Source organism: Beta vulgaris, chromosome 7 (genome assembly GCF_026745355.1).
Source record: "Beta vulgaris subsp. vulgaris cultivar EL10 chromosome 7, EL10.2, whole genome shotgun sequence".
Classification (NCBI taxonomy): domain Eukaryota; kingdom Viridiplantae; phylum Streptophyta; class Magnoliopsida; order Caryophyllales; family Amaranthaceae; genus Beta; species Beta vulgaris.
The window spans coordinates 53,843,892-53,949,104 of NC_079208.1; the positions used below are offsets into that span (position 1 = coordinate 53,843,892).

Below are 105,213 nucleotides of genomic sequence, written 5' to 3' on the forward strand. Positions count from 1 at the left end.
TTTTGTTTCATGATTGAGTAGTATTTTTTTCTAGGGTTTGGGAACCCATGTTCATATGTTATGAATCTTGATTGATGCTATTAAAGTTTGATTACTCACTGATATTTATAATTAATTAGTGTTGTAATTGTCAATTTTGCAACCTATTAATTGTTTGATTAAATCTTGCTAATAAGAGTTAGAATTGAAATATCGACTTTTAGAGGCTTGCCTACGATTAACAAATCTTATTATGTTAGTGATTTTAGTGCATAGGTTGATTTGAGAGCGTTCAGACTCTGCTATAGGATTAACCTGCGCTCTAAATATCTAATTAATTAAGTTATTGATGATATTTTGGTAGATTTATTAGCATTATGAATATGGTAAATCATTACCCTGGATCCTTTTAGTTTGCTTTCCATATTTTATTAGTTTAGAACCTTAAATCTCAACTCTCTGATCTTGTTTAGTTTCCCAAACCTTAGAAGATAAGATTAATACGACTACATCTCTGTGGATTCGACCTTACTTACTCTACTACATTGTTAGAAGGTTTTGCAAGAATTATTTTGACAAGTGTATGACATCTTATCATTTACAAAATTACAATACGAATGTTGTGGACACACCACATCAAAATATGTTTTGAACCAAATTTCTTTCTCACCTTAAGCAACCTTGAATGTAAGACCACCTAAAATGTAGTAGATGATCGTTACCTTAGTGATTAAGACAATCCCCTTTGCTTAATTCACGCATATGGTCTCGGAAAGGGGCAAATGTTTGCCATGACATACATAATCTCTTGAAAGAAAACAATTTAAAATACTAAGATATTCTAGTAAGTAGTAGGTAGTAGGTAGTAAGTGGTAGATATTTTTCTAAAGGAGAAGTTCAATAGTGTATTAATCAATGGATAAAGCGTCCGAGAATACGTAGGGATAAATATTCGAAGGGAAATGATTATCCTACCCCTGTTCTACCCCAGATAGCACTATCTTAGCAAGATGATGAGCTACGTAATTCCCACCTTTTTTCACATATGGAATTAAAACTAGCACTGAATAAAAGAATGTCCTCTAAGACATTATCAAACTCAGACATATAAATTACAGCTCTAGAAAGTCTAGTCACACGAATCTGACTATGCGACTCCGGAATGATGTTATCAAACCCATAGCGCTTTGCAAGTTTAATAGCAAGAAGAAGAGTTTCACTTTCCTCAATCTCCGGGGTCACCAAGCTCGAACTCAATGAGTTGCCGCAAATAATGCTTCACCATTCTCATCACGAGCAACAACTCCCATTCCTATCCACCCCTCCGTAACCAAAGAAGCATCCGAGTTGATTTTTACCCCACCCGACGGAGGAGCAGACCAAATATTAGCACTTGGCTCGCAATGAGGGACAAAGCTCTTGTACACCTTCTGAGGGTACGTGTTGTGTTCCATAACCAAGTTATGTATTACCTCATTAGGAGTGGTCCTGTTTTCGAACACTTTTGCATTTCGTTCCATCCATATACTAATTCCGTATCCAACAAATGTAGCCAATATAGAAAGGTGAAAGGTGTATACATTATAAACATGAAAGGTACGTCTTAAACCTAACAATTTGACAAACCACACTTCATTATCAATAAAATTTTCAAATTGTTGTTTATCTATTTATTTACAAGTTAAACAAATAGCAATTCTTTAACTTAATTCAGAAAAGAAAAAAAATCTGACAAATCCAAAAGAGGGGAAAAAGGCAAAAATCTTAGTGGCAACTGTCAAGTGATTCACAAGATGTACTATTGATTTACTCGTATAGATATGGTATATACAACAGCTATATTAAGCTCTTGTTCAATGAATGTGGGACATAGAGGATACCATGAAAAAATGGCTGATATATGAATAAAAAAAAAAAAAAAAAAGAGAAAGCCAAAGCCCAAACCACCTAACAAAATGGGAGATCTTGTAAAATCAAGCCTAAAAAGGTGAAAAGAAAGAAAAACAAAAAGAAATCAATTATGATACAGGAGATTGGTAGGCTGTGCCAGTTCCAGAATGCTTCTTGTTCAGTTTGGTTTTTAACTGTCTGATTTTGGCTTCGACTCTTGCACTAAAACCAATCTTCGTCGTTTGCCGTGCTTTGGATTGTTCCCTGACCCACATATTTTGATCTTCAACATCCTTCTTATAGTACTTAATCTCTTGGATTATATGGTGATCCAACGGGTTGAAAGATCGTTGGAACACAATATGAGCGAAGTAGGGAAGAACACACGCAATTGTTACCAAGAGAGTTGTGGTCCAATAAATAGGTGCAGGTGCAAGGGCTTCCACGAGCAGCTTATGAGCATTTCCAGATACAGTAGAAGGCATTGCACCATATATCAACAGAAATATGTACCACATTCCAATACTGCCCCAAACAAGCAAATGTTGGATCCAAGTAAAATGACTCATCGTGAGGGCAATCTGAAAATTTACCGCCCAGATTATTCCGGTGAACATGATGGTTCCGACTGCAGACATGTCAGCAATCTGGCCTCCAGAGCGAAATGCTTGATTGTAGAAGATGATGATGTTGAAGAAAAATACTATTACAGAAGTGTAGAGCCCATTTCCTATCCATCCAAATATCCTATACCAGTCAAAAAACAGGTTTCTTGGGCCTTGCTGATATAGTGCAGGGAACTGGAAATAGTGAAAGCAACAATTGTATGAATCAAGAGGCAGTTTTTTACCTAAGTAAAAATATATATGTTTATGGATATAGATTTTGATGATGAGAAACTTACCTCCAAGCAGACATCTGAAGAAACATCCTGCTCGAAAACTCCAAGAGAAATGACAGGCAATGAGGTGAGGATTACATTGAAAGAGAGAGAATACCAATCATCATAGATTGTTTGCCCCGAAAAGCCAGCAAAAGCCTCAAAATAAAAGAGTGTGAGGCCAAAAGCTATGTTCTTGTAGAAAAAATAGCAAATCTGTACCCAAAGGCAAAAAAAATGCATAAGTAATAGTATGGCTATATCATGATATGAATATATACCATACACAAGGTTTGAGTTTGAAGTTCTTACCATTTGAGCTATTCTCTTGTAACACCAATGTCCATGTACAAGCAACAATCTTTCCAGAAACCGAAACTGTGCAATGGCAAAATCACTAGCCATCACCGCCTGCAAAAAGCTGAAAGTTATGGTAAGCCTGTCTCCAATGAGAAGTACATGTAGCCTTAAAAAACTTAACAATAGGAGATCATCACAAGATCATTTGGGTGAACAGTAGCAGAAACAGTGCTTCACAATGGTTGTGTCATTAATTAAAGGAGGAACAGACTAACACAGGATTGTGCCTTTTGGTTAGGTGCTTGTTTATCAACACATGAGGACAGCCCACTAGCTAAGGTCTATACTTATCGAGTGCTCGGTGTCCAAATTACAATATTTTCAAGATAACTCAATATGCAAGATAATCACAATAATCTAATCATAGGCCTTAAAAGCATTGGAGTCATCAAAAGTGAAGAATATTTGCTGGCAAGACGTAGTTCAATAAGAGCATAACAAAAGCTCAAAGACCTTGCTCTGTTATTAAGAGGTCACACAGGAGATGGCTCTCAAACTCACGATTTGACATATAGATGCAAGAACCAAAAATAGCTCAGAGAGAGGGGAAGAAACTGTCATGGATACCACCTACCTGCATACCTTCAGCCCCACTAATGCCCACACCAATATCAGCTTCTTGGATCATTCCAACATCATTAGCACCATCACCAATGGCCAAAGTGGTTTTTCCAGTCCCTTCTTTGACCAACCTCGTTACCTAATTATGAAAATTATAGTTACTTCTCAATATTTTTTCTTTTTAGGGGTGGTGGAAGGGGGCACAAGTAGAGAAGAAAATCCAAAACGGGGAAAGCAAAATCAAGCCTCAACACAAAAAATGATTTAAGACAACAGAATGCATACCAGTGCCTTTTGCTTGGGAGAAACACGACAGCAAATAACTGATGCACACTCAACTGCTAGACTCAAGAACTGATACTTCATATCATCTTCTAGAGCATAGGTCAAACCTTTCCCGTCAATGATCAAGGCAAACGCAGCATGTGGATCCTTTTCAAGCTTGATCATTTGAGAAGCATTGGTAATTTGTAATGTTATGTTCTCCTTGATAGCCTGGTTGGTCACAAACAAAACTTTCTAGCATGAAATACAATAAATTTTCTGAAGCCAAACTCTCAGATTATTTCTGTAGATAGTAGGTACCTCTTTTGAGTCATTGCTAGTTCCTTCAACATGAGCTGCTGTTATACATATCTGTTTCATGCCTTGACGAAGGAGACTGCAAGAAAAACTGCATAGACCAAAAAAATGGTTTTCATGTTTAGATTACTATTCACTGTCATAAAGAGATTCAGCCACACAAGTCCAACACTACTATTTGTTCCGCCTTTCAATCAGGCAAGGAAGAGGAGGAGAGCACACACCCAATATTTATAGCAGTTTCCATTTTATCACCAGTGAGAACCCATATCTTGAGACCAGCTTGTGCAAGTTTATCAATACATTCAGGGACCTGCATTAAAAGAAAATGTAAGTATATGCAGAATGTAGGATGTAAAATGTAGGAAGTACATTGTACTTCTGAGACAAAACAGAGACATACCCCTTTCTGCAGCTTGTCTTCAACAGCTGTTGCACCTACGAGAACTAAATCTCTCTCCATCATATCTGAAACCCGCTCCAGATTTACGTCCCTATCACTCCCAATCGAGCTCTTAGCTTTCAGAAATTCATTGTTCCAATCAGAGAATTCAGACTCTTCAAGCTTTTTATAAGCGAGGGCTAATGTACGCAACCCATTATCTCCATATTCATTCAGATGCTTTGTGGTGTCTTCCAGATACGTTTTTCCATTTTTTGAGAGCCGATCAAAAATTATGCTGTAGACCCACAGAATCATGAAAGGTCAATAAGAGGGCTTCTAATCTTCAAGTTGATGTAAGACCAAATAAGATATGAAAAACGCAGTGTCAACTCTCATATGAATAGCTAGATCAACAAAGCTAATTAAATTAATATGAAGCTGAGATAATTTCATTCGATTGATACATTCGCAATGCCAAGAAACGATGGAGAAAAGACCATAGACAATACCTGTCTGCTCCTTTGCAGAAGAGAAGGATCTGGCCGTCCTCATCACGCACTATTACAGACATCCGTTTTCTCTTGCTTGTGAAATCTAAAAGAGTAAGAATTTTATACTCCCTGACAAATTCACATGGAAACGAAATTGTTTCAATAAATTTCAAATTTTGAGGATCAAGAAAGGAAGAGAAGATTTACAGTAAGAACAACTTGTTAACACATGCTGACCTTTCAACAGGTTGTCCATGGTTAGGATATCTCTCACGAACAACAACAGTTGATTGGGTTCTTTTGACAAATTCAAAACCAAATTCCCTGGCAGCCGCAAGAAAAGCAGCTTCATCAGGAGACTCTGCTTCATAAGTGTAAGTCCCAGTCTCTTCATTTAGCTCTGGGATGGCAGTATGACAGACTGCAAGAATGCGGAAAAACAACAGCATAGTCTGCATATTAGGTTCTTTTAACCAATGGCCACCAAGGAGCCGGTCATCCTCAAAACTGAAGCCTTTGATCATGGGTTTATAATCTCTCTCATCTCTGGAAGTTATTACAGTTTCCAACTCTATTTCTGACCTTCTGAATGTAGAATCAGACATTTCTGCATCTTGCTCCTCCAGGTCCTTAGCCATCTGTTTAGCAGCAGCTAGTTCAACTTCACTAGAACGTGTGCCATATGCAACACCCGCAATAGAACACTTGAGAAAATCCATTTGATTGCATGTCAAAGTACCAGTTTTGTCTGACAGGATTGTGTCAACTTGCCCCAATTCCTCATTCAAATTTGATGTCCTAGCCTGTGCTGGTGTTCCTGATTCTTCATCATACATGTGTATGTCCTGATCAATAAAGATGGCTTGCAGAAACTTTACAAACTCAATAGAAACATACAGTGAGATTGGGATTAAGTACCCATACAGTATGAGTGCGGTGACAAGATGGAAGAGACCAGACAATGCTGGCCTAGTAGGATCATACAAGCCCTTGGAGTCTGGGGCTCTCAAGTACCACCACTTTGGCATGTCATACTTGGTCCTCACTGAGAAGCCAATTGAGCTAATCAAGGAGATCAACACAAGCACAGAAAAAAGGATGTAAATGATATGATCCATTTTCTTCTCTATCCTACTTCTTTTTGAAGGGGACTCTGTTGCATTTTGCATCACTTTGCTGTCATGTCCAGTAAATATAACAACTCCATAGACATAACCAGTATTCCTGAGCTTTGAGTCCCTTAGAAGAATCTGATTTGGATCAATAGGAAAGATTTGGCGCTCGAAATCCAGATTACCAACAAATGTGTAAAGGTTGGGATTTGGGTCCTCGCATCTGATCATTGCCTTAAAATCCCTGAATGAAGTGTCCTCATCCAATGGTAAGGTTACTTCTAGAGCTCTCTTTACTTTCAAGTTCGTCTCACCATCTAAGTTCATAGTCTCCACATAGCATATACCATCCTCATAACTTGAAGACAGCAGCAACATATCCGCTGGGAAAAACTCATCTTTCTTTACTTTTACCACATCTCCAACACAAATATTTTGCCATGACCTATCCCCAAACACGCCATCCCCTTTGTGAAGACAAACTTTTCGACTATTGACCTTCATATCTTGAATAAACCTACGCCAATCCTCCACAGCTTCCTTGGCCATAGTAAGCCCAACCACAATGGACAAAGGAGCAATCATACTAACTGCACCAAAAGGCGACACTGAGGTAACAGACAGAATTGCAGCCAAGAGGAAGTACATATTGGCAGCACGGCGGAACTGCTCAAAGAGACCCTTTGGAAGAAATGTAATGACATTGTATTTAGTAGTCGAGATATTATTAGACCGGTATTTAAGAGGTTTTCTGCGATGAAGTTCAGATTGGTTGCAATATACAAGTCGAGAAAAGCCCGGCCCCTCAGGCAATGAGCTCGGATCATCAGGCTTCGGTTGTTGAGGCCGGACACAGGAAAATGTGTAAAGATTGCTCCGACGAAACTTTGCCCTAATCCTACCCTTTGCCATATCTTAAGCTTTCCAACTCTCAATTCAGACGTCTTAAGAAAATTAAAATCGTCTCATGGGATCCCATCCCTTCAAATTTTCAGCTGAAAATTCCAATAAACCACCGAAGCCCAGAAATCAAAATTGGCTGATCCAAACCAATTCCAACATAGATAAAGTCAATATAATGTATACAAAATCAAAATATATATCTTCTTATTGTTTCCACATGTAACAATATTTCACAATTCATAAAGTCAACATCAGAAAAAATTCTCTACAACCCAGAAAAATCACTTTTTCAAAAGAATGAAATTGGATGAGGCGGCAAATCACAGAAAAAATTAAATGAAAAATTCTCAATCTCATGCTAAAGACTGATCCAATAATGAACAATAATGGTCAAAATCATACAATTTGATCATACATTTTTATATAAAAAAAACAATCTTATAACATAAAATCCCCAAAAAACATTAATTACACAAGAATGTGAATTCTATCAGACAAGATATCCCAGCTCATTCATACCCAACAAATTCAAAATCATACCCAGATAAAATCAAGCAAGATTTTCCCCAACCCATAAAAATTAAACAATTAAAAAATAAAAATAAAGATTACCAAGAACATAAAATTTTGTAAAAAGTAGCTGATGAGAGGATTACCTGCGATGATCACAATGCTTGACTTCTTTGATTCAAACTACAAAAACAAACAAAAAAGGTAAAAAAAGATAAACCCAGTTTTTGAAAAAAAGAGATCTTGACAAAAGATAGCTCCTTTATTTTTTGGAGGGATCTTAAAATGTATGTTTACAATTTAGAGAAAATCTAGAGAGAGAAAGAGGGGAAATGCAGAGAGAATGACTGAATGAGAGACAGGTGAAGAGAGAGAAAACAGGGTTTAGAGTTTCGTCTCTACGTCCGGAAAACTTCGAGCCAATTAGCAGCATTTTCCGGGACTTTTTTTTTCATTTTCTCTCTCCTCACTTAATTTAATTAAATTATATTTACTTTCACAAGAGAATTCAATTATATATCTATGTTTACAATTTCCAATTAAAGCGTTTGGTGAATGGGTGATTATTGATTAATTTATTTGTTGCACCCATACATGAACTTTTTTTAAGTGGAGTATGGATGTATCATGTATGTGAATACAAATTTCTTCGTTTTCTAATACTCGTAACATATGAAAGTATGAAAACAACATATTGATTAATAGAAATTTAAACAAATTTAAACATGACCCATGCGATTCACAACATGGTACTTCCTTCGTAACATAATAATTGCAACAAATTAATATTTATACCTCATAAATAATACCCAATTGTTGCCGTTATTATGTTACGGAGGAAAGTAATATTTTCTCTATGTAAGAATTTATCTAAAAGAAAAATATTACAAGTATTATGAATGTTATATTGTGTGAAATTCCGTAATTTGGAAGTGATTCCATTAATATTTATAGGGTTTAAAAAATATAATAATTAAGTTACACAAAATATATCTTAAGGGCATGTTCTCCCCAGCTTATTTTCAGTTCAGTTCAATTCAATTCAGTTCAATTCAGTTCAGATCAGTTCAGATCAGCTCAGCTCTTGACAATATTTTTACTCTCACATATCACTATTCATTTAAGTTCAGTTCAATTCAGTTCAGTTCAGTTCAATCCAACTGTTTTATGCCAAAGAGAACATGCCCTAAGTGAGAAATTATTATCCTAAATATTGTTGTATGAGTGAAATATCTGAGAATAAATACTGATGTTACAAGTAAAAGAAGTAAACTTGTTTTCTTTTATGTGTGAAATTTGAGGCACTGATTGATAAGAATAGAAGTTTCCTAGCAATTGGGAGTAGGCGTAATCAACCTGCTCAGTGGTCACTGAATGAAAGCAAGAGCTAGTAGACCGCAATTGTAAGTCAACACTAATTTCCAACAAGGGCAGCATCTTAGAGGTGTAATGTAGGAATTTGGACAAAAAATGAAGAAAAAATTCCTATAGTGAGGTGTAAATGTGTAATAATCAAAGGATATTTCTTTTGTACATGTTAGCTAAGATGGTTAGCTAATTGCATTTATGAATTGTATAGTGATGTTTGGTAAAATTCAACTTCGTTAACTAGTACTTGCTTATCTTCATTTTTATAGTCATATGGTCGTTCTGTGTTGCCTATTCAAAGTTTATAAAAATGGCTCTAGGTAAGCTTACTCAAAGCATTACGTTACACGAAATTGTGTCTCTTAGGTTGTGTGTTATGCTCGAAACTCTATATATTTGTTGGGAAGCATGACATAATGCGAGACACAAATTTCAGCACGACAAAACATAGAAATATCACATAATTTATGTCTAGGTACGGATAAGTCGTAATCGTGTTGTAAGCCACCCTCTTTAAATTTGAAGCACGAATCAGCTTGGCTTCAGGCTAAGCATACCTTTTACAAAGCACAATCTAACATGCCCAATGACATCTTTGTATGATCATTATTCTCTAAAGCACCCACATGTAAATTCATGTGTATTTTTAAAGTACCTAACTACATGGATGGAAATGGATCGGATTCGGAGAGGATGGAGCTTCACCTGCATCCTTCTCCCGCATCCTTCAACCCCACGCGCATCCATCCATTACCCGCATAAGTCATCACCCGCATCCATCCATCCGTCATCCACCGGGTGAACGGGTGGGTTGGGTGGTTGACGGGAGACGAGATATATGACAATTTTTACAAAAAATTATGCCATAAGATATATATTTATTAAAATTTTCAACTAAAATCTTTTAACAAAATAAAAAAACATGTATAAATAATAATATGGATGATAGGTGAGTGTTAAGCGAGTGATGTATCGGGTGTCGGGTTACGGTTGAAAAAAATCTCAGTGCTCATTGAATGAAAGCAGGACTAGTAGACCGCAATTGTAAGTCAACCCTAATTTCCAACAAGAGTAGTATCTTAGAGGTGTAATATAGGAATTTGGACAAAAAATGAAGAAAATAAGGTATTTAATAATCAAAGGATATTTCTTTTGTACATGTTAGCCAAGATGGTTAGCTGATTGCATTTATGAATTGTACAGTGATGTTTGGTAAAATTCAACTTCGTTAACTAGTACTAAATTCTTGGTTCACATTAACATTAGTATGCACCAGGTAAATCCACTATTATCATACTATATCATTTAGAATTATACTATATCATGATTCATGTATAAACTACATCATTTCTAAACCATTCACTATATAATTCAGAAACTCGCTATATCATGAAAAAACTCACTATATCATTCAGAAACATACTATCATGTGCAAAATTTATTTTACATTATTTTTGAATAATACACTATATCATTCAAACACTCATATATCATGCAGAAGCTCACTAGATCATTTAGACACACACTATATCATGCAGAAATCATATTTTTATATACTTACTCCGTATTTTTTTTGATGATACACTTTCTATTTTAAGAAATTTCAAATTAGATGTTACACTTTTGTTTTGGGTAATATCTTCTCTCTATCTCTCTCCTATCACAAGTTCACATGTGACCCTTTTGTTTTCTTTCTCTCTATCTCTCTTCTCTCCAAAAATTACCTAGGAGTTCCGTAATTTAAAAAGTGTAACATCTAAAAGAAAACGGAGGAAGTATGTTAAAGCACGTGTCACGATATACACTACACAACTATCTATATCTTTCGACATGTTAAAACATTATAATTTTATCCTCCATTATATTGCATATAATATCAATATATGTTTTTCCTTGATAAAATTCACTATATTGTACTCCCTCTGTTTTTTTTTTTATCATTCCTACTTTGACTTTGCACGTTTGCCAATGCACGTTTTAAAACTTAAATATCTTTCATTATATATTAGTAAAAATTATAACGATTGAATATTAATAAAGTACTAATTGAGACGAATCAAACAAGACCCCACATGACTATGTTTTTCTTATAAATTGAGAACATTTGAGAAGATTCTCTATATGCATGAATAGTGTCAAGATTCTAAGTGAGAAAGATAAAAAAAAAAAACAGAGGGAGTATATAACTACACTACAATCTCTATAAAATTCATTATATGGAGTTAATATCAATTACCAACTCGGTGCACACTAAAGTTAGTATGCACCTGGTCCATTAATTATTATTTTTATCAAAGATATACCTAAAAGTATATATGCAATCAACAACGATTATTTATATTATCATCTAAGATAACTTATATTTCTTTTTATCAAGAAAAAATTTACATTTTCCCTCAATAAATATATTTATAAAGCTTGCAAGTAGCTAAATAGTTGGTTCAACATGCATTTAGACAAACTAATTGGTTACAACTTGCAACTTAGAGGCAACATTGTTTCAAACTACTCACCACCTATCATTAAAGTATGTTAATGGAATTATTACTGTCCAAATCAACCATATAGTTAGTTAGTACTTAATTATATTAGTTAAATAATTAATGATTATTATTGGATTTTAATGTCAGCTAATCTGCACTAGCTGCTTTGGATAGTCTGACAAACCCTACTGAATGATAGTATTAAGCAAAGCAGTAATATTGTAGGGTTTTAATATGTACTTTAACAAAGGTTGCTGTGTGTTTATATTGAAATATAGCAGCCTCAAGGTTGTCATTCTCACTCCAATTTTCTGATTTTTATGTCCTGGGTCCACGTTAAGGCACCCTTTATTTGTCTTGAGGAGAAGCAACTTGATTTTTATTCTTTTTCATTTTTGTATGTTTTTGCTTAACTGTTAGTACTTTGGTATACATAAAGATCTTTTTGTTTTAATTATTGACTAGATAAATTTTGTTAATTACTTCTATTATTTGCTGATGTTTTTTTTTTTTTTGAATTGGGTGTATTTAGATTGTTATATATTAATTGGTTCTGGATCTAATGTAATGTGTATTGACATCTATACTCTCACAAAAATAATCCAAATTAGATTAGATATAAAGAAAATATAACAATCCTAATTAGATTATTAGATATATAAAGAAAATATAAAGAGTATTTATTAGAGACCGTACCTTATCGGGGAAGAACTCAATGTGCAAAGTTAACCAGTAATAATCTAGTATATGTAGTTCACGTAATTAGCTTACTTAATTATTAGATCCATACTTTGTTGGGAACTTAATGTACAAAATGGACCGTCGATAATTTAATATATATAACTTTGAATATTCTGATTCTAACATGAATAGGTTTTGTAGAAAAACCCTAATTCTACTTGCAGTAGGTTACTTTAATTTTTTATTTTTTTTGATAATTAGGTTACTTTAATTTGTTAGTATAGTAAATAAATCTTTTTATACGTTACTTTAATATAATTTTTTTAAATATAGTATAAATCGATCTTATTTTAAAGTATTTCTTAAGTACTTTCAAATGGTACAAAAATATTAATTTTTCGAACTATATATTAAAAGTTATAATCAATTTACTATAGTTGAGTACTCCATTGTGAACCCAACTATATTTCTTCTTATCCTCAACTCTATATACTTTCTTTATTTTTTTACCCGCAACACTTTCTATTTGTGTTTTTCCTTTCTCTCTATCTCTCTCCAATCACGTGGGCCCTCTCTTTTTTTCCTCTTTACTTCTCTCATATCCAAAAATTGCAATGGAGTTGATGAAAAAAAGTGTTGTTGCGAGTAAAAAAATCCGGAGAAAGTATGTATTTTTAGTAATTTAAAGCTCTATTTATTTTAAATATCCTGAACTATTTGTCAATTTGATTAGTCCTTTAGTATATCAAATATCTCTTTTTTGTATTTATTTTTGATGTAGACATATTTTTTGAAATGGAAAAGATATCAATTAATTGCTTGTCTTATTTATTAACTAGTATCAAGAATCAAGCAAATGCTCGTTCTCTTCGTGGAGAAGATATAGATTTTTAAAATTTTCAAATACCCTGTTTTAATGTATTTTTGTTCGACATACGACAACAAAATTTATAATGTAATAACTTTAAATATTTTAATTATAACATGAATAGGTTTTGTAGAGAAGCCCTAGTTTTAATTGAATTTCTATATCTAATTACAGTTTGTTATTTTAATACGTTAGTATAGTCAATATTTCTTTTTCTATGTTACTTTTATATAAATTTTAAATATAGTATAAATAATGGATCTTGTTTTAAAGTATTTTTTAAACACTTTCTAGTAGTACAAAAATTATAATTTTTCCAAATATATTTCAAAAAGTTGTAATCGATTTACTATACTTAAGTATTATTCCATTGTGAGCCAACTCTAATTCTTCCTATTTAAACTCTATATACATATTTTAATCAATTTGAAACTCTCTCTCTTTTCAAAAATAATGATATGACACTTAATAAATGTTGCGACATGGCAGTTAATACGCGTGACAAATAGCATCCAATAAAGACGTCAAATGTCACGATCTCATGAATCGGATTTTGGACTCTGATTTATATATTAGTTAGCCATTAATCATTAGCCATTTATGCGTTTGATTCGAAATAATTTTGGGAACTATTTTTCAAGTTTTGAATTATAGTGTAAACTTGCATTGAAATGCCACAAAGCTAAAATGATAACATGTGAAAAGTAAAGAAACAGGGACAAGGTGACATCAAACATATGATGTTCTTTTGTTTCCCTATACCTGAAAAATATTGAACGGAGACAATAAGAAATGAGAGAAATACTGATGAGTCATGAGAGGGGGGAAATTCCCCATGTAGAATAAAAGATCTAGTGTGTAATTCCTTTTGATATTTAGGCTATGGCTATGTTTAGTTCACCTGAAATTTTCTGATCTGAACTTATCTGATCTGATCTGAACTTATTTTTTCTAATCTGATCTGATCTGATCTGAACAGATCTGATAACAAGATCTTATCTTTTAGATTTTTCTCAATATATAAGAAAAAATATAGTCATGTGGGGTATTGTTTGATTCGTCTCAATGAGTACTTTATTAATATTCAATTATTATAATTTTTACTAATATGTAATGAAAGATATAGTGAATTTTAAATATAAGCATAATCTGAACTGATCTGATCTGAACTTATTTTTTCTGATCTGATCTGATTAGATCTGAAATAAGCAAAAATAAGGTGAACTGAACATAGCCTATATTCAGTTCATCTTATTTTTGCTTATTTCGGATCTAATCAGATCAGATCAGAAAAAATAAGTTCAGATTAGTTCAGATCATGCTTATATTTACAAAATCATTATTACTATTAAATATCTTTCATTACATATTAGTAAAAATTATAATAAGTAAATATTAATAAAGTACTCATTGAGACGAATAGACCCACATGACTATATTTTTTCTTATATATTGAGAAAAATCTAAAAGATAAGATCTTGTAAATTAGATCAGATCAGATAAGTTCAGATCATAAAATTTCAGGTGAACTAAGCATAGCCTTATTCTCATGTAAGTTTTATGTTGAAATTGAGATGGTGGAGTAGTAGCATCACTAACTCATATCCTTAAAGTTTAGGGATTCAACTTCTTTGGACTAATTTGAGGGATTCCTACTTTCTCCCCCTCTCAAGTGATTGAAGTGAACCCTTTTTATCTTACCTTAAAAGTATAAGTTTTACGTCTAATGAGTTTTCAATTAATTCAGATAAGTCCAGTTAGTTCAGTTTAGATTACTTTTAATATCTTAAAATGAATTTCAATAAGCTCCAATAAAATAAGTTTAGGAGAATTTACCTCAAAAAGAATGCACTCCTAGTCTACTCGTGTCGATGAGAAAAATTTGTAAGATATATTTTTTGAGGTTTTTAAAGATTTATTTAACATGTATAGTTACACATATTACCAAGTTATGTTTAGGTTAGTCGGCGAATAAAAGGATCGTGGTATCATACTTTCAACTTCAACGTTTGGGGGTTCAATTCATCACTAAGGGTACTTTAGGAGAGGGGATTTTCTTACCTTTCTCTCTTACTCCCAAAATATCTTGCCTGCTAATTTAGGTCTGCGAAACATTCTGACTTAAATCTTATTGTGCTCAACTTATTTATATAGTAAAAATATAAGAAGATGTACTTGCTTAAGTTGACTTAACCATATGTATGTTTCTATTTTCAATATTGATCATTAAGATTAAGGTAGTAGGATGTAAAATACTAGAGCTAGAAATTTCTGAATTTTGATCGACCTTAATAATTAGACTTTCACTTTTTACATGGACGGCGAATGTAATTATGTTTTTAATTAGTCCTAACTTGTGCATCGTGTAATATGATAGAGTAAAAAATAAGAGTTTTAAGCTCAAAAAAATAAATATAGCAAAGCTAATCTAGCTACAATGCATGAATCTAACTATGCATGAGAGCATGCATCTTATAATCGGGTACACTTTACATGGTGCATAAGGAGTATTTGGTATAATCAATGTAAACGGAGATGGAAAGGAGTTGGACAAGGAGTAGAAATGAAAATAGTAATTGTTACTTTTAACAGTTGTTTGGTATTCTAGTGGAATGAAAACAATTAAGAGATTTATGATTGAGAAAGGAAACGTAATTTGTTTCCACTAGTTTAATTAATAGGGGGTAACATATGAAGGGATTATGTTTCCCTCCGTAGACATTATTTGTTACTTCACACTTATACAAAACAATTAGAAATAGAAATGCTTATTTGAATTTGTTTCAGACCTACATCAACTTTTTCCAAACCAAACACCCTCTTATATTCTTTTGCTCACATGTTAATATGTTACTCCCTCCGTTTCCAAAAGATCTTCCCTATTGTGCATATACATGTTATGTTTTGATGATGAAAATTAATATAATATGTTATAGTATGAAAGTGTGTAACAGATGCATGAAGAAAGAAATTGATAAACAAAGACTTTGAAGAAAAGAAGAATCAAGAAAGAAGTCCAAGTTTATAGTTTCTTAGAATAGTTACTTTGGATTAAAATGTAATATGCTCTAACTTGGTGATATGCTATGTGCTAAATATAGAAATATAAAGTTAGTATAATTATTATTTTCTTTGAGTTAAGAAAGTAAATAATTGTATTAAAATTATATATCTATATAAAAAGGAAATAGTTTTCGAAATCAGAAATAAAAAGAATTAAGGAAAACGTGTTTTTAGAAAAAGATTTTATAAAACCGTGTTTATAAAAGAATTTGATAAAAAAGAGTTTTGGAAAAAGATTTTAATATAAAATCGTGTTTTGATAAAACGTGAGTTTAGAAAAAGATTTTATAAAAATTGTATTTCCTTAAAATGTGTTTTACAAAATAAAAGAATTTTAGAAAAAAGATTTTTACAGAAATCACGTTTCCTTAAAACGTGTTAAAAAGATTTTTTTACAAAACAATTTTATCTAAAACGTGTTTTCTAAAAAAACGTGTTTTCAAATAGATTTTATAAAACTGGAATTTCCTAAAAACAAATTTTATAAAATCAGATTTTATTTTGGAAAATACTTTTTGAGTTGAAAAGAAAATCTGTTATGGAAAACATATATTTTTGCGAATAAAGATAAAGATGAAAAAGAGAAAGTTTGATTTTCTAAAAGAGAATTAAATCCCTTGAATTAAGGAATTGAAAGATATTGTTTGGAAGGATATTCTTCCAATCCATGTTCTATAAAAGGGATTCATAATTCACTTTTAGATCTCACGTTTTCAGAGAGAAAAATCGAGTCTATTAAAAGCTGAAAACTATTTCCTCCGGCACTGAGCATAGCACTGAGCGAGTCAGATTTAAGTTACTATTATACGATTGTAATTGTCCTCTACTTGCTTGACTAAGAAGCACATTATTGAGGATCGTTTTTTTTCTGTAACTTTAACATTATAGAGAGTGCCAACACTTAGAGTGAAGTGTTGGGAGTCATTACTAGGGTTAGTAGTGAGGGGAATCTTATTGTATCAAGTGTTTGATATTTTAGGGTTCAAAGAAATAAAGAGTTTTGTTTCTTGTGGACGTAAATCTCATAGGTGAGATTGAACCACGTTATATCCTGTGTTTGCGTATCAAATCTAACATCCTTTTAGTTTATTATTTGCAAAAACTCAAATCAACGATTTACGAGTGTTTGGCACAGTGCCAGGCACTGAGCCATAAAAGGAATTTGCGAAAATCAATTAGATTTCACCACTCAATTCAACCCCCCTTCTTGAGTGTCACCTTGGGTTCCAACATTCCCTCTTTCCGTTTAAGTGCATTTCCAAAAGATCTTCCCTCTTTTACTTTATTCCTTATTTGGAATCTTTTTTCCCCTTTCTCTCCCCTACTTTAACCTCTTTTTATTTGTTTTTTTTTATCTTAACCTCTTCTCTCTCCTACTTTACCCATCCCATACCCCCTACTTTAACCTCTTTTTATTTGTTTTTTTTTATCTTAACCTCTTCTCTCTCCTACTTTACCCATCCCATACCCCACACAAATTAATTCTCATTGGTATTTGTAGTAACAGTAACAAGGAAGATCTTTAGGAAACGGATGTAGTATCACATGATTATACGTGCTTTTTGATAGAGACCGTGTATATACTTGTACTCTTGTAGATATAATTGAGGGTATGATAGAACTTTTATCTTTAATTTTTAAGGGAGTGTATGAATAATTTGATGCAATTACTTGTGAACAAAAGAATATTCATGGAAAATATACGTAAATTTCTAAGAAAGAATAACAGATATTTATTGGAATATTTCTCATATCCACAGTCCACTATAAATAAATGTGAATGGAGTAATAAATAAGGAAAGTAACATCCTTAGAAGTTAGAACAAAGATTAATGCGTTATGCAAAATAAGTACAGAACGTGGCAGCCATAACATCATTGATCCTTTTTTCTCTAGTGTCTTTATTTTTTTGACTGAACATCATTGATTCCAAGCATAGAACTAGCACTCCACATCTTCAAAATTTTAATACAACAAGCAGTAAATTACTAACCAATCGGGGTTGGTGTGAGTGGTTAAGGGTCTCTTGCTTCTTAATAAAGGTCTCGAGTTTGAGTTTTGGGTATGGAAAAAATCTTAGTTGGAAGGAATACTGCATTTTAAGGCACTCATGCAAATTCCCAGAAGATTAGTCCACTTGTCAAAAATGATGGGAAATATCTGATAGTAGGAAAAAAAGAAAAAAAAACACAACCAAGCACTGCATAGATATTTTGGGAAACTTCACCGACCAACTGATTATGGCTTTGGTCTATAAATGGAGAAGACATGGACATCTACCGATTCCCATATGGAAAAGCTACGTTCTAAATCAAGAGGAATCTGCATTTCCTCAGTTAATTTACAATATGAAATTGCACCACCATATTAAGTTGTATGAACACTTTATATGGGTTGGGTATTTTATATCTGGAACATAGTAGACATTGACATTAAATATAAAAGTAGAACTAGTCACTAAATGAATTAAACTAGTCATCGAAAGAAATTAACTTAATTGCTATTGGACTGATTCTCTTTTTAATATTGGTGTTACTGTTACCTAATTTTAATTTAAAAGTAACAGTCTCTTACAAGACAAACTCAATACTTTAAATGACGTGTTAGATAGACTTTTTACGAGCTCTTTAGGATATTTAAGAGATACTTTTCGACTCCTAATAACATCTTTATAGCTTGAATCTTTCTAGGAAATGGAAGTTTTTATGTATAATTGACAAGACAAGTAAAATAAACGAGAGAAAACTAGCGAAAATCATATTTTACCTTTATAAATTAGTGATGCGAAAGTGTCATAAAGAGAGTAATTATACAAATACAAGAAATCAAAAATAAAATTTGAAATTTTATTATATTTTTTGTATGTCCATGCCAATTAATTTTAGCATGGCTTTTTTTTTTCTATATAGATATTGTTTATGTGCCGGTTTCTACATATGTGCAATCTAACCACCATATTGATCATTTGAAAGAGTTCCTTTACATGTGTAACAATATGAATGAAGGATCTTTCAAAAAAATATTAATGAAGGATTTATCATGTTTACAATTTAAAACGGATCGAAAGAGTTGCAAAAAAAAACCTTAATGAGAAAAACTATAGTAAAAAATTTAACTTGAATTTTTGGAGCCTTAAAATTTTGAGATTGTTTAACTATAAGTATATAAATTTGATTATACAAATAATAAACATTAAAATTATGCTTCTTCCATCTTAAAATAAATTGTGATATATGTTTGCGACCACAGTTGTTGAAATCTCGATCTTATAATCCTACGATTCTACAATCCGGAAGGACTTCACCGATGCCGATCCTACTTAGGATCTTAATTTTGTAGGATCTTCGGATCCTACCCCACCACAACAAATCACATGGTAGGATCTTAATACAATTATATGATCCTACGACTCTACGATCCGATCCTATTGTAAAAAAATCATAAAGTAATTTCACATATTATATTTAGTGAAAGTATTGGGTCAGACCGTCTGACCCAATATTCTCGTCAGACGGGTAAAATTTTATCGCCGTCACTTCTCCAAACTCTTCATTTATCAAACTCTCCATCTCCGAATCTCGCCAATTTTCAACAAAAAGAAAAAAGGAAATTATGAAGCTAAATAAGCTGAAAGGATATAACGAAATTGTAGTGAAAGATTGGATTTTGTGATTTGTGAACAATTTGAAGGATTCTTAGAATGAATGAAGAGAACAGCAGTGAAGAAGAAAAGTTCAGAGAAAGAGGAGAGAGAAAGGAAAATCTCACGAATTATCTCTCATCAACTGTTCGCATTTCAATAATCGTTCTTCTGAAGTCAACGCTGAAGAAGCAATCAATCAACGAAGTAAGAGACAAATCGGCGAAATTTGAAGTCAATCAAATGTGACGGCGATAAAAATTTATCAGAGTTAGGTTGATTTTGATGCAGAAAGAAGAAGAAGAGAGGAGAGAGAAAGGAGAAGAAGACAAAGATTTGGGTTTGTTAAGAGAAAATCCTGAAACATCATCATTCATCATCATCGTTTTGCTGTAAGGTGCAGCTTGCACCAAAACTTCTAAGTCTTCTATTGCAAACTTGCAACGAAAATAATATACAGTAAGACGTACAATTTTGTTAAGCTGGCAGAAGAGGAATGAAGAAGAAGGAGAAAGTGAGAGAAAGCAGAGGTTAGTGTTTTGTTTTCTTTTCAGTTGGTCTTTATTTTCTTTCAGTTGGACTTTCTTTTCTTTCAGTTAGACTTTCTTTTCTTTCAGTTAGACTTTGTTTTCTTTCAGTTAGACTTTCTTTTCTTTCAGTTGGACTTTCTTTTCTTTCAGTTGGACCAACTGAAAGAAATAATGGGCCAACTGAAAGAAATAATGGACTAACTGAAACAAAATGAAGACTACCTGAAGAAAAATGTAGACTACCTGAAAAAGAATAAAGACCAACTGAAACCCAAGTAAGTCTAACTGAAGCACAAAAACCCACTGAAAAACAAAGAACACTAACTGAAAACAAAATGAAGACTACCTGAAAAAAAATTGGAACCACCTGAAAAAAATGAAGACTACCTGAAAAAAAATTGGAACCACCTGAAAGTCGTCCGACCAAGATTATGGTCGGACGAGTCCGACACAATACGTTCTCTTATATTTATCCTATTAGATTTTGGTTGCATGTTCTTCAATCTATAGTATTGACAAAATATCACCATTTGTCAATAAAATAAATATCACTATTAATTTTTATAAATTTTTAACATGAGTTTCTCACCATATTCTAACATAACTATCTCCATTTTACGTAATTGTAGGATCTTATGATCCTATTATCCGATCATCACATCTTCGATCCTACCAACCCCGACAATCCAAAGTAGGTTTCCGATCCTGATAACATTGTTTGCGACGCATATTAAACAACCATATCTGAACAGATCATCACCCACTTAAAATTGGTAAAAAAAACTACTTTAAAACAATACATTAATAGATTCTATAGCTATACCTAACTAACGTGTTTCACACGTCTATCTTATTTGATTAAAATTTTCCAACAGTCGAGCTTTCTTCTACATTGCAAAATGATGAATCAACACACCAATTTTATATTTACACTTTGTATATTAGCATTGCATTAATATAATATACGAATTTGGCAATCAAAGCAAAGTTTTGATCCGCGGTGGATCTCCATCTTTTAAAAAATATACTTATCTTGAAGATGGAGATGAGGTAAGGTAGTAGTTCTTTGTTTCTTGGAGTAAGGTAGGTTAACCAAGAGCAATAACAATGTACCTCATTGTTCCTTTTTGTCAGACCATTTTCTTTAATGCTTGGACTTTTTTATTATCTGGCCACGTATAATTGTACTAATCTTTCCCCTAAGATTTCCTCTCTCCCAATATATTTGCGCAATTATTTTCTATAAGACACCTATACTAAAAAACTTGAAATTGAACCCTCGGTGGAGGTTTTAACCTAAAACATCATTTTGGATGATAAGGAAATAGTCAATACAATAAGGTTGCAATCAATATAAAAGCAAAGGGTAGAGGTGACCCTTATGAGTCATGAAATCCGCCGATTTGTTGCTTCTCGAAAATAATGAGACGCTTAACAAGCCAAAAATCTGAAAATTTTTACACCTACATTATAAATAATAGTGTTAATCTCCTAAGCAATATGCCAAGTACTGTTATCAGGATCGGATCCTACTTCGGATCGTAGGGGTTGGTAGGATCGAATTGTAGGATCGTAAGATCCTACAATTTCGTAAAATAGAGATAATTGTGTTAGAATATGGTGAGAAACTCGTGTTAAAAATTTATAGAAATTAATAATGACTTATTTCATTTACAAATGGTGATATTTTGTCAATACTATAATATTGAAGTAACATGCAACCAAAATCTAATAGGATTAATATAATATGTGAAATTACTTTATGATTTTTTTATGATAAGATCGGATCGTAGAGTCGTAGGATCGTGAAATCGTATCAAGATCCTACCATGTGATTTTTTGTGGTTGGGTAGGATCGAAGATCCTACAAAATCAAGATCCTATGTAGGATCGGGATCAGTGAGGTCCTTTTCAATCGTAGAATCGTAGGATCGTAAAATCCGGATCGAAATTTTAACAGCAACCGAAGTTGACTAAACTATTAACTGGAAGATTACCCCCTTCTACAATGGGATTATCCCCCTTTTATTTATTCACTATATTTGATTCCACTAATTTTGTCGCTTATCAGTATTTCCACAATCAAAATCTAAACAAAAATCATACCTCCAACAGAGCATACAAAATGGAAATATAAAGAGTGTTTTTGTGTTATTTGAAGTTTTTTTTTCATTCTCTTTCCTACTTGGGTGTATCTTTCTTGATTACTCCCTTCACGATTTACGAAAAATTTGCTTTAATCACAAATATCTCTCATAATATGATAAATAAAAATTATATCGTTGCATTGGTCATGAAAAATACTATAATAACATCAATTTCTTAAATTATTTTATCCACGTAGATTGAACGTAATCAACGGTCAAAACGATCTCGAACATCGTGCATGCCTTATATTTTGAAACGGAGGAAGTACATATGTTTGTCATCTTCAGTGCGACAAGAAACATTAACCTTTTACTCTCTCCGTCCCATAATATAGTACCTACTTCATTTTTGGTGAGGTCAAACTTTAAAATTTTTGACCGAATATTCTCATTTGTATATAAAAATATATATATATTCATGTGAGATCTTGTTAGAGTCGTCTCAATGTGTAGTTTCATAATCAACTTTTTATATTTTTTATTAATACGGAATTGAAGATATTAAAGGTCAAAGTTACGTCTTGGAAACCGTGTAAAAAAAAAACAAGCACTATATTATGGGACGGATGGACAAATTCTTGAAGTTTACCAATCATCTGTTCTGGCCTCTGGGAAATGAGGATCAGCTAAATCCAACTACCATGTGTCTATAAATAAGACTTGCTTACCTATCAAACTTAAATCATGTTTGTCCTTTAAATAGCCCTCAAAACCAAAAAAAAAAAATTAAGTTTGCAAGCTAAGTAGCTAACGTGTAGTTGTGAAAGGGACGAGTCTAAATTTGATGGACCAGGCGTAGAAGAGTATACTTAAGTCCTAATCTACTGCCTAACTACCCTTAATTAATAACTCAATTCTCTCCAAATTGCCCGTCTTCTGGAAGCTCAACAAGGTGCTCCCAAAGAGCTTTTCATTCGAGCTTTTCATTCGAGCTTTTCATTTCTCATGTTCTTTAAACCGTTTTACTAAAATTTATCGAAACTTATCAAAATTTATTGAAACTTATTTAAACTTATCTGAGAACGTACCCTATTCTGTGGACTTTGCATTTGTTCGATTTCGTATTCCCTTCAAAAACAACATTGGATACAGTACTCCTACTAGTCTTCAAACACAACATCATAATGGAAGTTTATTGATCAGTAAAGAACGCTGGGACATCTAACAACGAGATTCACAGATTATAGCAGCTTGGTTCAATAAAACTTAGGTAAAAGAAACTATAGGAGCATGTACACCATAAGAAAAAGCTATAACCGAAATGTAAATTGAGTAAACAAAGCATTTAAATTTTATATTTAACGAGTTATACACAAAAAGTATACATCAACGATGATATTTCTGGCTAGCAAATCGAAGGTCTTCAAGGTTTCACTAAGAAGAAAAGCAAAACAATCTACTAATAGAAAAGCACTGATAAACGGTTCAATCAAGTGCTCAAATATGCTAAGCAAATGATACATATGGGATATGGTCATTTTCTATAAATCCTAGTTCTGTTAGGATTTGTTTATTTCCTAGTTCTAGTAGGATTAATTTTCCTAATTCTATTAGGATTAGAACTCCTAGTTCTGTTAGGAATCTTTTTAATGTTTTAGTTTGTTTGAAATTCTAGTTGAGTTAGAAATCCAAATCCTAGTTGGATTAGGATTCTAATTGGAGTAGAGTTATAATAGGATTAGAAGTCTAGTTAGTAATAACCAAGTTGAGCTTGTTCTACTTGGATTAGGAGTGTGTTTATTTCTTATCTTGTTTAGTCTTTCTTATCTTGTTATTAGTTTCCTAAAATCAGTAGGATTAGGGTTACTAGTTTCTTTAGGTTTGCACGCCTATATAAAGGCTATTTCATTCATTAATAAAATCAGTTTTGTTGAGTTTAAGAAAAGTGTTAAGCTTGTTGTGTTTGCATAGAACTGAGAGTTCAAAGACACAAACCGCGACTTTGTGTGATCTTGAAGCCGAGACTCACAAGAGAACCTCTTAAACTGCGATTTAAGAGCCTATCCATTCTATTCGTATTGTTGTTCATTCATAAAATCATAAAAACACAAAAATAGTTCGAATCGCCAACAAAAATCACATCAGCAAAGCTACATGATCACATCACCAGGAAAATCAGCCACAGAGATATACCGCAGCAATTGACTACATTAAGCTGGGGACTGGTGAAGAATCAAAAATAGAGTAGATGACGGCTGACAATTTCCATGTAAAGATTAGCTCAAAAGGGATCTTGTCAAGTGCTCACGAGCCAAAGCCAATGCCTGAGATATGGTCTGTGGATTACAGAACTTCTTGTTAGTGTCTTCTCACACGAGGTAAATGCATATGTACACATATCATGCATGTATATTTTCAGGTAATCTAGTGATTTACTGATTTAGGCCCAATTCACTTAATCTAACCAACTTACTGAACTGCTTTTTACCGACTAAAACTGATTTTTTGATGAACCATAATGTTTTTCTCTTAAATGCAACTTATTGATTTTATTGATTGAGACTGAATTTTACACATTTTAATGTGATTTTTGTTGAATCAAACTTATTTATGTGAACTGGGACTTATTTTGCATTTTAGATATTAAACAAGCACGTATTTACTGTCATGAATCACACAGGTGAGAAGAAAATTTTTGAATGAGAAAAGTCGCAAGAATAAAAAAAATCACCTGTTCAGACAAGGGTGCAGCAGGATCAACGCTGCTGGTGGCAACTTTTGAGGCAATGACATTACCATCGGTCTCAAGAATCATCCTGCAAGTGGGAATGAGAGATTTAGCTCAAGCATACCACAACGAAAGACATAGGAAAAGCATTAAGCTATTCAGCTGGTTCCTGATGCTCTCATGAAGTCCATTCATGACATAAACTTAACACAATTGATGACCTGAGTCATTGGTGGACTTGCAAAGCATAGAAAGCACAGAGCATAAAGCATTACAATTGACGAGCAACTAGTGAGCAAAAATGGCATTTTACCAGAATTTAAGAAAATCCATGCACGACTCACCAACCTCCTGCATACAGAGTTACAGACATAATCCCCAGTCTCTGCTTCTCACTTTATATAGATACTTCAACTTGAACCAGAAACTCTTTAACAAAACAGATGCACTAGCCATGAAGAATGCACTGCCTAAAAACCACATTGGGCCAACTACTACAGAGAGACCCATAACAACTTAGCAGTTAAAGCAGTGTGACATAATTCGCTATGTAATTCGCTTTTTCAGTTCGCGGTTATTGAAGATAACCCAGCACCATCAGCAACTCAAGAGGAAAGAGCAAGCATCAGCAGCAACATAACTAATCATCCACTTCAGCTTTTAGTTAGTAAAGCTTTTAGAAGTTTGTTAGCTTCTGTTATCCTAGTCAGCTTTGTAATGATTGGTTAATCTTTGTATAAAGCTTTGTGATTGGCTAGGACAGCTCATTAAGTTGTACTATCAAAATGGGCCAAAGATAGGCCAAAAACGACCATAATTCGCTTTTTTCAGATCGCAATTGGCGGGGAGATTAGGGAATTATGTTATACTGAGTTAAAGTGACAAATTAGATAGCTTGCTGCCGTTCTGAGGGTAAGTCTACTACTTCGACATCCCAGATATGATGTTCTGTAGGTTCCAGATAACTTTGAGAGACTATGGCAGAGATACCGATAAGGATTTTGAATGCAGCACAGGAATGATGATTCAGAAGAAAAAGGAATCAGAAAAGTCAACTAATAGAAAAATCACAATCAAGTGCTTGGACTTTACTTACCCTCTGTCAACTATCTCATCAAGGCATAGAAGTATAAGGTCCAAATTCTCAAGGGCCTCACTTTTGTCAACCTTGCTCCTAGACACATATAACACCAAAATAGATGGCCAACAGGCATTAGTGAAACTTAATCGAATTAAAAACATAGAAAAGATTTATTTACTCTTAAAGAGCTACACCTCAATAAAAGGGTAACAGCATCAAAGAAACCCTGAAGAACAGCATCCAAAATGAGTTCATTTTCATCGTCACCTCCTGTTACAAAGAAATGGAGGTCTTGGACGAACTTATAGATGACAATGTTGTTGTCAAACATTGTAATCTCAGCTGCAAAACAATGATATCAGGGATATTTTATATATAAAAAAAAACATATATTTTAAGAGAGCGAAAGTTCCAAGGAAAACAACATATTTGACAGTCTTTCAACTCATATACTATTTCAGGCATAGCCACATGGGTTTCCATAGTTACATATACAAACTTCCCCCAACCCAAAATCATCGTCTTTTGATTTTAATTTGTCCAATTTTAACCTCTTCTTTGGTTATTAAATGCATATTTACCCAATCATGTTTCTCTATTCCCATCACACTGACACATTTATGACATGTCAAGGAAAAGTGAAGAGATTTTATATAGGAAGGTCACTTATGCGTACATATATATTTAGGGACTGTACATATATGTAAGGATGTATTAATGACCTAAATCTTAGTGACGATCCTGATTCTACATGACCTATATGTGTACAGGATACAAAGGAATCAACCACTATGTCAGCAATTATTCTTTTGCAAAGGTCAAGTATTTCAGCAACACAAATTTCTATCTTCCATCAGTTTTAAAGATCATAGAATAGTTGGACGATCAGAATTTCTAAAAACATTGGTCTCATCAAAAACAGAAGTTCTCACTTCAATCCTTTATTCTATTGGCTATAGCCTATAAGCCTGTAACATCTATCCAGAAAAAAAATCAGAGGAGTTGAAGAACAAACAATGAACAAAGGACCAGGGGCAGAGCTATGCCCAAAGGTGTGGGGTCATTTGACCCCACTTAAATTGGAATTTGAGTAACTCTTTTTATATAAAGTGTGGAATTGTAGATTTTTTTTCAAAAAATCATCGTTTGCACCCACTAATAAATGTTTCAGGATCCGCAACTGCAAAGGACTCCACTGATCATATGAAGTCTTTAGAGAGTGACCAACCTATCCACCCCACTCTCTGTCAAAACACCCACCAAATCAAACACTTGACTAAAATGACTTAATAGTATCGAATAGATCTCAGACTTGCAGATCCCTCTTGATCTCTTCACTCCTTTTCAAGTTGATCTTCTTTTCAACTTTATCACTTCAACAGACATAAAAGTGGAAAAGCCCCATCATCTTCTGTCTCTATACTTCCTCACTATCATTCCAGTTCCTTAAGTGCTTCATAATTTTCATTGATAGCTTGATACTCATAATTTTTTTCACTTTCTGCCAACTTTTGGTGGCCTTCCCAAACATAATTCTGAGACAATAACAAATCGAAACCCACTAAGTTGCTTGGTCAACTGAATCAGATCCCTATAGAGGAAACTATATGATCAAGGCTACAGGATTAAAGTCTCAGCAATGGTGAGTTCGAAGACATATGGGGTTGAATTGCTCTTAAATGCAATACTTCTCATAGGATTCTAAGGGGATGTTCCCATTTGCATTATCTTTCAAGCTTCTGAGTATGCTTTAAGTGTTGAGTTACCAAAATCAGCAAGACAAAAAAAAATTGAAGTTCTACCAGTGTCCGCTCTTCGGCCTCTTAAAGAGTTAAAGTCAATCCAGATGCAATCTCATCTCATATGACAGAGAACAGCTGGATAATAGAAGTATTGAACAACAAATTTGCAGAAAGATATACCCCAATCAATATAATTGTTTTAATACCCAGCAAACTTAGGTCCTTGAAGAAAGTAACTTCATCCTCTATACATGAGATACAGTCCATGCAAAAAAGATAAAAAATCCAGCTAACTTGAACACTTGTCAATCAAAGGATAGTTGTCAAACTTCAGATGCAACATCCTCAAAGGGAACATAACTAATTTCCTTTTCTACCGACTACCACCCACTTTAGAGAGATAACCTTTCCAAAGTAGACACTAGACAGCACGTCATGTTACAAAACTTTTAAACATAAAGACCCAACAATTCCTGAAGCTATCTAAGAAAAAACAAAGAAAACTGACATGAAGTTTAAGCCTTTTTTTCCAAAGATAATGGAACCTCAGATTAAAGTCAGTCATTAAACATGCTATGGAACACCTTTAAGTCGTGGAATGTGTTGAGCAGTCAAGGACCTCCAGAATAAGAAAGCAGGAATACAGCACCAGAAAGGGCAAGATTCAGATTGAATTATATCTTATAAGAACTCCTCAGCTATTGCTAACTAATAACTTCCCAGAGATACGTAGCTAAAATGCTAACATAACTCCAAGGGCCACTTTATTAATAGGATACAATTGGAGCTGAAACTATTAACGAACCAACTAATCTTCATTGCAACATCCATCAGAATTAATCCTCAACGCAGTAAACAAGAGCGACCATCGCACTATCTTATCCCTTACTTCAGTATCTTTCAGCCATTTTTATTTTGGGTGGACACAATGTGATTTGTTGATGTAATTTAATTGCTTTGACTCCAATTTAATGGGTAAAATTTACTGTCTCTAGCAATAGATTATGCACTTCAAATGCAACAAAGTCCTATGCTGAAGATCAGATAACCCAACATTTTTCATTCTAACATCATTACCTAGAAGATCATACAACTCTAAACCTTAATGATAAATGTCTCAATGATATCTTTAACTGCATGAGCTTTTAAACAAAACTACACAGCAATATAACACACCCAAACAAATCCATCAAATCTATAAATTGGTTATGATACCGACGCCTTCATTAGTCATTACAATGTATGCAAATCTAAGACATCAATAATCACTAAAAAAACAAAATTCTTTAAACAGCATTCAAAAACATAATTATATACCACTGGTGCAACAAAACCTCAATCATATGGTACCTTCAGTCCTAGCATTAGTCTTCTGGGTTTTAGTAAACACAGATTTCTCATACGCCAATTTCGCCCCATTCGTGGACCAATCATCGGAATAATACTTTACAGCTACCCTTTTCCCTTCTGAATCAAGCAAAAGTATGTTTTTCACTATTGGGCATGAGTCCTGCACAATCAAATCATAATCACATACCAACTCATCAATCGCAAATAAAAAGAACCAAATTCGATGAAGACATATCATTTCAACACTACATTACACAGTACGTCATTAATGAAAACATAGTAATATGAAATGCTTCACCGACGAATGAAATTGGTTAAATCAAACCCTAATCAATGTTGATTTTACTCATAATGAAAAAAGAAACAACAATTAGATCAAATTGCATGATTTTATTTTATGGTAGAAGAAGATCAGATCAAATTAGGGTAATCGGATCAAATCGGAGTGTAACGAAAATTGCAGGAGTAATTTAGCAGCAAATGAAGTGTATGAAAAATATGCGGTGGATCTAGAGAAAGGAAAGAGAGAGAAGACTCACTCGGTAAACAGAGAATGACGCCATTTTTCTGGGTGGAATCGGAGATCTGGAACGTCAGTGAAGAGGAGCTACAAATGTGCGAGATCAGAGGAGAGAGAGAGAAAGAGAGGGAGGGGAATTTGGGGATAATTTGGGGATATTTAAACCATGCTTTAAAATTAGGGACAAACATGATACTCCCTCCATTTCCTAAAGATCTTCCCTCTTTCCATTTTAGGATGTTTCCAAAAGATCTTCTCACTTTTGTTTTATTCCTTATTTGGCAAAATAAATTTCTCTATTTACCCTTTCATGTCACTATCATATGGTCCACCATTACATTATTAATTCAATTTTTACTCCCTTTCTCTCTCCTACTTTAACCCCTTTTTATTTGTTTATTTATCTTAACCTCTTTCTCTCTCCTAATTTACTCACACCATGCCCCACACAACTTGATTTTCCTTGGTATCTGTAGGAACAGTAAGTGGGAAGATCTTTAGGAAATGGAGGGTGTATATTATAGGAAATTGTTCTAAAAAAATTAAGGATTAAGTTCGTTTACTAAGGTTATGTTCTTTTAGATTGAACAATTTTGAAATAAATAAGTTTGAATTGAAATTAATTAAAATAAATAAGTTTGAACTGAATTAAATTGAATTGAATTTATTTTTTTTGACAGGAAGAAAACTAATTTCATTCATAAGGGATAGCCAAAGGGCACTTATTACAATCAATTCCTGAAAAATCGAAAATTCCAACATAGGTATATAACATCTTAGAACTAGATACATCGCAGATTTGATAAAAAATAGCCTTAATAAAAAACTTCATCTGAAGCAATACAATCTGTGAGTTCGCCCTGATTCGGCTTAACTTCCGTTGATGCATAGTCGTTTGGGTGAAAATACTTCCGTGGTCTTCTAGATTCTAACAGAGAATAGTGATTGTTTGATCTTCCTTCTTCATTAGACGAACAAAAAAAGAAATGGAACATCCTAAAATAAGTACCATCTTAATGATGGAATATACTTATTCGAAGCAATTAAAAAGGTTTTTGGGGCTTACCACCGGTACGAACACCAGTGGAAGCCCCTACAAAAATTCACAATTGAGACCAAGAATAAAAGTGGTGAAAAAACAAAGAGAAAGAAGAAAGAATGAAGGAAAAACCTTCAAAACAGAAGAAAAACCTAGCGATGAAGGCTAGGAAAAAACCTTCCCAAGGAGAAAACCTAGAGAGAAAAAATCCTCCCAAGGAGAAACCCTAGAGGGAACCCAAACTAACAACTTACTTTAAATTGAATTGAATTAAACTGAACTGATTAGAATATTACTAATAACTACAAGTATAGTAATATTTTTATCATCATTGATAATGATAATTCATAATATTAATGACAATGATAATAATAATAATAATATTATTAATACTAATACTAATAATATGCATAATAATAATATTATTATGAATTGATTAATATTAATAATAAAAAGTAAAATATTGGTAATGATAATAATTCATAATGTTAATGATAACGATTATGATAATAATAATATTAATACTAATACTAATAATATGCATAATAATAATATTCTTATGAATTGAGTAATATTAATAATAACAAGTAAAATATGATAATGATAATAATTCATAATATTAATGATAATGATAATAACAATAATAACGTTTTTTTCACTTAGTACCCCGAGTTTTTATAAAATTCACCTGGTACCCCCCAAAATTTCAAAATACATGGGGTATCCTTAAGTTACAAACTAATACACTCAAATACCCTTAATGACTAATGGCGTTAACCATCGTTCGTCATTAACCCTAATTTTCTATTTTAAACTCTAATTAACCCCCCTAATACAAACCTTAATCTTAACCTCTACCTCTAACCCTAACCCAAAATCCTTAACCTTAATCCTAAACCCTAATCCTCCCACCACCCCAACAACCCCCCACACCCGCAGCCCCCCCTCTCCCACCCCTCTCCCACCCTCTCCCCCATCCACCGTCGCGAGCCCATAATCGACGGCGAGCTTCCCCACTACCGTCGCAAGCCCAGAATCGTCAGCGAGCTTCCCCACTGACGTCGCGAGCTCAGAATCGCCGGCGAGCTTTCCCCACTGCGGCGCGCGTTCCCAAGCAACCTTCTATCCTTCGTCTTTGAACTGGAATAAAGCAAAGTAGGGGGATTCGACGGGGAGTGGGAGAAGGGGGTGCGGAATTCAACGGGGTTGGGGAGGGGGTGGGTAATTCGACGGGGGTGGCGACATGGTTGGGGGAGGGGGGCTGCCACGGGTGGTGGGAGGGGGGCCTGCTGGGGTAGGGGCTGCCAGGGGTGGTGGGAGGGTGGGGGAAGGGGGTTAGGGTTAGGGTTAGGGTTTAATTAGGAGTTAGATTTAGGGTTTAAGGTTAAAACTAACGATTAATTAGGGTTAACACTAACGGCAGTTAACGCCGTTAGTCATTAAGGGTACCTGAGTGTATTAGTTTGTAACTTAGAGGTACCTCGTGTATTTTGAAAACTTGGGGGGTACCAGGTGAATTTTCTGAAAACTCGGGGGTACTTGGTGAAAAAACCGTAATAATAATATTAATACTAATAATATGAAAAAGAGGGAGGTGCTTCGAGAGAGTGGAAAGCTATGGAAGGTTTCGATGTGTGATGGTTAATTGCAGTCTTGGGGAATTATGTTTTGTGGGTCAGTGGCACACTTGGGAGTGAAGGAGGAGCCTGAAAACTCGTATTAGAGAGCGCTTGGATCGCTTTATTGTGTCTCATTCCTAGTTGAATTTATTTCTGGAGCTTTTATCGATCATAAGGTGCATTATTGCTCGGATCATGCTGCGATTGTGTTACGTTGTATGGGAAATGAGGAGATTGAGAGAAGGCGGGCTAGTGGGTCACGTTTTGAGACATATTGCCTACTTGATGACGCTTGTGAGGAGGTGGTGAAGGATGCGTGGAGTGCTGCGGAGGGGGTAGAACTTGTGAAAAATTAGGGGCAGTTGTGAAGGAGTTGCAGGGGTGGAGTATGAAGGCTTTCGTGTCCCTCATAAAGGGAATCGAAGTGGTGGAGAATAGGTTACATGAAGCCCAAAGTGAAGTTATTTCGAGTGAGAGTTGTGAGAAGTGCGCTGCTTTGGAAAAGGAGTTGGATGAATTACATGCTAAGAACGAGGCTTACTGGTTCATGAGATAAAGAGTGACAGAGGTGAAGGATGGGGATAGAGATACTTCATACTTTCACCATAAAGCTTCTAAAAGGAAAAAAACAGAACCTCATTCATGGTATTTTCGATGGTGGAGGGGTGTGGCAAACGGAAGGAGACGAGATTGAGGGCGCGTTGGAGCAATATTTCGAGTCGATTTTTACTTCTTCTAAGCCTTGGACAACTGATTTTCAGGAGGTACTGCAGTACGTGAAGGAGTTGGTGACTCAGGATTATAATGATATTCTTCTGAAACCTTACTCAAAAGAAGAGATTTTTGCAGCTTTTAGTGATATGCAGCCTTGTAAAGCTCCGGGGCTTGATGGTATGCATGCTATCTTTTATCAGAGATTCGGGCACGTTATTGGGGATGAGGTATTTAACTTTGTTAGCAATATTTTACATAATTTTTCTTGCCCACAGAATGATAATTGTACTAATATTGCTCTTATCCATAAAGTTAAATCCCCTGTTGATGTCTCTGAATTTAGGCCTATCAGTTTATGTAATGTATTGTATAAAATAGCTTCTAAAGCTATTGTTACGAGGCTCAAACAATTTGTTCCCTGTATTGTAACGGGGAACCAGAGTGCTTTTCTGTCGGGAATGATGATTTCAGATAACTCCCTTATTGCACTGGAAATCTTTCATACTATGAAGAAGAGGAACAATAGCATGAAAGGTTTGATGGCAATGAAGTTAGATATGAGCAAAGCTTATGACAGAGTAGAGTAAGGCTTTCTTCGAAAATTGCTGCTGATTATGGGATTTGATGGTCGATGGGTTAATTTGGTGATGAGTTGTGTCACCTCAGTTTCTTATTCCTTCATTGTTAATGGCAAAGTGAGTGGTTCAGTATTGCCCTCCAGAGGGTTATGTCAGGGTGATCCTTTATCTCCTTTTCTATTTATTACGGTTGCTGACGCCTTTTTTTCAGATGATCCAACATAAGGTTGCCACCAAGGCATTTCATGGGGCTAAAACTAGTCGAAATGGTCCAGAAATCTCTCCCCTTCTTTTTGTAGATGACAGTCTACTCTTTACAAGGGCTACCCGTCAGGAATGCTTAACAATAATTGATATTCTCAACAAGTATGAAGCAACATCAGGGCGGAAAATTAATTATGAAAAGTCAGAGGTATCATTTAGTATAGGGGTTCGCTGCGAGAAAAAAGAAGAGTTGATTGACATTCTCCATATGAGGCATGTTGACAGGCATCAGAAGTATCTTGGTTTGCCCACCATTTGTGGAAGATCTAAAAAGTGATGTTTCAGGAACTCATAGATAAACGAACAACCTAACTCATCCATTCGGATAATATAAGAAAAAACAACCTTACAAGACGAGACTTGATACAACATCGATGAATGACAGTGACCGAAGTTGGCCACAAAATCTGCTACTTGATTTGCCTCTCAAAAGAACCGAATCAAAATAGCGAAGGTCACACGTTAAATCACGAATGAAGTTTTTCTTTTTTTACATCGCGAAAACTTACATTAATTAAAAAGCGAAATTACAACCTAATGTTATTACAATCAAACATGAAACATAAAGCAAACAAAAATTAAGGTGAGTGTCGCTTGCTCTTACATATCCTACTAAGAAAAACCAACTTATTACTATTCCAGTCTAAATGAACCTTATCTTGGTCAACTTTTAGTGGACTTGAGTAATATGTCTTGTCGAAAAAGACCAAATATAATGAGAGATAGCATGTTGAGATTCTGATTCCAGATGATCTTCAGGGATATATTGTTGCATTTCATCTTGTCGAACCCTTTGTTAAAAAGAGAAATTCTAAGGTCCTTGAGCATAAATTTCTACATGAGATTCTACTGATTGAACTATCAAATAAGCTACATCCTTTGGTGAGTACTTCTGACCTGCTTCGAGGGTACCTAGAGTTTTACTCGTAAGGCTGAAACTCAAAATGCGTGGAGGTCAAAACTTGTCGCAAATCACATTGGAGGGCCTCCCACATGATGCATTTTTTATGTGTGATGATTTTGAAAATCGTCACATGAAGTTAGGGCAAATTAGCTTGATTAAATTAGCCCATTCTTCGGATTCGAAGAGTCGACCCTGCTATCCCGAAACCAGAAGATCGAGCCACGTCAAACATAATTCCTATCCTAGAAAGAGAACTACCTCTCATCTTAACCAACATTCGAACTCCAAAAATTGCTTGAACCAAACAATGACTCCAAGAGCATCTTTATTATATATCAGATTTCCTAGATCATCCCTCGTTATAGGAAACCAAGATCCTTCTATTTCCCACCTAGTACTAGTAAACACCACCCTAGCATACACCATAACCAATATGACAAGGATAATTGGATCTGGATACAACTGAAATAAGACTGAAACATTAAAGATAAACGAAACAACTGCATAGCTAGTCACCATAACAAAAAATAACCTTGGATTATGGGTCTCCACTAGATGAACTTCACTAGCGCTTCTCAGCCACGACAACAGAACCAAACAATGGCAGCACTTAGGCGACGTTAAGGGACTCATACGAACCGACCAACTAAGACATAAAAACAACAAGAAAACACTTAACTGGGAACGGGGAAGGGGAATACGCACTAAAACCGGGAACGACTAAACACTAGGGGAAGGGGAAACACTTGACAACCAACGAAAAACACTAGGGGGAAGGGGGGGAAGGGGGGATGGGGAGACGTACAAAAACCAACAAAAACACTAGGGGGAAGGGGGGGGGGGACGACGCGACTGCGGGGAAGGTGGAGGGAACAACGCGACCACCGAGAAGGGCGTGCTTATAGAGTTTCACTGGTTATTTAGCTCACGGCTGGTTCACCGTCGACCTTGATAGAGTCGAAGTAGCGCAGGCTGTCAACGAGCCAATGGGGGGAAATCTAGCGGTGTGCGAAGGTTAGGATTTTACGAAAGAAAAATTCTTAGGAGAAATAAAGAGAAGGGGACAAAGAGTGTTAAAATAAATCACGAATATTGTTGATAAATATATATAATGACGCATAAATTATCACCTTTGATAAAAAGCTGGTCTAATTCACAAGCTCAGAAATTAATCTCAAAATAGTAATTACGACTATACGAGTACGATGTACTTCCTCCGTTTCTTTTTACTTGTAACGGTTTGACTTTTACACTATTCACCAACTCTACTTAGTTTATATTTGGTGATTTATAGTTAAGGAAAAACATATTCATGTGAGTTCTTGTTAGATTCGTCTGAATGTATATTTTCCGAATATATACTTTTTAAAATTTTTATTTATCGGTAATAAAACTTATCGATAGTTGAGATTATACATTGGCAAGTGTGAAAGTCAAACTGTTGCAAGTAAAAAGAAACAGAGGAAATATATATTTAAAAAGCAAGAGTGAGAAAAATAAACGGGGAAAGCGCCAAAAAAAGAGGGAAAAGAAGAGCAAACCCATCAAAATTAAATCGTTATGATTTGCGAAGTTTCCTCCTCCAACTCTTCTACAGTTGTTCAAAACCAAAGCAGGCAAACAAACACAGAACAACGTGTACACTACACCCTACTTCTTCTGCTTCTACTTTCCTTATTATTTTCTCCCTTCAAACTTTTCTTTTTTTCATTTTTACCCCAACTTTCTCCCGAATATTCAACAATAAGAATATACCCACCTTTTTAATGTGTTTGATTCATTAGATTCACATCAATCAAAATCTCGAAAAACAAAAACACCCAAATTCGCAAAATCTCCAATTTTGGAAAAATCTGAAGTAGAATTGAAGTGGGTTTGTCTCAAATTTCGTGATGGGTTCGACGAAGAACTCAACATTGTCTTCTTCGTCGAATGTTGCTGGTCTAATTGTGGATGATGATGCAACACTTGTTGATTCGTTGCCGATTTATGTCAGAGAATTGATTGCTGGAGGTGCTGCCGGCGCTTTTGCTAAGACTGCTGTTGCCCCCCTTGAGAGAATTAAGATTCTTTTTCAGGTTATTATGATTATTATCATTATTACTATTCGTGGGTTTCTTAAATTTTAATGATTTTAAGTTTCTATCATTCTATGGGTTTGTGTTAAAAAGTTGTTATTTTGATTTTTGGGGATGATTTTAGGTACATGTTCATTGGTATTGGTCTATGTGTATATAATCTAGTCCTTCATGTTCATCGTGATTCGTGAATATGGTTCTCTTCTTACGGATGTGTGTACGTACTAATTTGGGTTTTAGGTAGTGTGTTAATTTTGAAGTGTTTGTGGAGGAATTAGTGGAGAAATTATTTGAATGAGACCGTCTCCACTTTTAGTTTACGGTACTTATGGAGTAATGTTTGGTTTGAAGAATAGGCAGGATGGTCTTTTTGGGGACAAACTATTGTTAATTTAGTTGTAGAGGAATTTCTAGCTGTTGAGTGTTTGTCTTGAGCACTTTTAAGTATTTTGTTAGTGCACTTCTCTTTGTGTTTGATTAATTATTGTGAGATTGTGATGATCACACTTGGTTTTATGGCAAGCTAATAATTGATATTCATGGGAATGACAGAATTAAATCCAGAGCTCTCTGCACTAGCCATTGGATATTTGATTCGATAGGAAATTGTTGATTACAATGATTGTTACGTAAATGTGTCGTTGGGGCAGTGGTTAATAGGAACTATATTTCGAAGTGTGTTGCTAGTTGCTTATATGGGTTTTATGACACATCTGTAGACTCGAACGGAGGGATATCGTTCTCTTGGGGTCTATGGATCCCTGAAGAAGGTGCAGAATCATGAAGGCATACAAGGGTTATACAAGTAAGCCTAAGTTGAAGTCTACTTTTTTTTTTTTTCTTTCTATTTTGCCTGCTTTCTTTGTTTTATTAGGTTTGATGCTAGTTGTTAATTTCTTTTTCTCGAACTGCATTTTAGAGGGAATGGTGCAAGTGTCCTCCGGATTGTTCCTTATGCAGCTTTGCATTTCATGACTTATGAGAGGTACCGATCTTGGCTGTATGATAATTGTCCTTCCCTGGGGACAGGACCTGTCGTAGATCTTATAGCTGGTTCAGCATCTGGTGGTACTGCAGTTTTATGCACTTACCCCTTGGACTTGGCGAGAACGAAGCTCGCTTATCAGGTGACTAATTCATATTTATTATATATCATTTTTATTAGTTTCCCAATATTGAGTTTGTAGGTTGTTCGTAATGCAAATTTTATGGCTTCCGTCATCATTGTATGTGTTCTAAGGTAGTGGACACCCGGTCAACTTTCAGGAGCAGTATGAACTGCAGCAATTTCTCCTCATCTTATAGCGGTATACAAGATGTATTCAGACGTGTTTATAACGAAGGCGGTGTTCGTTCCCTGTACCGTGGCGTGGGTAAGTTCTTGCTTTGAGAATTAAATCAATTCTCTATGCTTGTATCTAGAGGGTTCACTGTGATTGTTGCTCTTGTTATCACCTTTTCTTGGTTTTACCCTTCACTTTAAGATGAAAAAGTAAACAATAACCTGAAGGTTGTTGGTAACACCATAAATCACAAGTTTTTTTTAAGTAAATATCTTCACAGTATGGTTAATCAACAAGTTAAGAAGGTTTTCCCATGATTCTAGCTTCTTTATATTTCACTGTGAACAATACAACAATATTCACCACTGAAATACTATTTGAGCAGGACCAACACTTGTTGGAATTCTTCCATATGCTGGTTTGAAATTCTATATATATGAGGAGCTTAAAAGAAGAGTTCCTGCAGAGCATCAAAATTCTATTGTATTACGTCTTTCTTGTGGAGCTTTGGCTGGCTTATTTGGACAGACCTTCACATACCCATTGGATGTTGTTAGGCGACAAATGCAGGTAAATTCCTTAAACTGTTCTCTTATCTTGCTTTCCTTTCCTTTTATTTTATTTTTTTCTCAGGCAGCAGGCATTCCTCTGTCTTCTATTATCTATTTTAGAAGCATTCATTGGCTTATAATTCATCAATAGATTTCGATACACTTGTATCTGGGTGTAAATGGTCCATTAGAAGCAAGTCCCTGAAGCTCCCATGTTTCTACTTTCTCATTCATCACATTTTAGCATGCAGCCTTATTAATTGATTTACGCTCAGCGCCTTTGGAACCATTGCTCTGCAAGTTTTTATGAAGATACCCATATGATTAGAAGTCTTATTTTAAATTTCTCATATGTCAAGAAGTGATAATGTAAATTATCCATATGGAAATTTGGTTGTTGATGTGCATTGCCTAGGCTATGATCGAGATCGTGGCTTCAACAACTCCTGAACATCTTGCAAGAATAATTTTTTGTAGTTGCTTGATTCGGCGTGATAATAGGTGATGAATACGACAATAATGCATTGCTTGATTAAGGCTATGGTTTCGATTGTTCCCGAAGTCCCTTTATCAATCAATCAGAGGCATTTTTTAGTTAACAATCATATTGTGGATATACCAAGTTATCATTACCCTGGATAAAAATTGTTGCAAAGCTTCGATTCAAAATTTTCTTATCTAATCCCTGGTAAGAAGTTGACAAACATTTGACTCGTCCTTTATTCACATTTAAAGCTTAGTCAATCAAATTATATATTACATCCGTCCGTCATTTAGTGTATCAATTAACTTGGTTTGAAATGAAAGGATTGTCGGTAGTATAGATTTTTCATTAGAGAAGATGAGCTCTTAGTGAAATTGTTCAGTATATAGAAAAGCTATCAAGATTTATGTCCTAAGCATGTGGGAAAAGCGTTTGGAGAAGACAAGATGGTATGTATGAAAGTTAAGGTGAATTCAGATACAAACTGCCTTCTTAACCTGATTGGAGATGTGAGCTTAGATATGAAAGAGTACCTTTGGTATGCAGAAATGAAAATTGGCCATCCTTGTGCCAATCGGGCTGTCTGCAAAGAGAGTGAGATGTTGGATTTTTCAGGGGTAAAGTATACAAAGAGGTGAAGAGCCTTGGTCAAATATGAAATTTACAAGTTTTGCACGTCAAAGTGATCATATATCCAGTCGTTTTGAGTTGACAAAGTATGGGACATATGGCTGTAAAATTTCAATCTAGAGTATCATACTTGTCATTGTTTTGCTCATTTTGGTCGCAGAAATCTTTGCATATAGAACTCATTATAAGCCTTTTTTTTTTTTTTTAATAAAAGACTGCTAAAATTATATATCCAAGGGATCAAAAGGCCCATTCCTCAAGATGGGAAGAGTAGTTTCTACAATGAGAGGTTGCGTTTGTGATGAATTCCTTTTCTAGATAATAATGCTTCATACGATCCAGGGGAGGGGAGCATAAAATAAATAATTGATTAAACCCATTAATTCCATCTCTCGCTGTCCTTGCCAAAGCATTAGCAAGCTTGTTTGCTCCTGGCCTCATATAGCACTCTAATGCCTTTTGGCTCTAGTAGCAACCCCCTGCAATGTTTCATCATGTTAGTAGATTTATTCCTAATCTCTGGGGGGATTGGATACCACTATTGGCCTTAAGCAAAATCTGTTGCTAAGAGCACATTTGTCCATTCTTTTTCTTTGATCCATTTGCGAGCTTAGAGTATTCCATTTAATTCTGCTTCTAGAGGGATGGGTGAAAAGAAGTTATAAGAGATGCCTTCAATCCAGTTGCCCAAGTGATCCCTGCGTACAGATGCTGAAGAGGATTATTTGGATTTTTAAGAGAGAGGCGGGAGGGAGGTTGGGGGGGGGGGGGGGGGGTGGGGTTAGGTCTCACCAATCACCATAGCTTGGATTTGGGTTAAGACCCATTCGGTAGAGGCCCAAACATCTTGTTTTTTTAAGAAATCTAGTGGGTGTGTTTTTGTTTTTGGAGATCCAAGAATTTCTTCGTTTCTAAAGATACCAAATACCGAACACGAATGAACGATCAAAGACGTGACCTCTTTGTTATATTGGTTTATAATCAATTTTGGTGATGTGAAGCATGGTTTAGATTTTTTGTATCATTAATTCTTTTTGTTAAATATGAGGCTTCTCAACTGTTACTGTCTTTAGATGGTTATCCCTTTGGCTGACTTCTAGCTAAAATTTTGGGTCCAGGTTGAAAATTTACAGAATGGTGGACCAAGGTATAGAAATACCATAGAAGGGCTTAGAGAGATAATCCGACGTCAAGGATGGAAGCAGCTATTTGCTGGTCTGAGTATTAACTACATCAAAGTTGTTCCATCTGTAGCCATTGGTTTTACCACTTACGACCTCATGAAGTCCTGGCTAAACCTTACGTCTCAGCACAAACGACAAGTGATATCTGGTGGGTAAAATATAAAATCATATTCAACCATGACAGTAGTAGGATCGAAAGAACTGTGAGTACACATACGTATTACATAGTAGTGATGTGATCACCATTGATGTATTCTTTGATTCATAACATTCATCAAACCCGAGAACCGATTTAAAACAGAGGATTAATATTAATATACATTGATTTGATTCAGGTCTTAAATTGAATTATCTGATTTGTACAAAGCTAATTGAACTTCTGAAGCAGAAAACAGAGTAAAAGAAACACTGACTGAGCATATAATTTTATCTATCTAGAGTAACAAAAAAAAAAGAAAAAGTTAAGGACTATAGAATGACATCCCACATTTGCATTTCCAGCTTATAGGCTCATAATTTGCATATTGTATGCCTAATTTTCCAGTAACTGTGGGTACTTGGGTGGCTACACAAGGGGTGCAACCATCACATTTGCGTTCACAATTTGGAGGTCTTGAACCTAGCTCATTCATTCCTCTATTGCTTTCTGCTTCTGTCATTTCCTGTGAATCCTACAGGAAGTTTAGCAATGGAGAGAGAGAGAGAGAGAGATAAAGCGAGCGTAAGCGCGAGGAAGAGAGATTATACCTGTATAGAACTGTAGGGAGCTTGTAAATTTTTGGTACTTCCATAAGTGCCTGAAAACAGAGAAGTCTTAGCTTTTCTTTCTTTTTCATATTTTATTTGATGAAAGAATGGAGTTTATATAAAGGTACCTGATAGTTGTGAAGAAACATCATAATCTGGGGCCAAAGGCCTACTTGTTGCTGGAATCCAAGCCATGATTTGCAGAAGTAATGCTATGAAAAAGAACAAACTCTTTTTCATGGCTTCAGAAGTTCAAATGATGAATATGATGATTATGTTTTATGAAACTAACCTCTAACTTTAGGACTGGTGTGTGTGTGTGTGTGTGTGTGAGAGAGAGAGAGAGAGAGAAATTCTGTGTGTGAAGAATGATTGAGATTACTTGTAGTTTGAAGTATTTCATGCATGAGTTTATTGTCATTATATATAAAGACGAAGGCCAATATTCTGGCAGTAAGAAAAAACACTGAAAAAGCCAGAGAAGCTGAAGTTTATTGGGTGTATGTTTTTTTTCTCTGTTACTAATAGCCTGCCTTCTTTGCATTGGGGGGAGAGACATTGCTTGAAATACAAGGGATTCTGCCTTTTCCTACTGAGATACTACGCCATCCAACATACTGAATTTCCTTCTCTCTTTAAGTTTGACAACTCACTTTTTTTTTCCTTTTTTCTTGTGGGTTTTTCTATGGAGTGTCCTATGTTTATTGAAAATCAATGTTCTGTTTTACATTTTTAAAGTCCTCAGGTTACCCTTATGGTTCTAGTTTATGTGTCGTAATACCGCTCACAACGTTATCTTTAGTTGAAACTCTGTTATAAAATAGGATTAAATATATATTTACGAATCTTATAACAAGAAACTTAGTTAATTAAATATGTTTTAAACCTAGAATATAACATAAAGAATTTTACTACTGGTAGGAGTATCATCGAGACACTTTTATAACCATTTTTGTATTGAAAATTCGTTGAAAAAGATGTGTTACAACTTAGTATATTGCAGGTATGAGCATTTTTATTTAGTCTTTGATCACAACATGTAAAGAGTAGAATATGAAGAAGTCTTGAAAGCCCAAATGACAGCTGCCATTTATGGATCTGAGAAAGTAGAGAGTAGAAAAGGAAGGGAAGATACCCAGATAGTGATGAGTCCTAACAAAATCTGAGGGTTCTTAAGAAGAAAAGGAAGGAAAAGTTTTGAGTATTGAGTTTTAGATAGGAATAGGATAGACTGTAGAACATAGGGATCATTGACTGCAGTGCCTTTTCTCTGTATTTATATTATTTGGTATCTAGAAGAGGAAAGAGATCTTCAGTTGCAGAAACCTTTCTTCATCCCTTATATTTATTGAATCTGATTTTATGATTCAGTCATCAGTCCACAGGTGCTTCAAAGCTGTTTTTATTATGTTTGTTACTGGAGTACTCTTTTTTATTTCTTTATTTTACAGGCTGATTGTTAGGGATTGGGAAGCAAAAATATATTGTTTTAGTTAAGTGTAAGGTGTTGGTATTATGTGGGTCGTCGATTTATCTTTTCGACGAATTTTAATTGACATATCAGTACTCCTATTATATACCAAGTCAAATTGATAATGTCTAAATTCGACGATGGTGAGATTTTGGTTTCAATTAGTATAAACCATTAATATTATTGGACTTGTAGTAAAAAAAAAAATTGCGATATACAATAACAAGCGTGAAATTCAAAGTATAGCTAATAAAACGAAACGGAGAAAGTATAATATTATCTAAAATGGGGAGGGTATGAACTTATGGTAGTATGGAAATAAAATTATATTTGTAGCGAAGAGTTTTGTTGAATCAGGGTGGAAGGTGATAGTATATGATTTGGCTTGGTGTACAAGTATCATATTGAAAGTCGTATCACGTATGTGTCTTTTGAGATGTCATAGTGTTGATTTAGCTGAATATTTGATGTAGCCTTCTGCTTTACAGTTCCTGCCATGCTACAACCTACATTTCCTCTTTATCAGTTGAATTTATATCCCTCTCAAAGGAAGAAAAATTATTTTATATAGGAAGTCAAAAACCAGTTTGTGATACTTCATCTGAGTGAGATGACTGCCACATGTAACAGCTTGAGATTGAGTTTTCAGCTTGTTTACTATTTTAATTGTGTATACAATAATTTAGAATCTTGGTTTTTGCATGTTTAATATCACAATCTTTTTAATCTAAAATTTCATTGTTTTTATTCTTAAAAATTTCCCAAACTAGATAGTTGTGACTTGCGAGAGCATTGTCGTGTGATGTGTAAAGCCCCATTCTTTTGGACTGCGAAATTTAATTGAACTGAATTGTGAGAAATTGAACTGAATTGAATTAGACTGCGAGAAAGCTGAACATAAGAGAGTATCTGAACTGAATTACAAGAAATTGGACTGAATTAAAAATAAGTCAAAAAAAAAAGAACTTATATATTGTCATTTCCCCTAATTCCCAAATCATTCCATGTGGCTTTCTAATTGAAAAAAGAAAGTAACAACTTTTAGAACTTTTCGATTTTTATTTATGAAGTTTATATACACTTTTATCTAGGGAAAAGTAATTTAGCACTTGCTTACAAATATAACTAGCTTTTAACCCGTGCAAAATGCACGAGATGTTTTATATAGATATGATTTGCTCCCGTGCATAATTTATGTGTTGCATTTTGTTTATTAAGTAATGTTTTTATTCCCAATTTATCAAATTCATAATTATTAGAATCCAAATATTTATAGTTGAAAGATTATAAAATGTAAAATTTTATATCACGATATTTGTTACAACATTTTAAAGTTTGAAAATCTTATAATTGTGATATATAAATTGATAAATACGTTATGAAACAAAAAACACATCAACTTGCACAAGAAGTTTTTTGTTTTATAAATTTAATATTTTAGGATGGTCTCGTAAAATTATAGTTTGAATATTAGCTCGTGATTTAAAGTTTTTATAATAATATTGTGTATTAAGAATACATTTTAAAATCGGTTTTAGACATGTGCCACTTGCACGGGAAGTTTTTGTTTTAATAAATTTAAGATTTTATATTATCTCTCCTAAAATTATGGTGGATGTATTTAACCCATTAATCAATAAAAATGATAATATAAAAATTAAGAATATAAAAAATGAAACATACATGTAAGTTTGGAAAAGTAAATTTTAAATTGCTATTATACAGGTTTTCTAAAGTATGAGTGGTCAGCTATAGGAAATCAATGGTCGGATTCATGATTTTTTACTTACATAAAAGAAAAAAAAGTTGTTCAATACTTTTGAATTGGTATGAAATTCTTTTGACATATTATTATCAATTTCAATGATTATAGTCAATGCTTTTAGACTTTAATCTAAATTTTAAAACTAATAATATGTGTTTTAAATTTTATGATCTTGTATCGAGAGTAGAGATGGGCAAGGGTCGGGTCTGGGTCGGGTCCAGCTGGACCCTAGACCCGGACCCTAAATTTTTTTACAGACCCGGCCCCGGACCCGGCCCCTAAGGGTCTGAAAAAATTGGACCCTGACCCAGACCCTTAGGGTCTGGAGGGTCTAGAGGGTCTGGAGGGTCCAGGCCTAAATTCTTTATTTTGCCTATTTTCAGCATTATTAATGTCAATAATCATCTGTAATTTGCATGAAACAAACACAAAAAATTGCGTGAAACAAACACAAACATATAAATTGAAAAAAAAAGAAACAAACATAAACTTATAAACTGAAAAAAATGAAACAAACACAATTCATAAACATATAAACTGAAAAAAAACACAAAATAAACACAAACATACAAACTGAAAAAAAACGAAACAAGCACAACTTACATAAGAGTTCAGAATGAGTGTTTTGTGTTGTTTATTAGTAGTTTTAGTCTTTTAGAAAATCAATTTGTTTTTTAAAAAAAAAGTTAAAATGTATATATTAAATAAGTTTAGGGTCTAGGGGTCGGGTTTGGGTAGGGTCTGGGTCCAAAATTTGAAGACCCAGACCCGGACCCTAAAAAATTCACTCGGACCCAGACCCGAACCCGGACCCTTAGGGTCTGAAAAACTTGGACCCAGACCCTTAAATTAGGGTCGGGTCCAACAGGGTCTGGGTAGGGTCCTGGACCCATGCCCATCCCTAATCGAGAGTATTAAATGTGGCTATGACCTGTATGTTATATAGTTATGATTTTTGTAAAATGGTCTTGATATCTGAAAATTTTGCTCATACTCTTAAACTGACAATATAAAATACTTTTTACATGTTTCCATCAATGTTATTGACTATACCGTCCGTGCTTTTAGACTTTGAGAACTACATTAGAACAATTTTATCTAAATCGTAAAACTAATAACTTGTGATTTAAATTTTATAATCTTGTGTTAAGAATAATTAAAACCTGGTACGTTGAATAGTTATAATTTTAAGGAGAAGTGCTTGTTGTTGTAATGATTACTTAGCTTGTGTTCAATCAATATTCTTGTATTGAGAATAATCAAAATTGTCTTATGACCCGTACATTATACAGTCATGGTTTAAAGATGTATGGATTATATTATACAATGAATATTAACTACACGATTTTCATAACTCATATAAATATACTATCTAGTATTGCAAGTTGTTCTGATATAAACATATAATACAATTTTCAGTTATTAAAAGATTTATGTATAATATGATGTAATTGATAATTTTTAGCAAGAAATCGTAGTGATTTGATTGCGCTTTTTAATAGTGTTTTATTGAAAAACGTGAAAAATAAATAAATGGTGACATATGATTTTCGTTTTTAACAAATTTTTGAAAAAAAATAGATAGATAACAGAGATCATTTCCAAAAAAAAAAAAAAAAAAATTCAAAGTCCTTTTTCAATTTTGAATTTCAAATTTCAACAATTGTAAAAATTACAGCTAAACATAAAAATATTAGCTGGTGATTTAAATTTTATGATCTTGTATTTAGAATACTCGAAAATGAGCTTGCAACTCATGTGTTGAACTATGATAGTGTCATATCCTTGTTATATCGTACAACATATATTATGGTAATAACTAATAATTAAAGATGTAATATAATTTTGGAAATAGTTTCATTTTCTTTTCTCAAGTTAAAGATTTTTTTTTAAATCTCTATTCTCTTCACGTGGCTAAAATAATTTTTGCTTTTAGATAAATATATAGATTACTCATACTTTTAAAATAATGTTTGCTTGAAATAGTGACACTTCATTGTTTCAACACTTGGAGAAAATATTTTCTAAACTTTTCTTATAAATAGTGTAGATATCATAATTTCATTCTAGGTCATCATACAAATTTGGTTTGGTCAAATTATCTATATATACTTGCCTAATGAAATGTTTTAGAAAACATGGTCCAAAAAATTATACCCTAATTTTATGTAACTAAGTTGTTAATCTTATTTTTTCTTTAAAATTAAAGTCTTTCTACCCGCATCTACTATATAACTTTGTAGATAACAATCATTTATAACTTAAAATATACCATTTTTCCCCCTTTTGTTTAAGTGACGTTATATTAATCGATGCAATGGATTAATGTATTATGATTTTTGTATTGATGGAGCAATGAACTCAGCAAATGGTATAACAATATTTTATGATCATTTGAGGCTGATGGACATGAACTCAACACGTGTAGTATTATGATTATTGTATTGATGTTGCAAATGATTTAAGGATGATAACAAATCATTCTTCCAATCAAATTTACTTAATTCTTGTACATAAATCTTTTATATGTTTATTTGCTGGATTTAAGGATGATTATAATACTCTTTCCTAATGAAGAGGATTGTAATTGATTTACTTAATATTCTTTCCTAGCTTTAAATATTATGGCACTCGCCTTGTATTAATATGCAAACGACACATAAGCAATAGATTTCCTCCAATTTACACGTGACATATGGATTGTGAGAAGGCATGAGAAATTGACATTTGGCGAATTAATCGTGAGGGGGACACATAGGATTTATGTACCCAGCTTTATATAGTTATATAGATTACAAAGGAAAAATAACTTATGAGAATATATGACTTTTGTATTCAACCAAATTATCACTATATACTCTCCACATTAAAAGAACACATGACAAAAACATACTAGTTGGTTTGTAACATACTCCCTCCGTCTTTCATTAGTTTACCCCTTTTGACTTTTGACACTATTCACATACATGACTTTGACTATCTCTTGTAATTTGTATTTAAGGAAAAAAATAATCATGTGAAATCTTGTTGGATTCGTCTCAATGTGTATTATCCAAATATCAACTTTTTGTAATTTTTGTTTATCGAAAATTAGAGATATTAAGGTTCAAATTAGTATCTCGGCAAATGTGCCCCAAAGAAAGGGGTAAACTAATAAGAGACGGAGGGAGTATGTAACAATAAGCGTTAAACTATTTAAAGTACAAAATAATAATGTCATAAATGTAGATAAATACGGTCATTAGTCATTTACTTATACTACCTTCGTTGTTTCGTAGTTGTACCATATTCTTTTTTGAGATGTTTAAAATTAATTGCACCATTTCTTTTTCGATAAAGGTTTTCTCTTCACATGCATTTTGCTTAATATTTTCAACATACTTATATACACTACTTTTAATATGGGTATCATTTCCTCTGGTACAACTATAAAAAAAATGGAGGAAGTGTAATTTTCATAATAAACTTACAAGATAATAATTGTTTGTTTCTAGTACTAGGATTGAATTTGTAAAAGTAACTTTTAGACTATTTTTTTCATAATGAACTGAACTAAAACTGTAAGAGAACTAGTTAAACTGAGTTATACTTAATTGAAGTGAGTTAAATCGAACTGAAAATTTGAAAATAAATTAAATAGAATTAAAATTATGTCCAAAAGAAGAGGTTATTATGAAAAAATATGTCCGATCATAATCCACATATCTTAATTCATTTGAATAATTCAATTTCATATAACTTGGACTTTAGTGCATAAACATGATCGGACGTCCAGCCAAAAGATATGTGGATTGCCTGCCTAAGTTCAATAATCAAATTAAAGCTGAGGCAAAGAACAACATTAAAGTTGTACAGTGCCAGATTTGGAATATTGGTGGGACATTATTAGAGCACCTCCAATGGCAAAAAAAACCCTCCCCATATGGACTCTCTCTCCTCAAATGGGGCTCCACATGAGTGGGGTTGGTTCCCATTTTAATGAGGATGCTCAAGTTTTAGGGGAGGTGCCCAAGTGAAGAACAAATGGGGAGTTACACATGGCGGGTGAGAGAGAGAAAAAATATTGGTGGGGTATGGGAAAGTAGGAGAGAGAAAAGGTGGTGGGGTATAGGAAATAAGAGAGAGAAGATAAATGGGGAGGTAGATGAGTGGAGATATGTGTTTCAAATTTGAGTAAGGTAAAATGGGGAGGTAGTGGAAAATGAGGTAGACAAATAAGGTGAGGAGAGAGAAAAAATGGGGTGCCCCATGAATGGAGGTGCTCTTAGGAGAAAATCAAAGTGATAAGAGTAAGAAGTGAAGAACAACATTATGAACTTAAGATAGATCATAGATGATTGAATGATTGGAAGTGATATTGATTTATCACTGTACTTCTGTTGTTGAATAAGAAATCAGAGAGAGTGCAGATAATGGTAACAAGACAAGACATATAGCAGTCCAGTTTGTAGCCTCGCAATTGAGGTGACTTGCATGAAACAGTAGTACGTTCCCATGAAGGGGAGAGGATTATCTTCACATCGTAGGTGTAGTACGTGCTAGTATATGACTATTATCTGTGCTTTAGTATATCTGTCCTACTTTCTTCACACTTGTTAATGTTCCCGATGTTCTTCTGTATATATCAAATCGGAGATGAGGTCAGGTCAAACGAACCTAGAGAAGATACACAACATTAGGGTGAGTTTATCCATCAGACTCACCTCCAAATTTCAGACTGTGCCATATCAGTTTTTCATTACTTTTTAATTCTACAGACTCACTTCAGATTCATTCCAATTTTATACTTTTATCCCTTAGATTATCTCCAGACTCACTTCACCCTGTGGGGCCTTCAAATTGGAACTTAAACAAAATAAAAATAAAAATAAATAAAGTTGCATGTTTACGTTGCTACGGGGAAGCTCCAAAAAGAATGTTGTTAAATACTTGGTGGGTCCTGCGCATGAGTCTTAGGAATTAGGATGAGTTTGGGAAATTAAAACTCATCCCCAGACTCCTTCACCCTTTCTCCTTGAATATCGCTAGTCTTGTTAAAGACTCCCTCAAATCTTGTCTCAAGACTCATCCCTAAGACTAGGGATATTCACACCCTTAGTTAGGGCAATGTCCGTTTTTATAATAGCATTCTTCAAAAAAAAAAAAGCTACCGTAAGAAATTAATGTGAATCATGAATTTGTCCGCATTAGGAGATTATATTTATGACTAATTACTATGGAGTATGGACATACTCAAATAATTTGTATTTCTAATATGTGTATATGTATTTTAAACAATTTTTAACTTTTCAAAAATATCACAATTTTTTTAAAAAATTACCTCAAATATTTTAGTAGTGTTTTTATACGTTTTTTACGAGGAGCGCATTGATTAAGTGAGAGGAGAGGGGGAGGGGCGGCGAGGAGCACAACGACGAAGTGAGAGGAGAGGGGAGATGGGCGATGGAGGCATGGGCGAAGGGGGAGGGGCGACGGAGGCAAGGGGGAAGGGGGGCTGGTTGGGGGTTTACTCTGGGGATGGGTTCGGATGGGAGCAATGGCGGATCTATTCATGGTCCCAGTTGGTCACGTCACCAACCATGAATTTGGGGGATTTTTTTTTTTTTCAAAACTCTCTCTCCTTGACTGACAAAACAATTAAACAAATCCCAACAACATTGCTCTCTCTCACGTCTCTTTCTCTCTCTCTCTCACGAGTCACATTTCTTCTTCTCTCCTTCAACCTCAAGGTCCTCGGTTGAATGACTTTTCGCACCAAGAAAAACAAGAACCTTACCAATGCCAATCCTTCCCCGAATGACAAAATTCACATTTCTAACATTCTGTTTGACCTCAATTCACCTCACAAAAAGGCTTATGATATCCATAAGCATCGAAAAATACTCTTAACCATATTCTACCATGGCCCTATCTTAGAAGCACTTGGCATCCCCCCGATGTTCTTGCTTGCCTAACGGACCTAGGTTGGGAGTGTTTCTCGTCTTTACATGCCTTGACTTATGAGAGGGTCACCCTTGAGTTCATCGCCTCCTTTGAGCGAACTCTAAATGGGTAGGATGAGTTCGATATTTCCTTCCAATTTTTCAACACCAATTTGATGTCCCTAGAAGAGCTAAATGGGATATTCGGTTGGCCTTCAGATGCGAAGATTTATCATCCTCACCTCCTAAACTTCCTCAATTACAACCAATAAGCCTTTTGGAGGCTTATCTCCCGCCTATCCAATTTCAAATCTCGGTCCGTCTATTCTACGACCATTATCTCCTCTGTCTTTCGATACACCCATCGACTTTTCATTGGGTGTGTCTATACTAAGCAAGAGCTTAGTAAGATGACCAAAGAGCATCTAGTTGTCCTCTATATGGCCACCGAGACCCCCGATCGTTTAAGGGGCATGCTAAACTCAGTATTTTAACTTTCTTAAGCGATGTGTGCAGATTAAGAAAGGGGAGCTCTATAGGGGGATATAAATATTGGTGGCATAATTTCCTTGATAGCAATCAACAAGGATTTCGAGAATCACCTAAAGCAACTCAAGGCCATAAGATAATAACCCTTTCCTTGACCTTCATGCCTTGACGACGGATGCAATGGATCCTCCCTACACATGACCATGAGCATTGGAGTTGGCTTGTAAAGGGTCACCACCGTTGTTTCTTCCCTAACCCTGTGGCCACTAGGATTGAGCGAGAAGCGGATAACTTCCCTTCCCCCCTTTTCTCTCATTATTTGCTCATGTTCTATGCACTAGGGACTAATGCATTTGCTAAGCTTGGGGTGTATTGATTTTTACTTGAATTAAGGGCTCTGTGTGCATGAGGGGTGGTGGTGAATAGTTGGGGGTAGTTATGTTTTGAAGGGGTAGTCTCGTTAAGGAAATAGGAAGATTGGTGTTGGTGATGTGGTGATTTATGATTCTTGGTTTGTATCAAATTTGTTCCATCAACAAACAATGGATTGTTAATGGTGATAAATACTTGCTTTTTTTTCAAACAAATAATTTGTTGTCTCTTTGATCCTTCTAATGATGATTCAACAACAATCCTTCATGAGCTTCTCGCACTTCTATCTTGTAAATAGTTTAGTTGCTTTCAATATAGACTAGTTGGATGAAGATCATATATTTGCATAAAAAAAGAAATAAAAGAATAAAAAAGAGAGAGTGTTAGATTTTGTTTTAGTAAAAACACTAAAAATGGCCGGTTAGCTTGCCCTTGAAGACGCTTGAGAATGAGTTATGTGGCTTCCTCTCTTTGAATCTAGAGTACATGAATAGAGGTTTGTTTTGGAAGAATGTAGGTATGTGTTAGGTCATCTAGGAATTGCCTAATCTTGATTGCATTAGAAAATGGTAAATGGAGTTAATGAATTCTCAATTGTTCATCTAGTCTTGAAATTTGACTAAGTTGCTCATGCCTGGGTATTTTTGCTTCTACTTTGCGGTCCCGTGTATCCTTAGATGTACTCCATGTATCCCAAAACAAAACTCTACAAGAAACTTAGGCTTTATTTTTCGTTATGTGTAATAAGTGACACAAAAGACACAAGTGTTCGTAATCTTCTAGTGCAAGTTAATCCTATCTTTGTGTAATGAGGCCCCATAATAAGGGAACAAAAAGAAAAAGCCAAAAGCAGTCAAAAAAGGCGTAAAAGGAAAAAAAGTGAAAAATGAAAAGCACAAAAAGAATAGAAAAGTTCAATAAAGGAGGTCAATTTGTGGAAGCCTCCCACACTTAGTGTTATTTTTGCCACAATTTCGAGTAGAGTGGAGTCTAAGGCCTAATTGTGTGTTTAAGGAAAGTGGTCTAGCATTTGGAACTTCTGTACCTTTTGAAGAGCCATTGTCTATAGAATAGCTAGAAGTGTCTCTAATGAGCTAATAAAAAGCCTAAGAAAGTATCCTGATTGCAATCTTGTTTAGTCTTTTTCTCCACCCTAACCTATGAACACATTTGGAAATAATTTGTCTTGAAAAATTGCTCTTTGTTCTTTGATTATGAACCATTTCTTCATTACTCGACTTGGGCAAAATCGTGTAAAGTGCTTTAGTTTTCGATAACTATGTGTAGTGTATCTTTTACTTTCTTTTGCATACTTCCCTTCTCTGCTTGAGGACAAGCAATTGGCAAGCTTGGGGGAATTTTGATGAGTGAGAATTTAGTCTCACTCATGTGCATGTTTTGATAGTTTCGCATAATAATTTTGAATTTAAGTGCACTTTCTCCCTCTAATTTCCTCATTTTCATCCTCTAGCGTTGCATACTAAGCATGTAGGATTCAATGGCTTTCCCCCTTCCCCTTTCATCACTGACACTATTGTTTAGTGTTGATTTTTGAGGAGAAAAGAGCAAAACAGGGAAAGAGCGAGCGCTCCTTGTAAAATAGGAGCGGGTGCTCCTCCATGCTCTAACAAATGGCAAGGTGAGGCATGAATTTTGGAGCAAGGAGGGAGCTACTAATGAGCTGGAACTCCTAGCATGAAGAAGAGATGAGCGGACGCTCTCAAGGAAAGAAGAGCGGGCGCTCCCATGTGTGGTGAAAGATGCAAAAGGAAATAGTAGCTTGGAGCTACCATTGAGCATCCAAGCGCTTCTGGTGCGCATTTGAAAGGGAGCGAGCGCTCCATTCTACATAGGTGCGAGCACTCCTCATTTGCTGAGCAGCCACCCTGTTGGCAGTAGAGATGGAGCGACCCATGAGCTCTACATGAGCACTCGCTCTATTGCCTAACTTTGTTAGGAGCGGGCGTACCTAATTAACAAGGAGCGGAGTCTCCTTGTCATTTTCTCGGCTTTGTTCTTTAAACGCTTTTTTTAGCACGATTTTTGTAATAATATAAATACTCTATCCACTTAATGTCATATTATCGTTTATTCCACAACATCATTTTTAGAGATTTTTTAGCTTAATCTAGTGAGAGAAAGTGAAACCCTAGAGAGAGAAAGTAGATTTTCATAATTTTGTAGCTTGGATTATGACATATCTTTAGGTTTTTATGCAAGATCTTCATTTCTTCTTTATGGTTTAAGTAATATATCTTATTCTCTCTACTTTTTTTACTTTTATCTTTTTGTTTATTTGACTTTTGTTTACTTAGTTTAATCCATGTTTAGATTTTAGTTTCTTAACTCAATCTTGTGTTAGATCTTGTGTTAATTGATTTAGTTGTTCATGTTTGATTTATTTTCCTATTTATTGGTATGACTATGATGATTATGATGATCACTGAGTAGTTAATTAGTTAGGGATTGGGGTGAAAACCCAACCAAGATTGATTTGGGTGTTTGAATAAGAAGTTATGGGTTTGATTGGGCTCATTAATTGATCAATAACATGACTACTATATATCTACCTGCATTCTAATTGATCACTTGGATGTTTGTTTATTGATACCTTAGTCAAATTGGAGAGAAGATTAAGGTTGACATTCATGCTATTATCTTGCTTAATTGCTCATGAGAGTGAGGGCTAAATTGACATTGTGCTTATCCTTGGATATATGTTTGAGACCATGAAAGTGGCTTAAATGTGTGATCTAGGTAGTTTTATGCACCCTTGAGAGATGACTTAGACCTAGTTAAAAATCAATAACCTCAATTAATTGTTTGGTTCTTTCCCCTATACTTCGCCTAAATCATGATGGGATGATGGTTATCCCCTTCTACCAATGTTTTTATCAATTAGGCTAATTTTAGGTCCGGTCCGAAAAGCCCGAAAGCACGCTCTTTTTTTGCCTCGAAATAGCGGGATTCAGGCACAAATTTTTTGTCTGACCCGACCAATAGGCAATTTCTCAAGGTACAACCCGAACCCGACCCATGATCACCTCTAATTTTCGGGCCAGGCTCATGTTGATCACATCTACCGCTCTACGCTATGCCTTAAAGCGTTTACTTCACGTACTCCTCATACAATAAAATTTTTAGAAAATGCACGGTGTAAAGTTTCATCCCATAAGTTCAAGTTACTATATTAACATATCAAACGTTAAACCAAAATGTTTGGTGGGAATAGATCAGATTTATAAAGTGGTTCATTTTTAAAACTATTTAAACAAAGGGATTTTCTCCCAAAATTAGATAAGGATCATCCTATGACCTATCAATTATCACCCTATCCTAACATCTTAATCTTACCTGTATACTGCGTCACTACTCATAGCTTAATGAAAAATATACTCATTAATCAATCGATTAATATCAAAACCACCAAACGAAAACATCAAAAGCTCATAGTAATATCAAAAGATCCTAATTATCTTCCTTTTTTATACTACTATGCTTCTTCATCAAATTGGCCTTTATTTTATTCTCTTTTTGGCAGCATCAATTGACCTTTCTGGGCTATAAAATCATTAAAGTTCCCATCTTTTTAGCTTACTATTTTAAATAAGCATAAAATTTCTCCAATGGCAGACCACCCAGCTGCAGCATCAAACCCAGAAGATCATCATCCAAGTATGCAACTTTTTATCATCTTCCATTTTATTTATTTTTCTTCCTCTGATATTTTCTTCATGTTTTTCAGTTTCTTTTTGGGTGTTAAATTTCCTGTTTTGAGATCCATTGCAGCTTTTAAATGTTATTTTCATTGATGTTATCTAATTTATGCTTGATTAAAGAATGTGGGTATCAATTATTTGCGAATTTCATCGTTTCTAAGATCAATTAGAGGCCATTTTACTACATCTTGGATAATTTCAAGAAACTTATGCAATCTTTACTGTATGAAACGAGGGTTAAGTAACCTCATCATTCACTGCATCATGAAAATTGTAATATAGGATATGTCTGAAAGTTTGAAACCCAGCAAAATGGTTGAATCTCTGTGAAATAGACTTGTGAGTTAGCATAAATTGGAAAATAGTAGGACTTAAACTTCCCATTGCCGATTGGTTTTAGGATGAAACCTCGCTTGAGCTTATATTGTAGACCCATTTTATAAAATTCACATAAATCATATGTTAATATGTGTTTACTTGCAGTTTTTGTGTATCAATATTCTTCTTAACTCTTAAGTTTCCCCTCTTTATTAATTGGATTGATGTGAGCTTAGTGCATCCTTTATGGCTTTATAAGTATTAAAAGAACTTATCAACTGCTGATCCAGTTGTTCATGGGGGTCTTCCTTCAACAAATACTCATTTCATCTGTGAATACGTAACTCGTTTGGTCTGGCATCCGAATACATATATGGAGGACTATTGTGTGGGATGTTTAGTTGGTAGTGAGATGAAAAAGTAAGGATTAAGGATTTGATGTGACCCTTTTATCATTTTATTCGGTAGATTCAACTCGTATAAGAAAGTAGACAAGATATTTCGAGACAACTCTGTTGGAAAGTGAGTAAAGTATTGAGAGACGGAGGAAGTGGCGGTAAAATGCTCCAATGTTTTGAGTGGATAATATTGATTTACTTTAGGCCCATTTGAAGGGCGACTGCCCAGCTAGAAGCAAAGAAGGTTGACACTTTGTTTGGATGCAATGATGGAAGGAAATGTAGGGAAGGAGAGGGAAGGGGAAGGAAAGGAAGGGGAGGGAAGAGTTGGCTTGCATTTTCCTTCCAAATTGTTTCAACATTGGATTGATTTGTTGCTTTAAAGGGGGTAGGAAAATGAATTCTTCCGATTCCCCCATGTTGTAACCAACTAGATAATATGAATTTATCACTTCTCCCCAAATTTCTCTATCCTAACAAATTATAAGTACCAATTGAGGGCAGGGCGGGGCAGAACCACTCTTACAATATTGTCCGGACTTCTTGATGATCCTTCTAAGTTTGGGGGAGCGAGGCCCTTGAAGAACTGTTAGCTTATTTGCTTGCTCCCCTCTCTTATTAGCTATCCAATGACTGCTTTGTCTTTGGATTGATGTGTTAACTAGGAATAGATGATTAGCTGCAAGGCTTATCCAGTTATGATAAACATCATATTAACCTAACAGGCTAACAGGCTAACAGGCTAACAGCCACTGTCACTGCTCTACCACTGGGTTCAAGAATGTAATGTTGCCAAAATTTCCTGTGTTTTACTGGCTCAATTTAGTGGATGAATTATTTTGTGAGTTTAGTTTGGTACAAATAAGCCCAAGTCAAACCAATTTTGCTTATTTAGTGTTTCTCTTCAATGAATTTAACCTCAACTTCTTAACATTCAAGCATTATCATTCACTGACTGCACATTTTTCACAACATGGTCGTCTTTGTTACCTTTTAATAGTGTACGACTTTCCAAATTATAGCGCATGAGAATTTTATAAAATGGATGGTCTTAGTGTGGGCTACTTGTCTGGATCTTTTGGATGTTATTAGTTGTTTGAAGAGATCCTGACATTTAACAATGGCAGATATGCTCTATTGCAATTGCAGACTTTTGCATAGTTTTTGGTATAATTTGGTTTGGATATTCAAACTTATCTCTGACCAAGTTTGTTTCTCTATAACAGAGGAGGTGAAATCTCCTAATTTCATACAAAGAGCAAAGGAAGAGATTGAAGCACTATTTCATCATAAATCACCACGCCATCACAAGGAAACTCACGGCACAAGTGGTAAAATTGATGAAAAAACACCTGTTAATGAAGTCAAAGCGCCAAATGTGTTTGAACGTGTAAAAGAAGAAGTCGAGGCTGTCACTGAAGCAGCCCATCATAAGTCACCACACCATCATCACGAAACTCATGGAACAAGTAGTGATATTGATGAGTTTACATCTGTTGATGAAATCAAAGCGCCAAACGTGTTTGAACGTGTAAAAGAAGAAGTCGAGGCCATCGTTGGAGCTGTTCATCAAAAAAAGGATTCTAGAGATCTCAAATAAGTGAACAACTTTTAAGTTGGTGCCACAAATATGTTTGATTCAGTTGGATCCTCGCTTCACACCAGGATTCAGATTCAGAGGACGAGTGTAAATCTTTTGGATCTTATCTGTTTGATTCATATATTCGAACACCAAAGATTAGATTGCTTGAGTTGACTGTTTATTTGTGTAAATTTAAACTTCTATTCTGGAAAAACAGAGGACTGGGTATCTTGAGAGTTTGGTTTATAATTTATCGAAATAATGTTGTACCGAATCCATTGGTTTCATCATAGAAATCTCAGAAAAACTCTTGAATCCTTACGGAAACGAAAGTTACCAATGTGCATCGTTTGTAACTACTTTTGTTTGACTTTAAGAGCTGCTTATTGTAAATTTTGCAGGTTTATTTTGTGGTAACAAAGACACATTGCATAAGTGGTCTTGGCATAGTGGTTGCTCACTTTATCCCTTAACCAATTGGTCGGGAGTTCAATTCTCAACCTTTGGGAATGGAAAGAGATTCTTGGCCAGCCCTTTACTTTTAAGTGGAGCACTCGGGGCGAGGGGATTAGTCACTGTTATCGGCAGTGGATACCTTGGTTCACCAAAAAAAAGAAAAAAGACACTGCATAAGAATCAAGCCTTTCCAGCTTTCCTTCATATTGTGATATTGGTAACAGAACATGAAAAAATTGTTATAGTTGCAGTATTTATTTCATATGTTGTATTACTGAGCACATAACCTTTTCCAGTTTAATGATTCCAAATAGAAGCTCCAGCTTCCAAGACTAGATTTGTAGTATTATTTCATAATTTCAAGACTTTTGGACAGTAATGCTACTGTATAATGCTCCATTTGTGTTACCTCAGCATTTCATAATGTAAAAGTAGTGTCACTTTCTTGATAGATCTTTAATCCCACATATATGTTCTTACTAACTAAATGCAGTCTCATATACCTCCCTCTATACAGCTGATACAGGTACAACTTAATCTTGCAGAGTCAAACCAAATATTGTCAACTGAAGAATGGATAATCATATGTTTTTCATAAGAAACTACTTTGAATTTTAGTTTTTAATAAAATCTCAAAGTATCATTCATTGCTTCCCCACATGTCCTACCCAGTACCCAGTATAATCTCTCTCTTTTCTAGTTTTCTTTCCCTACTTGTAGTTTTGACATCTTTTTGATCTTATAATATGAACATCATATGTAGAGCCAAAACATATACTTCCTCCGTTTCTTTTTAAGTGGAACATAGAGAAAGGGCACACCAACCAAGGAGGCTAGAGAGAGAAAGTAATTAAAGGTTTGAGTGTGGACCCATACAACCAACAATTACACGCTAATGACAAAGAAAAAGAGAGGGAACAACAAAACTGCCACATTTATTTCAAACTTTTGGCTCCAAATTTTTTTTTTGGAGATTCACTTACAGATTCTGGGGACCGCTCCAAAAAATTCAAACTTTGGCTCCATATTTTTTTAGAAGCCTCTATTTATACAGGGTACTAACTTTACCATATGCTCTATTTTTTCCCTTCACTATTTTAGAGGGAACAAAATTTTTTCTCTATACAAATTCTCTAAACAATTACAATTATCACTTGCACACACAGCACTCCAAATTCAACCACTTGCACACACAGCACTCCAAATTCAACCACTCGCACACACATCACAGTAGATTAATAAGTACATGGATGAAGAAGCCTTTGAAGCATGGATTCTTTCTAGTGGAGTTGGTGATGACACCACAATAGGAGAAGAAGAGCTGCACTTCGAAGAACATATCAATGCAGAAGAAGAGGAAGAAGATAATGAGGTATGGTACTTCTCTGACCATGAGTCTGAAAATGAAGAACAAACAATGAATGAGTTAAATGAAGATAGGGGTAATGAGGAAGACAACAAAAAACCAAACTTGCCCAACAACATACGAAGACAAATTGTAATTGAAATGTTTGCATCTGCATCTGATGAGTTAGTATTACCAAGGGGACTTTTAACAACACTAAGGCAGAAATACTCATGTAGTAGATCAACTATGAATAGGATATGGACTCTTGCTAGAAAGCAGAAAATAGATGGTGTAGAGGTCAATGTTGCAAGTAGGAAAATTGGAAATTGTGGGAGAAAGGTAAAATTCACAGATGATGAAGCCTTGAGAAGGGTACCTCTAAAGCAAAGGACAACCATCAGGTCCTTTGCTACGGCCTTAGAAGTTAGCCCCTCAACAGTTTATAGGTTGTTAAAAAGAGGTATACTCAGAAGCCATACAAACTCAATCAAGCCCAAACTCACACCAAAACACAAGGTAGCAAGAATGAAATTTGTGTTGTCTCAAAGCATACCAAAATCAATGAATGAATTGCCAAAGTTTAATCATCTTTATAACATGATTCATATTGATGAAAAATGGTTTTTCATGAGCAAAATCACACAAAGATTCTACTTGTTATCAGAAGAAGAGGACCCATACAGAGCATGCCAATCAAAAGCATTCATTACAAAAGTTATGTTCTTAGCTGCCATAGCAAGACCATGGTTAGGGCCAACAGGGACATATTATGGGATGGGAAGATTGGTATCTTCCCATTCATAGATGAAGTTAGAGCACAAAGGTGGTCAGCTAACAGACTAGCAGGTACAATTGAAAAGAAGGCAAAGCAAAGTATTACAAAGGAAACCATCAGGGAAATGATAATCAACAAGCTTCTGCCAGCAATTAGAGCAAAATGGCCAGAGAATGGGTGCAAAGAGATATGGATTCAGCAGGACAATGCTAGACCCCATATCCAACCTAATGATGCTGAGTTTTTGGAAGCATGTAGAGAAGGTGGTTTTGAAATTAACATAATCTGCCAGCCAGCCCAGTCACCTGACCTCAATATACTGGATTTGGGTTTCTTCAAAGCCATTCAATCAATTCAACATCAGATTTCCAAAAACAGTTGATGATTGATTAAAAGTGTTGAAGATGCATACACAGTGTATGAGCCTAGGATAATCAACTATACTTGGATACATTTGATGTATGTTATGGTGGAGATATTGAAGGTCAAGGGTGGAAACAATTACAAAAACCCACACAATTCCAAAAAAAAGATGGACAGATTGGGTCTACTACCAACTACTGTTGAAATTTCAGAGGAGTTGGTAAATGACACAGTTAATCTACTCAATCAAGACATTGTGTTTGGGCCTGAGCCATTTGAAGCAATGGAATTGCTTCCAGAAGATCAGTAGGGGCAGGCAAACTTTTTTTGTAAAGTATAGAAGTCAAACACTTTTTGTTTAGTATAGAGGTTGTATGGCCCTATTTTGTAAAGTTATGACCTTTTTTTGTAAAGTACATAGGTCAATGCATTTCACATCATTTGGTTTCCACAAGTAATGCATGTAAGGAACATGTTTGAAGAAAATGAAAGGCTTGGTTCTTTCCCTCAGGTTGTCCCCAATCACCAATATGCACATAACCATATTTAACCTCCTAACAGCCACATCCAACATGCAAAATAAGTCAATACATTGGTGGCATAAGTGGGGGAAAGCCAATACATGGACAATAAATGTGAAACTTAAACTTGACCTCATTCATCATTGAGGATAATTCATCATCCTCTCATGCAAATTTGAATTATTCCACATTGTTTCACACAAGTCCAGTAGGCACAACACCAAACACACAATTGCCTCATCAATGCAAAGACAAATTAAAATGCTAGGGGCACATTGAGAGGAAAAAAGGTTGAAAGCATTTATGGTGTAAAAAGATCATCATCATAGGGAAATCACAACCACAACAACACCATTTTGCAAACACAGTACCAAACACACACTGAAATCACAACCACATCAACACCATTATGAAAAATCAGTCCATAAACCCCAAGATCAGTCCATCACTACCACAAGATAACTCCATCACAACCACAGCAACTCCAACACATTGAGAGGAAAAAAGGTTGAAAGCATTTATGGTGTAAAAAGATCATCATCATAGGGAAATCACAACCACAACAACACCATCATACAAACACAGTACCAAACACACACTGAAATCAGTCCATAAACCCCAAGATCACTCCATCACAACCACAACAACTACATCATACAAACACAGTACCAAACACACACCAAAATCAGTCCATAAACCCAAGATAACTCCATCACAACCACAGCAACTACATCATACAAATACAGTACCAAACACACACCAAACACACACTGAAAACAGTAAATAAACCCCAAGATAACTCCATCACAACCACAGCAACTACATCATACAAACACAGTACCAAACACACACCAAAATCAGTCCATAAACCCAAGATAACTCCATCACAACCACAGCAACTACATCATACAAATACAGTACCAAACACACACCAAACACACACTGAAATCAGTAAATAAACCCCAAGATCACTCCATCACAACCACAGCAACTACATCATACAAACACAGTACCAAACACACACCAATTACAAAAACTGAAATCAGTCCATAAACCCCAAGATCACTCCATCACAACCACAGCAACTACATCATACAAACACAGTACCAAACACACACCAATTACACAAACTGAAATCACTCCATAAACCCCAAGATCACTCCATCACAACCACAGCAACTACATCATACAAACACAGTACCAAACACACACCAAAATTAGTCCATAAACCCCAAGATTACTCCATCACAACCACAACAACTACATCATACAAACACAGTACCAAACACACACCAAAACACACTGAATTCACAACCACATCAAAATCATCATGCAAAATCAGATCCAACCACACACTAAAATCAGTACCAAACAAATATCACAAGCAACATTACAAAATTGCAATTTAAGAGATAAAAAATATCATAAAGAAATAATGAACGCACAAGTACTAATAAAGCATGAAACCAACAAATATCAGAGCCAACATTACAAATCATTCAACACCACACATAAATTCATGAAAAAAAAAACTTTAAGAGATAAAGTAAGAAACGCTTCACCAATTCAGAGCAAGACATGATTTGTCAATTTTTTTTTAATTTCCCAGCATTTTTAGGGCTTTCGGCAACATAGGTTGAAGTTTGAATTTTGGGGATCTCATCTGCAGACTTTTGAGGCGAAGATTCAGGGACTCGTCAAATTGCAATTTTCTTTTACCCAAGCACGCAGATCTCGAATCCACCGTAGCTTCCACCACAATATCTTCTTTTTTCGGCAACACCAATTTGGATGTTGGTGTTTCAGAACCCCTACGCACGTAAGGGAGCTCAGTAGACGTGTAAGATGAACCGTGGTTGGCACGATCTATCAATCGCATCAGCCTCGATTCCTCCGAAGAATCCATATCATCACAGCCAAACAAGTAATCCGCGGTAATCCACGAAGAAGACATATTAAAGCAGCAAGTAGAAGCGACAGAAATTTAAGAGAGATCAGTTTTCAGAGAGAAGAGAGAGATGAATCAGAGATAAGAGTTAGGGTTTTTGAGTGACAGAGGAGAAGTTCAAGATTTAGGGTTCTTGAATGAGAGAGAGATGAGTGAGAGGCTGGAATGAATTGTGTAGAATGATCGAAAAATGGTAGGTGGGGAATGATTCCAAGAATAAAAAAAAAGGAGGGAACCCTAATGTAATTAATGATTGTTAGGTTAGTAGTTAGAATAATTAATAAGGTAGGTGAGTTAATTGTAATGGCAATATTGTAATAATTCAGTTTTTTTTTTTCCATTTGTGGAAGTGTGTCACTTATTATGACTATTCCTTAATAGGAAAGTGACTCACTTAAAAAGAAACGGAGGAAGTATGTTCTAACCAATGTTCATTTTTTCAATGTTGTGACTTGTAAATAGGTTCAACAATTCTGAATCAATATATCTTAAAGCTATTTTCATTGTTAATTAATTTCCGATACCTGTATTTTTATTTGGATCTCTTCTTAGGTAAACCTAATCGATATTCAATGGATGATAGCCATAGGTAGCTTTTCGCATCCATAGAGACAAGGATAAAACAACATATGATACGTACTAGCAAATAACAGACGGAATTGTGTAAATGTTACTAATGTGTTAAATTCCACGTGGCGCAACGATTATATTAACCATAATCAATAGTTCACTTTAAGGGTACAAAAATGGATGAATTTCAAATGATAATCATATGAAACATAATAATAGAAACCTAGCATTTCAAAAACAATTATAGATCCACTTTTAATTACTAACAATTTCAAACCATCAGATTTCTCACAATCATATAATCCCCCCCACCAAAGTTTTTTTTAGGTAAGTATTATGTTAAAAACTTAAAATCAGAATGTTCCAACAACAATATCAAATGAAAACAAAGAAATAAAAAAATGTTCTTTACCTTGAAAACCTCCTTTATTAAGGAAGCTTTGTCTGGGGAAAGTAAAAGAAAAGAAAAGCAGTTTTACTGTTCTAAAATCCCCAACTAAAAACAAACATTTTATTTATTAAAGCATTACCGTTATACTTCCTCTCTTTCACTCTTAACTTTTCGTTCGAATTTCAAATTCAAACATTTGACACTCTTATATCCCCACTCACTCTTTCTCTCTCCTCAATCCACCATTCTTGTCTCATTCTCTTTCCAACACCAAAACAACGTTAAATTAAACTCTTCAAATAAAACATCGTTTTCCACAAAATGGGTGCTTCTACAAACTGGCTTAAATCCTTCATTAATCTTAAAAAATCCAACCCAAATAATGATCATGTAAGCTGACAATAATACTCTTAAATTTAAATCATTTTGAGACTAAGACTTAGTTGTTGTTGTTTAAATGAAGTTTATGAATTTGAATTTTGTAGGAGAAAGTGGGGTCAGGGAAGAGTCGTAAAAGATGGAGACTTTGGAAGAATTCATCAGATAAAGGAGGTGGGAAATCTGAACTGTCTGATCAAACATCAATAGTTAATGGAAATGCAAGAATTAATGCTGCCATGGCTGCTGTTTTACGAGCTCCTTCAAAGGATTTTTTGTTGGTTCGTCAGGAATGGGCTGCAATTCGTATACAAACTGCATTTCGCGCTTTTTTGGTATGATGTTCTTTTACTTTCTTCTGTTTATTTTTAACCAGATTTTATGAGATATGAATTTTGGTGTTAGTTGCTTCTATTTTGGTTAGATTTTGTTTGTTCTTATTTTTGGTTAAGTTTGTGGAAACTATACCTTTAAAAATTGAGAAATTTTCTAAGATACCCTTGAGTTCAAAGTACTCAAGTTTAAGTTTCAAGAGTATTTTAGGAAATTAATACACTTGAATTTTAGTGTATTAGAAGGGTATTTTGAGTCCAAATACAAAGTTCAGGTCTATGAAAAATTTCCAAAATATAAGGGGTAATTTGAGAATTACGTTAAATTATAGGGTACTTGAGGAAATTTTCTTTTAAAATGTAAGTATGTGCATGTGCTATTTATCTAGTTGAATGTCATGTTTGTAGGGGTATTTTGTACTATTATTGTACCACTAAATCTTATTGGTTGATGTCAATTATTCTTTGTCTTATTTTGAGTGACATATATAATGGTACAAAAAAGTAGGACAAAATTGGCCCTTTAATTTCTTTAGCATTATTGATTGATGTCAATTATTCTTTGTCTTATTTATTTTTTTAAATAAGAATTTTTTTTAATCTAATTGCCTAGATCCATAATATTGGGCGACAAAATAGGCCCTTTAATTCCCCTCAAAAAAAAAAAAAAATAGGCCCTTTAATTTCTTTAGTATTATTATAGGTTCTAGGTTAGAAATTATGGTAAGTATGATGGATGCAGCATAGAAGTATATACTAAAGTCCTAGGAAAATAAATTAAGAAACTTTCTTGCTTTTACTTGACGTTATGCCGTTAAAGATTGCTCAAAATTCCATTAAAATGCTATTTAGAGTTACAATTGGAAGTAATTACGGCATGGAAGGTCTAGATACTGATAGATTGAAGGCTAGGGAAAGTTTTTTAATGTAGTTTAGAATTGCTTAATTTTTATGTTCGAAAATTAACTGGCCACATATGACACAATCCATGTTAAAAGATGCGTTATAGTGTGACCTTTGGACTGTAATGAACTAAATGAAAGTAGTTCTTTCATAATTTTATCTATTATGAAGGAGTAGATGGTTGTAGTAGATTGTATCAAGGTTTAAAGCTAAAACTAGTATTTTGGCACAAGCGTTACCCCGGGTTGATATTTGTTTTTCGAACCTGATATGCATTTTTTTTCCATTTTCATTAAAATATAACCAAAATTCAACATTTAAACTGTACAAATATAATAATGTAAACCCTTAAAGCATGATTAAAACTTGGTTGAAATGGTAATTGTGTCATGTATAAAGCATATTTCATATTCAACACTTCTCTAGCTAGCCACCTTGTTTACAGTTTGTTTGGTAGAAGGAATTTGGAAGGAAAGAAAAGGAAGTGGAAGGAAATTTATTACTTTCCAATGTTTGGTTCATTAAAAAAAATTAAGTGAAAGGAAATGGGAGGAATTGGAAGGAAAGACTCTTTAATAAAATTTCACTTTCCTTTCCTCCCAAAAGCGGGGGAATTCGGAAGGAAAGAGAAAATTTATACCAAACATGAGAAATTAAGGTTTTTTTCCTTTCTCTTTCATCCTTTTCCTTTCTCTTCCCTTTCTTTCCTTTACTAAAAATGAACCAAACACACTGTAAGGCAGGAGTCTAGGGTGGAGTTATTGTATTGATCGGAAGTGATGAAACGATGCATATTATTTGCTATGAATGGCAGGCTAAACGGGCTTTGAGGGCGTTGAAGTCACTCGTGAAGCTCCAAGCAATAGTTCGAGGCAGATTAGTAAGAAAGCAAGCTGCAGTAACATTAAGGTGTATGCAGGCGCTTGTTAGAGCCCAAGCTCATGTCAAGGCACAACGGGTGAGGATGACATTGGAAGGACGGGATGGATTGAGATTGGTCGACGATCTTCAAGCTGATCCTGTTAAGGAAGCAGAGGTATAGTTATTTACATGAAAGAAAGGAAGTGCTAAAGTTTGTGTTTTCATGGGTGTTCTGGAATCATTTTGGATGAGCAAGATGAATTTGTATTTATGTATGATTCTTGTTGTTGCCCTATTGCTTGGTTTAACATTGGGTTTTGAACAAAGCCCTGCTCACATCAACTTGAAAAGATGATAATTTTTTAAAAAAATCAGTTTTCATCAGCAAAAAGAGTAAAAAAAATCAGATTATAAGATCAGCAAGAGTCAGTTCTGATCAGCAGAAATAGTTTCAGTTGAGTAAACACAAGGTGAAGTGAATACTGAATAGGACCTAAGTCGACGAATGTATTGTCTATCTATAGGAAGGATGGTGCGATAGTAGAGGAAGCGCAGAGGAAATCAAGACAAAGCTGCAGTCAAGGCAAGAAGCAGCTCTCAAAAGGGAGAGAGCAATTTCATATGCGGCCACTCAACAGGTAAGCCATTAGGAAGTATATGCATAATTCTTACAAAAATGCGTTCTGTTTCAACATGACAAATTATGCTGCAATATTCATAATTCTTACAAAATGTGTTCTGTTTCAACATGATAAATTGTTCTTTCTCCTATTACAGCAATTTAGAGGCAGCCCGAATTTGTACTCTGAGAAGAACAAACAGTTTACCAGTCCTAACCTTGATAAGAACAGCTTTGGTTGGAATTGGTTGGATCGTTGGATGGCTAGTAAACCATGGGAAAGTAGGTTGATGGAGGAAGTTCGTGGTGACCGTCCAATTATGTCACCACTCTCTAAGATTTCCTCGAAAAAGAACAAATTAAAAGTCGAGTGTTCCAGTGTTTCTGAGAACAGTTCAGAAAAAGGAAGAAACGAATCAGCAGTGAGGATTGTCAGAAGGCCTAATTTCATGGGACACATTGCTCGAACTTCTTCTGAGCCAAGTTCTAAGCTTCTGATTGAAGATACCTCAACTTCTACCTCGTCTATGTCAGCTTCTCGGACTTATATGTCGTCTAGTAGCACGTGTAGAACAGACGAAAGTGGTAGCAGCAAACCAAGATACATGAACCTTACAGCATCAAACAAGGCTAAACAGCAAAGTTTTCAGAGGCGGCCACTGCAGGAAATTCAGAACCATCATATGTCATGGACAAAAACAAGATTTAGTGGGGATGCTCGGAGTAGTGTTGACTCAGTAGCAGTCCCTCATTCACTTCCTTTATGTGGAGATCTTTACCCACCTTTCCAAATGGACAGATTTGATTGGAGGAGTTATCATTGAAGATGATATATTAACTACAGTTTTTGTTTTTTTGCTCTTCTGATTCCATTGAAGAGTTCAACAACTTGTTGTTCTTCATGATATAGCAAAGAAAGAAAGAAAGAATTGATGGTGAATATGCAAAGGTTTATGCAAATATATGGTGGATTAATATCATACAGTGGGAGAAGCTTGGTGTGACATTATACTTTGTGGTAATTTGTAAGTGTGTGACTTTCATGTTTTTGATGTGAGGGCTAAAAGCCATGTGGTTGTGAAATTGTAACTTGACTTCCTCGTATCTAATTTAAACTCGTATAATTTTTTAATATAAGATAATCATATAATAGTATTTGTTAAAGCGTGATCGTGATGTGTGGGTATGAAATCACGTCTGTTTTATCTTATTTTCACCAGCTTGATACAACATGTTTATTTAATACTTCCTTCATTCTTAAATAAGTGTTATGTTTGGTAATGACACTATTCATCAACTAACTTTGATTCTATTTTTCCGCTACTATATAAAGAAAAACATAATCAAGTGGAATCTTGTTAGATTTGACTTGATTTACACTTTTAAAATACCAACTTTTTATATTTGTTACTTGTGAACAATTAAACATATTAAAGATCAAAGAAGCATATTGCGTTACATATATAAATGAATGTAAACACTTATTTAGAAAAGAATGAAGTATTATTTAGAAGCTTTGGATTTCCGGATTGGAAGAAGTCTAGTATACACTAGGTTATAGATGATAGTGTATAATATGTGCAATATTATAATCTATTCAAGGTACCACATTGAGATATATATATTTTTTGTCACCTTATGAATTTTGAGATACTATGTGTACGTCTTGATAACTAAAAATCACAAACAAAAATATGATAAAAAGAACCGTTAGTCTTGTAAGAAACTGCTTAATTTTAACTTAAAATTAGGTACGGTCCAAGCCCAATATTAAGAGAAAAACATGTCACCTTTTTAACATAGTGACTAGTTTAATCATCTATTTAGGCACCAAGTTAATCTATTTTGTGACCAGTTTAATCTATTCAGAAATGACATTCTTTAATCCATTCAGTGACTAGTTTAATCCATTTAGTGACCAGCTTAATCCATTTGGTAAAAATACCGAGTTATTTTTTTGAAATTATCTATTGTAGTTCGATAATCAAGAAAAAAAAAGGAAGGAAAAGAGAAGGAATGACTAGGATAGTGTTGTGTTAGAACTTGTTAGAAAAATTCAGTTTTGAATTCGTCTAGTTTTATTTAAAATTAGACCGCCTATTTTAATAATTTGTGCAAAAAGAAACATACAAGAGTTACTCAAATTAAATTTAGTTAGCGAATTTTTGTTAGGATAAAATAATAAGGCCTGAGTATGCATCAAATGGAGGCATAGTTCCCATGAGGTCAATAACACTCATTACATTTTACGGTTGCACTTATTTTTGTCCAAGGCCCATAATTGCTGGACATGGTCATGCCATCAAAATTACTTGTTCCTGAGTCCATTTGTTCCAAGGCTCCTGCTTCGAAGTTCAATGATTAAATTAGGAGCTGTTGTGGTCTAACAGTCTTTAGGAAATTATTTGAGCTTGTTATGATTTTTTTTAAGGGAATAGAAAGATTATCATTAATAATCGACAATCGTCATATGACATCTACAACAATAATAACCCTCATGTAAAAGATAATCTAAAACATAAATTTGAGATTTTTCATTCAATTTACCAATATAAAACACTTTGGAATTGCTTTTTTATATGGTAATATTCTAATCATAAACGAAATTTGATAACTCAACACCTTTTATGTCTGATGTTATTGCAAACTAAATTTTAACCTTCATCATTTTGGTACTATTGATCTTCAGTCAGGTAAGTACGTATGATTTCCCACATTTTCAAACTTCAAAGCTAACCTAAAAACCAAGACTTTCATGGCGAGATTAGATAGAACCATTATACTGATGCAACATTCCTCACAATAGGAGGAAGAGACAGCCCTCACAATAGGAAGGAGAATTATTAAAAATAAACTAATAAAACTAACAACAAAATATAGGGCTTTTCACCGATATAACAACATGCATATGCCACTACAAAACATTAGTGGAGGCTAGGGTTTGAGAAAGAGGAAGGGAGAAGGTTTTTTTTATTATGAGATTTATTATAGTCGAGACTCGAGAATCAAACTTGGGTAGAACTTTCCCTTATTGTCCTAAACTTAATAAATTACGGAGTTTATTAGCCTTAAACTTAAACCATCTAAAATTATTAATCTTTGAGTTTAAATTATTTTTCTGAAATAAATTAATGATATGAGGAGAATATAAGCTCCACCTAGTTCCAAAGAGGTTCAAGTATATATGGGGTTTTAACCTTTATGTACTTGGTTAAGTAAATATTAGTTATAACTATATGAATGATTTTTAACCATATGAAAGGCGTAGAATACTATTAGGAGTTTGCATGTTTTTGGCAAAATCTACTCTATTACAACCCAGTTTAAATTTATGGCAAGCTGAGACAATTGGGCTGGAACTGAACTCAAATTTTTGAGTAAAATAGATCTAACTAAACTTATAATCAATCTTTTGGAATATAAGTCAGGCCCAAAGTTCAAGTACTTTCTTTAGAATCATGAAACTTGATTCTTAAAAGTAATATTGTCAGACTATAAGTAACATTTATCTTCTACAATCTCTCTCTCTATTTTTTTTTCCCTTTAAGGTACCTTCTACAATCTTCATTATCCGTTTTAAAGTAAATTCTGAAATAAAAAAAAAGTATTTGAATACTATATTGGATTCAATGAATTTGGACTTATGAAAAGCTATTTGATTGTATTTTAAAGTAATTGGACTACATTTGTACTTAAATTTAGAGCCCAAAATATGTGACAGGTACATATCTAAGATAGGTGTATTTTGTATTTTTTTTAATGCCCCTTTTTGGAAATTCATAATAAGATGAATTTCTTCTGAGCTGTCCTTGCACAGGGCCACTCACCTAGAGGTCCAACAAGTCCCAACCTCCCCCTCTCCCCAACAATATTAAAATTTTGCTTCCACCAAGATTTGAACCTTGGTTTTTCATATGGGAGATAGGAAGGCATACCATTAAACCAAAGGATTCTTGGTAGGTGTATTTTGTATTGCTCATCATTTGGACTTATGGCATATGTTATATATATTTTTGTTGTATTTTCACCAATTGGTCTAGCTCCCAAGATCAATGATTCAATGTATATGCGATAATTAAAACAAGTAAAGTTTAAATACTAATAAACAACCTAATGAACAACCTAATCACAATTCACAACCTTGATATTGTGGGATCACACTACACTAAAGATAATTTGGGAGTTTGATTCTCTCTTCTTCCCTCCACTTTCAAATGGTCTTGCATATGTAGCTGGATCGGTCAAATTAACCTTTAATTTACAAGGTTACGATTCAGGAGGACACTTCTTCTTGAAAAAAAAAAAAATCCACTAGCATGTTTAGTTACATTGCAACCCTAATCTTCAGCAGTTCAGTGTCATAGTAATTATATAACCCCCTATAACTCTATGAACCAAAAGAGGAAATATAGCTGATTTCTTAAATAGTAACTCCATATTGCCGAGTCCTAGTTTGGACCACATATATTTTCAAAGTTAATGTTAATTAGGACCAGAATAAAATTTGTACTTATATACTTTGCTACACTAGTCAAGAATCTTTTTGTCAAATCACCATATTGAGATTTGAAGTAACAGATTTCGAGTGGTATTATCAGGGTGGACAGCACACAATAAAAAAGATAATGGTTAAAACGTCAATGTTACATTAACGACCTTTTTTGGAATATCATGACAAATATTGGTTGGTGGAAAAAAATTTGGAGACAAACATGGCAATCAGTTAAAAATCAACTCCTTTGGCTATGCTATGATTTAATTTTTGAATAGCATTTTTGCATGGGGATTCTACGTGTATATTTGAAATATACTATAATAGCCAGCCTGCCAGCCAACTTTAGTGATACAGTTACATTCACGAGTTAATTCAAAATTATGGCAAAAGCAACAATATTGATAAAAGGGGTTTTGAAGTGTGAACCAAGGAAAATTCGAAGTACCAAAGTTGTCCATTTCTAAGTGATTAGAAATTTAGATTCTCAGAGTTAATTATTTGCCTTATCTTATATAGTGCATGGACTTGTGTGATTGTTATTATCGTAGCTTATGGTTCAACTTGTCTTGATGACGGGTTTATTATGTCAAGACTCAAGAGTACTAAACGGGCTAGGAAATTTTTTCTGATTTATAAAGGTTGTGAGCATTATTATTAGGAAAATTGGGCAGGAATAATCCCACATTTGGCCGATCCGTCAAAAATAATTTCACCTTTGGATTATTTTGAAATAATCCTACCTTTGCTTACTAAATCGATTTTTTGGTCCCAAAAACTTGTAACTTGGCAAACCGGTAACTCCAAGTTAGTTTTCCTCCTAGAACCCTCCCCAGCCACCGGACCACGCACCAGCCACCCACCCACCAGCCCCCAGCCACCAGACCCCCACCCCTTCTTTTTTCCTGTCGCCGCTTTTCTCTTCCTCCTGTCTCTCTCCTTTTTTTCTCTCTCCTCTTTGCAGATTTCAAGGTGGTGCGAATGGTGGAGAAGGTGCAGACGATGGTCGTGCGAATGGTGGAGATGATGGTGCGAATGGTGAGATGATGGAGGTGAGATGGTGCGAATGGAAGGGGTGGGAGCTACGAATGGTATAGTGGTGAGATGGTGCGAATAGGAAGGGGTGGGGGCTGCAACGAGGGGAGGGGGCTGCGACGAGGAGAGGGGAGGGGTGGGCAGTAGGGAATTGGGGTGGGGGTGGGGGCTGCTGGGGGTGATGTACGGTGATGGTAGGGGTGGGGCAACAGGAAAAGGGGGTTGATAATTTGCTGTTACCGGTCACTATGTTCTTGGGACCAAAAACTCAATTTAATAAGCAAAGGTAGGATTATTCCAGAATAATCCAAAGGTGGGATTATTTTGGCGGATCAGCCAAAGGTGGGATCATTCCTGTCCAATTTTCCTTATAATTAAGGCAAAAGAAGATCTTAATTTTTTTTACAAGGAATAATATTGACTTATTTTCCAGCATTAACTCATTAAAATTAAACATGTATCACGCAAGTGACATGCATTCCTTATGTTTAATTTCAACCCCATTTCCTTTCATATATTGATGGAGTCAACACCGAAAAGTACTAGATCAATGTTGGAAAACAGAGGAAAGAACAGAAAAGATTAATATTCCTATTACCATACTTCCTTTGTTTCAAATTAATTAGTTCGAATACTTTTCTATTTTTTGTTTTTCAAAAATAATTTGAACATTTTCATTTTATAAATAGTCTCATTAATATTTTAATACTAGATTTATTCCTATATTCTTTGGCCTAGCACTCCCTATCTTGCAATAAAAGAACTCGAGCACCAACTCATATCATATCGCATCATCTAACTTTATAAAAATTATTGTTATGAAAGGGGTGTACCGTTTGAGTTGGTTAATTTAGGTACATGCAGTACATTAATTTAGCTCTCCAGCCTCTTTAGAAACCTCTCCCTCTTACCATAGACCATAGTGTCAGTTTAATTACGTTTACTGAACCTTTATAATTTATATTTGAAAGAAAAAGAAAAAAAAAATTATAACGAGTTTCCCAGTGGTTGCTCGTCATAGATCAAAGTAAATGTATCAAAATTATTATAGTTAGCCACAAATAAAAGTTACGACGCTAACAACTTGAGTATAGTCGGGATACATAGACTAGTACATATTTAGTATATTAATTATTAAAAGACATTCTTAAAGAAGAAATTATGTTATATGGCACTATCTCTTGCAGTATTTAATTCATGTACTTCACGATAAAAAGTTAGAAAATGAATGGTATAAGATTTGATTTCATTATTTCAAGTCAGTATATTAAAGTCATAATCACTAATTAAATGAAGTATGTTTTGGTTTATATTAAAGTCATAACCACTAAAAGAAAGTAATGTTTGGTGCACAGTTTTAAAGTAAGATATTAATTAATAATTACATTATAATTAGCCGGGCCTAAAAAGTAGTTCAATTTAAAAGTGATGCTTTTACAAATAATCAAACATAATATAATTTTATGTGACAGTTATTTATGGCAGAGATACAAAGCAGCTCTCCCAACCAGGCCAGTTTTATTGTACTTCCTCTATTTGAAAACAGTTGATAGAAAGTTAAATCTCTAATTGCGTATAAGTGAAATGATAGAAAGTTAATATTAGGAATCTTCGTTAGGTTTTTTTTGACAGGAGCTTCGCGACGTTTATTACAAGATCCAACTTAATTATATGTAATCTTATATAATTGAGAGAGAAAACTTGTTAAAGTGGGTTGATGAATTACATTCAAATGTCTATTATGTAACAATTTAACACAGAGAAAGAGTATATATAGAAATTAAAGCAAGCTAAGCTCCAATCTTGATATGTAAAAGTAGATTAAGGCTCAAAAGTGTGTGTTCTCATTAGGTTTTCACAATATATAGTACAAGATATTTTAGGAATTCTACAATGAAAAGAATTCATACTATACAAAAATACTTCTAGCTATACATTACTCAACATCCTCCCTCAAGTTGGTGCAAGAATGCCCAACTTGGACAACAAAAATTTAAACCGAGACTTCCCAAGAGCTTTAGTAAAAACATCTGCCATCTGAGCTGAAATGGACACATAAGACAATTCAGTGATACTATCGAGAATAACATCTCGCACAAAGTAACAGTCAACCTCAATATGTTTGGCGCGTTCATGGAAAACTGGATTTTTAACTAGATGATGTGCAGACTGACTATCACAGGACAAATGAATAGCCTTTGGATGATGAACGCCCAAACTCGACAATTGCCCCTTTAACTACTTGAGTTCACAAGTAATAGCAGCCATAGAACGATATTCTGCTGCAGCAGAGGAGCGAGAAACAATGTGTTGCTTCTTAGTCTTCCAAGAAATTGGAGAGCCACCTAAGAAGACAATCCAGCCAGATAATGAGCGCGTGGTAAGAGGACAGACAACCCAATCAGAATCACATGTTGAACCACATATATATAGTGTGCACATGTGAGTTGTCCCACATTGGAGAAAAGAGGAGAGAAAGTACCATAATATAAGCAAGAAGAGATGTTCCTATTATTGCCAATTGGTTTTAGTATGAAACTTCCTTTAATTGGACTTGTATGTGGACCAAACTTTCCTACTACTTATTGGGTTTCTTGGGCCCATGTTCAGTACTATCAAATGCACATAGGGGTAATGAAATCACTAGGACGATCACCAAAACCAAGGTAAAACGGAGAATCTATACAAATATATTAAAAGGCGTGTGAAAACAAGAAACTGTGCCACGTGGCACTCTCCCTAGGGAGTTTTAGTTAATGTAATCCATGTACAATAAAATAATTAAGAAATTGCATAGTATATGATTTGATCTCGAGACCTCAAGTACATATACTAAAGTTTTAACCACCAGGGCCGGCTATGGGCCTGTGCAAGCAGACCCATAGCACAGGGCCTCATAATTTATGGGGCCCCATAATCTCTTTCTCTTTCTTCTGCCAAAGTAGATATTACTCTTTTAGTCTTCTTAGTTCTTTCGGTCTTCTCTACTTTGATGTTTGCCAAAGAAGAAAAGTAGAATTTGCAGCCTTGTTGATTCACATGTCAACTACTTCCATTACATAATTATTCTTTCTTTGGTATAACTTTTCAGGTCAGCGAGATAGAAAAATAATTATCATCTTTATAAGTAGATTAATTAATAATTTGGTTTTGTATTGATCTGTTATATACATTTTCAATTTGGGTATTGAGTTTTTGGTTTTTAAGTTGCAAGAATATAAATATAAATATAAAATTATAATACTAATATAAGATAGTTTTTTATCAACTAAAGTGACAAAAGTTTAATTGTAGGGCCTAATTTTAAGATTTGAACAGGGCCTCCAAAATGTTTGAGACGGCCCTGTTAACCACTAGGCTAAGTTGTATTTAGTGTTATTATCATAAAGTATTATATTAATAAATGAAATTTTTTCTTACCCGGGGAATAGCTCGGGCCTAATAACTAGTTAATATTAATTTGGGGCGGCAGTGGGGTAGTTTATGATGGAGGGAGGGATCCAAGCCAACCATGGAGAGAAGAAAACAACAGCCACAAAATTTCATTGGCCGGAAAAAAAAATCAAACCTGCGGCACAAGCAGGAAGATGTGAGATTGAGAGAAAAAAATTCTATACTTGTTTGGCTCCTATATCATGTAAGAACTAGCTTTTTCTGCACGCGATGCGTGTGGTAACATTTTAGGCATAACTATCACTCGGTATAAAAAGAAATGAAAAATAAAATTATGAAAGTACATATTTACGTTCACCTTCAGTTGGTCAGTAAGAAATATTTAAATTCCCTTGAAAAAAAGGATTCTCTCTCTCTACCCCGCGATAGAGAACCCTACCCCTGCTGGTTGTCCTCCGCTGTGGCGGCCGCCCTCCTTTGCCATGGCAGAGGAGATTTCGGATTTTGTATCGAAACTTCGTATTGATGATGAAGAAGAGTGCGTTTTAGACCTAAAAACTTTAAACGCAACAGGCGATAAAAAGATTTCTTTGCTTCTGTTAGGAAGAATTTTGACGGAACGTACATACAACGTTGAAGCTTTTAAACGCACTATCACAACGGTGTGGGCGTCAATCCATGGTCTGGTTATTCGGGTTCTCAGCCCTAATATGTATGCCTTTCAATTCTTTCATTGGAAAGATATGATGAAGGTTCTTGATGGAAGGCCTTGGTGTTTTGATAACATGTTAATTCTCTTGAAAGAAGCAGATGGTGATGAGCAGCCTGACCAGGTAAATCTGTTTCAATCTCCCTTTTGGGTTCGCATAAAAAATTTGCCCTTTAATAGTAGATCGGACGAAATTATTAGGGCCTTGGTTGGAAACATGGGAGAGATTTTGGAGATTGAGGAGGATATTTTAGGGTTTGGAAAATACCGTAGAGTTAAAGTAATGCTTGATGTTACTAAACCATTGCGACGTTTTCGACGGATGAAAGACAACAAGGGTAAGGAGATAGTGGTAGACTTTGCTTACGAACGCCTTCCTTTTTTCTGCTTTGCTTGTGGAGTCATGGGACATTCGGAGAAGGACTGCCAATTTGTGGATGAAGAGGACAAACATGAGAGACTGGGATGGAGTTTAGCTCTCAAGGCGACTCCAAGGAAGGGTAGGACAAAAGAGCTGGAGGAGGAGAATAAATTTCGAACTTGTAGAAAAACTCTTTTTTCGAAAGAAGATCTTGTTAAGGGGCGTAGGGATGATGGTCCCCATAAAGAGGACGCTGCCTCAAGTGTGGTTACCCAGGAGTTGACGTTGGTTTCTGTGGAAGAAAGTCCACTTAATGGGGCCTCAGAAGCTGCTGCTTTTAATGATTATGTTGGTCATAAAGACACAACACCCTTGACCCCACCAACAACCCATAACTTATTGCCCCCTGTGATGGAGACACAACCTACTGCTGCCACTTTTGTTTTCTCAAGCCAAAAGAAAGTTGTGGAGGGTAAATCAAGGCCATGGAAACGGATTATTCGAAGTGTGATGGAAGATAAAGGAGGGGAGATGGATATGGAGACGGATATTACTGCGATTACTTTGAAGCGAGCTTGTGATAATGGTGAGTTGGTAATTAATTCTGATGACAGTGCTACGAAGCGTCCCAAGCTGAGCACGGCCACTGATATTGCTGACACGGTATTGGCGGAAGTTGGTTCAACCCAACCCCGCCTAGCATTATGAGTATTATGTGTTGGAACTGCCGGGGGATGGGCAACCCTTGGTCAGTTCGACAACTCCGCAAATGGAGTGTTACTTATGCCCCCGACATAATCTTTTTGTCGGAAACTATGATTAAGAAAAATACAGCTGAAGAGGTTAAGCATTGGTTGGGCTTTCCTAACGCTTTCGGTGTTGATAGTAGAGGACGTTCGGGGGGACTATGTATTTATTGGCAGGATAAAATAAAATTTTCACTAGTTTCCTTTTCTCAGCACCACATTTGTGGTGATGTTGATGATGGTAGTAAGCAGTGGCGTTTTGTAGGAGTTTATGGTTGGCCAAATGAAGATGAGAAGCACAGAACTTGGACTCTCATGAGACATATTTTTGACGAATCCTCTCTCCCTTTACTCTTTGGAGGGGATTTTAACGAGATATTATGTTACAATGAAAAGCAAGGAGGTGTCGATCGCACTCGGCGTGAAGTGGAGAACTTCAGGGCTTTGTTGGACGACCTTTCCCTTAGGGACCTGGGCTATGTTGGGCAATGGCATACATAAATATCAAGGAGTACCAAGTCAAAATCAAGATCAATGCAACAACGAGGAACTAATCACACATAAAAGAACAGAACTGACACAGATACGTCAGTTTATAAGCACAAAAGCTCACTTGGGCTAGGGTGTCTGCATAGTAATGTTAAATCGAGTCAGAGAGAGATCCATCAATCTTACCACAAAACAATCAGTTGCGAAACAATCGTGCTATGAAGTATCATGAACAAGTTGAGTGACACTTAACAGATGTAGTAAAATATCAACAGAGTTCTCAAAAAGTCTTAGCAGTAGTCCCATAGATGCAACTAAAATGAGATGAAATATGCTAATGCAACTAAGAAAGCAGTACAATTTTTTTGGTTACACGTAAACTCCCACTCCTAATAAGCAGTACAAACCGTGCAACATTCTACGAAAGCAATAAAATCTACACTAAAAAGCAAATAAATGATAGAATATTCCTCCCCCAAGCTAGAATTTGCAGTGTCCTCACTGCAAAAACCAGCTCAGAAAAGGAACGAAAACCAACCCCGGGATCACCAAATCATCAAGGTTGTCCACCAAAAGCCACAACACCACAAAAACCACAAAAATCCCAACTATCCAATGAACTAACAATTTAATCAATGTGTAAGATTCTCAACAAGATGGCATCAAAACAGAAATCCAAACAAAAATTCGAAATGAACATCCACAACAGATTCAAGTGAAAATAAATGCTTACTACCCAATTAATTGGGGAGAAGAGTCATATATACTCAATAATCATGTCATAATGCTTCGCGAAAGCTAGCTTGAATCAATTTAGTGCCTATTTGAGAGAAACCTACAACAAATATTGAAAAAAAGAAAAAAAAAGAAAAAGGAAATTAAAGTAAGGAAATAGAAAAGAAAGACAAAAGAAAACAAAAATCAAAAGAAACATATTAAATAAACGGAGTGAGAGAAGAAAACAGGGGAAGGCGCCTGGCTGTGGTGCGAATCAAGACGGAAGCTGTGAGGATGGTGGCGGAGATCAGTCGACGGTGGGGAGGCAGCGGTGACTGATGAGGGATGATGCAGTCTGGTGGCCGGCACGAATGTTGCTGTTAGGGGATGGGTGTGGTGCGACGCGGCACGGGTCTGGGCGGAAAGAAGGATGGCGGTGAACGGACAGACGGTGGTGGTTGGCCGACAGGTGTGGGCTCAAGAGGATGGAGGTGCGCGCGGAATGACGCCGGCGATAAGTCCGGTGGTAGTGCGCCGGTGTTGGTGCTCCGGTGAGGACGGCAGTTCGATGGTGCTGGTCCTGCGGCGAATTCCGGCGAGAGGGGGTGTGTTGCGCCGGTGGAAAGCAGGACGGTAGGAGGCCGGCGAATGTAGACCATGGGAGGGCGTGGACAGGCGCCGGAAAAATAATTCCGGTGCGGGTGGTATGGCACCGGAGAGGAAGGGGTTGTGCAGGGGGTTCTCTTCGTGCGGTTCTGGTGTTTTTTTTTTTTTTTTTTTCTTTTTTTTTTTTTTTTGTTTAAAAACTTTTCTTAATGACGGTCCACCTACAATAAAAACACACACAAAAAAAACACCAAAGTGAGTAAACTCACTCAAAAAGGTAGAAACAAAGACAAAAATCATAAAAAAAAAGTAAAGAAAAGAAGAGAAAATAAGTTAAGCTCGGGTTGCCTCCCGAGAAGCGCAAATTTAAGGTCTTGCATGACCGTCGAAGACTAGCAGATCACTCATAATAGGTCAATGCTCTAAGAAGCTTATCATAAGTTCCTGCAAACATCTCAAAGCATATTATATAAGAGTGGAAAGGAAAAATGAAAAAAGTTAGTCCTAAAAATTTACTAAAACTACAAAAAGAAAAATCAAACGAAAAGTTATATTTACAAGAAGAAAAAGAAAAATCGTTAGTCTTTTTACATGACTCAAAAGAAGGAAAAGAAATGAATTGTACATTATTTACATTATCATGAAAGTCATTCAAAAGGGGAGAAAGAAGGAACCATGAAGGATATATTATAGGGGAAGAAGATATAATATCAAGTTTATCAGAGAATGAAACATGAGACTCAAAAACAATAGGTGATATCGATAAAGACTCATAAATCACCTCACGCTCAACTTGACTTTCCTCCAAAGAGGAAATTTCAACTATGAATTCTTCCTCCTGCAAAACATCCATCACATTAGTCGTTCTTTCAATTGTTTCATCATCACAATAGCTCTCATTTATTATCCACCCCTCATTATCATCATAAATAAACGGATCTGGGCTAGAATTCTGAGCAGATTGACATTCAAATTGGGAAGAGGGGTCGAAACCATCTATTAATGTCACATCACAAGAAGAAAAATTATGAGAAGTAGACTGACAATTAGAACAATAAGGGGGTGGTGATATGTAAGTTTGGGGTGAAAGAGCAGATGAAGACATCTCCCACTCATAAGTATCTATAGCCAACCACTCAATTAAATCCCAACAATAATCAGGCGATTGGAATAGAAATCCTCCATCACACATAGATTCTACCACTATCCTAGTTTCTTCATTTAACCCCTCATAAATCACTAGGCACATATCCCATAATTCAATTCCATGATTAGGACCTATAAAATCACCAAGTCTGTGATAGTATTTCCAAAACAATTCATTCTCATATTGAGGAAAAGAAAAAATTGCTCTAGAATTACTAGCATATACATGGGATTCACATAACATATGAGGTAATTCAGGAGAACTCATGCAAAAATTGGGAGGATTTTGATATGATGCATCAAAACTGTAAACATGAGAATTCCAAAAATTATTACTATGTTGCCTAGCAAAATAATTATCCCATCATCAAAATAGCATGACTCCATGATACAAAAAAAATAAAAATAAAAAATTAAAAAAAATAAATAAAAATATTCACAAAAAGGGAAAAAAAATTATATACAAATTAATCTCACCAACAATAAAAACTAACTAAAACAATACCGTCTCCCCGGCAACGGCGCCAAAATTTGATAGGCGTGTCGCGCACCTAACAAAAATAAATAACCTAACTAACCTCCTAACTACGTAGTAGAGTAAGTCAGGGTCGATCCCACAGAGAGAAAGTTGTTTTATTAGCCCTTATGTAATGGTAAGACTAAAGGAGATTAATATCAATGATCGTTGAAATAACTATACTAATCAATATATAAATAAAAGACTCTACAGTTAAGTATCCCCACTAGCACGAAAGAATCAAAATAATTTCTACCCCAAACTAATCAATTAAATGTTCACAAGGAAAAGTACACCCTATAAAGTACCATAAACCTCTCCCGAGTATCTATGGCTTCTCTAATATGCATTCAAGCCTACTCCCGTGGAATCATGCAAATTAAAGACATTAAACACGCACTTTAACTTCCTAACAATCCATTCTACCTACTCCCGTGGAGAACTTCATGTCCTTAATTGAAATACTCAAATCCGTCAAAACCAACTCCCGTTGTGATCAAGACAATGGAATATAACAATACTAGTTATCCCTAATCTAGTATTGGATATGCACAATCAATTAAGCAAGAACAATTAACAATTAATATGAGAATTTAAAGAAACAATCATGAATTAAATCATACTAGGGTTCAACTTAACCATAGATAAAAGAAACTACTCTATCATGAAATAAATAATGAAATCTAAATCTACAAAGAAAAACATAATAAAAGAAATCAAGAAAAGAAACTAATAAAATCATGAATTAATGAAAAGAATAAAATAGGGTTTACACTAAAAACTAGAGAGAAAGAGAAGGAGAAAACTAAAACCTAAAACCTAAGAAGAATAACGTGAGAGGGAGGAGGGAGAGAAAGAATGAAAACCTATCTAAATAAATATTCAATAACCTAATATGATTGGAAAGTAATTTACAAGATAAGGAAACTTAAATAAATCATTAATAGGCGGATTAGTGATCCGCGCGTACACGTGGCAGATTCCAGCAGAAACAGTGCAATCTTCCGAAAGGCATAACTCCTTGACTAGAAGTCTCCTCGGGGCGTGCCACCTATCGTTGGAAAGATCTTCAAGTCTAGTTTCCAAATCTGGTGGAATTACTCGATTCTAAGAATCATATCAAAAGTTATGATCAGAAGAGTAGACGTGACTCTTTTTTCACATTTCTTCTAATGATTTTCTGCTTCGTTTTTGCTCAAACTCGTACTATGACATATCATACGATCCTTATGCATTGTAACTTCTTTCCAAGTGCTCCTAATCCTTAAGCTTAGCTAATCATACTCCAAATAAGTCTTCAATGCCTGAAATTCATCAAAAAAACAAGAAAACATACCGAATAGGAATAGAAAAGCATAACTTAAGAATATAATGCAACAACGAACCTAAATATGAAACTAAATGCTCTAAAATGCAACTAAATGCATCCAAAAACTATATATAAAAATGACTTATCAATGGTCGCTGGGTTAATTTGATTATGGATTGTGTTTCCTCTGTCACTTACTCTTTCATCTTGAATGGAGGAGTCTGCGGATCTGTTATCCCGGCTAGGGGCCTTCGTCAAGGAGACCCTCTCTCTCCGTATCTTTTTATCTTGATTGCTGATGCTTTTTCAAAAATGATATAGAATAAAGTTCAGGGTAAGCAGATTCATGGTGCCAAAGCAAGTCGAAGTGGTCCGGAAATCTCTCACCTTCTATTTGCTGATGATAGTCTTCTCTTCACCAGAGCCACCCCCCAGGAATGCATTATTATCGTTGATATTCTCAACCAGTATGAAGCTGCATCCGGCCAGAAAATTAATTATGAAAAATCGGAGGTGTCTTTTAGTAGAGGAGTTACTATTGAGCAGAAAGCGGAGTTGATGGGAATTCTGAACATGAGACAAGTTGACAAGCACGAAAAATACCTTGGTATCCCTTCTATTTCTGGAAAATCAAAGAAAGCTCTTTTTGATTCTCTTTTAGATAGAATTTGGAAGAAACTCCAAGGCTGGAAGGAAAAATTCTTATCTAGAGCAGGAAAGGAAACTCTTCTGAAATCTGTTATTCAGGCCATTCCTACCTATCTCATGGGGGTCTACAAGTTCCCGAAACTCATTATCCAAAAGATTCACTCTGCCATGGCACGATTTTGGTGGGGTACTAGTGATTCTCATCGAAAGACTCATTGGAAAAACTGGAATTCTATGTGCACTCTCAAGTGCTTTGGGGGCATGGGCTTTAAAGACCTTGAGGTCTTTAATGATGCATTACTTGGTCGACAAGCATGGAGATTAATTCGTGAACCCAACTCTCTCTTTGGGCGAGTTATGAAAGCTAAATACTATCACCAAAGTGATTTCCTTAATGCTTCTTTGGGTTATTCTTGTAGCTATTCGTGGAAGAGCATATGGAGTTCTAAGGCCCTCATAAAGGAGGGTATGATGTGGCGCATAGGTGATGGAAAGTCAGTTCGGATTTGGGAGGACCCGTGGGTCCTTGATGAGAGCAGCAAGTTCCTCACTACCTCACGGAACAGTGCTGTTTCCATGGTGCACGAACTTATTGATGACCAGCGTAGGGAGTGGAAACTAGATGTGCTTGAAGACATATTCACTGAGAGAGATCAACGCTGCATCCTTGCTCTCCCTATCAGTTCCAAAAATGTCGCAGATGAAGTCACATGGGGCCTTACTAAGGACGGCTTGTACTCTGTCAAGACCGCCTATATGCTTGGCAAGGGGTGTAACTTGGATGCTTTTCATCAAGCTTGGGTCAGCTTATGGCGTTTTGAAGTAAGTCCCAAAGCTCACCATTTCTTGTGGAGATTGTGCTCCAATTCTCTTCCAGTGCGTGCCCTCCTGAAGTCTCGCCACCTTATTGAGGATGACACCTGCCCTTGGGGCTGCGGCGAGGTGGAAACGAGCTGCCACGCACTCTTTGACTGCCCTCGTGTTCTTGATTTATGGCGTGAGTGTGACTGCGAGGCTATGCGGGACTGGGCTGCTTTCCCGACTCTATGCGACCTGATTGTGCATTGGGAAAGTATTGATAAAGAGGTGAGGACAAGGGGCATCTTTCTTGCTTGGTGTCTCTGGGGAGAGAGGAATCAGCGAGTCTTCAATAACAAACTCACTCCAAATCTGGTGCTTGTTGACCGGGTCCGAAGATTGGTGGCTGATCATGGCAAATACGCGAGGCAAGTTTACCCCAAACCTCACTCTTGTTCACCTCCTAGCCCTCGTCAGTGGATAGCTCCTCCTACGGATTGGATAAAAATAAATGTGGATGCCTCACTAGCAACAGTAGGCTGGGTAGGATTGGGTGCTGTAGCTCGAAACTCATCTGGGCACGTGATTTTTGCTGCTACCCGAAGAGTTAAAGCGTACTGGGCTCCGGAACTGGCCGAAGCTAAAGCCATTGCCATGGCTCTGCGTTTGGGAAAGAAGTTTGGCCTCCAAAATATTGTGCTCGAATCAGATTGTCAAATGGTTATTAATCGGCTCTCTAAGCACGCAGTCTACCTCTCCGATCTTGATACTATCCTTCATGATATTTTATCTGCTCGTTTGTTTTTCCCTTCTATTTTGTGGTCTCATGTCAAGCGTGATGGGAATTTTGTGGCTCATCACTTAGCTAAGCTATTACCTTTTGGTATTGAACAGATTTGGGAGAACCACTGTCCTTCGGAAGTGGCTCCTTATGTACTCATGGACACGTTGTCCTTGGATTAATATAGCTTGGCTTTTCCCCTCAAAAAAAAAAAAAAAAAAAGAAATATTTAAATACTTATAATAGTATCTAAAAACATTTTGAAAGTAACTATAAGTGATAAAATTGTATATTCAAGTAATGAAAAAATTGTATTTTTTTTTGGAGTTTGTATTTGTGATTAATTTTGTACGTGAGTTGTCTTTGTAATGAGAATGTCATATTCTTTTTATTGTTTATGGTATTAATTTTTGGTAAAGTCTTGATTACAATTTTTTTTAGTTGATTGGTTTTAAATTTAATTTGATTCAATCTTTTTTCTTGGCAAGTTTATATGATTGACAATTATATGAGTTGATTGGATTTAATAGAGATTTGGTTGATTTTTTTTTGGTAATTATATGTGTGTAATGATTTTAACTTTTATGTTATGAAGGGGTGAATATGTAAATTCAAAGGGGGACACCATTGCTCCCCCTTGGCTTATATAATAGAGATAGATTAGAGTTCAAAAGTTTTGTATTCTCATTAGATTTTCACAATATATAATACAAGCTATTTTAGCAATTCTGCAAATAAAAGAATTACTACTATACAAAAATACTTCTAGCTGTACATATCCTCAACATGATACAATCGGGGGAAAGGAACAACAACATGAAAACGAGAGTCCCATTGTGACACAACTAATGAAGCAAAGAGTCCTGCCCTCATTAAGTGTTGCATGTGCTACATTAATTCATAGAAATCTTTCTTGATCGGTTTCACTTCCAGTATAAGCTTAAAATCAGTGTACTAGCTTTATAAACAACCTGCTGGATCCAGAAAGTTTTGGCCCCCCACAACCCCACTTTTTTTTTTTAAGGGAGCCGCACTTATCATAATCCTTCCCGTGTTATTTTCGATGGTCCTATTTTGTTCGTGACATTATTTATCAACCAATTTATTAAGCTATTGTTAGATTTGCCTTAATGAAAGGATTTTAAATATCTCTTTTAATAATTTTTGCTTATATGCAATTAGAAATATTAACCTCAAAGCGTCTCAGCGAACGTGAAAAACGAAATGATATAATAAGAAAAAATAGAGGAACTACTTCATTCGTTTATTTTACTTGCTGCAAGGTTTTGAGTTTCACGATCATTGTTATACAAATTTGACCATTAATATATCTAATTATATATTTATAAAATTTACAAAAATTTGAAATCTTATAAATGTATATTGAGATAAATCCAACAGCGCCCATACATGCTAAAAAATATACTATATATCATGCACGAATTTCAGGTCTAAGTAAATGCATGAATATTGCAACAGTTGAAACGTTGCAAGTGATAACAAATGAAGCAAGTACTTAAGAGTTTAGGTCTTTTTTTTGTGTGTCAAAAGAAAAAGGAATTTTTTTTTTGTCTCATTTATTTGTATCATTATCTGTAACACTCATCAATCTTATTCGTTAATGTTAATTATTGTTTACCTTATTTATTTTTTAATATAAGAAGCTTGTGTAAATCTAATGATGTGGATCCGTAATATTGAATGACACATATAATAATGGTTCAAGAAAGAGGGACAAAAGATTTGGACCTCATATCAACACCACTTATATTAGCTTCCGATCATCCTTATATCTTTATATATCGTATATTACCGACCTCGTCATTGGGTACAATAACCCCAATGGGTCTAACTTATAAGGTTATATAGGATCATGTTAAAAGGGCTCTTATCGGAGAAAGCTTTTAATAGGCAGAATTTTTATTGGTTAAGGTTAATATAAGGTCAAACTTATATAGCCTAATAAGTTTGGAAGTTAATATAAATAGTTGCGATATAAAAATATTTTTTGTAGGTTTGTACTCACTCATACAGTCGTACTGGCCTTTGTTTCTCTACTTTATCATTTTTGCTTTCTAGTTTATTGACATGTAACTCGTTTTGACCCGCCCAATGTTGACCCGCTTCAAATTGACCCTTGAATGATTCGGCCTACTTATAACACGTACCGAACCTAACCCAATCCGCCTGATGACCAGCCATCACTCACTGCCTCATCTTCCTTTGACCATCATGCATTAGCGGGTCCTATCAATCATAGCATGGACGCTGATCTAAAAATACATGGCCTTGGACTCTTGTTCTACGAGAAAGGCTTGGTAACCAACGGTTTGAGTCCAAAAAAGACTCAAACACCCAAAATAAAACACAATGGTACCATTATAACCTGACATTGGTATCAAATTGTTATCAGGACTGGTACCAAGATATCAATATTTTCGGAGAATGGTACCATTATAACCTAGCATTGATACCAAGCAAATGTCAGCCACACGCGCGTGAAATCTTCCAACGCATAAAATGACCAAATTACCCCCGTTTGAGTCCCCTAAGAGACTCAAACGATTGGTTGCCAAGACAAGCTCCTTGTTCTACTGTTTCGAATAAATATCAGAATTTGGTTGTGTCAGTTTTTTTCTTTTGAAAGACTTATACTAATTACAAACTTACAATGAAACATTATTCTATTCACTTCACCACTTTCTATCTATCTCTATTATCAGCTGCTGGGTGACTTTTTGGGTCATTCCGCGACAGATTACAAATTGGATGCATGATCATATTATCTAAGTCATGGAGCAAGTCATGAGGTGGAGCCGACATGCATAATGTATAAATCAAATTTTTTTTTATTGAAATATCTTAAAAACTACAAATAGACATTTATTTTGCTATATTTTAACATACTTTTAAAATTAACTATATTTCCTTTAGATTTTATATACTTGAATTTTTATTTTACGTTGATGTTGTTTTTTTGAATCATGAGTGGGGTGCATTGTCAAATGAATCATGAGGCATGATCACCTTTTATAAGATGAGAGATAAAGTTGATGAGAGAGAGGGATAAGTTTGTATCATTGCTGGTCATTTTCTTAGGATTTAGTTCCATAGACACTGGTATAGTTGCATGAGCACTATGTGTTAACATCCTATCATTTGTCGAGGTCAACTTTTTGTTAGAGTGTCAACTTAATAAAGCTTTATTCTCCCATCACTAGTGGAAAATATATCAAATGACACAACTAATCGGGTTTTACCTATGCCTGGATTAGTTTAGTTTGTCGTGTAGCCCAAATTTCGTAAACTCATCTCTTTCTCACTTAACTGATCCGGTGAGCCCATGTCCATATCAGTTAGTGGGTTGACCCAAGATATATAACACATATCACGCCCTCACCCCTCTCCAATTTCACGCCCTATAGCCCCCCTCATTTTACCCCTCTCTCATTCATCCACTACAAGAAAAGGCCCAGTCAACGACCGCTTAAAGCCGTCGCTGATTATCTAAAAGCCGTCGCTAATATAAATACCGACGGCCAACGGTCGCTAACCAACGGACGTTGCAGTTTTGGTCGTTGAATTAGCAAATAGCGACCGTTTGGCCGTCGGTGATGGATCAGCGACGGTGTTCTACGTCTGATTGGCTAGCCGTCGTTAAGAATTTAGCACCTACGGTTTGGAGCCGTCGGTGTATCAACGACGGTGTGGGACCGTCGGTGAGTAGACGACTCTTCGAAGCTGTCATTGTTTCACCGACGGCTCTTACCCGTCGCTAATATCCTTAAGCCGTCGTTGCTCTGTACTTCCTTGGCAGTCATTGCTCTCCTGTTCAACGACTGCTAAGCCGTCGTTGGTTCAAGTTTAGCCGTCGTTCGTTTTATTAATTATATTAAATAATTTAATAATGTTTTCCAAAATTATACTTAAACCTGTACTGCACGCCAACATCGACATATACTACATTAAACATGTTCCTGCATCGCCTCCATCGCATTCTATATTTTAAACTAAAGAAATATGCAACTTAAAAATGAAATAGATTAGATTTATGTACACAAAATACATCCCAATGTCGGGAAATTTAGACACTAAATGTCTATAGTTAAACAAACTACCTTAATACGCAAAATAAATCCCGGTGTCAGGAAATCGAGTAAAAGTGGAGTTCCAAAAAAATATACCGAGACACCTAAAAACAAAACTAGATATATGCCGATAAATATAGACACTAAGTGCATATATAAAATTAGACTAAGTATGAACAAACTATAAGTTAGTAATCTAGCTAGTTGTCAAAACCAAACAAACTACACTGTGGTTGGTGTCTGTGTAGTGCCGCCACCACCAAACCCCGGGTCATCCTCTGGTCTGCGTTGTGGAGAGGGTCCTGTGTTGCAACCTGAGAACAAGTGACCAAAATTAGTCATGTTCCGCATCATTTCCTGCACGAGGGCCCGGTTTGACTCTTCCAGACGTGCTGCAACCTTTGCCTCCACTTCTACCATCCGTGCAGCGACCTTGGCCTCCACCTGCGCCTCTAGCTGAGAAAAAATCGATGGCTCATATGGTTGTGAAGAGCCATCTCCTCCTCGCCCAGATGAAGAGTTGTAGTACAAATAATCTCCCTGACCTAACCCCTGCACTTTTCCTCTGTTCCTCCCACCAACTGTCTCCCAATACAACAAATCAGGGTTTGGCTGTGACCCTTGAGTGCTACAATCATCCAGCTTCTTGTTGTACGTCTCCTGCATTTGGTTAAATAATATACTCTTATGCACGCATATTCAAACAATATGGTTTAAAATGAGTAAAAACAACTTATATTTGGTTCTAACTTGCCTATATTGTTATTTCAATAAAAACTACAATCAAACACATTTAACTAACTATATATAGGATGTTTGAGGTTTTTGATTCAAATTAAGTTAAAACTACTCAAGTTCATTCATTTTCAAGCAATAGGGCCTAAAATGAGCTAAATGACCTATATTTGGTTCTAACTTGCCTATATTTTGTTATTTCAATAAAAACTACAACATAACACATTTAACTAAGTATATATAGGATGTTTGAGGTGTTTATGATTCAAACTAAGTTAAAACTACTCAAGTTCATTCATTTTCAAACAATAGGGCCTAAAATGAGCTAAATGACCTATATTGGTTCTAACTTGCCTATATTTTGTTATTTCAATAAAACTACAACAAAACACATTTAACTAAGTATATATAGGATGTTTGAGGTGTTTATGATTCAAACTAAGTTAAAACTACTCAAGTTCATTCTTTTCAAGCAATATGGCCTAAAATGAGCTAAATGACCTACATTTGGTTCTAACTTGCCTTATTTTGTTTAATTCAATCAAAACTACAATCTAACACATTTAACTAAGTATATATATGATGTTTGAGGTGTTCATGATTCAAAACTAAGTTAAAAACTACTCAAGTTCATTCATTTTCAAGCAATAGGGCCTAAAATGAGCTAAATGACCTATATTTGGTTTTAACTTGCCTACATTTTGTTATTTCAATAAAAAGTACAAACTAACACATTTAACTAAGTATATATAGGATGTTTGAGGTGTTTATGATTCAAACTAAGTTAAAACTACTCAAGTTCATTCATTTTCAAGCAATAGGGCCTAAAATGAGCTAAATGCTATATTTGGTTCTAACTTGCCTATATTTTGTTATTTCAATAAAAACTACAACCTAACACATTTAACTAAGTATATATAGGATGTTTGAGGTGTTTATGATTCAAACTAAGTTAAAACTACTCAAGTTCATTCATTTTCAAGCAATAGGGCCTAAAATGAGCTAAATGACCTATATTTGGTTCTAACTTGCCTATATTTTGTTCTTTCAATAAAAACTACAACCTTACACATTTAACTAAGTATATATAGGATGTTTGAGGTGTTTATGATTCAAACTAAGTTAAAACTACTCAAGTTCATTCATTTTCAAGCAATATGGCCTAAAATGAGCTAAATGACCTACATTTAACTAACTTGCCTATATTTTGTAATTCCAATCAAAACTACAATCTAGTTTATGATCCACCAACGCTCCTTCCGTTTCATGGTGCCTAATTCTACAATTCTAAATCATTTCAATCATAATAGTCATTAACAACCCACATACGTACAATTCTGCAATTCTAAATACATGATGATGCAAACATATTTATTTAAATACTTAAATCAAAATTTATAACATTATCCAAAGTTTTTCCACGAAAACAAATATGTCAAAAAAAATATAAATATTTCAAATAGTGTAACAAATAAAGGAATGTGCAATAAATTAATTATTGTGATAATAATATAGTTTTTAACTTTTGTAACATTTAATAAAGAACCATCATATAAATTATTGTGATAATTAATACACTAACTTAAACTTCAAAGTATTATAAACTAATAAATTAAAGCATACCTAGAGGCAGCCGGGCAGTCCAACGGCAAGGACACAGTAGAGAGACGATACTGTCTGACGACAAGGAGACAGTTGAGTGTGGTCACCTACATTCACAAAGCAAACACTCACTTAAACGGAATTAGATAAATGATTCCATCTAAAAAAAATCAATGATTCTCTTTTCCTCTCATGAAATCCACCAACCAAACGAGTCGTAAACTCACAAAACCAATTACTACTACATAAATAAGAACTCTTGGAATTGATAGTTGAAAAGTCATCTTAGCTTCTTTTTTTTTTATTTCTTTGACAACCTAATCTCAGCTTCTAGTGAAATCAATACTTCCTACATATGATCAACAAGTTGGTCTCCAAAAAGTTTAGAACAACGTCAGTTCGCCTTTGGGTTTCAACCATATCCCAAAACTACTGATCACTACCTGCTAGCCATATTACTACTAAATAAATAAGAACTATTGATTATGTGAGTTAGTGCTACAAAGTACAAACTAAATCTACACTACAGATTTAAAGCATTGAAACAATTTAGACCAACATCAACTTCAGAACTCTTCTCTTCTCTTCTCACTTCATTATCTCTTTCCCTCCTTTAGAAGTGAGAAATTTCGCTGTGATCAACTACAATTTCTTATTTCCTCCAACATTTCACCCATTTCCTCCCTAAACTTCTTCCATATGAGGAGTAATACTCTTCTATTCATTCAAATTTCAATTATTAACCATCCTAAAAGCAAAAATTCTATCATTTATGGACAGAACAACCAACAACATAAATTACAACAATAACATGAATTGAACATCCAACATCACAATTTGATCGTTCTAATCACGGGTTCAATTTTGTGGGTTTTAGCTTGTTATCAAAAATTACAATAATAAAACAGAGCAGCCAACATCAAATTAAACTCAAACTAACAAACAACAACAAACTTGAGATTGAAGAGGGAAGTTACGGTGGCAGGCGGCAAAGTCAGCGGCGGAAGGGGTGAATTACGCAGTAGCGGCGGAAGGGCGGAGTGAATCACGAGGCGGCAGGGTCCCTTCAATCCCAAAAACTCAATTTTTAGGGTAATAGAAATTAAAAAAATAAATAAACATAGAGCTGTAGGAATTACCGTCGGCAAGATTTTTCTGTCGCCGGTCTCAAGTCGCCATTCGCCGGAATGGACTTCAAGGCAGATCCGCCGGCGATTTTTTTGGAATGCGTGCGTGGGAAAGAGAGCGAAAGAAGTTTCTGAGTGCGTGAGAAGTCGCCGGTATTTAGTCGACGGTGTCGAGTCGCCGGTGTCGAGTCGCCGTTCGCCGGTGTTTAGTCGCAGTTTCGCCGGCGACGGCTTGAAAGAATAATGCGTGGGAGTTTTCTTGATGCGTGGGAGGTTGTTTGAGAGAATAATGCTGGAGGTTGTAACGACTATAATATGAGTGGGAGTTTGGATGGGAGTGGGTTTAAGTCGTCCACATTAGCGACGGCTACACTAAATTCACCGACGGTTTAGAGCCGTCGCCCAAGCCCTTCAATTTCTGAAATAAAAAAAATCTTATCACCGACGGTTTAACACGGTCGTTGATTGTAGCGACCGTTTAAGCCAACGCTGGATTTTAAAAAAACCGTCGGTAGAGACGTCGGCTATAAACCGTCGCTGATTACATGTTTAACGTCTGTTTTTGTGGCCGTCGCTGAATAGCTGTCCTTGACTGAGCATTTTCTTGTAGTGATCCCCCCTCTCTCATCTCCCTTCTCTAATCTCCTTTCATCTCTCTCTTAAGCCTTCCTATCTCATGGTCTAGATAAAAATAGATCATCTTCACACGACTATATTATTGATATAAAAAGTATGGATGATGCATATGCTTAGACAATCTATCATGTGTCACCATCCTCTCAAACTATAATATGGTGCCATATCACCAGAGACATGCGGCATTGGAAATCCTTGACCGATTTGTGTGTACAAGTTATTATTCAATCAACAAACTTCGTACAACATATATGTGTGTAGGGGTGTGCATAATGGGACCGAGACCAGAATTTAGACGGGAGCATGACCGGAAAGGATCAGTCCGTCCCAATCCATTTTCGTTCGGTCTCCGATCGGTACAAATAATTGGTTCCCGGTTTCCGGTCTGGTTTGGGTAAAACTTGAAATTTTTCGATCCGAACCGAAAATCGGTAGATGCTAGTTTTTTTTAAAAAATACTGCCATCCCCCATAAGCCCATGACTCATAACATGAGAAACCCTAAATTTTTACCCCATTTCTCTCTCTTAACCTTATGTCATTTCACACTTTCACTTTCATCTCCCTACCCCTCATCCTATCTGATCTTTACCCTTCTTATCCGGCGACCACATTTCCTCCACCACACAACAGCGACGGCGAGGTAGCGAATGTCTTGGCGATTTCTAAGTGTTAAAGGTTGAGGATGGAGGACAAGCGAAGAGATAAAGAGAGATTATTTCCTCTACCATGAACCGAAGCAAGTTTAGTTTTCCTTCACCATCAACTAAATTAAGTTTATTTTTCTTCCCCATGAACTGAGGAATTTTATATTCCTAAGGTTTGTATGATATATGAATGTCTACTATAAATTAAAATCCTTTTCTTTTCAACTATGGAGAAAGGTTGTATGAGTTTGCAGTGTGAATTGGTATGAAAGATTTTTTTCAATTGGAATTGCAAACCACCACAACCGGACTTACACTCGCGCACCACCACCACCGCAGACCACCACCATTGCAAACCACCACCACCGGAGCACCACCTCACCGTCTCGGACAACCACAAATGAAATGTGGTTAGTCTTTTTGAAAAAAATTCCGCCACCAAGGCAAGGTACCATTTTTTTTTTCGTTTCTTCCGTGAAAGAAACGAAGATATGTTTCGTCTCCTTCACGGAAGAAACGAAAAAAAAGGTATTCTCACGGTGGTGTTGATGTTGCCTCTTTTGTGGTGGTTGACGCGGTGGTGGTGGTTGTGTTTGCTATGGTGGGTGGGGTGAGGTGAGAGAAAGTGATAATGAGAGTGAGAGGAGGAGAGAGAGTGAGAGTGAATGAGTATGCATAGGGGTAGTTTAGGAAAATTTTGAAAAAAATACGGGTAATAATTTTTAGTAAATACGGACGGTAAATAGTAATGTCTTTCCTTTATTTTAATTTGGGTGTCCCAAAATGTTGTTTCCATTTCTCTTGTTTGCATTTTTGAACATCACTTTTTACTCTCTCTCTCCATCTTTTCACAAGGATTTTTGACCCATCATTTAATGTTGCTCAACTCTCATTGGTTGGGTATAACAAAAAAATATTTTTTATTTTCTCTTTTCTTTTCACATGCCCACCCATTTATTAATGTTCTCATTTTTTTCATTTTTTTATGAACATAATTCCAAAAAAAAAAAACTCACAATACAAGTACATACATAATAATCATCGATACGTACAAATATATTAAAAGACATGCAAAAGAAAACCTATGTGGCACGTGGCACTTTGCTCAAATTTCTAATGTAAATATTTTAATTCTATGTGTACTCCTCACTTTTAAAAAAATGTGTAAGTGAAAGGTATCGAACACATGACCTTTGAAATGAAAAATAAGAGTTTAACCATCAATACACTATGACTTTGTTATTGAATGTTTCAAATAAAATATAATGAAGTCTTGTAATAATTATAATTGACTAAAAAGACTTAAACAAGTATATACATCTCTAACACTCTTATTACATAACTAACAAGATTGTATTTCATTTTAGATACTAGAATTCGAATCTTGAAATTGAAATACCAAAATTCAATTGCAAATCTTGTGTTTAGCAAAATCTGTTAATTTGAATTCCAGATTTTGAAAGAGAATGAAGCAATTATCAGTGGAAGGTTTTTATCTTGTTTGAAGGTTCCAGGATGCCATGATAACGGAGGAGAGAATGAAGGAAAGAGGAGAGAGAATGAAGGTTCTCTTCTTAAAGTTGAAATTTTGTCCCAATAAAGAGAGAAAGGTGAACCTTGAGAGTTTGAATTTCCAAATGAAAGACTTTTAGGATGGATTTGAAATTCCAACTTTTCGGGCTTTTTTATTTGCTCTTGAAATTCTGCGAAATCCAAATCCAAATTGTTTGGATTCCCAAACAGGCTATTTGGCCAAATAAATAATTACAAATGAAATGACCAAATCCAGGCTATTAAGGTATTGTTTTCAAACTCAAATCATCAGACCAATTTTTTTTGCTTATCACGTCGTGACGTGAATTTTCAAATTCTTAATGGACAAAAAATACGAAAAGTAGCAAAATAAAATATAAAATTTAAAAATAATAACATATTTGTTTATTACAACTGACCTGAGGTATCGCTCAGGAAAAAACTAGTTATTTTCTTAATTCCCGTGCTCAAAATGATATGAAATGAGAACTATAAGAATAGGACGGAGGGAGTAAATTTTTTTGACATTTGCAGAAAGTGAAAATCTATGGAACTAAAAGAGGAATCATGTTCCTGCGAGAGTGGTCTCCCTATAATTTACTCCATTCGTTTCTTTTTAATTTACTCACTTCACTTTGGGGGAGAACCAAGGAGGAAGTACAAAAGTATGAGAGAAAAACTATAAAGGTGGAGAAAGAAACTGAAAAGTGAGAGAGAGAAACAAAAGAGTGGTTAAAATATTAAAAAGTGAATGACATGGGTGGAAAAAGAGAAAAAAGTAAATGTGATATGTCACCAAAGATAGAAAAATAATAGTGTGTAGATTAAAAAGAAATGAACTAAAAAAGAAAGTGTGTAGATTAAAAAGAAACAGAGAGAGTATATATATTACCACTTAAAAAGTTAAATTGGGTAAAAATAGAAATTTAGAGGTGGAGTTTATTGACATGAAACTTAATCAGTCAAACTACCTACTCCCTCCGTCCCGTTTTATTTGCTACAAGCACTTTTTCACAAAGACCAAGGAAAAGTGTGGGGACCACTATGCAAAGGGGGAATTAAACAAAAGTAATGGTGCTTAATTATATTGTGAGAAAGCAGATTAAAAGCCAAAAAAAGGACTTGGCCCACATGCTTTTAAAAGAAGGCGCCAGTTATATTGAAGGAGGGATTTCATTTCCCTCCAAAATTTTACAAGGAATAATTAATAAATTGAATTTCAGTTACAATTATACAACCAAAGGGAACTAAAATTTTCCTCCAAAATTTTTAAGCAAATTACATAACAGGGTTTGAAATTTTCCCCAAAAATTCGAAATTAAGGGGAATTGAATTTTCCCCAAAAAACTTGAAAAAAATTCCTAAGCAACAGGGGACTATATATACACAACCACTTTTGCACTTGCATTAAATTTTTTCACCACTGCCATCAACCAAACCAAAGACACCAACCAGCAGCCAGCCACCACCATCAAAGACACCAAACAGTAGCCATTTCCTTGGGGGGGGGGGTTTGGGTAGATTAACTCTCAGATAAATCATCCTAGAGTTTGTTAGAAGCCATTTTTGATTTCATAGCTTCACTTGAGGAAAGTGTAGAAGCTTTCTCAGCTTGAACATGTCTGGCATCCATAGCTTAGCTATGGCCCCCCTAGACAGTTCTACTGATAACACTTCAACACCATCCCCATCAGCTCTTAATTCACCACAAATTACCCAACTTTTGATCTGAATGACCCACTGCCAGAACTAGAACCAGAACCAGTACCAGAACCAGTACCACAACCAGAACCATTACCACAACCAGAACCACAATTACAACTTCAACCACAACCAGAGGCCTTTGACCTTAACAGAGCACCAGCAGATCAATGAAGAAGAAGAATTTCTTCACAGAATGGAACATGGAAATGGTCAAGATGATTTTGTTGCTGAGTGGTTAGATGATGACTCAGATGTCCAAGTCTCAGAATATGATTGGACAGATAGTGAATCAGATGAAGAACATGAAGAACAGCAACAGCAGAACAAGTGGTCAACATGACCCATTTTTTGCACAATCATGCAAGATGTCATGTTGCAAACAGGCTACAACAAGTAGCTTACAGAAATTAATGGCAGATTCACTATACCTCAGGGGCTATAAAAAGAATTGCAATTGAATTGAAACTTCAAGGTGGACAATTGGTAGAATATGGAAGAATGTAAGACAACAACTTCAACAAAATGCAATGAATAGGTGAATCACAAAAAACAGGGAGGGTAGGAGAAAAAGAATTCAATTGGATCCTCACAATTAATGCAATTCCTCTAAGAAAGAGGACAATTAAGAGCAAAGCAGCAGCCTAGGTATGCATAAGTCTACATTGCAAGGTTGGTGAAAAGGGGGGCATAAAAAAACACACTAATGCCATAAAACCACATCTGACCCAGCACATAAGGTTGCAAGGGTATTGTGGTGTTTGGGTTCTATCATACCAAACACTATCCAAACAATACCAAAATTCAGCAACATGTATAATTTGGTTCATGTGGATGAGAAATGGTTTTGCATGAGCAAAATTTCTCAAAGGTACTACCTAGCTCCGGGTGAAGTAGAGCCATATAGAAGATGCAAAAGCAAGAGGTTCATAGTCAAAGTCATGTTCATAGCTGCACTAGCAAGGCCACACATTTCAGTGAATGGAGAGGTCAGTTTTGATAGGAAGATAGGAATCTTCCCATTCATAGAAGAGGTGACAGCAAAGAGGTCAAGTTGTAACAGAGATGCAGGAGTGATTGAAACCAAACTCAATTAAGCATCACAAAAGATGTCATAAGGGAGAAGTTATAAAGCACATACTGCCATCTATAAGAGAGAGTGGCCAGAGGATGGATGCAAGCAAATATGGATTGTCCAAGACAATGCAAGGCCACACATAGCAAGTAATGATGTGCAGTTCATTTGGAAGCACAAAAAGATGGTTTTGATATCAGATTAATCAATCAGCCAGCACAGTCACCAGATATGAATGTGTTAGATCTTGGTTTTTTTAATGCAATTCAAACATTAAAAGATCAAGTAGCACCTAGAAGTGTGAAACAGTTGGTGAAGGCAGTGAACAAGGCATTTGACAACTATGATCCTAAGCTATGCAATCATATTTGGTTAACTCTACAACAAGTGATGAAGGAGACTCTAATAGTGAAGGGTAACAACAATTACCACATACCACACATGGGGAAAAAATCACTAGAGAGGAGGGGTGAGTTACATGATCAAATCAAATGAGAACATGGAAGATAATCAAAGCAAAATCAGAACATCTATACATGATCAAATCAGAACACAGAACATAATCAAAGCAAAATCAGAACACAGAGCATGGAACATATGAGAACATGGAAGATAATCAAAGCAAAATCAGAACACAGAACATGGAACAAATGAGAACATGGAAGATAATCAAAGCAAAATCAGAACATAGAACATGGAACAAATGAGAACATGGAAGATAATCAAAGCAAAATCAGAACATTTATACATGATCAAATCAGAACACAGAACATAATCAAAGCAAAATCAGAACACAGTGCATGGAACAAATGAGAACATGGAAGATAATCAAAGCAAAATCAGACATTTATACATGATCAAACATACAACATGATGAAATGAAACAAAAAACAAAGAACATGATCACAGAACATATAAACATGATCAAATAAAGTGAAAATAACACTTTTATAAACAGATCAAGGCAAATCAAACATTTATACACATGCAGAGCCAAAAAAGAACAGATCAAGGGAAAAATTAAACAACTCAAGGCAACCTAAACATTTATTCGAACAAATCAAGGCAAATCAACATATATATAAAAAAATCGAGGCAAAATAAACATAAATAAAACAAATCAAGGGAAAATAAACATATTTCTAAACAAATCGAGGCAAATCAAACATTTATACACAATCAGAGCACAAAAACAATAGATCAAGGGAAAAATCAAACAAATCAAGGCAACCTAACCATTTATTCGAACAAATCAAGGCAAATCAACATATATATAACAAAATCGAGGCAAAATAAACAGAAAGAAAACAAATCAAGGGAAAATAAACATATTTCTAAACAGATTGAGGCAAATCAAACATTTATACACATTCAGAGCACAAAAACAACAGATCAAGGGAAAAATCAAACAAATCAAGGCAACCTAAACATTTATTCGAACAAATCAAGGCAAATCAACATATATATAACAAAATCGAGGCAAATTAAACATACATAAAACAAATCAAGGGAAAATAAACAAGTTTTTAAACAGATCGAGGCAAAAACAACATGCGTATAAACAAATCGAGCCAAAAATATGAAAAAAACACAAAATCCTAAACATGCAATCTAATCAAACGCAACCCCACTGGCAAAGCATGTTAAAAAAACTTCCTAAAATTTTAAAAACAGAGATTTAAGTTAAGGAGTGGACCGATCTGAGCCAAAATGTGAAAGGGGACGCTTGGAAACCATTTCAAGATGGTTTTTATACCAAGAGAAGTAAGCTCGCCATGATTTAAAGCCTTCCGGAGGTGGATCTTCCAAGTTTTCAGGTTTTTTGCCCTCAACTACACCACCAAATTGAAGATCTGGTGGTTTTCTTGAAGGCGCGCCACAAGCCCAACAAAACGAACCAAAATCCAAGGGTTTTTTTTGAAACCCTAGAATTTTTAGCCTCCGCATCTAACTCATCCATCAAATCAAAGAGCCGTTTCTTTGATTTCGAAATTAACTCATCCATGAAATACCCAAAAATAACCAAGAAACAGGGGACTCGCTTTTCTGAAATCACTCAAAAACCACAAAAATTAGGTTTATAATGATCGCAGAAAAGAGTAGATAATTAATCTACTGTTTTTTTCAACAATTTTGGAGTGAAAAACCCTAGATCTGAGGGTTTGAAGAAGAAGAAGAGAGAGGAAAGTGAGAGTCAGAAGGAGAGAGAGAGTCAGAAGGAGAGAGAGGAAAGTGACGGAATAAATGAGATTAGGGTTTTGGAGGGAGTAATTATAGGGGGGTTGGGGTAGGGTTAAATGGGGGGAGTTGGGTAATAAATAGAGTTAGGTGGGTTGGGTGGGTTTTAGGGTATTTGTTTAAGTGGGCTAATTTTTTGGGCTGAAGTTTAAGTTGTTTGTTTTATTAGCATTTGTAGTAAGATTGGCAAATGTAGCAAATAATAAGGGACACACCTAAATGGCAAAATGTAGAAAATAAATTGGGACGGAGGGAGTACATAAATATAAAGATTACCACAAATCATTTTTTTTTTGGCAACAAGTACAAACAACACAATCATACTAAGTCCTTAGGTTACCTTGTCTAGCAGCTCGAGCTAGAACATGTGCTGGGTCTACTTCTAATCTATTTACCTTTTCATTTTCACATGAATTGAACTTATCTCTAAGGGCTTTGATACCACAAATCATTACGCCTTATTAAATAAACTAGTTTGGGGACCAAGTTATACTTCGAGTTCTTTGTTTGGGCTACCCCTTTTGTTTTTTTAAGAAGACAAAAATATTTAGTAGTTGGATTTAAACTTTAATTACAAAACTGTGATGTAGGTTTGAGGTAATTTTTTTTTTGTTTTTGACATCAGAAAAGCGTACAAAGTTTTAAAATGATCAACAGGCCTAAAATAAGTACGACAATACGTTGCTAGGTCATGGGCTGGTGCTACTCTTTGTCGACTTACCTTTGGCAGCCTACACCCCTGAAGAGTGCTTCCTAGTTGTCTAATTTCGGACAACAAGTGCAGGACAACGATATCCCATGGGTAGGGGGATTTTAACAGGTGAATGAGTTGCGCAGAGTCTGTGAGGAGCAGGATTCGTTGTAAAATGATGATATACTAAATCAAGTTCAGGGAATCGAAACCTATTGCACAACTTTTTGGGTCAAATATAATGAGAGGATGCGTTACGGCAAATAAATTTCACTTCATGGATGACAATGCCACCATGTCATAGCTCTTGAGAGGGGGTAGGGGGGTGAATATGACTGAATGCATTCTTTTTTAATAATATGCTTCCTCTTTTTATATAAGAGTTACGTTTTGATTTTTACGCTTGTCAATGTAAAATTTTGACATTAGTATGTTTAATTATATATTATTAACAAAGTTCGTTGATATTATGAAATATTGATTAGGGCAAACTCAAAAATGTTTATATGATAATTTTTATTGTTAAATATTAGTAAAGTATACCGTTAATACACGTAAATAACGCAAAATTCAAAATGTTCCACTTCAAAAGAAACAAATATATCGATGCGCGAAATAGTACCTGATTGGTGCAATGCAACAAATTTTTTAATGCATTGCTGTATAAGATAAACCTATTATGGACATATCGGAACATCAATTCCAATACCCAGTTAGTCATAACAATTGACAGTGCTCCACTAGCTAAATTAAGTGGTAGTGAAAAGTGCATGGAAAGACAATAAGAAGAAAGCAACTGGTTTCATTTAGCTTCCTTTCGTTTTACGCTTTAGAAGATAACTTTGTTGGATGATGTACTATCCTATCAATAAGTAAACCTATCTCTTCCTATCAATAAGCACAGAATAGGACAAAGCTAATTAAACCTATCTCTTCCTAATAATCGATAATGAAAGAAGAAATAAATAATGTTCTGTCACAAACTACATGAAATGGAAGCTCAAACACCCTTCCCTTCAAGTCATAGTAATTGTTTTTTAAGCTATTACCTTCTCTTAGTTGTTACACACACTAATGTTACAAGCTTCATCGAAAATTGAACAGGGTTTAGATAGAAAGGGATCAGAAAGGTGAAAGTTATTCGGATTAAAATTAAAATTCAATTCCATTCAAATCAAATTAGTAATTTGGATTGTATCCAGATTATGTTTGGATTGGATTTAGATTGAGTTTTTTTTTTTTTTAAAAAAACTGAATTTTCTGATCGGTTCAGATTGAGAGTGATTGGATCCAAGAATTCAAAATAATAATTGAATACTAGATAGGTCTTGAAAAGTATAATTAGAATTGGGCTTAACAGATCTTTTTAGAAAAAATCAAATGGTGGGGTGGCCTTTCCCTTCCCATAAAACTCTAACTGGCTAACTTCCTAATCATTTCCCTTCCCATAAAACTCTAACTGGCTAACTTCCTAATCACTATCGAAAACTTTATTTTGATGCTCGTGCTTAATTTTTGTCCAAAAAAATTAAGCTTAAAAAAGTTGGATATTTCGAATCGATTCAAATCTATCGTCTGAAAATTCGGATGCTGGGATCGGTTTGGACTCAACTCTAATTGGGTTGGATTCGAATTGGAAAATTGAAATCCGAATATAATAGTTCGGATCGGATTGGACTAAACCTAAGTCAAAATCGTACATCGAACTTCACCCCTAAGTACGTTTTATGATTATTACCATGTATGAACAAAAAACATACATGATAAGCATAATTAATTTTTTTGCACTATTGAAGGCATGATTTGAATTCATTAAAATTTACATCTCGTTCTGAATGGATATATTTAACGTCAAATTAGCATAATTGTGAACTTATTAACTTTTATCCAGGACCACGCTTATCATATAAGGAAAGAGAGTACACTTCACATGACTAATGAGCGAGGTTCCACCTTGAAAGCATATGACAATAAGGGGAGTTACCCCTTTGTCTTATCAAGTGAACTCATCTCTCTTCTTTTATCATCGTGGGACACCCACATGTATTTTGCGTTATATATTATAGCTTCACCATTATTGTTCAAAACTTTGTTTTAGTCACTTAGTTAAACACACCACTAGACCAAAGAAATATCTCTATTATATAAGCCAAGGGGGAGCTATGTTGTCCCCTTATGAAATGTCTTTTTTATCCTTAGTTAAATATATATACTTAATTGGATATCTAGATTTTGTATAATTATATCCTTTTCTAATTTAAAGATGAGTAAAAAATTCCAATAATAAACTAAATAAGCATTAACAAAGTAACTTGACATAATGAGAAAAATGGTTGCTCAATAAAAAAAATTACAAATTTGATTTGACTACATTACTTTGCATCTAAATGTTTATCTCAATTTTTAAACACTTTGTAGATTACAGTAGTTTGTATAACAATAATTATAAATCACACATCTATAATTATATTTTGATGAAATTTATTAAGAATAGACCCAAATAATCGATGCATGCCTTGCGTGCATAGAAGACTAGTTGGTATAGTGGCATGGAAACTTAGTTTTTATCGTGAAGAAAACATGGATATACTTTTTCCCGCTTTCCAAGGAATTAACAAGATGTATGTTCTTATTAGGGGGCGTTTGATACACAATCAATGAAAATGGAATGAATAGAATTTGGACAAGGAAGGGAAATTAATTAAAATAACAATTATTATACTTAATAGTTCGTTGTTTGGTATCCTAGTGGAATGGAAACAATTGAAAGATTTATGATTAAGGAAGGAAACATGATTTGTGTCCACTAGTTTAATACAAGTAACAAATGATGGGATTATGTTTTCCTTCGAAAACGGTATTTGCTACTCAACACTCATACCTAAGGCTATATTCAGTTCACCTTATTTTTACTTATTTCAGATCATATTAGATCAGATCAGACCAGATCAAATAAATAAGTTCAGATCAGATCAGATAAGTTCAGATCATGCTTATATTTAAAAACTTATTATTATCATGATTATAAGGATGATTATTATGATTATTAGTATTACTAATGCTATTATTGTTATTGTAATTATTATTATTATTATTGTTATTATTATTATTATTATTATTATTATTATTACTACTACTACTACTACTACTACTTTTATTATTAATATTACTTTATACGATTACTATTACAATTAATATTAATATTTACTAGTACATTTGTTTAAAAGGATTTTCATTATTTTCGTTGTTGTACTTATTAATTATTAATAATGGTAATTATTATTAATGTCATTGCTATTATTACAAATGTAATTTTTTTATTAGGATTATTATAAATGTCATTGATATCACTATTTGAAGATATTTGTGTTCAAGAAGAAGAATGTTCTTTTAGCATTTACACGTGTTCTTTTTTTATATTTGTTCTAATTAACAATTTTGATATGCGATATTTTTTTCATATTGTACATGTAACGAACATGATAATAGTATATGATGCTTATTTTTTCTTTTAACAATTTTGGCAAAATAATATAAAGTATATGTTACTAGTTTATATAAAACATGCATAACATGGGGATAACCTAATGGTGTTGGCATCACGTTCAAAATTTTTCCTACAAGGGATTTCTACTTATCTTTGAAAATAAATTTTATATAGAATAAGACAACGATATAAGAATAATATTTAACAAATTTGTTCAAGATCGTATGATTATATATATTTATAGGTTTATTTATAATAAAAAGAACAATTTATCGGTATAACAAAGAATATGTTGTTAGTTAAATCCACACATGTCATCAATATAAAAATAGCATCTATCTTTTATTTTTAGAATGTGTTCTTTAAATAGATTTTGTATGCTCTTTCAGTATATGTTATTTTTTTTAATATAAATACCATTATATGTTTTTTTTATTACTACCTAAATTCTTATTATAAATGGACCTTGGACATGAACAATATGTTTTTTACCTAAAATATGTGTTGTTTTATTTTTAATTGTATGTTCGATCTTATA

The 105,213-nt window shown here is 34.9% G+C and overlaps 6 protein-coding genes and 1 long non-coding RNA gene across 11 annotated transcripts; 4 read left to right on the forward strand and 3 right to left on the reverse strand.

The window, feature by feature from the left end:
• Positions 1-1,761: 1,761 nt before the first annotated feature.
• On the reverse strand, positions 1,762-8,212 carry LOC104899789 (probable phospholipid-transporting ATPase 4). Of its 2 annotated transcripts, none has more exons than XM_048647772.2 (11): positions 7,800-8,212; positions 5,366-7,235; positions 5,147-5,257; positions 4,656-4,932; positions 4,477-4,565; positions 4,256-4,343; positions 3,956-4,165; positions 3,684-3,809; positions 3,062-3,160; positions 2,774-2,965; positions 1,762-2,669 (listed from the first exon to the last, which is right to left on the reverse strand). In XM_048647772.2, exons 2-11 carry the CDS (start codon positions 7,150-7,152, stop codon positions 1,998-2,000), a joined length of 3,651 nt encoding a protein of 1,216 aa, XP_048503729.1. In that variant the 5' UTR covers positions 7,153-7,235; positions 7,800-8,212; the 3' UTR covers positions 1,762-1,997. The 2 variants fall into 2 exon arrangements, with proteins under 2 accessions (XP_048503729.1, XP_010685357.1); XM_010687055.4 differs by having other exon boundaries at positions 5,366-7,279.
• Positions 8,213-23,697: 15,485 nt separating this feature from the next.
• On the reverse strand, positions 23,698-29,972 carry LOC104899790 (coatomer subunit zeta-2). 2 transcript variants are annotated; one of them, XR_008970178.1, is made up of 7 exons: positions 29,814-29,972; positions 29,275-29,434; positions 26,377-26,524; positions 26,198-26,275; positions 25,105-25,189; positions 24,514-24,709; positions 23,698-23,879 (listed from the first exon to the last, which is right to left on the reverse strand). XR_008970178.1 is itself a non-coding variant. In XM_010687057.4 (6 exons), exons 1-6 carry the CDS (start codon positions 29,835-29,837, stop codon positions 24,650-24,652), a joined length of 555 nt encoding a protein of 184 aa, XP_010685359.1. In that variant the 5' UTR covers positions 29,838-29,972; the 3' UTR covers positions 24,399-24,649. The 2 variants fall into 2 exon arrangements, 1 of the variants encoding a protein (XP_010685359.1); XM_010687057.4 differs by lacking the exon at positions 23,698-23,879 and having other exon boundaries at positions 24,399-24,709.
• On the forward strand, positions 24,618-25,389 carry LOC109135621 (uncharacterized). Its single transcript, XR_002040509.3, has 2 exons — positions 24,618-24,751; positions 25,054-25,389. It is a non-coding gene; the product is annotated as an uncharacterized LOC109135621 (long non-coding RNA).
• Positions 29,973-36,478: 6,506 nt separating the features above from the next.
• LOC104899791 (mitochondrial carrier protein CoAc1) lies at positions 36,479-41,470 on the forward strand. Of its 2 annotated transcripts, none has more exons than XM_010687059.4 (6): positions 36,479-36,990; positions 37,710-37,795; positions 37,910-38,117; positions 38,231-38,363; positions 38,659-38,843; positions 41,057-41,470. In XM_010687059.4, the coding sequence occupies exons 1-6, from the start codon at positions 36,805-36,807 to the stop codon at positions 41,276-41,278; spliced, it is 1,020 nt and encodes a 339-aa protein (XP_010685361.1). In that variant the 5' UTR covers positions 36,479-36,804; the 3' UTR covers positions 41,279-41,470. The 2 variants fall into 2 exon arrangements, with proteins under 2 accessions (XP_010685361.1, XP_057252331.1); XM_057396348.1 differs by having other exon boundaries at positions 36,852-36,990; positions 37,543-37,795.
• On the reverse strand, positions 41,428-42,243 carry LOC104899792 (EPIDERMAL PATTERNING FACTOR-like protein 6). 2 transcript variants are annotated; one of them, XM_019250959.2, is made up of 3 exons: positions 41,998-42,243; positions 41,870-41,919; positions 41,428-41,784 (listed from the first exon to the last, which is right to left on the reverse strand). In XM_019250959.2, exons 1-3 carry the CDS (start codon positions 42,107-42,109, stop codon positions 41,584-41,586), a joined length of 363 nt encoding a protein of 120 aa, XP_019106504.1. In that variant the 5' UTR covers positions 42,110-42,243; the 3' UTR covers positions 41,428-41,583. The 2 variants fall into 2 exon arrangements, with proteins under 2 accessions (XP_019106504.1, XP_010685362.1); XM_010687060.3 differs by having other exon boundaries at positions 41,428-41,793.
• A 13,048-nt stretch (positions 42,244-55,291) lies between these two features.
• Positions 55,292-58,250, forward strand: LOC104899793 (hypothetical protein). The gene is made up of 2 exons (XM_010687061.4): positions 55,292-55,562; positions 57,549-58,250. The coding sequence occupies exons 1-2, from the start codon at positions 55,514-55,516 to the stop codon at positions 57,920-57,922; spliced, it is 423 nt and encodes a 140-aa protein (XP_010685363.1). The 5' UTR covers positions 55,292-55,513; the 3' UTR covers positions 57,923-58,250.
• Positions 58,251-64,453: 6,203 nt separating this feature from the next.
• Positions 64,454-68,533, forward strand: LOC104899794 (protein IQ-DOMAIN 6). Its single transcript, XM_010687062.4, has 5 exons — positions 64,454-64,666; positions 64,762-64,989; positions 66,704-66,925; positions 67,275-67,388; positions 67,528-68,533. The coding sequence occupies exons 1-5, from the start codon at positions 64,598-64,600 to the stop codon at positions 68,191-68,193; spliced, it is 1,299 nt and encodes a 432-aa protein (XP_010685364.1). The 5' UTR covers positions 64,454-64,597; the 3' UTR covers positions 68,194-68,533.
• Positions 68,534-105,213: the final 36,680 nt, after the last annotated feature.

Bases quoted from the DNA above. Each gene is read 5' to 3' on its own strand.
- LOC104899789 (XM_048647772.2), bottom strand. From the start codon at position 7,152: ATGGCAAAGGGTAGGATTAGGGCAAAGTTTCGTCGGAGCAATCTTTAC. The intron at 4,566-4,655 runs GTATGTCTCTGT...CTTTTAATGCAG, and splicing joins AAGACAAGCTGCAGAAAGGG to GTCCCTGAATGTATTGATAA. The intron at 4,344-4,476 runs GTGTGTGCTCTC...TGGTCTATGCAG, and splicing joins GAAACTGCTATAAATATTGG to TTTTTCTTGCAGTCTCCTTC.
- LOC104899790 (XM_010687057.4), bottom strand. From the start codon at position 29,837: ATGGCGTCATTCTCTGTTTACCGA. The intron at 26,276-26,376 runs GTGTAGCTCTTT...ATATGTGTCTAG, and splicing joins GCTGTTACCCTTTTATTGAG to GAGCAAGGTTGACAAAAGTG. The intron at 24,710-25,104 runs GTGATTTTTTTT...TGTAATCCACAG, and splicing joins CTGCACCCTTGTCTGAACAG to ACCATATCTCAGGCATTGGC.
- LOC104899791 (XM_010687059.4), top strand. From the start codon at position 36,805: ATGGGTTCGACGAAGAACTCAACATTGTCTTCTTCGTCGAATGTTGCT. The intron at 37,796-37,909 runs GTAAGCCTAAGT...ACTGCATTTTAG, and splicing joins GGCATACAAGGGTTATACAA to AGGGAATGGTGCAAGTGTCC. The intron at 38,844-41,056 runs GTAAATTCCTTA...TTTTGGGTCCAG, and splicing joins TTGTTAGGCGACAAATGCAG to GTTGAAAATTTACAGAATGG.
- LOC104899792 (XM_010687060.3), bottom strand. From the start codon at position 42,109: ATGAAAAAGAGTTTGTTCTTTTTCATAGCATTACTTCTGCAAATCATG. The intron at 41,920-41,997 runs GTACCTTTATAT...CTCTGTTTTCAG, and splicing joins TGTTTCTTCACAACTATCAG to GCACTTATGGAAGTACCAAA. The intron at 41,794-41,869 runs GTATAATCTCTC...AACTTCCTGTAG, and splicing joins CTCCCTACAGTTCTATACAG to GATTCACAGGAAATGACAGA.
- LOC104899793 (XM_010687061.4), top strand. From the start codon at position 55,514: ATGGCAGACCACCCAGCTGCAGCATCAAACCCAGAAGATCATCATCCA. The intron at 55,563-57,548 runs GTATGCAACTTT...TCTCTATAACAG, and splicing joins CCCAGAAGATCATCATCCAA to AGGAGGTGAAATCTCCTAAT.
- LOC104899794 (XM_010687062.4), top strand. From the start codon at position 64,598: ATGGGTGCTTCTACAAACTGGCTTAAATCCTTCATTAATCTTAAAAAA. The intron at 64,667-64,761 runs GTAAGCTGACAA...TGAATTTTGTAG, and splicing joins CCAACCCAAATAATGATCAT to GAGAAAGTGGGGTCAGGGAA. The intron at 64,990-66,703 runs GTATGATGTTCT...TATGAATGGCAG, and splicing joins CTGCATTTCGCGCTTTTTTG to GCTAAACGGGCTTTGAGGGC.